This window comes from Zingiber officinale, chromosome 8B, assembly GCF_018446385.1.
Source record: "Zingiber officinale cultivar Zhangliang chromosome 8B, Zo_v1.1, whole genome shotgun sequence".
Classification (NCBI taxonomy): domain Eukaryota; kingdom Viridiplantae; phylum Streptophyta; class Magnoliopsida; order Zingiberales; family Zingiberaceae; genus Zingiber; species Zingiber officinale.
This window is the reverse complement of record NC_056001.1, coordinates 23,987,201-24,130,608: the sequence shown is the minus strand read 5'-3', so window position 1 is coordinate 24,130,608 and position 143,408 is coordinate 23,987,201. Positions and strand designations below refer to the sequence as shown.

Below are 143,408 nucleotides of genomic sequence, written 5' to 3'. Positions count from 1 at the left end.
CATGTCTTCTTGTGGCCGAGTAAAATAACAAGTTTTTGATAAAAAATCATGAGACCCGTCCAACTGGTGCTAGTCCATTCTCTGAAGTGAATGAGATAATTGGTAAAAATGATAAACGACAACACAGTCAAAAATTTCATCATGGTCGTGGTTGTGATCGTAGATACGGAAATGATCGATTTTAAAAAAATCATGATGGTTATAATAAAAGAAACACAACAACTCACCAGAAGTGGGTTAATAATAATGTCCACCAAAAGTGGACAAATGATAATGGTAAAAGAGTTTAAAGTGGACAAGATAATGATGAAAATAAATCAAAAAATTCATGTTATAGATGTGGCATGAAAGAACATTGGTCACGTACTTGTCATACTCCAAAATACTTTACTGATCTCTACCTAGCTTCTTTGAAGGGCAAAGCAAAAGATATAAAGAAAAATGTTGTTTTTCAAGACAATAACATAATTGTTGGTCATTCTATGACAACACATTTGAATATTTATGATTTCTTTGTAGACCTGATAGAGGGATAAACAATTCAATTGGAAATGAAAATATCTATGGAAACGTCTAAATTGATTAAATATTTTAAATTAAATTAGTTCATTTGCTATTGTGTTTCTTTAGTAATCTTTTAGTTGTTTCTCATTATGTATTTCTTTTATTTTAATGAATAATATCATGACTTTTGGATTCAATAATGGAGATTTATGTCTTATTGATAGTGCAACGATATATTCTATATTTAGAAAGAAAAAATATTTTTCTTATTTAGAAATGAGTGAAAGTAATGTTAATACAATATCTGGTAGTACAAATATTATTGAAGGTTCCAGAAGAGCTAATATATCATTATTTGGAGGAACAAAATTTGTTATTGAAAATGCATTGTTCTCTTCTAAGTTTTAAAGATATTTGCCAAAATGGATATCACATTGAGACACATAATGAGAATATTGAATATCTCTATATTACAAAATTAGTGTTGGGTAAGAAATATGTATATGAAAGATTACCTGCTTTCTTATCTGGTTTGCATTACACAATAATATATGCAGTAGAAACAAATGCAATAGTAAACCTGAAGTTTATTGATTCAAATGATTTTATACTTTGGTATGACCGGTTGGAACATCCTGGTTCTATAATATTTCAAAAAATTATCAAGAATTCACATGAAAACCTATTAAAGAATCAGAAGATTCTTCAATTTAATGAATTATCATGTGCTATCTGTTCTCAAGGAAAACTTATTATGCGACCTTCACCATCTAAAGTTGAAATTGGATCCCTTATATTTCTAAAACGTATACAAGGAGATATATGTGGGCCTATTCACCTACCATATGGATCATTTAAATATTTTATAGTTCTAATTGATGCCTCTACAAGATGGTCGCATGTATGTTTATTATCAACTTGAGGGTTTGCAAGATTGCTTGCCCAAATAATTCGGTGAGCTCAATTACCAAAGTATTCTATCAAGAAAATATGTCTTGATAATGCTGGTGAATTTACATCCCAAGTATTTAACGACTATTGTATGTCTATTGGAATAATTGTTGAATATCCTGTTGTTTATATTCATACACAAAATGGTTTAGCTGAATCATTTATTAAACGCCTCTAGTTAATAGCTAAACCATTGATTATGAGAACTAAGCTCCCTATATCCATTTGGGGGCATGTTATTTTACATGTAGCAACACTTATACTTATAAGGTTAACCAATTATCATATATTCTCCCTTTACAATTGACTTTTGGTCAGGAGCCTAATATCCCATTTTAGAATATTTGGATATGTAGTATATGTGCAAATTAGCCCACTACAACGCACTAAAATGTGACCCTCAAAGGAAATTGAGAATATATGTTGGAGATGATTCTCCTTCAATTATAAGATATTTGGAAACAATGATGAGAGATATTTTTACGACATGATTTGCCGACTATCACTTGAATGAAATAATTTTTTCCAAAGCTAGAGGGAGAAAATAAAAAGTTTCCCAAAGAAGTCACTTGACATGCATCATTATCACAATTTGCCTTGTACAAATCAATGTGAACTTAAAGTTCAAAGAATAATGCATTTGTAAAATATTGCAAATCAATTGCCTGATGTATTCACTGACTTGAAGAAAGTGACTAAGTCACATATACCAGCTATTAATGCTCTGGCTCATATTGATGTACCGACTAGATAATCGATTAAAGAGACTACTACTCGCCTGAAGCATGGTAGACTAATTGGTTCTAAAGATAAAAATCCCTGAAAAAGAAAAGAAACAACTAATCAAGATGTTCATTTTGAAGCGTCTAGGTCTCTTGTAGAGATGACTGACATAACTATTAATAAAACTCTATAAGAGGTCCAGATACTTGAAAATAATGAAGAGATCTCAATAAATTATGTCAGGACAGAGAAGAAATTGAATCGATTAAGATTAGTTATCGACAATAAATTTGCATGCAGTGTAGCACTTGAAATTGTTTATGAAAATGGTGATCAAAAACGTAAATCTATTGAACAATGTCGTAGTATGCATGATTGACCAAAATGGAAAGATGCAATTTAAGAGGAATTAAACTCACTTGCAAAATGTGAGGTTTTGGGACTTGTAGTCCAAACACCAAAAGGTATAACTCCTGTAGGGTACCAATGAGTTTTTGTATGAAAGTGAAATGAGAAAAATGAAATCACAAGATATAAAGCTTGTTTAGTGACATAAGGTTTTTTCTCAAAAACCTGGTATTGATTATGAAGAAGCATATTCCTCTGTAGTAGATGCAGTCACATTTTGATATCTTCTTTGTATGACAATAAAAGAAAAGCTTGAAATGCATTTGATGGATGTAGTAACAGCTTATTTGTATGAAAAACTTGATAATGATATTATATGAAAAATCCTTGAAGGACTCACGATGTCAGAAGCATCAAGTTCAAATTTTAAAAATATTCATTCTATTAAATTACAAAGATTTTTGTATGAATTGAAACAATCTGGATGTATGTGATATAAACATCTAAGTGATGATTTGGTGTAACATAAATATCAAAATGATCCAATATGCCCATGCATTTTTATAAAAAGGGATGGACTAAAAGTTATCATTATTTTTGTATATATTGATGATTTGAATATCATTGGAAGTCCTGAAAAACTTATACATATAGTTGATATCTTGAAAAGAGAATTTGAGATGAAGGATCTATGAAAAACCAAGTTTGTATTGGATTACAAATTGACCATTTTATGGATGGAATTTTTATCCATCAATCATCTTATACACTAAAGGTTCTGAAATGATTTTATATGGATAAAGCTCATCCATTAAGTTCCTCGATGGTTGTTCAATCGCTTGATGTGAGCAAAGATTCTTTTCGACCTAGTGAAAATGGTGAAGAACTGCTTGATCCTGAAGTATCGTATTTAAGTGCAATTGGTGTATTAATATATCTTACTAATAATACAATATCAGATATAGTATTTGCTGTAAATTTATTAGCAAGATATATTTCTTCTCTAACACGTAGACATTGGAATGAAATTAAACATATATTTAGGTATCTTCAAGGTACCATCAATTTGGGTTTATTTTATTATAATATGTCTACTTCAGAGTTAATTGGTTATGCAGATGCAGGATATTTATTTGATCTATATAAAGGTTAATCTCAGACTGGTTATTTATTTACATATGGTGGAACAGTCATATCTTGGAGATTTATCAAACAAACCATAGCCGCTACATCATTGAATCATTTAGAAATATTTGCAATACATGAAATAAGCTGGGAATGTGTTTGTTTGAGATCAATGATTCAATGTATCAAGGAAAAATATAGTTTAACTACTAACTAGAAAATTCCAACAATATTGTATGAAGACAATGCGGCATGTATAGTCAAATATGCTAGATATTTCACCAAAGTTTTTCTTCACTCTTGGTGGTAAAAAAGAATGGTGATATTAAAGTTCAACAGATTCATTCTAGTGATAATTTGACATATTTATTCACTAAAGCATTACCTACAATAACATTTAAAAAATTAATACATTGTATTAAAATGCGGCGGTACAGAGATCTCAAATAACATTTAAAATAGGGAGAGTATAGTTTCACTATACCATATTATATTGTCCGATAAATTTATAATGATATAGTTGTGGAATGACGTACTCTTTTTCTTCAATAGATTTTTTCCCATTGAATTTTTCTTAGTAAAATTTTAATAAGATTCCTTAATTATGGACATCCAAGGGAGAGTATTGTAAAAGAATACATATGGATGCTCATAACCTCTAACACTTCGTAAACTCCCTCATTTTCATAACCCATCATCTCTATATAACCCTCTAATTTATATAAATTTGTGAAGAATTTCAAAATGATTATATACCTATAAATACACATGAACATATTCATATTTCAATGTGTAAAAAGCGAAAAGATCAATAATATTTCTTTTTCCTGCGTAATTACTTATATAATTTCACAACAGAACCAAATAAATATGTGAATATTTTAGCTATGTATTTTAATCGAACATTACCCATGTAATTTTAGATAAATAGTAAAATTTATAAAGAGTTGCGTATATCGGTTATGCATGCGAACTAATTTTTTTGGCCCTCCAACCCTTTTACTTCAATAAATTTGCACGGAGGTCCCTCGACCTCCGACAACGCCGTATTCCCCTCCCCATCCTGGCAATCTCCTGTTTTTTTTCCGCCCCTTTCGAGACCTTCCTGGTGCGGCGCCGACGATAGCGAAATTTTGAGATCGCGGTGCTTTGCTTTCTCCCCTCCCCTTCCCTTCTCGAACTCTCCGACCTTCTCTGTGTGGCTCTGCGCCAAGTGTGACAGCGAGAGGGTTTCCTGCGTTGTGCGGCGCCGAGGACGAGTGATCGAGTGCGGCGACGAAGAGGAAGATTGGAAAAAGGCAGCAGCATAGGTTTGTCTTTCCCTTTCAACGTGAGATCTACAGTCTTCTCTCCTTTGCATGCATGCCGATTTCTTTGTCGCTAGGGTTTCTCATTTCCTGTCATTTTTTTCCCATTAAGTGTTCTATACTATAACATTATACCGCTAGTTTGTGATCATTCATAGGCAACAACTATGTCACTTCGAAATAGCGTGTAAGTGGATAAGAGCACTTCAGTAACAGCTGGATTCTAGTTCTTCTATAATTTTTTTTTTAGAATGAACAAATTCTGTTTGAAGGTGTAACAGACATCACAATAATGTATGAAATATATAGAATGCTTAATGTTTGTACCTCGGAAACCTGACTTGGTCGTTATAGTTGAATCAAACTCGTTATTTAGGCTCATTTGTCAAACTGCACCATGCAATTGGTTGATTTTTCACGATTCATGACGAATAAGAAGACAATTTGAAGCAGAATATAGATGCGCAATTTCTGAGCAATATAATCTCTTGCATAAAATGTAGGTGAGACTTACAGTGTCTTCCTCATTCCAGTTCCAAGTAACTTATTTGTCAATTATGTGGCTTAAACAACTTACTCGAATGAGTCAAGTTTGGATAGGCACACACTCCAAATTGAAGTAATCTACTTGTGCTCATGCATCAATCATCATTCTCCTTATCCGTCTCTTTTGTCCATTTTTTCCTCTCTCAGACACAAACTTTAATATTTTCCCATCCCTGCTCCCTCCAATTCATCATATGATCACTTCTAAGATGACATGGTATTGGTCAGTCAGAACCCTCCTTACCATTACTTTGCTTCATAGTTTCCACCATCAAATTGATAATTTCATTTACCCTTTTTTCCTTTTAAAAAATCTTTTACTTCATGATCCTGATGTGGACTTAGATTTAGCCTTTTTTTGAGCTGCATGAGACAGGAGAACCACAAAATTGAACCTTGTCCTGTTTGTGGTTTTTAAATTTCCTGTCAGTTTTTATCTTGAGATTTTCCAAGTAAGAACAACCTAGTGACTCATCTCTAGTCTTCTTTCACTGCTGGCAGGATCTTCTACCCAACTACAGGAGCTTCATTGACGTTACCATCAAAGAAGGAAGGTAATAATCTTCCAACTAATTTTAGTTTATTTCCATCTTTAGTAGTCAGGATCTGGCTTAACTTACCCTAGTTTTGATGAGTTATTGTTGACTTAAGGGCAATAAATTGCTTTACCTGAAATATTTTCCTCTCTTCCAGTAAAAAATTCTTTATGGCATGAATCATTTGTTGGTACCATATACGACTTAAAGTGAGGCTCGAGCAATATTATGGTTTCTTTGTAGGGGATCCGGTTATCATGATTCTTAGTAAGCAAGGCATCCTCATTGCCGTGAACATTTTAGAGAAATCACATTATCAAGGGTTCCTTTCATTGGCTTTGCCCCCTAACATGAATAATTTATCTCATCCTGCATAGGACCTAGAGTTGTGTCCAATCCTTTCTTATCTTTCCTATGCTATTGATGAGAACACTAAACTTCTTTGGGTGAGGCTAAGTATGCTGACCCTCCCCAACTGTCACATTGGCAAGAACCTCATGTACGGAGGAGGGTTCCTTTTTTTTAACCATATGAAGCTTAGGATGCTGGTCAATATTGTACATTATAGTTATCAGAGGGTTCTTAGTGATAATATATGAATGTGTATCTACATGTTGTCAATTGAAGTGCCACAGAAAATTATTGCCTTCAAAGCTATAGTTGACCAGAGAATATACTTTATATTTATATGCTATTTCCCCTGTTTCCCTCTCTCGGATAACGTTAGTTTAATGAGATAATCATATTCAAGATCCATGCTGAAGATGTGGAACAACAACTTTTATCCATATTTCATTATTTTTTTTTCAAGGTTTAAGAGTGTTAAGAAGCATTATTTTTTTGGAACCCCTTAATATTGTACTTGTGGGTGTTCAAAATTTCAAATAAATAACTGCATTTTTTGAGTGCTTTTGTTATATTTTTTTGTGTTGCTGCATTCATGTGTCTGGAGCTGAGTTTTAATACACATTTCTTGTTTCATCGTCTTAGAAACCAAGGTTGAGAATGAATTCTCAACAAGGTAGGGTATCTACTAATGGGTATAACCGCCGAAGAGGTGATACAGTTACAGGATCTAGGATGGAGAATCATACGCAATCAAGGAAGTCAGCCTCTCCTAACTTTGGTAATGTGAATTAAGTGTAGATGCCATACTTGTTAAATACTTCAGTCCTAAAAGCTTATGACGATTTACAAATGGTGTAATTGCAGGAAGGATTATAACCCCATCACGTGATCGGCTAATATACGTTCTGTCCTTGCTGATTGGTCGCCATGTTGAAGTCCATGTGAAAAATGGATCTATAATTTCAGGGATCTTACATGCAACAAATGCTGATAGAGATTTTGGTACTTTCCATACCTGATTTGTCTTGAGTTGTGATATGTTTTTGTACCACTCTACCCTCATATTCTAGATTTACATGTCTGAATTTGCTTACAGAAATTGTTCTGAAAATGGCTCAAGTGGTTAAGGATGGCTCCGTGAGAGAGCAGAAGTCTTTTCGTGATAGTATCACATCTTCTCGGCTAATGATTGTACCAGCACGAGAACTTGTTCAACTTCTTGCAAAGGTTTATTGGATTTGAACTAAATTAGCTTCCATTCAATGTGTTAGTAAGCCTTTGCATGTATTGATTTATCATACACTGGGTCTCTTATAGATCATGGCTGGCATGAACATATTTGGCCATGTAAATTCTCTCATGCCAGAATCAATCTGCATGTTTGTTGTGCCTGAATCAAACTCATCGATGCTACTGCATGTTTTATGGGTTTCTTATATAAGAACACCATGCAGAATGTATTGGCTTTTTTTCTTGTTGTCTGTTATCATGCATGGTGTAGATTGCACCAGGAAAATGTTCCTTATGTTTTACTTCTTTGTCAGATTTACATTCTTTGGCATACTCCTGAATTACTTGAGATTTATCCTTTGTTTTTCTTGTTTTGCTCTTATATTCTGAAAAAAATTCTGGGTCTTGATAGTTTGTGTTGCTAGGTATATAGGATTTATTCTGTTTCTTTTCTCCCAAAATATCAGGAGGTGTCACTTGATGAATTCACCAGTGGGCTCTCAAATGAGAAGGGCAAAGACCTCTTGATTGATTCAGTTATTTCTCATTCGCATCATCTAGAGACAGAAAGAGAGTTGACGCCTTGGATCCCTGATGGCGATGATCCTGAATGTCCTGAACTGGAGAATATATTTGATGGAACACTGGATAGGTATCTGTTATAGCATCAACATTCTAATTGTTTATTAGGGTTGTTAGAAGAGTGGATTGCATTGCTATATGCAACATGTCTTTTGGCTCATATTTCCTTTATTTTATTCTGGAGTCATTTTATCTTCTCTATTTTTTCAGTCATTTCTTCTTCAGTGCTTATATTCTGGAGTCTTGAATTTCTTATAATTAAAACTCCTTATTTCAGTTATTACTAGGTATTACTTCATTTCAAGAACATCAAATACACACACACACACATAAGTTTTAGTGATAGTTTTGATAGCATGATCTTTCTGTTTTTTTTTTTTAAATTAAATTGTTCATCTTCTTTTTTCATATTGGTTTTTTTTAGTTTTTTTTCTTGTGTCACTAAGCTGTTAGGATGGATTTTCTATTCAGGAAGTGGGATCAGTTTGAAACAAATGCTGCATTGTTTGGAGTAAAGAGCACATTTAATGAGGAACTTTATACTACTAAACTCGAAAAAGGTCCTCAAATGAAAGAGCTTGAAAAAGTGGCTTCAAGAATAGCTAGAGAAATAGAGGGACAGGAAGCCCATGATTTTCATCAGGCTGAGGTTCTCTCTTTTTGAAATTATATGTAATGATATGTTCTTATGGGCTGTAACTCATAAAAATAACAAATTCTAACAGGAAAGAGGCTTGAACTTCCATGATAATCTTGGCCTTGATGAGGAGAGTAGATATTCGGCTGTACGTAGGGAAAACAATAATATCAGATTCAGAGAAACTGATAACACCTATAATTCTGAAATTTTTTCAGGATCAGCAGGTGTTGTGACTTCTAGATCATCACCTGAACCTTCAAGCACTAAAGTCAGTAATGAAGTGCAGACATTACAGAATGAAACTTTGGCATCATCCAAAAGTTCATCACTGGTAACTACTAACATTTCTGTCCAGGAGTATCTTAGAATAACATGACAAATATCAAGAGCAGTAAAATGATTTCACAATATGCTAACTATTGACTATTTGACAATTTTGCTATGTTGAGTATTGCTATTTCTAGATATCTCATCCAGAAAATAACAACGGAGCTACAATTTTTGATTGATCTGAAAAAGATGAAAAGATGTTTGCCTGAACATTCTTTTTCACCATTCATAAATTGTGCAGGATGAGGATAAATACTTGCATGCTGATAAGGATTCAGGTCTCTATCCTATTAGTCATGATAGTCACCAAGCATCTGACTGCATTACTCAGAGTTCCCCACCCTTGGATGCTGAGAGCAGGTTTGTGTGCTGTTTGAGCTGATTAATCATTATTTGTTCCTTCAAAGTGGAATTGTTTGAAGGCTTGGTCATATGATGGCCAATGAATCTTTATCCAAGTATCTTGATTCATGTCTGTGGTGTGCCTAGGTTTGCAACTCAGCTGAAAGATCAAAGTGGCAAGACTGAGAATACAGTGAGATAATTTTAAATATTTTATATGACTACTATTCTGTCTCTACTCGCTTTTGACATGATCTTTTTTACAGGTTCAGGAATCTCGAGCATCTGAAGGTCAGTATTGACTTCGTGGTATGAACTGACTAAACTTTCTTGGCTGACTTTGAATGTTTCTTTTCATTGATGTCCACTTTTCAGGAGAGTTGGAAGGATTATCTACAAATGGAACATTGTGTAGTCCTTCAGCTTCTAGTCAAGGAGATCTAATTACTGAAACTTCAGATTCTCAAGTCCTTGTTGATGTGTCTACTGCTCTCAAACCAGTTAGTTATAGGACAGGACAAGATAGTTCTCCAAACAATGTGTCTAGTGAGACATCAGATCGTCCTAGTTTATCCCCAAGGTCCTGCGGATCACTTTCTTCTGAAAAATCGTCTCTTAACCCAAATGCTAAGGTGATTTCCTGGCAGAAGCAGATTTTTTTCCCCTTTTAGATCATTATGGTTTTCACTTTTGATTAACAGGCTAGTTATTTTTCATATGCAAGTTAGTATTTATCCTAGTCCCTTCTGCTGTTATAATCAGGAATTCAAATTCAATCCAAATGCAAAGAGTTTTTCCCCTTCAACCTCTGAAAGGCCACATGCAGAAGTATCCGATGGGCCTTTCTATTATCCTAATAATGTAGCTTCTTTTCAGCATATGCATGGTCTACCTGTAGGAATGGGGGTAAGATTTAAAACTTGCTTTCCTGCTTATCTTTTTTGGGGTTCTGTTAGAACATTGGTACATGGATTCTGTGGTTAGCTCTACTTTATTTTCCTTTTATAATTTATCATGTTCCATTGTCCATAATGATGCTGCGATTCTATGCTTGATTCTTAGGCTAAATAGCTACTTGTTTTGTGTTAAGTTGGTTTTCTGTTTTATTTGGTACTGGTATAAGTGCATTTTTAATCTACATACAGCTGTGATATGCCTGTTTTTAGTTTGTCATCCACTGTTCTAAGAATACTGACAAACAGTTAAAACCAATATTCAACCTCTTTCTTCTGACTAAGGAGATGTAACTCATAACAGTTTTAATAAACTGTAGATTTGTTCTTTCAAACTAGTCTATGTATTGCCTAATTTTCCTTAAGTAATTAGCTTGGTGCTCAGGCATCAGCAATGTTCAACTTGTTCCTGAATATAATTTGGGAATCATAATGTTGTGCTAGAATTTGCTAGTAGGATTCAAAGTGTAGAGTAGTTTCATCTGCCTTCCATTTATATCTCTGCTATCCTACTGCATTAATTTTTCCAGTTAAGTTGGAATTGCAAACTTGATAAAATCTACAGTAAAATATTGATACTTTGGAAATTCCCTTTTTAAATTTGTCCAATTTATTGCAAGTCAACATTAGTTGGTAATCACGGGAAAGAATTCATTCAGATGTGCAGAGAATTTTTTTTTTATCCTTTGTGGCTACTGAACTTTTAGGAAAAGAACCCCTTGGATTAATTGATTAACTAGTGGTGTGAAAGTGACTTTACCTGATCTACACTTCTATTTTCACCTTCTTGATTATAAACTTTACTTACTATCATTATATAATGACTTGTGAACACAGGTTGCTCCATTTGGCCATCAGCCTGTTTTTTACAATCCTCACGCTCCACCAATGCAATCCTCCCAAGCATATATTCACCCTAATGGGTCAATGGTATGCGATTCTCCTGAATTTACTTTCATGGACTATTCAAGGGTAATTTTGTTTTGTGTTATCGTGCTCACAATTTGTTCATGTCATATATTTCAGTATGGACAGCAAATGATTGTTGGACAGCCTCCACAATTTTATTATGTGCAAGGCTATCCACCTGTAAGTTAATCTGTTTTGGATTTTAGTCTATGCTATATCATTCTGTTTTTTTAATGTATATATTTTTTATTTTTTGGAACTGGTTTAGTTATAAGTTCTATTTGAAAATGTTCTCTTCAAACTAGCATTCACATGTCTTGTAATTCCTATCCCATGATTTGTGCCTTGAATTTCCCTTAGCCTATAGTGATGTTACAGAAAAAGGTATTTGGCTGTTGGGAGGGGTATTATAGCCAAGGAAAATGGCTATTTAACAACTAGCTTAGTTAAGCTAATATGTGAAGGTTCAGGTTAATCCAAGAAAATGTATTGTATTCCATATGTTAAGTTCAATAATCTCCTTGCCTTTCTGAATAGTGACTGTTGCAGACTGTTAAACTTGCTTCTTGATAAATCAATGTTGTGTAAGTTGCTAAAGTTTTATTCTACTTTATAATTCACTCTATACTCTTTGGCTCATGTATCTTCTGTGTGATTATTGCTAGGAGTTGCAATCATTCTGGTTTCAAATATAAAATACTTTTTAATCTGGTAAACCTACATATCACACATTAATATATGTATTTCGAATATAGTAAAACTAGAATATTTTTTTTGTTTTCTTTTAAAATTTTCCTATAACTTGCAACTGCCTGGCTTGTGGTTTTGATGGATGCACCCTGTTTTTGCTTGCATTCTACATTGAAGGTTGGTAATGCAAATCTGCATGTGTATTCACTCAGTCTAAGGGGGTGCTAGGAAGCACAGTCACTGCATGGCTCTGTAGATATTGTTAAGTGGTGGTTCTTGTTACAGTACACTACTCTCTGGAATCTTTATTGAATTTCTAAAAAGATTTGATTGTTCCTGTCTGATTTGTTGGAATCCGGCTGATTCTAACCCGGAACAATTTTGACTGAATTCTGAGTCAACAATTCTTTATAGCACAGTCGCTGCATGCCGCTGCCTGATTTGTTCCATTAATCTCAGTCAATTCTTTCTGACTGAAAATTTCCTCATTGGTCTTTTGACAGTCTTGATTTATTTGATCGCTAGCTAGTTGTTTTGGAATGAATTGTTTGTGAACCATGCAATTTTCTTCCGTTTGTTATGTGTTCGCATGGTCCTTTGCCATATCAATGCACCGTGTCATTACCTGGATTCTAGTGGCGAATGGTTTATTGACCATTCCAACATTGCGAAATGATAATTTTCATGGTTGCTTTATTTTTTTAATAACAGCGTATTGGTTGTGGTTCGCCCTTTTGTTTTACTCTACTGATTTTTTGCTTTTGATCTTACCTCTCAGGAGATGCCACACAAAGGGAGGAAATATTAAAGCTTTCTAAATCAGTGGTAACCGCCTAACCTTCAGTGGATTTCACCTGTAATCTGCATTTGCTGAAGACGAACCATCATTGTGGCGTGTGATTTCTTACTGACCAGCTCCGTTTGGCGGTCCTATAACCATTTTAAATTGCAACAGGTGGCAGATGCTTCCATGAGTTGGAAATGGAGTTTGTATGTAAAGAATGATGACTTAGGCAGCAGAACAATTTCTCTTCTGAGATACACTGCTGTTCTGTTTACTGGTTGCGTTGTTGGCTGTGATGATCTAAATAAACCTAACAAAAAAAGGGGCGCAAATATGTATTTGATCGAACATATTTGTCGGATGAATTGCTGGCCTTAGTTGGATTGCTGCCCTGCAAAATTACAATTGTCAATGTATTTTCTGACTCCAATTGCCCAAAACAGGGGGAGGTGGTTCCAGCAATATTTGTCGAATGTTTCTTAGGGGCTCATTCTTGTGAAGCTGACGAAAGTATTCAAAGCGAGAGCAGGTGGTTCTACCTACATTTTCTTCCCTCCTACTCAACATTAACTGAAACCATTCGAGATGAGATCGCACTCATTTAAGGAGTAAGTAACTACATTTATTTGAAAAAATATATATAGTGAACTAGTGAGGTTTCAGGGACAAGCGTACAGAGTTGGAGAGACGGGTCTAGTACCAGTTGATAAATTGAATGAGTTGAGTGATCGGGCGGGTAGAGGTTGGGTGAGCTGGGTTTGGTAGATACGTCAGATGGACTCTGTGAGGGATTGATGAGTGAGGTGGATTTAGGATAAGATACTTTGTAACAGCCATAAACTATTTCAATTATAACATTTTTTTTTTTTTACCTTTGATCGTTAAAATAAAATTTGAAATGGTATTATCAGCTATAAATAAATAATACATGCGAACAAAAAACTCCAGATGCAGAGTTGTAAACTAGATAAACTTTAAATTTCAACCCTAAAATTTTATGAAACAACACCTCATGCCTCAACTATCACATCATCCCAAAAACTACCCACCATCCCAAGGGTACACAAAGTTCAATCATGAATATTAACAAATTGATCATCTTTAAAATTAATTGATTAAAAAACTTGAATTATAAAAATAATGAATGTTAATAAATTGAATATATGTTCAAATTTATTCATTTAATTTAATAAATTATTTAAATTCTTAATTTGTTCAATTTTATTTATTTAATTTAATAAATTATTTAAATTTATTTATTTAATTGACATTGAGTATGAAATGAATATAAATAAAATTTTACTAAATTAAATATCAAATTTGCTCATAAATATTTAGTTCATTTGTAGTGGTATTCATTACAAATGATTTAAATATCTAAAAGTTTTTAAAGGGATGTTTTAAATAATTAAATCTGAAAAAGACTTTAAAAAATTATATTTCAACATTCCATAGTGGTATTCACTCGATTTAAAGTTTGGAAAACAACACTCTTGACAGTCCCTTAACGAAGTTGCATCCAGCTGACTATTTCAATGGCTATGCGATACGTAATACCCCAAAATTTGATTAGTAAAATTAGAATCGAACTGAAATCGACCATAATTGTAATACGAACCCTATCAAACTCCATCTATGTGTATTCAACGTCCAGTATACAATAAAAAGAACTGTGCCATGGTTGAGTGACAACATAATTCATGCCCATTTTGATTCAGAATCAATTCTCTTTTTAGTTTCTTACCAGCTTCTACGAGTGGCACAGGGTTATTCATCTACGGACAGTGTAGCGATGAACCCACGGAACAAGAATAACCAAAACCTGTAAGGACTGACTGACAATTAGTAATTTACATATCCAGCCTCTATGCGATGGATGGTTAAACAGCTAATCTACCAGATCTCAACTCAAACAAGACAGGATCCAAAGAAGACTGCGCCCACAAGCATATTTGAGGAATAAACCACTTTACCTGTCGAGGTGCCTCTTGAGAGATTCATATCTTCACCTCGCGAACATCATTCTGTCCAAATGCGGTGCCACACCCAGGGCATTTGCGATGACGAATTTCCAGGTTCCTCTGGATGCATGGATAGCAAAATAGATGAAAGCATTTGGTGATCACAACCTGCCAGAAGAAGATAAAGGGCTGTTGTCAAGAGTTCAAGGTGCGTAATTTGAACTAATACTCCTTTAGGCATTGGATAACTACCTCCTTTGGTCTGTCGAAACATACACCGCATTTGAGAATTGCCTTGCACTCCTTGATCTCATCCTGGAGCTTTTGGATCGTGACTTCCTCGCTTTCAGAACTCATTTCCAAGACTTCAGCTTTCACCTCAGTGAGTTCTTCCTCTAGCTTTTTCCTCTCTTTTCTGAGTAAGAATTCAAATGTTAAATAATGAGTGCGATATATAGGACAACTATCAGCATTATCTACACCAATTTACTAAAGGAAAACAACACCTTTCCTTCTCTAATTCAATTCTCAAATCAGTAATCTTTTTTTGGTTCCGTTCGTATTCTTTCTCAACGGAACTAACTGTAGTTCGAAGCCACTTCAGCTCTTTCTCAGCATCAATCAACTCCAACTTATTTTTTTCCATATTTATATTAATATGCCTACTTTCTGTGGAAGCTTTAACAGCTTGTGTGACGTGTGCTTTCATCTGTTCAATTCAACCAGTGAACAAAGAAATCGTGCATATAGTGAAAATTGCCATACAAGGAGCCATAAAGGAAAAAAATCAGTGAATTAAAAAGGGCACCTGCTCTTCACCATTAGTTACTTTTGTCTTCAAGAACTCTAACGAGCTGTTCACTTGTTGCAGTTGCTTTGATATAGTTTGCTTTTCAGAAAGAAGTGAACTATGGGTTTGCTTCATCTTCACACTATCTGAAACTAGCTGGCATATATAAAAAGAGTGATATAAAGATACCAAAATTCTACTTGTTGCGGATAGAACAACCAATCTTCCAACTTCTAAAATGGTATTGGTTAACCACTGTTTTTTTACTAGCGAGTAAAAAACACATGCACACAGCATAACCACCTTAATCTACATATATGATAAAAAAACAGAAGATAATCCAATCTGTAAGTGAATTTTGTATGCTTATGATGCTTTAGGGTACTCTGATAATAAGAAAAGGCCTTTTTGATATTTGAGGTCACAACATTGAATAATAAAAGAAAGTTTAATACATATTGACAATTTTTGGAAATGGAAAAAGTCTATATAACGGTGGCAAAACCTTGATATTGTAGGCATCTCTATCAGCCACTAGTTGAAGCAAATGCTGGTTCTGTGTTTGCATGTCTTCATATGCTTGGCCAATTGTCTATTCGAAAAATAGTAGAAAATAAAGCATATTTAGTACACAAACATAAACAAATTAGAGAGCAAATTTTACAAACCATGAGGATCACATAACCTCTATTTCCGAAATATAGGCCTCGCCTTCAGCTTCTTTTATTCTTATGGTCTCTTGAAGCTCTAAGACGTCTCTGGACAAAAAATATAAGTCAAAACGACTGCAATGTTCGCTTATTAGTGTATCAACTCAAAGGTAATGGAATCTATCCAACAAACAAATATGCTATTCAAGAACCATGAAAAATTACATAAAAGAACACATTTCTTTATCTTTAAAAAAAAAATCTGTCAAGTAAAACACATCACTATTTAACAACAATATGCTACATCATAAGTCAGTTGTTCTTCGTAAACAAACTGTTGGCGTAGAAAATATTTCACATTATATTCGTATTCAGGAACTTAGAAAATTAATCTTAGGAAAACTTTGCAGCATAGTAAAAGCTGAATATAACATTCAGAACTGTTATTGGTGAATAACAGCAGACAAGATTTAGCTCCACCATGACAAGTATCAAACCTCTTAGCAGCATCTAATCTGGCCCTTAGTTCTGGTATTTCAGCTTCTGCAACAGAATGTCTTTGATTGTAAGTTGCCTCAGCATCATTTGCTGCTTTCACTCGTAACTCAAGACTGTTCTCAGCTAAGGTAGCTTTTAAGAGATCAGCTTGAACACGAGCTCTTTGTTCTGATTCCTTGATTTCGGATATTGTCCTGTGGAAAATTAGAGGTTCCAATGTAAAACCAAAATTTGACAATTAAATCTACATAAAAAATACTATAACAGGACTAGATAATTTTGAATACTAAAGATGCTACCCATATCATTCAGGTTCACTATGATAATACAACATAACAATATGCTCCTAACCATGATGTCAGTATGTGGCCATGCCATGGAAACGTAGACAGTGTCAGCTACCACAAAAACCATATCGGTAGGTACAGACCTATGCTAACCCAAACAACTATGGTCTGAGAGTAATCTGGAAAGATGCAATTTTTTTTACAGCATTTGATATCATTGGCATGAGCAAAGGTTATATACTTTAGTTTATTAAATGCAGTTAATGGTTGCCCAACTCATTTAATGGGTTGGGTAGAAGATCCTTGAAAAAAAAAAAAATACTAGAGCTGTAGTTATACAAGTATAAGGCTAAATCCCAGTTAGTGTGTACCATACAACCATGATATCAGCAAGAGCCAAGAAGCCATGCCAAGGAAATGCAGACATAAAATCAGTTACCACTTACCACAGAAACCATGTCGGTAGACACAGATCTATGCTAACCCACTCGACTATGATACAACAGTAATCTTGAAAGGTACACTTTTTTTCCATTAGACATCACCAGGATGAATAATGATCAAGAAGAAAAATTATTAGAATCCTAAAACAAATTTTGATTTCCCTAAGAAAAAAATATGTTAACTTTTAAAAGGACATGCTCTTAGACAGTTAGACTTATCCAAGAAGGGGCATAGATGCACAATAACATACCGGACAATGAACGAGGAGAGATGTAATATGAAGAAATCATTTTTCTTGCTCTGTAAATACATACCGAGTGTCATGATATTCTTTTCCATGCATATCTAAAATGATTTGCAACTCCTGTTTTTCTTTTTCCAAATTCTCAACCTGCAATATGTTTCAAGCAAAACTGATAAATCATAGCTGGAGTTAATCAATTACAAGCATCCTTAATCATGTACCGGGAGGCATACCAGTTCTTTAAGCGGTTTTCTCTCAACCATTTCTTTTGCATATTCATCGGACAGAGTTTTGTGTTCAAGTACCTAGAAAAAATGAGACTCAATAAGCCAATAATAGAACATTGTTATATGATAAAATCTAGGAAGACATACAACTAAACACAAAAAAAGATTCTGAACTTGATGACTATGAATGATTCAAACCATACAAAATACGTGATTCCAAACAAATTCACAAACATAAAGAGTTAGTTCTCAATGGTATTACTGGCTAAAAAAGCTTCAATGATATCTATATGAAAGAACAGCTTGGTGCACAAGTCTCCAGGAAATGCAAGGTAAAGGAGAGGTCCATTTGTTAAAAATTAAACTTGCATGTGCATGCTGCTTGTATGCAAGCTTGTGCACCCAATTCATGAAGAAAATAACATGTACCACAGAGCCAATGTCTCCCAATCATTTTTTTTCTCTGTATATGTAGAATAACTACTCAAAATAAGGTTGTGAAAAGCATGCTGTTGTATGGAAGATCATTGACTACCAGAAATAGCATATTGGTACACAGAAAAAATGGTTCAATGATAAATACCTTCCTATTGAGCAGGGACCTCAATGACTCAGCTTCTTCACGCAATGCAAGTGCTTCAGAAGCTGCTTCTTTTGACCTATTTAACTGGCTTTCCATCATTTCCATTTCCTTAGTCAAAGCGGAAGCCATGACATGAATTTCATCCTTGATATCTTTCCTACCTGTTCAAATAAAACACTAAGTATAGATTCTTTAAAAAGTATCCACACTATTGAAGAATATGGGAAATCTACCTAAATCCTGCTCAGCTTCTTCAAGTTTACTTTCAAGATTATTTTTCTCGGCAGTAAAATTCTGAATCTGAATCTCGAATTCTGCAATTTTTGCCTCATGATTTCTAATAGAAACCTTAATAGAATCAGCTGAATCTGCTTTAACATTTAATTCATTCTCTCTTAGCAAGTAGTTGGTCCTATCAGCCTGAATATAGATATACTTGTAAGAGGGAATCATTAATAAATTGTAGAAATTACTACCAAATCCAAAGTTACCTGAAAGGATTCAATCAGACTCTTGTACCGAGCAAGTTCTGCATTCAGATGCTGAAGTTGATCATTTATCAGAGAGTACTGTTTTGATGAGATAACATAATTCTCATCCTTCAATTGGCTCTGCATTAACACAGTTGAAAGAATGTACAATTAAGGAAACAAAAAGAGTTTTCTAAGAGCACAAAGACAAATCGAAGTGAAAACAAGAATATAACTTGAAGATCTTCCAATTGCTTTGAAACAATCAAGAAATCTTCCTGAGCTTCCTGAAGTTCCAAAAGACGGCTAGCAGCCAATGTCTGCCATATTTTAGGAAATAAAAAAGTGACACAATCACATGAGAATGAATATAGGATTATTCCTAAAGACTGAATCTCAAGTTCCTATGTGTGCCTTAATTATACCTTAGCCTCCTCGATTGACTCTTTCAAATCCTTCAATCCCATGGTTCTATCTACACATTTATCTGGCGAACTACTTCCATTTGCAATTAAAGCATGTGCTGTAGATGCTCCATGCATATGCATTTGCATAATTGCCAACTTGCGTCGAGTTTCCTCAAGCTCCGCCATGCTCTCCTCCAATTCACCTACATAAATAACAGAAATTTATTTTAGCTTTAAAATAAAGATACTAAATATGAACAAAAGCAACTGAAGGAAATATCCTGTTCCCTCTTATAGATTGTGATTTTACAATATTTATTCACTCTAAAAATTAACTTAAATCCAAGATATGTCCATACTGGCTAGCTTCAAACACTTGTTATCAACTGCAGCGCAAACAGTTGTACACATGGTAAAATGAAAATTTCATTAAGTTGGCGCTATGCACCCACACTTCAAAACAATATGCTATTTTCTTGTCAGTAAATGATCACAAAAGGTATACACATTGGCATTCTTGATTTCAACATATTCCATTGGTAAATATTGTGTCAGTGAAGCCTGTCAGTTTAGTTAGTATTGAAATAATCTCTAAATTTATTCTTATTTCTTCATTCAAAGGAACATGACATATAATCAACACTGGTAGAAAACAAACAACTCTGAACTGTACTAGTTTTTGGTTCCTCAAGCACTTTTTTCCATCTTAAGGTATTCCTATAAATCCCATGATTCTCCATAATGGCGCATTGAGTTAGTTTTACCATAATATTTAACCATATCCATTGCCCTTTAAACATTCTAGTAAACCTTGATGCCGATTTTGACACTATAATTTTCCACCTCCAGTGAACATTATCATTTCTGGTAAGCATTACTAGTCATTCTTGTCTCAACATTCTGTATCCACCTCAATATACTCAAACCTTTGTATCACACTTAACACCATCTACTCCTTTAAGTTGCTTCAATCAAACACCTTCACCACCATTCATGAAGTAACAGTAGCATGGAAAAACAGATTTGTGGCATCTAAGAGAAAAAATGATTTAGTACCTGAAATGTGTTTAATCTCAGATTCTGTAGTTGAAAAGTTGATTTTGCAAATGTTTATTTCTTCTGTAATCTGTTTGTGTTTCTGAGAGAGAACATCAGCAGCTTGGTGCATGTTATTAACAACCTCTCGCAAGGATTCATCAAACTTCTGAAGTTGAGAAACAGCATCTGCAGATCATTATAGTGGAGAAAGGTATATAGTGAACCTCTAGCAACAAGCAAAATACAAGCATAAAAGTAAGAGTAGTGTGTTATTGTAACCTTCCGAGGATAAATTCCCTTGTAAAGCAAAAACTAAGCATTCATTCTTGGCTCGCCGTGAAGTAATCATATCCAAAACATATTTCATCAGATTGATAGTGGCTGAACGGCGTGAAGCAAGTGCTTCTTGAACAACATTAGCAAATAAGTTCTCAACTTTTTTTTCTGTAGGGTTTAATCTCGTAAGCCTGAAAAGAAAAACCTCCTCTGGAGAACATGATTCAAGGGCATCTAGTGAAAGAGAAATCAACAAACCGGAGACAATTTTCAACTTCAAAAGCCCAGCACAAGAATAACTATTAAGATAAAATAAAAACAAAGCTCCATAGATAACCTTTGGAGTGATCTTCATAGTCCAGCATTTGCATGGAATGGAGGTCACCACCAGCTCGAATACAAAGAAGAATTAAATCCTCAACTAGCTATGATTTTAAGAAGAGAAGAAAGCAAACATATGAAATCAGTAATTGGCAAGGAAAGAAGATGAAGTAAAATAGTCATAAGATAACCTGATTCCACATCTTGTGTAGTGCCATCAAAGATTTGTTGTAAGAACTTTGTTTCTCCCTCAACTCTTTAAACTTTCCTTCTAGTGTGTGCATTTCAGCCTTTTGTGCCTCCAACTGCTGGACAAGCCTTTGATTCTGGTAATGAAGAACAGCAGCATCCACCTGGATACAGAAAACTGTAAGGTACTCACAAATTGCTAAACATAATATCTAGGCTAGAATAGTCAGCAAACTCCAAAAAAGACAAACTATTAGACACTAAATGATCCTGATAATAAGCAGCTAAAAAATACAGAAGAAATTATATACCATTTGAAACAATAGGCACAATACCTATTGGGGAAACCATGTTGCCCTTGTGGTTGAGTTTAACCATAGTGTTTTAATATGTTGACAATACAACTTAAGTTATGTAAATATTTGATGTTATACTGCATGTGTGTAGGTTAGTCATGCCTGAATGACATTGGAGCTCAAGGACAAGTAAACCCGAATAGAGTGGAGATGAACTCGAGGGCAAGATGCCCAAATCGAGTAAAGATGGACTTGAGGCAGAAGGCTCAAATCATGTGGAGATGGACTCAAGAGCAAGAGGCCCACGTCATGTAGAGATGGACTTGAGGATTGGAAGCTCAAATTGCATGGATATGAACTCAAGAGCAGGGGATCTTGTCGAGTGGTGCTTGGAGTACTCGAGGACGGGAAGCCCATATCAAGGTAGAGAATGGATCTAAGGGCAAGAGGTATCGGTCGAAGGGATGCTCATAATACTCGAGGGTGGAGAGCTTGGGTTGAAGAAATGCTTGATGGACTCAAGGACAAGAGAGTGAGAGACCAAGACCGAGGAGATGCTCAGAGTGCCGAAGACATGAATCCTATTATGTGATTACAATAATAATGTAATTTTAAGTTTATTTTTAGGCATGCAAAATATATGGATGTATGATTGCCTAAGTAGTGAGTGCGCTATCTAGAGCTTGATTGTTGAAGCCTTTCAAATTTGAAGGTACTCAAGTCATATTTGTTGACCGACTCAAGTCTTAGATAAAGCTTACTAAGATTTATGCGGGTAAGGAGGATTGTCCAACCACTCCAATCATTGTAACAAGGAATTCCAATAGATTGGATGAAGACACCGTGCAACAAAATCTTCTTGTTTGAGATCCAATCAATTAGAAAGGTTTCTAGTAGACTAAAGATATACATGTTAGAATTCAACATTAATATTTAAGTTGTCCAGTTGACAAGATTGTTATTCTAGTAGACTGAAGGTGCCAAGATCAGGTCTCTAAGTTAGCTTTGTAATATATAAGCTCTTGGAGAGCTTTTGAGCTCTAAGAGCAAATGAAAATATCTCTAAAACTCTAATGCTCATCAAAATAAAGTTGCCAAAGAAATCCGAGTCTTGTACAAAGGTTGAAGGCTTTATCTCAAGCCTTTGGTAATTTGCCTCTTCTCCAATCTTTCATTTTTCATCTTTAGCAAGAAGTGAGATTTAATTTGTTTGTGAGTGAATTCAGATTAGGCTAAGCTCGGAAAGAGCTTGTAAAATCCCCATTTCTAGGTCAAGTTGTCTCCTCAAAAGTTGTGAAATCGATTTGTAGAGACTTGGCCCAGATTATCTCGTGTTAAGTGGTGGATTAATGAAATTGCAGGAGTGACACACAAGATACGTTGTAGGGCATGGAATGGGACAGAGCTCTAAACCACACTACATTTCATGTTGTAACATTATTTGTTTAATCTTTGGCAGTCAAGCACAGTTTTATCCAGCTTCAACTATCATTAAAGATTGTAACTTGTGTTTAAGTTTATTGTGTGCAAGAATTTGGGGTTGCCAATTCACCCCCTCTAGTAAGTTATAGACGGTCCTATATATCCATCATGAGATCCACACAAAGATTCTTATTCAAGACAAAACTTTGCTCATTGGTTTTAAGATATCATAAAATCTAGGAAACATATCCATGAAAATGACTAAATGCTAATTCAAAAGAGATTCTTATTCAAGACAATCTTTCTCATTAGTTTTAGAATATCATAAAATCCAAAAAGCATAACCATGAAAATGACTAAATTAGAAATTACTCCCAATTTCCACCTTTCTCAAAGCCAAAACAAGCATTTCAAGCCCATGGCTCCTCTCCAAAATCTTTACTAAGGCAATCAATAAACTAATAAGTCAAATCATATCATGAATAGTTCCCATTCTCCAAGTCATTTAATGTCACTGACAATTTTCAAGCACTTTAACCACTAAAAGAATAAGGATTGTGATCTTCTGTCTCGTAAAAACTCCATCTGCAGTTATATGATGCAAGGAGAATCTATAAAATTATGTTAGTCACCATCATGGACTATTGATGCAGGTAAGATTGGATAATTTTAGTAGGCCAAAAACTATATTTGAACAAGAATGAAGCACATAGGTCATTATCATTCATGAACCAAGACAATACAATTGCATCATTTCACAACCAACACAAAAGGTCCACACCAAACTGAAAACAAATAGGCATTTTAGAATTCTTGACCAACAACAACAAATCATGATTCTCAACTATTGTGGCCAATTACATGGATCCTACCAGCAAATGAACTCTATGTATAGACTATATTCACTATTGCATTCTATAAATTAACTTTGGCTCCAAGCAACTCGGCTTATTTAACTAGCCTATTGATAATCTTTGAAAATGATTATACCCATCTTAAACTATTTTGTCTCTACTTGTAATTTCTCCCAAGTAACATTATTTTCAATTTTATCAACTGGTAGAAGTTTTTATTGAGAAATGGGAACAAAAAGAATTAAGAAGTTCAATCAATCAGAAGCAAAGACATCTTTTGAAAATAAGAAAACTTTTGAGCAACCATGAAAATAATAGTCAATTACTTTCCTAAAACAAAAGCCCCAAGGCATAGGTTAGTTTAATTGAGATACCATTTAGCTTTAAAGCTTAAGCTATTAAGAAAGAGCTCCATCAAAAAAATTATAATCACATTTTCTATCACTTAAGGTTTTTCCCCTCTCATTGCATTTTGACATTATTTGAATATAGGACCTCGTGCTCACATAACATATTAAGTTTGGAAGGGTGCCCATATATTCCTACACTAACTATATTTTTATCTTCACTGAATGAAGAAGAAAAATAGTTGACACTGATTAAACTTTGACATAGAACAAAAAGTACAAAAACGCAACCCCAAATAGCCTAAACTCCAAGCACTTCCCTCATTCTTCCCTAAATGGGCAAGCCATTGAACCGAACAATTTCAAGTACAATTGAGCCTCCATGTGCCAAACGACTTATGTAATAACAAATCCATCCAGGAGTGAAAATTTCAGGATGAAAAGGGCATCAAGTGAAAAAAAAAAAATTAGGGCATGAACTGATACATACAAGGGCATTGCTAACACCTAGAATATAGAGAAAATAGGGAAAAGGAAAAGAGTAAGGGATTAGGCGGGATCATGAAAGAAGTCATATCGGTAATATCTACAAGAAATTTTCAAGTCCGAGAGGTTCTGCAATGAGAGGCAGCTTTCGAAAGAGTAGCGTGAGGAACCTGCTGTCTGTCAATGGCGGATGCGGGAGCGTCTTCATCGCCTCCGGCGGCGGAGCCGATCCTCTCCGTCTCTTCCTTTTCCATGCTCCTTCGCCGGTGCGTACAAACAACACGGTGCTCCGGCCAGAACCCTCGTTACGGTCTTAGCAAGGGCTAATGTAAAAATTATTAAGGGGGAAAAAATATGAGCAAATACACCCTCAACTGTCAAAGAATCTTTTAAAACTAGGCGAGTAATAAGAGCAGAGTGGTGGACATCTTCAAGCTCCTTGTACACGCAAAAATAAAACTCGTTTGATTTGAGGTTATTCATCTAAAATTATTAACGAAAATTTTATTTAATTTAAATAATTAATGATTCTTATTAATTTTTAAATAATATTTCATATTCGATACGTCAATAAAAGGGACATGTAACCGGAATTGAAAACTTCATAAAATTAAGATTTCTTTTAATTCTGGGATTAATAAAAAAAATTTATCCAAAATATTCTAGAATAAGAGAAAAATATGATAAAAAAGAAAAATATAAAAATAAATAAATAAATAAAATAAAAAACTTTTAAAAAAAATTAAAAAAATTTAAAAATATAAAAAACATAAAAATAATTAAAAATAGGAAAAAAAAAACATAAAAAATTAGAAAAAGCGTAAAACAAATTTAAAAAAATAAAAAAACGTAAACAATAATAAAAACCATTAAAAAATTTAAAAAATAGAAAAAAACTTTAAAAATTTAAAAAATGAAAAGAAATAAAAAAATAAAAAAACACATAAAAATAAAAATAAAGAAAAATGTGAAAAAGAAAATATAAAAAAAAATCTGTAGTGTTTAAATAATAATAATAATAATATATATGGTTGGTTTTGTAACTAAAGGTAATATAGTAAAATATTAAATTAGGTTATTTATTAAAACCTTAAAACAAACAAATTTTTGTTGCATTACATAGATTTTTGGTTATGTTTTATTCCCCATAACCAAGGTTATACATGATAACTTGAACCAAACACACCCCTATAGATATATAAAATTCCTCAACAATTTGTCCATGGGTTTTATATTTTTTCATTATATATATATTTTTAATCTCTCCTTCATATTTTACCTTATATATAATTAATTTTTTATAGAATTTAAATCCATAAATAACTAACATTTAGAAATAACATATATCTATCAAATTATCCTTGTATTAAAATCATACTGGACCTCTTATCATTGCTCATCGAGATTGGAGCACTCCAAATATTCGCTCAACATCCTTTCTCGCGACCTCCTATAATTTCTTAAATATTTTTCTCTTGGGATCCTGGGGCATGGAAAGCTCTTGATGAAAGTACCTCATTCCGAATAGATTTCATCAGTAAGATAGTATCCTTTTATATATTGTGTATTGTGTAAGTACTTCGGGGTAGTTTTGATGTGGTCAACCAAGTTTAATTAGGTCCTATTGTGTTTGATCCTTGTGTCTAAGTATGTAGGAGCTTAGGAACACAAGAAGTTGAACGAAAGGCGCAGCTAGTGAGAAGGATGACACAGGAAGGTGTTGGGATATGCTCGATGTGGGAGCATGCTAGAACACGTTTCGTAACATGCATAACAGAAAATAAAACAATAATAAGTCCTAATTATTAGATCACACATACACCACACTCATACAAGGATACGACATGTCAAACATGATCGCATAATTAAAATTTTACGAAAAGTAAATTTATGTTAGGTTTACCTTACAGATGACCTGTAACGAGGAGGGTATCAACCATAGCGACGTTGTCAAACCTCGCCTCTATTTGTATCCACGCCGAGCTCCTCAAGACAACTCCTTGAGTACAAGTCGCTCCTTCAGAAGTTACTAGCCATGAGCAAAGAAGAGAGATCAAGAAGAAGAAGAAGAAGAGAAGCACACAAGGGAAAGTTTTTCTCCCTTGTGGTGGTCACGACAACAAGAGAGAGCACCCCCTTGTTGGCGGCAGGAGAGAGAGGAGAGGGAGAGGAGGATTGTGTTTCCAAAAATCAATCAATTAAATAACGAAACTTGTATTTAATTCTCTCCCAATTACATATATATATATAATCATCTTTAATGAATTGGATTAGAAAGCCCAAATTCAATCCATTATCTCTTAACCAAAAATTAGTCCATTAACCCTTTAGTTTGATTCACAAATAAACCAAGTTGATTCATGACTAATTCATGATTAAACTAAATATGGTTCAACTCTACGATAAGAGATGTAGCTCATCCGCACTTCCATCATGATAAATATTTCCATATTTTTCTTATATATGGTCCAACCAAACATTTATCTCTTAATTTAAAAATCCTATTCTTTAACTTGTTTTACATCTTTTAGAAACTCAGTGCGTGTGACCCAATAGCTTCTTCCTGATTTATCTTAGTTATCCATAATTAACTATTTAATTATGGAACGATCATGAGTGACATATAGTAATACATCATGATCCTCAATTAACTGAAAAATCACAATTGATCTCAGAACTAATTCTGACCCCTTCAGCAGGTACAGTGAGTCGTATCTCGTTCCTTTCACTCGTCTTATACCCACTTGATTCAGGACATGTTCTATGTGTATAGCCCTACTAGGCTAATTACGTTACACCTAGCTTAAGTAATACTTCATTCCTCGGATTCAAATCAACCCTTTCTCGACTTAAAGCTTGAATAAGAACACTTGTAACTAAAAATAAAGAGACTAATAGAAAGGAAATAGACACAAGAAGAATTACTTGGTTTGTAATCAGAAGATTGCTAATCCAAGGAGAATGAAGCATACTTTTCTGAAGATCTCCTTCGGGTGGAGTAGCCTCTTACAACGTTCATAACCCACAAACAAAAGTAGCACGGAAAGAATGGAATTACAAATTGTTGAATAAACTATTGAAATCAGCGCTATATTGATAGCACTGTTTCGGGTGCCTGGAAGGGTTCCGGGCGCATGAAGTGGGATAGAATTCTATCCCCGATGCGTCAGTCAACGTCCACATCATCGCTGATAAGATTTGGGTTCCGGGCGCTCAGAAGGGTTTCGGGCTCCCGGACTCTAAGGGCTCAAGTCAACAGAATTGACTTTTTGCGATCCGAGTCCTTTGTTCCAGTTCTGCTTGTCTCGGTCAGGGTCTTCCGCTCCGACTCTACTAGCTTGGGTGATCTCGGCCATTCGGAATAGGGCTCACCCGAATTCAAGTTCCGGCCTTCTCCTCGAGCAGTCTTCCTCCCCAGTTTCTTGTCCCTCAAACGTCCCTCAAACATAATTGAGTTGAATGTCTCCTCTTGCCGCATGATCTCGAATGAAGTAATGCTTCACCTTAATGTACTTTTTCCTAGAGTGATAAATCAGATTTTTAGTCAAATTGATGGTACTCACATTATCACACAAAACTTTGACTTTGAAATAGTGAAGCTCATAATCTTCTAAGATATACACCATCCAAAGCAATTGAGCCACACAACCACCCATGGTCACATACTCGACCTCGGTTGTGGATAAAGCAACACAAGGTTGCTTCCTACTACTACAACTTACTAGGGAGGATCTAAGAAATTGATATCCACTACTAGTACTCTTTCTATCCAATTTGCAACCCGCATAATCGGAATCGGTGTACCCAATCAAATCAAAATTCCGAGTCCTAGGGTACCAAATACCTACATTAAGAGTACTCTTGATATATCTCAAGATTCTCTTTACCGCCACTAAGTGAGACTCTTTAGAACAAGATTGATATCTTACATACGTACCTACTACAAATAGTATATCTAGTCTACTAGCGATTAGGTATAACAAACTATCAATTATACTCCTATATTACTTTGGGTCTACTAATTCTTATTCTTGATCACTATCTATCTTGGTATTAGTTCCCATAGGAGTAGACACTACTTTAGCATTTTTCAAACTAAATTTCTTAATATTTCTTAGCAAATTTTGTTTGATAGGCATAGGTTCTTTCACTAGTTTGTTTAATTTGTAATTTTTTTTAAAAAAAAAACTCAATTCTCTAACTAAACTTATTTCAAACTTATTTTCCATGCGTTTGATGAATTTATGAAGAAACTCATTATTTGTTGAATCAAAAATCATGTCATCAATATAAACTTAGGCAACAAAAATGTCTTCATCCTTAGACTTTAGAAATAAAATTGGACCAATTGTTCCTTTTCTAAAGCCCTTAGAGATTAAGAAGGATGAGAGTCTTTCATACCAAGTCCAGGGAGCTTGTTTTAGCTCATATAAGGCGTTCTTAAGTTTATAAACATGATTTAGGTAATCTATGTTTTTAAATCTGGGTGGTTGCTCTATATAAACTTCTTTCTTAATAAACCCATTAAGGAATACTAATTTCATATCCATTTGGTGAAGTTTAAAACCCATGTGAGAAGCATATTCTAATAAGATTTGGATAGACTCTAATCGAGTTATCGGAGCATAGGCTTCATCATAATCAAGCCCCTTAACTTGATTGAAATCCCTAGCCACTAACGTAGTCTTATTTCTAGTGACTCTTGTTGGTCCCTTTGGAGGTCAGCAAGAGGGGAGGGGTGAATTGCCCTGAAAAAATAAATCAACCCTTTCTCGGCTTATAACTAAATAAAGAACACTTGTAAATAAAAAGCAAAGAGGCTAATTAAAAGAAAGCAGACACAAAGGAGTTACTGTTGGTGCAACCTTAGGTCAAGGTTGACCTGGTTGACCTGACTCGAGTTGACCTGACTCGAGTTGTATTTTGATGTTTGACGAGAATAGAAAAGTTGTATTATGATGTTTGACAGAATACAAACTTGGGAGATTGTGGGTGCAATCTTTGGTCAAGGTTGACCTGGTTGACCCGAGGTGAGTCGACCTGATTCGGGAAATCCTGGTAAGTGAAGTCAGGTGAAAGTCCTGGTGAGTGAAGCCAGGCAAGGGAAAGTCCTGGTGAGTGAAGCCAGGCAGTTGGAAAATTCTGGTAAGTGAAGCCAGGTGAAAGTCCTGGTGAGTGAAGCCAGGCAAGGGAAAGTCCTGGTGAGTGAAGCCAGGCAGTTGGAAAATCCTGGTAAGTGAAGCCAGGTGAAAGTCCTGGTGAGTGAAGCCAGGCAAGGGAAAGTCCTGGTGAGTGAAGCCAGGCAGTTGGAAAGTCCTGGTGAGTGAAGCCAGGCAAGGGAAATCCAGATAGGTCAAGGTTGACCAGACATCTGGTGAAAAGCCCAAGTATGGAGACTTGGCACGAGAAAAGTCCAAGTATGGAGACTTGGCACGAAAAAGTCCAAGCAGGGAGCTTGGCACGGGAGAAGTCCAAGTATTGAAGCTTGGCATGTGAAGTCGGAGAGGGCTCGGTAGCTCGTACTCCGGACTAGGTCAGAGAGGGCTCGTGAGCTCGTTCTCTAGACCGGACGATGGAGTCGGAGAGGGCTCGGTAGCTCGTTCTCCGGACTAGGTCAGAGAGGGCTCAGTAGCTCGTTCTCAGGACCAGGTAGGGTTTAGGGCTGGGAGCTCTAAACCTGGATCGGTCTGGTGACCGATCCAGTGATACGCTGGTTGACTGATCGGTCTGGTGACCGATCAGTAACCAAACAGTGTGTTTTTGTGAATTACCTGATCGGTCTGGTGACCGATCAGAAGCGAAGAAGATCGGGAGAAGAAAGAGGGGGATCGGTCTGTGGACCGATCCACCTGAGTCCTGATCGGTCCACAGACCGATCAGAGAGTTGGGCAACTCTCTGTGAAGCGTGCTGATCGGTCTGGGGACCGATCAGAATAGGTCCTGATCGGTCCCAAGACCGATCAGAGAAGGTCTGGACCGATCAGGGTGGAGCCTGATCGGTCCAGCTCTAGCCGTTGAGTCACAACGGCTAGATTTCTGCTGTGTCTTCTGCCCTCTTCGCAGGTTCGCAGGTTCAGGGATATAAAGGGGTCGAGTGCCTCTACAGTAGCAAGACTGCCTCTCTTTTCTTTCTGATCTTACTGCAATCAGAGCTTTGCTGAGCTCTCATTTTCCTGAAGCTTCGTGGAAGCTTCCTTCGGCTGGTTCCTGCTGTTGTAGGTGTTTCGTGAAGTTGCTGCTTCATCCAGTCGACGAGAAGGCAAGCTGTGTTTTTACATTCTTATTGCCTTTGTATTGTGTTGTATCTTTGTACTCCTATCTTGTTGTTGCAAGAAGTTTGTGGCGAGGTTTCTCCACCCAGAAGGAATTTCTATTAGCCGGTTTTCCGGGGTCTCATCCACCGACGGATTGATAGGCTTCGTCCACCTTACGGACACGCCGAGGAGTAGGAGTATCATCTCCGAACCTCATTACATCATCGTGTTTGAGGTTTGATCTTCTCCACTTTCGTTTCTACATTGTATTTCCACTGCGCTAACCTAAATTGTAGGAAGAAACGAGAATTTGAGGTCGGCTATTCACACCCCCCTCTCTAGCCGCTATCCGAAGGTCCTAACAGTTACTTGGTTTGCAATCAGAAGATTACTAATCCAAAGAGAATATGGTGCACTATCTGAAGATCTCCTTCGGGTGGAGTAGCCTCTTACAGCGTTAACAACACAGACAGAAAAGTATTGTTGGAGTGTATACTGAAAGCCTAAGCTTTGTAAACATTCATTATGAATAAAGAATCACATTTGGTCTAATTATCTACATTTGTTTGTAGTTGTTCATTTAATTTATATTGTAGATAACATAGTATGTGGTGTCACATACAGAAGATGATGTTATCAGTACCTTATAAATTATAAACAGTAGCTCACGACCAGAATGGAAAGGAACAAACCATTAGAAGGTCGTAGTGTAATTAGGTATTAGTTTATCTTGACTATATAATTACACTAGTACACTCAGAGTGTATTGAGTAGGACCATTTGAGGTCGTTCCTTTTATACTGACTTTATAAAGGAACAAAGACCTCAGTTATTATGGAAGTGTGTGCTCTTAATCCTAATATAATAACAAGCACATATGTTTGATATTTATTTCTTTAATTTATCAATGGGTGAGATTTAGTTCGATGAATCAATAAACCCGATAAATTGGGAAATGGTATCACTCATAGTGTGTGTTGTTGATTATAGAAGGAAACGTGTCCTAGTGATACTAGGTTGATAATGTCCTCAAGAGGAGCTCATAAAGATTGTCATGTTAAACCCTGCAGTGGACTTAGTCCGACATGATAATAAGGTTGAGTGGTACTACTCTTGGACTTAGATATTAATTAAATGAGTTGTCAGTAACTCACTTAATTAGTGGACATTCGATATCTTAAACACAGGGAGACTAACACACTCATAATAAGAAGGAGCCCAAAAATGTAATTTGGGATTGGTGCGGTAGTTCAATGATAGTTCTCTAGTGGAATGAATTATCATTGATAAAATTAAGTTGTGTGTTGGGGGCACGGGATGCTTAATTTTATCGGAGACCAAAACCAATTCCTCCTCTCGGTCCCTATCGTAGCCTCTTATTTATAGAGTACTATACCCACATATACCCACCTTCTATACCCACCTAAAGGGGGCCGGCCAAGCTAGGGCCGGCCTAAGCTTGGGTTTAAGGTGGCCGGCCCTAGCTTGAACCCAAGCTAGTAGGGCCGGCCATAATTAATTAAAAAGAAAATTTAATTTTAATGTTTATTATTATGTGGAAGATTTAATTTAAAAGAGAATTAAAATTAAAATATCTCTCTGGTAAAAGATTTACAAAAGATTAAAGAAAGAGATTAGATCTCTTTCCTTATTTGTAGATTGGAGAGATGTTTTATTTTCTCTTTAAAATTATTCACATGTTAATAAAATTAAAATTATAGATATTTCCTTTTATTAACCATAAAGAGATTTTAAAGAGAAATTTTATTTTTTAAAATTTCCGGAAACAAATAAGGAAAGTTTTAATTGTTGATTGAAACTTGTCCAATTTGCTTCCTATTGATTTGGCCGGCCATCATTGTTTAATTGGGGAAATATTATTTTATTTTTCTCAATTAAATCATGTCAAGGAAATTAAGGAAAATTTATTGTAATTAAATTTCCTAATTTACCTAGGCCAAGGAATATAAAAGAAGGGGTGAGGGTGCCTTCACAAGACACAACATCTATTATTCCTCTCCCTCTTTTGTTCCTTGGTGTGGCCGGCCATCATCTCCTTCTCTTCCTCTTGTGGTGGCCGAACCTCTCCCTCTCCCTTGGAGTTCTTGTGGTGGCCGGATACTACTCGGAGAAGAAGAAGAAGGAGAGAAAGCTAGCATCTCTTGGAGCTTGGTTAGTATTTTGGTTTTTCTCCTTGGTGAAGCTTTTCTTTTGTGGCCGAACCTTGCTTGGAGGAGAAGAAGGTGGTTTGTGGTTTCTCAACTTGGAAGATCGTTGCCCACACAACGTCCGAGGTTAGAAGAGGAATACGGTAGAAGATCAAGAGGTTTTTTCTACAAGGTATAACTAGTAATTTCTATTTCCGCATCATGCTAGTTATTTATGGAAATAATACCAAATACAAGAGGCTTACGTTCTAGTATTTCGAATATGTTTTTTCGAAGTTGTGTTCTTTTGTTTCTTTCTTTTCCTTGTGATTTGATTGTTCTCTTTGGTTAACCTAAAGTTATTTTAGGAAATTAAATATTAGCTTTCTATTAAAGGTTTTGTCTAGTCGGTGGTGGTTGCTCCCATATCCAAGAATGTCATGTGCCTCGCCACGTCAGTACTGGGAACCTTTTATGGAAATTAATATTTAATGGAATTAATAACTTAAGGAGACTTGGGTCGAACGTGTTAAGTTCCGCAGGAGATCCAAGTCAAAACCTAAAAGAACAAATAGATTAAGTTTTGGATCAAACGTGTTAAGTTCCGCAGGAGATCCAAAATTTAATTTAAAAGAACACATGGTAGCTAGGAAAAGGTTCAGATCTTTGTACAAAATTTTTGTACAGTGGAACCTATAGACTTTCCGAGTAGCAACCAACAAGTATAGCACAGAGAATTGGATTACAAGTGAATTGATTTAACTGTGAAAATGAGTGCTATATTTATAGCACTGTTCGGGGTGCCTGGAAGGGTTCCGGGCGCCCTGAGAAGGATAAAATTTTATCCCTTTCACACGGATCATGGTTTGACCACGATCTGGATAAAAACTCGGTCCGGGCGCCCGGAAGGGTTCCGGGCACCCCGAACTGTTCTGGGCGCCCGGACCCCCATAGTCAACTCTAGTTAACTTTTTCCGTTCTGGACCTCTGCTCCGATTCAGCCCGTCTCGATCCGGGTCTTCTGCTCCGGTTCCGCTAGTTTGGGTGATCTCGGCCATCCGAAATAGGGCTCACCCGAACCCAACTTCCGGCTTTCTCCTCGAGCAGCCTTCCTCCCCGGTTTCTCGTCCCTCGAACGTCGCATATGTTCTTCTCGTCCACCGGTGTACTCTTCCGCGACACCTCGTCCCTTGGACGCACTGATCCCGTCGATTCTCTCCTCGTGTTGTCCTTCTTGCTAGCCACGTCTTCCGCTCGACTTCTTGTGCTCCTGAGCTCCTGCACACTTAGACACAAGGGTTAAATCAAACATGACCTAACTTAACTTGTTTGATCACATCAAAATACCTTGGGGTTCCAACAATCTCTCCCTTTTTGATGTGAGCAACCCAAGTTAAGTTAGGATAAAACAAACATAATGTAGAAACAGATAATTTTATAAATAAGTGTAAGTAATATTTTTTAATGAAAATTTTTGAATACACCTCCCCCTAGACTTAACATTCTTCTCCCCCTTTGATCACATAAAAAAAATGGGGTTCTTTAACAAGTCTAAGGTTAATTAAAATTTTTAAAAAGAATTTGCAATAAATTAGAAAATTTTAAGTGTTAAAAAAAATCTAAGTATGAAGATTTTAAGTAAAAAGAAATTTAATTTTCTAAGTTAAACATAACATTTTGTGCAACGGAATGACATATTTTAATAGAAATAATATTGAATTTTTCTAAGTGAAACTTTTAGAAGAAATTTTAATAAGTGCTAAGAGTTGCAAAAAGTTTCTAAGTAAAAAAAATTCTGAGTTAAAGATAATTTTAAAAAATGAGAAAATTTCTCTAAGTTTTTTGTAAACATAAATATTTTTGAGAATTGTCTAAAACAAATTGAGTAACCCTTTTAAGCATTTCAAATTAATACTTTTTCAGTTAGTTAATTAAACTTTTCATTTCAATACTTGACTTCAGATAGTGGCGAGGCACTAGATTTTCTTGGTTATTGGAGCAACAACCACTTTCTAGACAAAGCCTTATAAAGAAATTAAATATTTAATTTTCTTGCTGAAAATGCTAAGTCTAATTTTAAATTTAAATTAAACAGGTTTTTAGAACCCAATAGAGGTTCTTTCCTACAGGGTTAATCAGGTATTTTTTAGGAATATAAACCTTTGATATTTTTCTAATTTGGCTTTTATGAAACCTATAGTACCAGTTTAATCCTCTATAATTTCTAAAAGAAGAAATATTTGAACAAACAAAATTTTTCAAGTTTTCTATTTCTTCTTTTAATTTATCATTTTCAAGTTTTACTTTTTCAAAGTTTTCTATTAGACAAGATTTTGCCAAAATTCTTTTTATTTCTAAAATTTCATTTTTTTAATTTGGTATTTTTACTTTTTAACTTGAACATGGATTTGCCATAGACTTAATTACAAAATAAAGCTGATTAGGAGGTAAGAGGCATACCTCACTTACCATATCAGACTTGAAGTCTAACTCTCCCCCTGTTTCACTACATTCATCTGAAGTTGCTCCCCCTTCATCGATGCTGGGTTCCGATGTACTTTGCCCTTCAAAGCTCGCCATCAGTACTAGTCCAGTATATTTTTGTACTTCGGATTCAGATGATGAAGTGTCGTCCCAAATAACTTTTAGATTCTTGTGCTTCTTGGGTATCTTGACTTTATCTTTCTTGAGTTCTGGGCAATCCTCTTTTAAGTGTCCTTCCTTTTGACACTGGTAGCAATTAACCCTTCTTTATTTCTTGGATTCTTCTTATTCTGTATTTCTTTAAATTTATTAGATCGAAAGAATTTTTTAAAATTATTTACCATATATGCTTCTTGATCTTCTTCTGAGTCTGACTCGGGTTCATCATTCTTGGTTGCGTTTAGCGCCATAATCTGGCTTGATTCCTTTGTTGTCCCTGCACATCTGGTTTCATGTAATTCAAGAGTAGAAAATAATTCCTCTAGGGTACTTGCCTCAGGTCCTTTGAAATGTAGTAGGCGTCGATTATCGAGGTCCATTCCGGAGTTCTGGGAAAGACATTGAGTGCGTAGCGTATGGTGTCCCAGTTGGTTACCATTTCACCGAGGTTCTTGAGTCCGGTAATTAACTCTTTTACCTTTACGTGTAGATCAACTACTTTCTCACATCTTTCCAGACGGATGTTCGTTAGTTTATTCCGAAGTATATCTTTTCTTGCAAGCTTGGCTTCGGATGTGCCTTCGTGGAGTTCCAGGAATTTTTCCCAGAGTTCTTTGGCCAACGAGTAGCTTTCGATGCGGTTGACTTCTTGAAGCGGCAACACGCTCAGCAAGTGATACTCCACTCGGTTATTCACTACGGAATCATTTTGCTCCTTCTTCGTCCAAAGACTTTCTTCTTTTTCTTCTCCGTTTTGACTCGTCGGAGCTACAAAACCATATTTTATTATTAAACGAATTTCGAAATCGATTTTCAAAAATACCTCCATACGACGTTTCCAGTGTGTGAAATCTCGCTCAAATTTTGGTGGAACGATACTTGGTCCGACCATTGGTTCCTTTGCTTCGATCGGCGGTTAGTCCTTCTGAAACGTTCTCGCTCTGATACCACTTGTTGATCCCTTTAGAGGTCGACAAGAGGGGAGGAGTGAATTGCCCTGGAAAAATAAACCAACTCTTTCTCGGCTTATAACTAAATAAAGAACACTTATAAATAAAAAGCAAAGCGACTAATTAAAAGAAAGCAGACACATAGGAGTTATTTGGTTTGCAATCAGAAGATTGTTAATCCAAGGAGAATATGACGCACTATCTGAAGATCTCCTTCGGGCGGAGTAGCCTCTTACAATGTTAACAGCACAAACAGAAAAGTATAGCACAGAGAATTGGATTACAAGTGAATTGATTTAACTATGAAAATCAGTGCTATATTTATAGCATTGTTCGGGGTGCCTGGAAGGGTTCCAGGCGCCCTGAGGGGATAAAATTTTATCCCTTTCGCACGGATCGTGATTTGACCGTGATCTGGATAAAAACTCGATCCAGGCGCCCGGAAGGGTTTCGAGCGCCCGGACCCCCAAAGTCAACTTCGGTTGAGTTTTTCCGTCCGGGACCTCTGCTCTAGTTCAGCTCGCCTCAGTCCGGGTCTTCCGCTCCGGCTCCGCTAGCTTGGGTGATCTCGGCCATCCGAAATAGGGTTCACCCGAACCCAACTTCCGGCCTTCTCCTCGAGTAGCCTTCCTCCCCGATTTCTCGTTCCTCGAACGTCATGTACATTCTTCTTATCCACCGGTGTACTCTTCTGTGGCACCTCGTCCCTCGGACACATAGAGCCCGTCGGCTTTCTCCCCATGCCATCCTTCTCGTTAGCCACGTCTTCCGCTCGACTTCTTGTGCTCCTAAGCTCCTGCACACTTAGACACAAGGATTAAACCAAACAGGACCTAACTCAACTTGTTTGATCACATCAAAACACCTTGGGGTTCCAACAACTCTATCTTAATCATCTAATTTGTGTTTAAAATTTATTTTGTTGTAACAATCGTACTAGCATTGAGTCTTGGAACCAATTTCCATACTTTACTTCTCTCAAATTGATTCGACTCTTCTTGCATTGCTAGGATCAAATTTGTATCAATTAAGGCTTTATCAATCGATTTTGGTTCAAATTGGGATATTAGAGTCATTTGACTAGTATGATCTCTAAAGTAGAATCTAGTCCTTACTCCTTGTGTAACATTTCCAACTACTTGGTCAATAGGATTATCTTGATGGTGCCTTGAGGTCCAAGAAATCGTGGGTTCATCACATTCATAATGATCATTGTTTACATTGCTTCTTTCATCATCTAAAGCCCCTCTTCCTCCCCCTTAATCAATACTTCTAAATGTATGCTTTGAATTGCTTGGGTAATGTTTTGATTTTTTTTCATTTATATCATTATCAATGGGAAATTTCCTAGGATAAGTACTCGTAGACTCATCAAATTCAACATTAGATGATTCCTCGATCGTTGGAGTTATTTTATTGTATACTCTATATCCTCTACTAGTAAATAAGTATCCAACTAGGATTCTCTCATCCGACTTAGATTCAAATTTTTCCAAGTCATCTTTAGTATTTAGGATATAGACATCACAACCAAAGACCTTAAAATAATGAATTGTAGGGATTGTGTCATTCCATAATTCAAAGAGTGCTTTCCTAAAAACCTATGGATCATAACATGATTTTGGATATAACAAGCGGTATTAACGACTTTCACCCACAAATAGCTAGGTAAAGAATAAGTATTAAGCATAGTCCTAACCACTTCTTGTAAACTCGATTTTTCATTTCCACTACTTATTTTGTTGGAGTGTTCTTGGACAAGAAAACTCATGCTTATACCCATTCTCTAAGCAAAACCTAGAAAGTTAGAATTTTCAAATTCTCCACATGATTACTCCATATTCAGTTATTTTGAGATTCTTTTCATTTTCTACTCTTTTACTAAAGCCTATGATTATTCTTAGAGTGTCATTCTTATGTTTCATGAAGTAGACCCAAGCATACTAGAAAAATCATCAACAATCACTAAACAATATTTATTTCCTATAAATGAGGGACTACTATGACAATCAAAGAGGTCTAAATGCAATAATTCTAATGGTAAAGAAGTACTAGTTAGAGTTTTACCTTTGTGTGATAACTTAGATTGCTTACCCTCTTGGCATGTATCACACCTCTTGTTCTTGACACATTTGACTTTCGGTAGTCCTTTTACCAACTCCATTTTAGCTATCTTGGCTATGTTCTTCATGTTGATGTATCAAAATCTTCTATGTCATAGTCATCCTTCTTATTCTTTTGATATGAGACACTTAGTAGAAATGTTAGAAACATAGGAAAGATTGACATAATAAAGGTTTATTTTCCTATACCCTTCCAACATAACATTTTTCAAGCTATTATGTTTAACTAAACATTTATTTGAGTGAAACTCTACTTTATATTTGGTATCACACAATTAGCTAACACTAAGCAAATTAAATTTTATATTCTTAACTAGTAGTACTTTATGAATGGTGATTGTAGGTGATACTTCAATTGTACCTCTACCTATAAACTTAAGCTTCCTACTATTTTCAAATGATACCATTCCTTTCTTTATCTAGTTGATTATGAAGAATTTGCTCACATCATTGGCCATATGTCTTGAGCAACAGATATCTACAATCCACATGTTTGAATCCTTCTTTCCTTCTACCTAAATAATATAAAACACACAACTTTTTGGTACCCATGCACATGATCCGGTAACATCATGCAAATATTTCTTAGGGACCCAAGCTTATTTTACATTGCTCTTAATGATTGACTTCTTAGGTGTATTATTTCTTCCTATAAGAGAAACATATGCATGATCTTTCATACTTGAAACATACCCTTAGCCTAGACTTATACCTTCAAGTATCTTTCATCAGCTTTGCACCCTTGGGATACTTCTGAGCCCACGACTCCTCATTCTTGCGCTTGCCTTCAAATTCTTCCTTAAGCTTCATCATGCTACGTCTTTTTTTGCCAAGAGACCGCACCTCCAAGACTTCATCAACAAGAGTCATGCTCCGAGACTTCATCCACCAAGACTATCTTCTTGAACTTTCTTTGCCAAGTCTTCATACCTAGGCTTTCCTTTGTACCTGCTTACTCAACATTTATATTAGATCACCAACATTACCTAATTTAAACTTATTTAACCAAATATCAAAAATAAATAATGCCTGGAGCAAGATCACACCAATAGTTGTAACCTTCCATTATTTGGCGTACCTTAACTCAAGCAGTTGTGATATTTCATAATTCGACATCCCTTAGCTTAGATGGGTGTGACCTTTCATCATCCGACATCCTTTACTTTAGGCGACTGTGACTCCAATGTTTGTAACTGCCACCCCTTCATACCTTAATAATTGTCTGCCTTTGTAATTGACACATATTTCCCTCTATTGTTTACATTGATGGTCGAAGCAACTACTCAAACTGCTTTCTCAGCACATCTTTTGTACAAGGTTGGCTTTAGGCATAGGCATTATGGCATATGCCTAGGGCCCTAATTTTTATTTGATCCATTATATATATATATATTGTTGGAGTGTATACTGAAAGCCTAAGCTTTGTAAACATTCATTATGAATAAAGAATCACATTTGGTCAAATTGTCTACATTTAGTTGTAGTTGTTCAATTAATTTATATTGTAGATAACATAGTATGTGGTGTCACATACAGAAGATAATGTTATCAGTACACTACAACAAAAACTGCAAACGACAACGGATATTATCCGTTGTCGTAGGGTGAAAAAACCGTTGTAACTGAGGGTGTTGTAGAATGTATGGCCCTACGACAACGGTTTTGAATCCGTTGTCTTTGTAGACATTTGACAACGGTTTTTATCCGTTGTTGTATATATGCTCAAAATTTGGCTACGAAGGATACAACAACGTTTTAAAACTGTTGTGGTAGATAATTTCAACAACAGAAATAAACCGTTGTGGTAGACTTTTTTTACAACAGATATAAACGGTTGTGGTAGATAATATTTGACACATTTTGTTTTTTTTACAACAGTTTTAATATATTTTACAACGGATAAAACCGTTGTCTTTTATCACTTTTTACAAAAAAAATTCGTTGTGGTTTACCTTGTTTTTACAACATTTTTAACTGTTGTCTTTAATGTTTATTAATACCAAACAACCAATCTTATTTTACTATAAGCAAACCACCAATACAAAACTAAATATTTACTATATTAAATCCAAAATAAACATCCATATATAATTCATCTTGTAGCCACATATACAAAAATATACAAAATGAGTTGTTACTCATCAAAATACACATGTTTTCCATTATTGTTCTCCTTATACATTAAATCACATGTTTTTCATTTGTTGTTCTCCATATGGCTTTTAATTTACAAATTAGCAAGGCAAGCTACATCCTAACAAAGTTCACTTCTTACATCAAAAAAACTCAAGCCTCACGCATTGCCCGACCTGCAAGAGAAAAATTTAACAAAACTTATCAAATTCCAGAATTCCAAAAGGAGAATGTAATTAACCAATCTGTAGTGCATAAAAGGCAAAAACAAACCAAATGAAGGAAACAAAAAGAGGTGTTTATTAGAGAATAACAGTACATGGAATCTACTAGGAGCAGTGATACCTAGCTTAGCATAGTTTACTAAATAATTAGCACTGCATGCAGCTAACATTATTTAAGTGAACTATGATCCAAGATCAATAGAATCCATGCAAAGTGCATTACATCCATTAACATCTTGAAACAATATATTCATGTAATTTTTTGTGCCATTTTCCAAACTGCATTACCTTTGGGAATTTGGTATGCACAATATGCTTTTCCATTTTGCAAGTAACAAGTTGCCAGGAGCTGCAAATTGATCTGCAATAAACAGACCCATGACAAAAGCCGCATAAGTGAAAGTAAAAAACATAGGTTCAAAATCTTCCAATTAAAACTTGAACAAAAAGAATTGGATCATCATGATGAGTTATGGTAGGGTGAATTGTTTGTAGAGCTAAAACAATTCCATAAATTCCTCAAAATAGAAATCACATACGCACAACTTTAATAATTACATAGGACACCTAAAAGAACCAAAGTGTCAATCAAATAAGTGTAGATTAAGAGCTATAACATTCACTACATTCTAGCTGGAAAAATAGATTTTTCATTCCATTTCATCAATACAAAGAGAAAATCTAACAAATTTAACTGCAATGCACCTGCAATTCACGGGTAATTTGCACTGCTCATCCAAGCAAAAGTATATAGAGCAAACTATTAAGAAATCAAACTGCAGTATATAGATGTTTTGTATATCAATATACTATGGATCATACACAAAATGCCTTTACAAGCTCTTCATTTCATTATTCTCAAGCAATCACTAACATGCATATAGATTAAATGAGTGATGCGAAAACTTACCACATGTACTGGAAGTGTTTGTGGATCCACAAATCTGAACTTATCAACCTTGTTTTCTTTTTTCATCTTTTTGAAGAGAAACCTTCCATTCAAGCAAAAAGATGTTAGTATGCTAATACAAATAAAATGAAAAAAATGAGTGATGCGAAAACTTACCACATATAAGCAACCAGACAATTAGCAGATATTGACTCCAACTCATAAAAAGGTGTGATATCTTCAATGTTCACTAGCAATTTGTACCTAATATGCCAAGATGAATAAGTACAATCATATGGCACAATTCAGCAGCAAGAGCAGCAGATGAATAAGTCTATCAAATCTTTCTTGCAACGTAGTTACCTTTGCTACAACTGTAAGTGTAACACATGCCTGACCCTTTATCTCCAGCTCTTGGATCTGCTTCCAAGACTCTACCAATAGGCCCTGCTGCAGCACTAAGACCAGCACCTAGAGAAAAATGCATTCGGCTGCAAAATGTCTTAACTGCTTTGGAATCATGAAGTACGATGATGTAGTCCATCAACTCCCCTCCAATCTAGTGTTATTAAAAAAACAAAAATGATCAGATGAGGCAATCACTTAACCTTAAAGTTAGTTTGCTGAATAGTCGTACTCCAAGAAAGTTAAGAACTAAAGGCAATTTATAATTTTCAAATTGCTAAAAAAAACTGATAATTTCCAGTATGAATCTTTGCCATAAGTTCATTTCATATTTCAGAAAATGTCAATTGTAATGTAAAAACAACCAGAAATTTGTGATGGTATTTAAATATTATTGGAAATAGTCATGCACAAAGTTCAATGGAGAAATAAGATCAAAGTAGCCACGGCTTGAAATCTCATGTTGTGCTAGACTGGTCAACATGACATGTACCATTCCGATCAATTTAGAATCCAATATTGATCAACACAGATAACCTATCATGTGCCACCCGTGTAGTTCATGTCAATGAGTGTGTTGTGTTGACCCTTGACGTGCTTCGGCATGCTTCAACACACATCAAGCAGATTTTTTAAAAGTTTTTTAACTTGTTTTCCAAAATTATAATTCAATTGATTGTCAAATTATTATAATCTTATTTTAAAACTATACAAATTAAGTAGAAGAAAATTATACGAGTAAAACTTAATATGAATTTTTCTCAACATGCACTGAAGTAAAAAAGGAAAAAAAAAAATCATCTCTACTTTAACTATCTAAATTGATATAGTTTATTAAAAGTACAAAAAAAAACTCAATGAGAAAGAATTAAATGAGTAAAACCTATCTCAATTCATCTTGGCATATTAAACACGTGTCAACTCGTATGGGGTTTCAAGATTGTACGTAATCTCGAATTGTAATGGGAGAAGTCAGGACCTTCCTGTTGCTGCTGTTCTTCTAATTTCCTGGATTCAGAGGCATAAAAATAACAACTATAACAGTGATTTAATATGAACAAGCAGCATAGATAGCCATAAGATTCGAAAAGAACTGGTAAGAAGAGTATCATACCTTCGCTTTCGGTGTCAAAGATTGTATATTAACTTCTCCATTAAAGAAATCTGATTAAAGATTGACAAAATGTGAAAAAGAAAACATGAAAATTGTAAAAGAGAACAGAGGATGAAATGGTGCTAAAAAAGGTTACATGGTCTGGCAACAATCCGACATTCTTCATGAGGATGAAATGGTGGAAGGCTCCTTCAGGGTCCCCATTTTGTGCTCTTCCTGCAATCACAGTATGGCAAGAGACCACATTGAGGAAAGGCAATCATCTCAGAACCCTTTCTCCTTCTTCAAGATGACCACTTCTCATGTACATGTGAGCTAGAGAGCTCCCAACACACATGTCCAGCTCAAACCCATTGATAACCACGAAGGCATGGATTTGGCGACCAGAACCTGCATCCTTCAATCTGGCGCAGCATTGCAAGGTGTTCCCCAAACCAAACTCATCGGGACGCAGGCCCTCCCTCCTCGACCTCAGGAAGCACTCGAGTCCCTCCTCGTCGAGCTCGAAGTGAGCCAGCTCGGCAATCATGGCATTCCAAGTAGCGAGGTTCCTCTCTAGCATTTCATCGAAAAGCTTGCAGGCAGCGTTGATGTCCCCATTGTGGATGAGGCCGCCGATGAGGATGTTGAAGGACATCACGTTTCGACACGCCATTGCGTCAAACACGACGCGGGCAGCGGGGACTCGGCCAAGTTTGAGGTACATGTGGAAAAGGTGGTTTCCAGTGAAGCGGTGGAAAGAGGCAGCACCGACGATGGCTATGATTGCGTGGAGCTGACGGCCTAGGCGGAGGGAGCGCGGCGAAGGATGTAGGCAGCAAGCGTTCAGGAGGTGAGAGAAGAGGTTGGGGTCGGACCATAGCTGGGGTCAGATCGCCATCTTTCGGAGCATGATGAGAGGAAAACGATGGAGGCTGGGAGAGGGGGAGATGGTCGTGGCTGTGGGAATGGGAATGCGACAAAAAATACGGAGGGGGAAGGGATTTGAGAGATATCGAGAAGCTTCTGTTACAAAAAGGCGATTGGAGCTATGGACAGTGTTGGGGTCGTGGAGGAAGAAGGGAGGGAGGGAGCGGAGGCCGGAGCCGCCTCCCACCAGTTCATTGATTCCATCGCGAAGAAGGAGAAAGTAAAGTGGCTAGGTTCGGGAGCGCGAAGGGAAAAATATGGCGCCGAAAAGAAAACAGCGAGGGAAAGGAAAACAACGAGCGGGAAAATGACCAAATTTAATTACAACGGTTTTTTCAAAACTGTTGTCGTAGTCACTAAAAACGCGGATAAAGACAACGATTTATAAAACCGTTGTAAAAAGTGTTGTCGTTTTTAAAAAAAAACGCTCGATGACAACAGTTTTGCCAAAACCGTTGTCTTTTATATTTAATAGGGAGTTCAAAGACAACGGTTTTGGCAAAAACCGTTGTCTTTGAGCAAATACGCAACGCTTTCTCTTAAAATCGTTGTTGTAGGGGTGTTGTCGTTTGCAGTTTTTGTTGTAGTGGTACCTTATAAATTATAAACAGTAGCTCACGACCAAAATGGAAAGGAACAAACCATTAGAAGGTCGTAGTGTAATTAGGTATTAGTTTATCTTGACTATATAATTACACTAGTACACTCAGAGTGTATTGAGTAGGACCATTTGAGGTCGTTTCTTTTATACTGACTTTATAAAGGAACAAAGACCTCAGTTATTATGGAAGTATGTGCTCTTAATCCTAATATAATAACAAGCACATATATTTGATATTTATTTCTTTAATTTATCAATGGGTGAGATTTAGTTCGATGAATCAATAAACCCGATAAGTTGGGAAATAGTATCACTTATAGTGTGTGTTGTTGATTATAGAAGGAAACTGTGTCCTAGAGATACTAGGTTGATAATGTCCTCAAGAGGAGCTCATAAGGATTGTCATGTTAAACCCTGCAGGTGGACTTAGTTCGACATGATGATAAGGTTGAGTGGTACTACTCTTGGATTTAGATATTAATTAAATGAGTTGTCAGTAACTCACTTAATTAGTGGACATTCGATATCTTAAACACAGGGAGACTAACACACTCATAATAAGAAGGAGCCCAAAAATATAATTTGGGATTGGTGCGGTAGTTCAATAATAGTTCTCTAATGGAATGAATTATTATTGATAAAATTAAGTTGTGTGTTCGGGGCGAACACGGGATGCTTAATTTTATCGGAAGACCAAAACCAATTCCTCCTCTCGGTCCCTATCGTAGCCTCTTATTTATAGAGTACTATACCCACCTTCTATACCCACCAATAGGGGGACGGCCAAGCTAGCTTGGGAACCAAGCTAGGGCCGGCCTAGGTATAAATTGGGGTGGCCGGCCCTAGCTTGAACCCAAGCTAGTGGGGGCCGGCCAAATTAAATTAAAAAGGAATTTTAATTTTAATTTTTATTATGTGGAAGAAATAATTTATTAAAGAGAATTAAAATTAAAATATCTCTCTTGTAAAAGATCTACAAAAGATTAAAGAAAGAGATTATATCTCTTTCCTTATTTGTAGATTGGTGAGATATTTTATTTTCTCTTTAAAATTATCCACATGTTGATAGAATTAAAATTATATAAATTTCCTTTTATCAACCATGAAGAGATTTTTAAAGAGAAATTTTATTTTTTAAATTTCCGGAAACAAATTAGGAAGTTTTAATTTGTTGATTAAAACTTGTCTAATTTATTTCCTCTTGATGTGGCCGGCCATTAGAGTTTAATTGGGGAAATTTTATTTTATTTTTCTCAATTAAATCATGTCAAGGAAATTAAGGAAATTTTATTGTAATTAAATTTCCTAATTTGCCTAGGCCAAGGAATATAAAAGAAGGGGTAGGGGTGCCTTCATGAGACACAACCTCTATTATTTTCTCTCCCTCTTTTGTTCCTTGGTGTGGCCGGCCATCCTTTCCCTCTCTTCCTCTTGTGGTGGCTGAACCCCTCTCTTTCCTTGGAGCTCTTGTGGTGGCCGGATACTACTTGGAGAAGAAGAAGAAGAAGGAGAGGAAGCGAGCATCTCTTGGAGCTTGGTTAGTGTTTTGATTTTCTTCCTTGGTGAAGCTTCTTTCTTTGTGGCTGAACCTAGCTAGGAGGAGAAGAAGGTGGTTGGTGTTTTCTCATCTCGGAAGATCATTGCCCACACAACGTCCGAGGTTAGAAGAGGAATACGATAGAAGATCAAGAGGTCTTTCTAAAAGGTATAACTAGTAATTTTTCATTTCCGCATCATACTAGTTATTTTTGGAAATAATACCAAATACAAGAGGCTTACGTTCTAGAATTTAGAATATGTTTTTCGATGTTGTGTTCTTTTATTTTTTCTTTTCCTTGTGATTTGATTGTTCTCTTCGGTTAACCTAAAGTTATTTTAGGAAATTAAATATTAGATTTCTATAAAAGGTTTTGTCTAGTCGGTGGTGGTTGCTCCCATATCCAAGAAGGTCGTGTGCCTCGCCACGTCAGTACTGGGAACCAATTATGGAAATTAATATTTAATGGAATTAATAACTTAAGGTGGTTTGGGTCGAACGTGTTAAGTTCCGCAGGAGATCCAAGTCAAAACCTAAAAGAACAAATAGATTAAGTTTTGGATCAAATGTGTTAAGTTCCGCAGGCGATCCAAAATTTAATTTAAAAGAACACATGGTAGCTAGGAAAAGGTTTAGACCTTTGTACAAAATTTTTGTACAGTGGAACCTCTAGGTGTTCCGAGTAGCAACCAACAATTGGTATCAGAGCTAGGGTTTTGCCTCTGTGTATTTGGTATTAGGTTAATTATGCACATGTCATACATAATTTAGGCAGGTTAATAGTAGGATGTGCTAACTTTGTGGATGCAGGATCCAACTATTATGACTTTTAGTTATTATGTGTGATTGGACCCTTGGACATGTCAAGGGCATTTATATGTGTGTGCATGATTGTATTAAAAATACAGCAGGAGCTGTATTTAGTTTTATTAGGATTTTATTTTTGATCTAGATACATGTACATTCCTTTTATGGAATATAGGATCAAAAATGTAAAATTCTATTTATGTCGCGGATCGAATCTTGCAAAGCGTGGAACCTTCTAAGGACCAGAGGCGCAGCGGAACTAGGAGCAAGATGGATGCGACAGCTAGACCCGGTGGCGGTGGCCAAATATGGCAGCAGCTTGAGATGACAACACACGGAGGACAACTAGAGATAAAAGTCATAATAGTTGAAAATTAGATTTTCTGTTTATTGCTTTTATATTGTGCTGTGTGTACATGTTAGTTTACAAGTTTAGTAGGCTAGCATAGTTAAAATTCCTCATTTATAAATAACTGAGTGGGAGAGGGATTTTTAAGTAAATCTCATTGTCTCCATTACTGGTTTGTAAGTGATGCAAACAAGCTTGCGCGTTGGCTCTGAGTGTCTTCCTCCATAACGGATGAGCTTGTTTGCGGATCACTAGAACAGACTTCCATTTTTGGATGACTATAGGAAGTTAATTAAGAGCGTGTGATCTTCCCCAACGGAAGGGGCATAATCTTATTAATGGACTTAGTGTCAAGTAGTGGTATACACTTAGACACATCTAATAGTATCCTCCCCATCGGAGTCACTGCTATTATTTGTGTGACCAAATGATACCAACTATTAATTTTATTTGTCAAAAAGTTAAGTTGACAAGATAATAAAATTAATGGGTTAAAACCCTTCTTTTACAAATGTTGAATTTGTATACGTCCACACTAACGTGGCATACAAAATTCACGGTGTTTTGAGGTGTTGGTTAATTTAAAATAGTATTGTTTGAGGAATCAATATTATTCTAAATTTAGAGTTCTGACCAAAAGTTATTTGTGATTCTTAGGATGACTTTCAACCCACTGTCCATCATACTTCAACAGAATAGACTTACTGGACCTAATTACATAGATTGGAAAAGGAACTTGGACATTGTCCTTACTGCTGAAAGCTATAAATTTGTACTGACTGAGCCTTGTCCTGAAGCACTTACTGGTGAATCTACCCAAGAGGAGATTGAATATCATAGGAAATGGGTAAAAGCAGATGAGATGGCGCGGTGTTACATTTTAGCTTCAATGTCAAATGTATTGCAACATCAGCATCAAGATTTACCAACAGCCTATGATATTATGAACAATCTCAAGGAACTCTTTGGTCATCAGGATAGGGCTTCTAGGCAAGAAGCCATGAGAAAGATAATGACAGCCAACATGCAAGAGGGTACTCCTGTAAGGGATCATATCCTAAAGATGATGACTTATCTGAACGAGATACAGATCCTTGGAGGAGAAATTGATGGGAAACCCAGATCGATGATCCTCCAACGCTACCTAGAAGTTTTGAGCGGTTCACTTGAACTCTAATATGAATAAGAGGATTTATTCATTAGCGGAACTACTTGTAACAAGCAGAAGGATTATTTCGTCACAATGCTCAAATTCACTATCTTGAAAATGGTTCTACTTCTAAACCGAGAGGAAAGAAGAAGAAGAAACAAGGTTCAAGAAAGAAAGTGAATAAATCTCAGTACGGATTTAAAGCCCGAGTGAAGAAGTCAAGGGCAAATGCTTCATCCGTAGCGGTGACATTGGAAGGCGGTATCCTCGTAAGAACCAAAACAAAGGTATATCTCATGCTCTAGTTGTTGAAACATGTTTAGCGGTGTTATCTACCAGCACCTGGTGTGTAGATACGGGAACCACTGATCATGTCTGCAATTCTCTGCAGGGGTTCCAGGAAACCCGACGACTATCTGAAGGAGAGATTACCGTCTACATGGGTAATGCTACTAAGGTGGCAGCTGTTGCAGTGGGAGACGTCTACTTATCTTTTAGTAGAAATAGAAATTTGATTTTAAGAAATTGTCTTTATGTACCCAGTTTTAGAAAGAATTTAATTTCAGTTTCTAAACTGTTTTTAGATGGATATTCAGTTTCTTTGTAGTTATTAAAAGAAATAAAGTGATTATCTGTTCTGGTGTATTAGTTGGCAATTTGTATACTTTAAATCCAATTTCTTCCACAAAGCAAAACATGGAAATTTATAACTCATCTTCTAATTCTAATAAGAGAAAAGAACCTTCGGAAATGAACCAAGCATATCTTTGGCATCTAAGGCTTGGTCATATTAATTTAAGTATAATTCAGAGGCTTATAGCCGATGGACTTTTGAGTTCATTAGAGTTGGAAAATTTTCCAACTTGTGAATCTTGCTTAGAAGGTAAAATGACCAAGAGGTCGTTCAAGGCCAAGGGGTATAGAGCCAAAGAAGTGTTAGAATTGGTTCATTCTGATTTGTGTGGTCCTATGTCTGTCCAAGCAAGAGGTGGTTTTGAATATTTTGTCTCTTTTATAGACGATTATTCAAGATACGGATACATTTACCTAATGCGCCGCAAGTCTGAGTGCTTTGATAAGTTCAAATAATACAAGGCTGATGTGGAGAAACAACTAGGTAAAAGTATCAAGACACTACGGTTTGATCGTGGTGGCGAATACCTCTTAGGAGAGTTTAGGAATTACTTATCAGAGGCCGGGATTCAATCCCAATTGTCTGCACCTGGAACACCCCAACAGAATGGTGTAGCAGAACGAAGGAGCAGGACTCTTATGGAGATGGTTAGATCGATGATGAGTTATTCAGAATTACCAAATTCATTTTGGGGATATGCTCTGGAAACAGCAGTATACGTTCTGAACTTAGTACCTTCTAAATCAGTTTCTTCTACTCCCATAGAATTGTGGAATGGGCGAAAACCCAGTCTAAGACATATTTGGATTTGGGGTAGTCCAGCACATGTGCTGAAACCAGATGCTGATAAGTTAGAATCCCGTACAGAAGTTCGCGTGTTTGTAGGATATCCCAAAGGAACGAAAGGTGGTTTATTTTATAGTCCTAAAGACCAGAAGGTCATTGTTAGCACCAATGCCCAGTTTTTAGAAGAAGACTATATAATGGATCACAAGCCCAGTAGCAAAGTTAGTTTAGAAGAACTTAAAGAGGACACGTCTACTTCAGTACCAACAATACAAGATGAAGTACCACAAGAGACTGCAACACGTGTCACACATGATACACAACCACAGACAGTGCCTCGTCGTAGTGGGAGGGTTGTAAGGCAGCCTGAAAGATTCATGTTTTTGGGAGAGTCTTCGGACTTGATCCCGGGTAAACATGAACCTGATCCACGAACATATGACGAAGCACTCCAAGATATAGATGCAGCATCTTGGCAAAAGACAATGAATTCTGAAATAGAGTCTATGTACTCTAATAAGGTCTGGGAGCTTGTAGAACCACCTGATGGTGTAAAAGCCGTTGGATGCAAGTGGATCTACAAAAGGAAAAGAGGGACAGACGGGAAGGTAGAAACTTTCAAAGCTAGGTTTGTTGTGAAAGGGTACACTCAGAAAGAGGGAATCGATTATGAGGAAACCTTTTCACCGGTGTCATGCTTAAGTCTATCCGGATACTCTTATCCATTACTGCTCATATGGATTATGAGATTTGGCAAATGGATGTCAAGACAACTTTCCTTAATGGAAGTCTTGAAGAGAACATCCATATGAAGCAACCAGAAGGGTTCATTGAAAAAGGCAAAGAGCATCTAGTGTGCAAGCTCAACCGGTCCATTTATGGACTGAAGCAAGCTTCAAGGTCTTGGAACATCCGGTTTAATGATATAATCCAGTCATATGGATTTATTCAGTGTCCGGATGAGTCTTGTGTAAACAAGAAGTATAACGGAAACATGGTGATATTTCTTGTACTATACGTAGATGATATTTTGTTAATTGGCAACAATGTCAAGGTATTATCAGACGTAAGGGTATGGTTGTCCAAACAATTTGATATGAAGGACTTAGGAGATTGTGCACACATTCTCGGGATCAAAGTTATAAGGGATCGTAAGAAAAGAATGTTGTGTCTGTCCCAAGCTTCATATATAGATACAATCCTTGCTCGTTTTAGCATGCAGGATTCCAAGAAAGGTTTCTTACCTTTTAGGCATGGAATAGCTCTATCTAAAGAGATGTCTCTGAAGACATCAAAAGAGATAGAGGACATGAAAGCAGTTACTTATGCCTCGGCTGTAGGAAGCTTAATGTATGCAATGCTATGTACGAGACCTGATATCTGTTTTGCCGTGGGCATGGTTAGCAGATATCAGAGTAACCCTGGACAAGGACATTGGACTGCGGTAAAGCATATATTAAAGTACCTGAGAAGGACTAGAGATTATATGCTAGTTTATCAAGCAGATGATTTGCTCCCTGTGGGTTACTCGGATTCAGATTTCCAATCAGATAGGGATAGCAGTAAGTCTACATCAGGCTATGTGTTTACTTTAGGAGGTGGAGTCATTTCATGGAGGAGTGCTAAGCAGAAATGCGTATCGGACTCAACTATGGAAGCTGAGTATGTAGCAGCCTCTGAGGCAGTTAAAGAAGCAGTATGACTCAGGAACTTTCTAATGGACTTAGATGTGATTCCTGGTTTGCCCAAAATTATCACAATTTATTGTGATAATAGCGGTGCAGTTGCAAACTCGAAGGAACCACGAGCTCATAAGGCAAGTAAACATATAGAGCGCAAGTACCACCTGATACGAGATATCATGAAGCGAGGAGAAGTTGTCATCGCCAAGATTGCATCAGCGGATAACCTGGCAGATCCTTTCACTAAGGCCCTTCCGGCGAAAGCTTTTGATCGGCATGTGGAGGGAATGGGAATCAGATGTATGGTAGAAGATATGACAGCTTAGTCATTAGTATAAGTGGGAGATTGTTGGAGTGTATACTGAAAGCCTAAGCTTTGTAAACATTCATTATGAATAAAGAATCACATTTGGTCAAATTGTCTACATTTAGTTGTAGTTGTTCAATTAATTTATATTGTAGATAACATAGTATGTGGTGTCACATGCAGAAGATAATGTTATCAGTACCTTATAAATTATAAACAGTAGCTCACGACCAAAATGGAAAGGAACAAATCATTAGAAGGTCATAGTGTAATTAGGTATTAGTTTATCTTGACTATATAATTACACTAGTACACTCAGAGTGTATTGAGTAGGACCATTTGAGGTCGTTTCTTTTATACTGACTTTATAAAGGAACAAAGACCTCAGTTATTATGGAAGTGTGTGCTCTTAATCCTAATATAATAACAAGCACATATATTTGATATTTATTTCTTTAATTTATCAATGGGTGAGATTTAGTTCGATGAATCAATAAACCCGATAAGTTGGGAAATGATATCACTTATAGTGTGTGTTGTTGATTATAGAAGGAAACTGTGTCCTAGAGATACTAGGTTGATAATGTCCTCAAGAGGAGCTCATAAGGATTGTCATGTTAAACCCTGCAGGTGGACTTAGTCCAACATGATGATAAGGTTGAGTGGTACTACTCTTGGATTTAGATATTAATTAAATGAGTTGTCAGTAACTCACTTAATTAGTGGACATTCGATATCTTAAACACAGGGAGACTAACACACTCATAATAAGAAGGAGCCCAAAAATATAATTTGGGATTGGTGCGGTAGTTCAATAATAGTTCTCTAGTGGAATGAATTATTATTGATAAAATTAAGTTGTGTGTTCGGGGCGAACACGGGATGCTTAATTTTATCGGGAGACCAAAACCAATTCCTCCTCTCGGTCCCTATCGTAGCCTCTTATTTATAGAGTACTATACCCACCTTCTATACCCACCAATAGGGGGACGACCAAGCTAGCTTGGGAACCAAGCTAGGGCCGGCCTAGGTATAAATTGGGGTGGCCGGCCCTAGCTTGAAACCAAGCTAGTGGGGGCCGGCCAAATTAAATTAAAAAGGAATTTTAATTTTAATTTTTATTATGTGGAAGAAATAATTTATTAAAGAGAATTAAAATTAAAATATCTCTCTTGTAAAAGATCTACAAAAGATTAAAGAAAGAGATTAGATCTCTTTCCTTATTTGTAGATTGGTGAGATATTTTATTTTCTCTTTAAAATTATCCACATGTTGATAGAATTAAAATTATAGAAATTTCTTTTTATCAACCATGAAGAGATTTTTAAAGAGAAATTTTATTTTTTAAATTTCCGGAAATAAATTAGGAAGTTTTAATTTGTTGATTAAAACTTGTCTAATTTATTTCCTCTTGATGTGGCCGACCATTAGAGTTTAATTGGGGAAATTTTATTTTATTTTTCTCAATTAAATCATGTCAAGGAAATTAAGGAAATTTTATTGTAATTAAATTTCCTAATTTGCCTAGGCCAAGGAATATAAAAGAAGGGGTAGGGGGTGCCTTCATGAGACACAACCTCTATTATTTTCTCTCCCTCTTTTGTTCCTTGGTGTGGCCGGCCATCCTTTCCCTCTCTTCCTCTTGTGGTGGCTGAACCCCTCTCTTTCCTTGGAGCTCTTGTGGTGGCCGGATACTACTTGGAGAAGAAGAAGAAGAAGGAGAGGAAGCGAGCATCTCTTGGAGCTTGGTTAGTGTTTTGATTTTCTTCCTTGGTGAAGCTTCTTTCTTTGTGGCTGAACCTAGCTAGGAGGAGAAGAAGGTGGTTGGTGTTTTCTCATCTCGGAAGATTGTTGCCCACACAACGTCCGAGGTTAGAAGAGGAATACGATAGAAGATCAAGAGGTCTTTCTAAAAGGTATAACTAGTAATTTTTCCTTTCTGCATCATACTAGTTATTTTTGGAAATAATACCAAATACAAGAGGCTTACGTTCTAGAATTTCGAATATGTTTTTCGATGTTGTGTTCTTTTGTTTTTTCTTTTCCTTGTGATTTGATTGTTCTCTTCGGTTAACCTAAAGTTATTTTAGGAAATTAAATATTAGATTTCTATAAATTATTTTGTCTAGTCGGTGGTGGTTGCTCCCATATCCAAGAAGGTCGTGTGCCTCGCCACGTCAGTACTGGGAACCAATTATGGAAATTAATATTTAATGGAATTAATAACTTAAGGTGGTTTGGGTCGAACGTGTTAAGTTCCGCAGGAGATCCAAGTCAAAACCTAAAAGAACAAATAGATTAAGTTTTGGATCAAACGTGTTAAGTTCCGCAGGTGATCCAAAATTTAATTTAAAAGAACACATGGTAGCTAGGAAAAGGTTCAGACCTTTGTACAAAATTTTTATACAGTGGAACCTCTAGATTTTCCGAGTAGCAACCAATATATATATATATATATATATATATAGTGCTCATCTGATAAAAGATTTGTATGATCTCATTCTCTAAAAATTAGGGTCAATATTTTTAATATATTAAATATATTTTTATGTATATATTTTTTTTAAAAGAATAAAAAATAGGTCCTACGTGGTTAAAAATTTGCATGATCTTATTCTTTGATCAAAGGTTCAGATTTCACAAAGATTTCATTATGGTTTCAATGGGTAGAGTCATAAAGGGGCTCTTATTTTAACATTTTAAATTTATTTTTAATTATATATGTTCTTTTATAAGATTTAATTTATTTCTCTTTAGTATTTCTCAATTCTAGTCTTTTCTCATTATGTCTCTCTTTCGTCAGTGCCACTTTCTCCTTTGATTAATAAGAACAAGAATTAGAATTTTTTATATATATATTTAGATGTATTTATCGTTTAACAAGAATTATACCTTTGATAGACATTAAGGTTAACTTATATTTAGATGTATTTATCATCATAAATTATCTAATTTCTCTTTTATCTCCATTCTATCATTTATAACTGTTCTGGTTTAGATGATGAAAAATACGATTTAGTTATTTTTTTACTTTGTGTCTAAAAAGATTCTCATTTAATTCCTGGTAAATGATAATGGTTGGTTTAGTTTTGTTGCGATTTTTATTTTCTAAAGATTGTAATGAGTTTTGTTATTTTATATATCTGTTTTTTATTTATTTATTTTTTGTATTTCACTGGTGATGATGAGTTGAGTAAGAGAGCATGCCTTTTTTTTATTATTGTCTTAATTCATTGTTCTTATTTTCTCAAAAAAAAAAAATTTTTTGCAAGAGTTATTTTTTTCATATTCCATTTAAGTAATAAGCATACTTCTATCTTCCCTTATTTTTAAACAATTCTAATTCTAAATATACTTACTTTTGGCTAAATAAATTGTACACTTATTATTTCCTTAAGTGCATTATTATATTTTTAATATCATAAAATTTATATTTCTCTGAATTAGATTATTAAAATTTAAATATAAAAATTTAATTTATAAATTTAAACCATCTTTTTTTATCCTAAATCTTGTTCGTACTAAGTCCCATTAACAAAAGAGTGAGAATTTTTTTAAAAAATAAATAATCTAAAAGGTCTAATTTTTTTCTCTCACTTAAATCTCAAATAAACTTTAGCGGGTCCCGTACTTATATACCCCTAGTTCTACCGACTACTTTCTGACTCGGCTACTTTCAAGCCTCCCGCTGCAGAGCTCAACTGAATAACCTCAAGCATGCATTGCCGAACCCCACCAAATATTTATTCAAATCTCCTTTGACCGAGTCAAAAAGATGCCACACAAAGTTTCTAACCAAAGTCAAGGACTTCCTACTACGTGGAATTTGACCGAGTTAACAACCTCCTCAACCCTCATCATTGTGCTTTAGATTTTTCGCTAATTAAGGGAAAGATCAATAAATAAATAAATAAATTCCTGCTTGCTTAGATTACACTCCCGGCGACTTCATTGATTTCAACGATGGCAAACTCGGTGCAGAAAGAGTCAGCAACCCTCTCTGTCCGCCACATTTGCCCAACATCGATCTTTTGTATTCTTCAAGATTGCACTCTTTCTTCTTTCTCTCAGAAACCTTTCCCAAGTCGCTTGTTGCTTTCAACAGAATGGCCAGTAGCCACAAATTTGTTGGAATCAAAATCATAACGACTTCAGTAAGACGTTAAGAGAAAAAGCACTGGGATTGTGCTGCGGTTAGTGAATTGAATGAGCTCCCCTGCAAAAAAACATACGTACTTATACATGTTGCAGCTCTGTCTAAAGCAAATAGCTTCGTTCTTACATGAGAAAGGAATTGAAGATATCTTTCATCTTACATGAGATCGAAATACCAACAGGTTTTCCATTATGTATATGTGTTTTTTTTAAAGTGAATTTCATCTTGTGATTTAGATATCTAATCGATAACACAATGCAAAAAAGGAAAAAAAAATTTGGAAGATTTATATAGTTTGGTATCATGCCACTGTTTTCCACAAATTAATCAAACTAGCTTTCATAAGGTTGGAAGTTGCTCTCTAGACAAATAATTAACTTCCAAAGACGGAAACCTCAAAAGGTCTTGAGTTCTTTCACCATGTTTAAGAATGAGAAATGAAAACGCTGCTACTGCAACTCAGTAAGCACACATTGAGCATATGAATTATTCTGTTCGAGACACAAAAGCAAAATGCCCTTTCTAAACGAGATATCGATGCTTGATATATTTATGAAGATATCCTTCGCTTGAATGAAAGAAGCAATTGTGGCGGTTTGTTATTTGTATTTATCAATGTAAATATAAATGTATATGAATGAAACAAATGAGAGCTAGTTTATTAACTTTGTTTATTAGTTTCATCATATAAACTTTTAAATCACATCTTAATTATTTCACAATTGAATTATAAGGATGACTAAAGTTGTTGTTAGAGAGAAATCAAAGTGGAGTTTAAAATTTAAGCTTAAAAAATTAATAGAAAATAAGTTATCTTTTGTCATTTGAATGCGATACTAAAATAATTTTCTATATTTGATGAATGGCTTAGATTGAAAGGTCCATTTGACAAGGTGGAGTCAACTTAATCCTCTCTAAAGGAAACGCAATGGATGTGGTGATAACGAAGGGCCCATTCTATGGGAGGTAGTTGTTACGACAGAGGTCAAAATTAAGACGGTCAATGTTCGGGTATCATATGGCCGGACGAACGATAAGTGTATCGGTTGGTCGAACGATCAAATCCTCGACCGGGAGGAGAAGGTGCCTGATCCGACCCTACTTTTGACTCGGGGGATGCGTCGAACAGCTGACGCTTAAGGAGGTATTGGAAGCCAGGAGGATACGGTGTCCTGGCTGAGCAGCTACCCCGCTCGGCCCGACAATAGGATTCAGCAGTCGCAGCGGAGTTACGGCCGAGTGGACATAGTACGGACGCAACAAAACTCTGGCCGAGCAGTTATTCCGCTTGGCCTAGCAGTAGGCCCCTTGTGTTATCCATCGACATATTTTTGGGAGTTAATGCCGCTGACACTAAGCATAGTCAACTAGAAAATCGTACGACGAAAGCTTCCACTGTCACATCAGAGATATGCTCGACTTGTTATGGTATTGTGTCAGAGATACTTTACTGACAAATCTTTTCAGCAGAAACTTTGGGAAACATGCTCACCTTAGGAAGCAGGCACGCGCGCTACAGGAGCTCTATATAAAAGGAGTCCAAGTTTCGGCGGAGGTACGCGATACACTATTTGCACTATAGTCTTCGTTCTTGTTGCTCCGTCTTCTACTTCATCGCCGATGACTGACTTGAGCGTTGGAGGGCCAATGTCGGGGACCCTCTTCCCTGATTTGGCACTGACGTCATCTATTTTGTAGAGCAGAGCGGAGTCTACAAACAACTAACGAAACACCCACATCCTTAGCTTTCCATCTCAATGACTTTCAGACAAAATCATCAATGAGAAATGATATTCTTAAGGAAAAATCTCAAAGAAAACTCTTAAGGATAGACACATAAATGATGGGACCCACAAAAAATGAAATGGTGGGTTCTATCATTTATGTATCTATCCTTAAGAGTTTTCCTTGAGATTTTTCCTTGAGTGTATCAAAACTCATCAGCAATATTGAGTGCTGTCCTCTTTTTGTCCTTTACGGAATGTGGAAAAATCCTTAATAATGCATCAAGAAGATCTCTAATGGCCGATCAGTATGTCATAACAACACCCACCTTCAAGGTAACTATCAACAACAAAGAGGGTTTCCCTTTAACATGAAATGACTTCGTTCTTATCCACAATCTCAACAAAAATTATCCAGTTGTCAACGCTAGGTATAAAGTTTGTTAGATATAAATTAAATGACTGGCAAAACGGTACTGTTTCTTGAAACTGATTAACTGTAGGTATTGATCTCAATATAGACAGGTATATATGCAAACCTAATTACAAGTATTTAGTTTCTAAAGTTGAGAGCACATGAAGAACTTCTAACTCGCAAGAAGTCAATGAAGGGAAGTCCACCATGTTTCCTCCACTGTTCATCTTCCTCCTCTTCCTGGTCTACACTTGAGCTGCACTTGGTCGTCGCTTCCTCAGACTCTTCAGTGCTGCTTTTTACACTAAGGAAATCATAAAACTCCACTGAATTCTCTGTATCTGCAATCGTACAAAAGTTAATTTATATAAGAAAATGAGTAAACTTGGCCATTCCCACTGATCACTACCATATGTGGTTGGGTTATCAAAATCCAGTGCTTTTCTTGTGGTGATTGTGGAGCCAAGAGGCTTCTTTCGCCGCGCCGTGATGACATGCCAGTGGTTCTTGATGGCGTTGTCGGTGCGGCCGGGGAAGAGCCTGGCGATGGCCGACCACCTGTTGCCGTGAAGTCGGTGCAAGGCCAGTAGCCGCGCTTCCTCCTCCTCGGAGAATGGGCTGCGGTTGATCCTCGGATCCAACTGATTGAACCATCTCAACCTACAGCTCTTGCCTATACAGGTACACACTCAAATTAATTAAACAAACATGTATAGCAAAGGATTCATTCACAAATTTAATAACAACAGCTCACCTGTTCTTCCTTGAATGTTTTCTGCGATGGTGTTCCAGTTGTGAGGGCCAAACCTAGTGACCAGGTCCTTGAGCTTCTCGTCCTCCTCTGGCCTCCAATGGCCCCTGCTCATACTCATGCTCATGCTCCCTCGGAAACAGTCCGATCGAGAAACAAAGAGATGAAACGGATTAACTTAAATAGATAGATAGATAGATAGATGGAGAAAGAATTGAAACTGATTCTGGTGCAACTATATGTTGACATATATATGCCCTGAGAAGATCATACACACTTACGCTTTCACCACACAGGTTGATGCTACGTCTGACCTAACTAAAGCTTTATATTTTAATTAAGGAAGAGAGAGGCAGAACTTGTGGGGTTTGCTTGGTGAGGAGAGTTCCGTTCTCCTTTCACCATCCAATTCTAATATTTCCAACCTATAACATCTACTTATAAAACCAAACATTAATTTACATGAAATTAATTATTGCTGAATTCCCGCAGGAAAAAGAAAGTTTATGCATGGTAGTTAACTGATTAGGGAATAACCTATATACTGTTCAACATCTACCATAACCTATCAGTTAACCTCGGGCCTTGTCCTGGAATAATTCTGTGTATTAGGTCAACTATATGGATTGTCAAACATCATAGAACCACCTTTGATGGAGGTGTAGGCATGAAGGTAGACATATGCATTTTGTTGGTGGCATGGCCTTATTTCTCGAGCAAACACTTGTTCTGTTGGCCTAACTTACTCTGAGAAGGTAGGGAGGAATAAATATATACTTCTAAACTAAGCAATATTCAGGTTAGGTTTCTTCCATGTTTTCAGAGGTGTGAGAGGTACTTGAGACTTGTATCCATCTTTATATCTTACGTTGACCTCTGATGATCTCTCACCTTGTATATGAAGATTTAAGAATATATGAAAAATCTCATATAGAAAAATGGCAGAGGCTTCTATGAGTACTGAAATGAAGCCCATTTCATTTCAATTCATGGCGAGTGAGGGAGGTGGATGTCATAAATTTATGCACCTAAATTTTCAACTGGCACTATTAACCATTACAACTCTGCTGAGCTAGCTGACATTATAATCTTCATTGCATGCATTGACTGCTTCATTCAGTAGAATACAACAGTCACTGACTGACTCAACCACCTCTCACTTGTCTACAGCCTGTAGATATAATAAACATTAAGTTCCTAAAATCAAATTCCTGCATTTATGGCATTTGTGCTTCTCTTATAAATAGTGCAAATATTTCTGATGAATTCGTTCTCAGCTCAGTATCAAATTTACCTTTAGAAAAGGGAAGAGAGAGAGAGAGAGAGAGAGAGAGAGAGAGAGAACTTAGAAGAGAGAGAGAGTGTGTTTTAAAGACTTAATTAAGTTAAAATATTTGCACTATTTATGTGAAACTGAAACTAGCATTCAAAGTGTTTTTGCTGCTCTCTTTAAATATCCTTAAATTCATTACCAGTATTGGTATTATATTACATGATTTGAAAAGTCAGTGTACAAAGCTTAGGGCATGATTAAAGTTCTAAATCAGCTTTTTTTATCCCTAAATGTCATCTAAACAATATAAAAATTTATTGAAACATTTATAATGGTTAAACTTCCAAATGATTTTTTTATCCAATTCATATAATGTAGTTATATGGTTCCATACATATTATAATACTAATCTCAATTCTCACCTTGACTTTTTATTTAGCTTTTTTAAATTTATAAACCTTTAAAAAAATGTCGTTTCGTCACATTAGTGGCTCTCTCACAACTGCTCCACATCATTGAGAGAGAGTTCAGTAAAAATCCAAATTGACAAGTATATGAGCAGAAGTCCACAAAGATGATGAAATCCTCTATCGAATTTTGACCCCCTATCACTACAGTTATTATACCATGAACTTGCCCCCAGGATGTAGCACAGACGGTGGGCGCATGGTATCTCTGGCGTAATGGTCAGGGGTCGATTCTCAGGAACTGACGACCTAGGGTTTACCCCGCCATGCGCCTATGGCCTGTGTACTTGCATGAACCTCCCTCCATATCCATGGGGCCGGCACTAGGGGAGCCGCTAAGGTAACGGATCTACCTTTTTTTTTATTATTATTATACCATGAACTTACCAATTGAGCTAATTCTATAGACCTACAAACTTCTTATAAACCTAAGAAACCTTAGATTGGAGATGTTCTTAGAAACTTTGGGGCTCTATGAAATTTATGTTGTCTATAGTTAGAAACTTTTGGATATTGATCGGTAACAACAATGATTCAACATTAATTTATATAGTTGGCATGTGATTATGTTAGATTTTGGATTATGAATATAATTTATGAAGTTCAAAAGTGATATAATTAGAAAAATTATCAAAATGCATTTATATTTAATGTTAAAATACCTTTTAACAATTTTATTTTGTTGTCGAATGCTCTATGCTATGATTCATAAGGACATTTTGTCATAATAAAGCATTTAGTTTTAATATTAAATAATTAATATTTTTGAAAAAAATGGAAATATTTTCCATAAACAGAGCAAAGTTCAAGCCCCCTCAATGAAAATTTTCAAGTGTTGTATGAGATGATTTTTTTTTAAAAAAAATATTTAGAAAAATATGTTAGAGACAATGTTTTAGAATATTAATTTTTTATCAATATCAAAATGTATTAATTATAAAGTATTTTGTATGATAATTTGTAACATAATATATATATTGAGGGTAAAATGTTAAGGGTGTTTTTAAAATTTACTAAATGGTAGGGATATGTTAATATTTTTTCATATTTATTACAGAAGGATAAATGTTAACATAAATGCGTACAGCAATCTATCAGAAAACATCGTTAAAAACCCTGGCGTTTGAAATCCCGTCGGTTATTGCAGAGAGAGAGAGGAAGAGAGAGAGATTGCGGAGTGAGCGCATCCGCTCGAGTCGCAGACAAGCGGTTGAAAGCGCTCATCGCCGCTTTCCTCATTTGGTTCACGCCGCAACGCCGAGAACTAACGCAGTGGCCGGTGAGGAGAAAAGGCGAAGAAAGGTTCTACCTTTTAGGGTCAACGTCGACGAGAACCTCGGCATGAACTTGTTCCCTCGCGTCTTTTGCAGAGACTGGTAGGACTCAAGGTGTTCGGGCGTCGTTAAAGGTGCGACGGATGGATTCCGGCGACGACCAGGATGTTCCCGACCCACGCGGGAGGAAGAAGCGCTACCACCGGCACACTCCGAGGCAGATTCAAGCACTCGAATCGTATGCTTTCTCTCTCTCTCTCTCCCTCTCTCTCTCTAAAATAGGTTCTAATGGGGTTCTAAGAGATTGCTGTTTAGGATGTTCAAGGCGTGTCCTCACCCGGACGAGAAGCAGAGGATGCAGTTGAGTCGTGACTTGGGGCTTGAACCGCGGCAGATCAAGTTCTGGTTCCAGAACCGGCGAACGCAGACGAAGGCAAACCCCCGCTAATTCTTCTTCTTTCTGTCTTTGATTTCTTGTCTTTTGTGTTAAAAGTTGGATTTTGATGCGAGTGGAAGCGAAAAGGTGCCACCTTTTTGAGGAAATCGGCTTGCTTGATCGATTCCTCCTGTTGCTTATAATTTGCATGCAGGCACAGCAAGATAGGTCCGACAACTGCGTGCTGCGCTCCGAGAACGACAAGATCCGGTGCGAGAACATCGCCATGCGAGAGGCCCTCAAGAACGTCATCTGTCCTTCTTGTGGCAGCTCCTCCTGTACTGACGACTCCTACTTCGACGAATCGAAGCTTCGGATGGAGAATACGAGGTTGAAGGAGCAGGTGAGTTGGAGCATGGCTTTCTTATTGCTTGAAGTAAGTTCTTGGCTGTGATCACAGTTGCCATTGCTAACAAAAGTTTACATTGTGCTACCACTTGAAGCTTGATAGGGTCTCTAGTATTGCATCAAGGTACCTCGGAAGGCCTATGACCCAACTCCCCCCAGTTCTTCCAGTATCGATCTCATCGTTGGACTTATCGGTTGGGGGTTATAATAATCCAGGGATAAGCACTTCCCTTGATCTCAATCTTCTATTACAGAACTCCTCCTCCTCTTCTTCTTCTTCCTCTCTTCCATATGCAAGCATATCCGAACTCGACAAGCCTATTATGGTGGAGATGGCCAGTAATGCAATGGAGGAAGTTATCAGGCTCGTGCAGACTGATGAACCCCTGTGGATGAAGTCAGTAAGTGACGGAAGGGACATACTTCAACTCGAAACGTATGACAGAATGTTCAAACGATCAGGCCATCGACTCAAGTTCCCCGACGTTCGAATTGAGGCGTCGAGGGATTCAGCGGTGGTCGCTATGAATGCTACGACACTGATCGATATGCTCATGGATTCAGTAAGTTGGAGCCCTCTTCTCTTAAGAAAATAAGTTCCTGTTGTTGCCATTTCAACTGTCTCCCATTTTGTGGCAGAGCAAGTGGTGTGACCTATTTCCGACGATTGTTTCTAAAGCAAGGACCATCGAAGTCCTAGGATCGGGAACGGTCGGCAGCGCAAGCGGATCCTTGGCACTGGTAATGTCTCTCCTTAAGCTCCTTTGGTTGATTTGCTGATACTAATACACTCGAGAACTTGCAGATGTATGAGGAACTACAGGTTCTTTCACCGGTCGTTCCTACGCGTGAATTATGCTTTTTAAGGTGTTGCCAGCCAATTCAACAAGGTGTGTGGGTGGTAGCTGATATTTCTGTGGATTTTCCTCGAGCTATTCAGTTCGCGCCGGCTTCTCAATCAAAGAAGCTTCCTTCTGGTTGTTTAGTTGAGGAAATGGCTGACGGCTACGCTAAGGTGATTCAAATATCGGCATAGTTGTTCAGTTATTTTTCCTCAACGTTGTTGTTCTTACATTGATGATGTTGATGCAGGTAACTTGGGTCGAACATGTGCAGATTGAAGAAAACAATCTAATCCCTGCTCTGTTCAAGGATCTCATGGACAGTGGATTGGCATTTGGAGCACAACGCTGGCTCGCCACTCTCCAGAGAATGTGCGAGAGATTTTCTTGTCCAGCCAAGGAGCTCGGAGGTAAAACAAGATCTCTCACAAATGTTTAGCTAGATTGGCACTTGACCATGATCCCAACTGTCTTGTACCAGTTTCTGTCTCGCACGACGGCAAGAGGAGCATGATGAAGCTCGCGCAGCGAATGGTGAACAATTTCTGCGCCAACATCGGCGCATCGAACGACCACAAGTGGATCACCCTCTCAGGGTTGAACGACGTCGGAGTCAGGGTTACACTTCACAAAAGCACAGACGCCGGACAGCCGAGCGGCGTCCTGCTAAGCGCAGCGACCACCATTTGGCTCCCCATATCGCCGGAGAGCGTCTTCGCTTTCTTCAAAGATGAACGGACTCGAACTCAGGTACTCGTTGCCTTCCATTGTCAACAATTCCAAGAACTTACTTACATCTCGGCATTCTCTTCCAAACTTCCAGTGGGACGTTTTATCGAACGGCAACAGTGTGCAAGAGGTGACTCACATCTCGAACGGTTCTCATCCAGGGAACTGCATTTCGCTTCTTCGCGTATGCTTTTCGTTCTCTTTTCCATGTTTTAGTTCGCCGGTAGTTCGTCAGAAAGTTTTTAATTAATTGTCATATTTTATGTTCTTGAATGAATGAATGAATGAATGAATGAATGAACAGGGAGTCAATTCAGGGCAGAACACCATGCTGATACTCCAAGAATGCTGCACTGACGCATCAGGTTCGGTCGTGGTCTATTCTCCGATCGACATTCCGGCCATCAACGTGGTCATGAGCGGCGAGAATCCATCCTTCATCCCTCTCCTGCCCTCAGGCTTCACCATACTGCCGGACGGGCGGGCACCGGGAGCCTCGTCCAGCTCAAACCCACTGGCGGGCTCGTCGGGATCACTGGTGACCATCGCGTTTCAAATACTCATGAGCAGTTTGCCGTCGGCGAAGCTCAACTTGGAGTCGGTGACGACGGTTAATAGCTTGATCGGAACCACGGTTCAGCAAATAAAGACGGCCTTGAACTGTCCTGATATCTGAGGCAGGGAGTGAAGAGAATTGAAAGCCCACATTTCACTCCTCACCAGCTTCCTCAACTGCTTCAGATCTGAGGCATTCAAGGTGGGAATTAAGGGGGGTGTGTGCTTTTGTTGGTTGGCCTTGAATGCTTCCATTGTTGGCTTCAATTCAGACTTTAAGATGCTGCTGCTGCTGCTGCTTCCTGCCTGCCGCCATTGCCAGCCTCAGGACGACACAAATTTTTCTTACTGGAATCTTTCAGGCTTCACAGTTACAGGAACTTAATGAAGTCAAGAACGCACCATACCTGCTTTCTTCCTCCGCCATTACTGCTCTTCCTCTAGCTTTCCTTTCCTCCCTCACCCAAATCGCGGAAATGGTTCGGGCATTGACTTCTGTGTTCCTTAGCTTTCACCAATTAGGATTTGCTTTAGACAATAGGCGGTTTTTTTTTATTGTTTCTAGGATGAAGAACGCATTAAGTTTTCAACTCTGCATTAGATGATTCTAATTCTCTCTTAACTGTGCTTTCACTGTGCGATTGTGATTGCTGTGGTGTTTGTCCTTTTCATAATCGTCTATTTATAAGTGACTTCAAGCACTTTTTTTAAAAAAATCTACTGTTCTTTTTTGTTCTTATTGGATGAGTTAATGAAGCATGTATTTACTTTGGAGATACTCTTTCAGTTGTACTATTTTAATTGCGTCTTCTGACAATAACAATATAATCCATATGAAAAAAATACATTTTCTTAATTACGAGACAAGATTAAAAAAAAAAAGCTACTTGTTGTGCTTCTGATTATGCCATAGAAAAGGGTTGAGCTAAACCTATCCACCCGAGTTCTTAGATATTGTTTTAGCTCTGGAGAAAAACACACTAGGTTAGTTTTCCCCTTTAGCAACCAACTCGGGGTCATTATCGATGTGATGTGATGTAATGGTAAAACACTTTTATGTTGAAATTTTAAATAGGACAAATATGTCAGAGACCGATTTTTGAATAGGCATCATCAGCTTTGCTATGGATTTATCCGATAAGTAAATCCATGTTTAGTAGAGTAAAGCTTGGGACCTAGATTATTTAAAAAATAAAACCTTATGAGTTGCTTATTTCTTAATAAATTGCTATAGAAGAAAGTTGTCTTAATATCTTGTTAAAATTGATGAAGCGGAAATGTACAAATGGGTCGTGCAATCTTGAGATGTCGAACTTTGGAGTCCCCCGTCACGAGCGCTTCTCGATTTATTATATTAGCCTGTGGAAGACTTCTACGGGGCTAGGTCGGTCGCTCAAGTTCGACGTTACCTGGTTCAACATTTTTTATTTTTTGTCTTTACTAAAACGGGTGAAAAATGTTGGGAGTTGCAAGGTTGTAAATAAAATTTCACATTGAAAATAGGGAAAGATCATGGACTTGTGAAAGATATTTTCATTCGTATGAGGTCTTTTGGGTAAAGTGTAAAAATAAAATCATGAGCGCTTAGACCCAAAGTGGACAATATCATACCATTAAATTTCTTTTGCCCTAAAAATTGATATCAAAGTCATGGTCTAGACCAGATATCATGTGGGGTGACCTTAAACAAAGTTAAGGAGAGGCCGGAGCATGTCAAGAGTGACCGAATGCTTGTGAAGAGGTCCGAAGCAGGTTAAGAGTGATCATATGCTTGTGAGGAGGCCTGAAATAGGTAACAGCGACTGAATGCTTACAGTGAGGCCCGAAGCAAGTCAGAATGACTGGATGCTTGCGGAAGGCCCGAAATAGGTCAAGAGTGACCGAATATTTACGAAGAGGCACGCGGAGCATGTCAGAATGACCGGATGCTTGTGGGGAGACTTGAAGAAGGTTAGGGTGACCAGATACTTAAGGAGGCTCGGAGTTGGTAAAAAATGACTAGATACTTATAGTGAGGCTTGAACCATAAGGATGTTTTTGGTTCAGGATTATCATTGAAAACCTTGATTATTTATCCAAAGTTATCAATAAAAATCGTGTTTGGTTTATGCGTGCTTAACACGTCAATAAGTGAAACCCATAATCTGATGTTAGATTTTGGGTGATTCCAAGATTAACAGAAATTTTGGTCTTTCTTCGCCCTCACCCTCTTCTTTGCTAAGTTCCTCCTCTCCCCTCCTCCTCGTTCCAATCCTTCCTCCTCCCCCTCCGGTACTTGCCGCTCCTTCGGCATGAGCACAAGTCCCTCTTGGAGCAGTCCTGCCTGGCAGAAGCACATCTGCTCCTACCTCCGGGAAGTTTGTCCTGGCCACTGGGGCCACTGGGTTCATTGTGATGCACACTCGTGGCCGCCGCCCTTAGCACCGTGACTACGGTGTCCTCGGCCATGACAACTTCAACACCTACTACGATCCCAACCTGAAGTGGGTGCGCCAGGCGCCGCTTGACCATGTGGGTGTCTTCACCGTTGAGGGTGACATCAACTACACCGCGCTACTTCGCAAGCTGTTCGACATGGTGCCAATCTCTCACATGGTGCACTTTGTAGAAATTGACCCCCAAAGAAAAAGTAGCGGTGTTGATTTTGATAAATCCCAAAAGTGATTAAGGAATAAAGAGTACAAGACCTTATATAGTTAATTACAAGAAAAACCTAAACCCTAAATTGAAAATATAAAAGACTAAATTGCCCTCAAGGCTATAAACAAATAATTCTAATAAATTATATAATCTAACATCCCCTTAAACTCACGATGCTACAGCTAGAAGCATTGAGTGTTTGTCAGATAAAAATCGGAAGCGCGAAGCGGAATGAGCCTTGGTAAACATATCAGCTATCTGCAGTAAAGAAGGAACAAAAGGTAATGTGATAGTGCCAAGCTATAGATGATGACGAGTGAAATTACAATTTATTTCAATATGCTTCGTTTTCTCATTAAAAATTGTATTGCGCACAATCTGAATGACACTTTTATTATCACAATGAAGAGCAGTAGGTTTCTGAAAAAAATTCCTATATCTGCAAGCAACCAACGTAGTCAAATAATCTCATAAGTGGTGGTAGTCATGGCACGATACTTAGCTTCTGTGGAGGATCTGGAAATAACATCTCGCTTCTTACTCTTCCAAGAAATAAGAGAATCTCCAAGAAAAATACAGAAGTCGGTGGTTGACTTATGATCCGTAAGGTCACTCACCCAATCAGCATCAGAGTATGCACAAAGCTCTAACGAGGAAGTAGAAGGGAATAAGATACTCTGAAACTGAGTTCCCAAAGATACCGAAGAATGCGAAGAACAGCAGCCCAATGAACTATCATCGGTGCAGTGACAAACTGACTAACCACATAAACAATATACGCAATATTAGGATGAGTCACAGTGAGATAAACCAAGCTTCCCACAACTATACGGTAGAGGTTAGGATCTAGCAAAGAATAACCATCTAATGGAGAGTATCTAGCATTAGTCTCAAGGGGGGTATCAACTACCCTGTTGTAAGTGAGACGTGCACGCTCAAATAGATTAACTATGTACTTTGACTGAGACAAAAGATAATATTTAGGTGAAGAGGCGATCTCAATCCCCAGAAAATATCATAGTAAACCCAAGTCTTTCATAACGAAACAGTGAGTTAATTCAAACTTCAAAAGCTCAATTCTATCAAAATCATCGCTAGTAATTATCATGTCATTCACATATAAAGATAAAAGTATACGACTTGCACATGTACTTTTTACAAATAAAGTTGAATCATGATTACTGGGATGAACCAAGCGAGGTAATCACTATGGAGAACTTCACAAACCAAGCACACGATGCATGTTTGAGTCCATAGAGAGATTTGTGAAGCCTGCAAACTTCACCAGATCGATGAACAACTCCAGGAGAAGGCACCGTATATACTTCTTCTTCAAGATCACCATTTAAGAAAGTATTTTTGACATTCATCTGAGATATTTTCTATTGACGAATAGAGGCAACGATAATTAACAAATAAACAGTGGTCATTTTAGCAATAGGGGCAAATATTTTCTTATAATCCATGTCATACACCTAGGAGTAACCTTTAACAATAAGACGAGCTTTATATCATTTTACAGAACCATTAAATTTTATTTTGATCTTATAGACCCAATGGCACGTTTCCCTAGTGGCAGAGGTACCAAATCTCAAGTATGAGTATGATGTAAAGTAGTTAATTCCTTGTCCACAACATTCTACCAAAGAAAATTACCAACAGCTTTTCTATAGGACAAAGACTCTGAAAGATGATGAATAGAGGCAATAAAAGAAGCAAAGGAAGTACAATAATAAGAATAAGCAAAATCAGGTAGTTTAGTAGACTTACAAGGACATGTAGACCGGCGAATAGAATTGTCTGCAATCTCTAGAGGCAATGGAACAGTCGCAGGAGGGAGAGGGGGAGGTGGAGGAGATGTCTCGGGAATACCAGATTCAGTGAAGTCGTCATGTGAAAGAGTAGCCATGGGGGAGGCTTCATCGATGTTGGTATTGAAGGGATCAATGCGAATAAGATCTACGTGAGTCGTGTCATGTAGTAGAAGAGGTATGGAAAAGAAAGGAATATGCTCAAGAAACATAATATGACGAGAGATATACAATTTGTTACTGACTAAATCAAAACAACGATATCCCTTTTAACCAACACCATAACCAAGGAAGATACACAAAGCAGACTTAGAGGACAACTTATCATGCTCGACGTGTGGTCGGAGAATAAAACAGGTACAACCAAAAACACGTAAAGAGGAATAATCAGGAGCATGACCATATAGTTTTTGAAAAGGAGACAAACCTGAATTGTGAAAAGTTGAAATCCTATTAATTACATGAGTAGTAGTAAGAATTGCTTCTCCCAAAAAAATACTAGGAACATCTGTAGACAATAAGAATTAATAGATTGTCTCAACAAGATGTCTATGCTTTCTCTCTGCAACCCCATTCTATTAAGGTATTTCTCGACATGAGGTTTAATGTATAGTACCTTCTGATGAAAGTAAATGAGAAAAATTATTGGAAGTGTATTCACCCCCCTCCAAATCATAGCGAAAACACTTGATAACTGCTGAATGTTGAGTTTTGACAAGAGCTTTAAAGTTATTGAAGATGGTAAGATAATTAAATATGTGTTTTATAAAAAAGGACGGGGCTGAAGTTGCTCTGCTGGCTGATTGAGATGTTGATGTCGGTCGGATGTGATACTTTTGAGTCTTCGGCAGTGGAGACGGTATGCAAGCAACCGGCGGCGTAGAGATGGTTCCTTGTAGCAGCCCGAACATCGAAGGCGTCCGATCGGACGACAAGGGCGTGTGGGGACTGGCCACCATTTGAGCAACAGGCGTCGAGGTGTCACCCCGCTCAGAAGGATGGTGCGGGATGGTCCTGGTTGGGGATCGCATCACGAAGGAAGCAGATCGGGAGGCAACCTCCACGCGACACCTCTTTCGACTGATCAGCGACTCCCCGGAGGAAGCTGATTCCGAGGCCCCCTCAACCGAAATCACTAGAAATCGTTCTGGTGGAGGATTCACTACACCAATCACTTCACTAGTAGCTGTCCGATTGGCCACCCCTTCGCTCCCTTGGGCTGGCACTCCCGCGCTCTCTTCGAGTGGATCTTTGTTGGAGCCGACCGGCTGTAAATTTCAGCTCTCCAGCTCGGCTACAACCTTAGCGTTGATCTCTGCATCCGCAAGTTTGCTCTTGCCAGCTAGACGCGCCCTCAGCATGATGTGAGCTGCAAAAAAGGAGAAAAAATCAGTTAGATTTTATGAAGTAGGAGAAGGGGAGCATACCTAGGCTGGACTGGAGCTTCGTGCAGATCGAGCTCAAGCCGAACATGTAGAGGGCTCCCTCATGCAGCAACTTGTGGATATGGTACTTCAGACTGACCAAGCTAGAAGTTGTATGGAGGTTTCGATCGGCTCTTGTATTTCTTGAGCTTGGGAGGGTTCGGTACCACTAATTGCTAGCTGGTCGGAAAGTTTGGACGCTCGGAAAAGCGAAAAAAGAAGTAGTAGTCCTTCCAATACTTATTGGAGGACGATATCTTATCAAAAAAGACTAGGTCCACTCGAGCTTGGAAGAAAAAAGTCTTCAGCTCGGACAATTTAGGATAATAGAAATAGTAGAAGAGCCAAGGAGTAAGAGGAATGTCGTGCAGGCAGAACAGAGCGACGACCCCGCACAACAGCCGAAAGGAGTTCGACACTAGTTTATGGAGAGAAATATGAAAATATTTACAAATGACAGAGAAGAAAGGGTAGATCAGGAACCACAGACCGACGGTAAATTGGTTCCTAAATAAGCATACAAAATCCAGAGGCAGCTCATTTGGGCGGTCGAAAGTCGAAGGAAGGCCGATTTGATAATCAGAGGGAATTGCAAAAGCAGCTCTCGAACTCTAGCATCACCTTCGTTGAACCTGGACTCATTGGATGTGTACTAGAGTCCAAGAATGGAGACGGGAGGTTGTGAGGAGCTTGCCATCGAAAATGAAAGTCGACAAGAAACAATGAAGTTCAATTGAAAGGAGGGAGCTTACTAGAAAGATCACCGAAAAGAGAGAAGCACGCAACGTCGCAAGGAAACTCGAAGACGAAGATACTAAGTGAGGAAGACGGCGGTGCACGCGAGGTTGTAAACCTCGTGGTCGATCGACCCCAGCCGTCCGATTTGGAGTTATGGAAACCTAGAAGTAGATCCAACCGTTAAATTTGAAAAGGTCCACGTCGCGTCATAATCTGATATCCGTCTGTCACATCAAGCACGCGGCAGCAGTATGGGACATGTGTCCTTCAATCAGGAGGCAACATTTAAGGCACTTAATTTAAAATGTATGGCCGTGTGCTCAACCATGATTATCAGGGATTTACACAATTTTTGAGAAATTTATATGACATCAGCCAGGACCGCGCTCGACCGAGGGGCACGAGGAGCAAGCAGGAGAAAATTGTTACCAAGTATAACCGCCTATCGTTTCGATCAGGCATGGACACGTGATCACCACATATCCGAACGGCCTATACGTCTTTTCGCTTCAAAGGCTTGGGCCGAACAATAATCCCGCGAAAGAGGGCCAAGCGACATGAGCCTGTTGCCGATCGAAAACCGGAGCATGAAGGTCGCTCGGGCCTTAGAGCAATCAGCAACACATCTTGTCCAGTCAGTCGGATTTACAGTCTTCTTCGACTAGACTTGAAAGGGAGGTTTGTAATGCGGCGGTAAGGAGGAGCCCACTTGACACTAGTCAACGACCACGGTGGAGGTCAAAGTCAAGATTGTCAACGTGGCTCAACCGCGTCGCCCGAGCGAGAGGGGGATACATAGGCCGATTGGAGGAACCGCTGTCTGGTCGGCCGTTTAGAGGAAACAACGTCTGGCCAGCACGATTGACAATAGAACAGGTCGAGTAGGCCATCCGTCCGGCTCGGGGTACACCATTGACAGTGAATAATGAATCGATATAATAAAAAAGAAAAAAATGAATACTTAATAAGAGGAAGGGAAAACAAAAGAGAACACTCCATCTATCATTGAATGCGGAGAAACCAAGACAAAGATGTCTTCTATCTGCAATTAATATCATTAAATAGAGGAATATGAAAAGTCACTAAGACATGCATAAAAGAATATGATAAGTATTAAGAAAGGCAAGATGAATCTTGGTCCCTAATACTTTCACTTTCTCTTCTTTTTCTGTTTCAAACTTAAGCGTCGGAGGACCAACGCCAGGAATCCCTTCCTTGATTTGATTTTATTTTACAGAGGAGCGATGTCTTCATCTAATTAGTAGAATCATTACATTCCCGACTTTCCAATTTCATGCTTTCGAACAAGAACACTCAATGTAAACTTTGAGCTGCAAAAACACAACCAAATAATTTTGAATATATATATACATACATATTTAACCATATTAGGTGTATATTATAACCTCCATTGGTCGTATGCTATCTTGTATCATTGATCTTCTTGACAATAATTTGGTGGGATGTATAGGTACTAGTAAAAAAATTTGGTGCGCTTTGGTTTATCTAGAAAATAGATACTACAGAAAAAGTTCTCTTTTAGTAACTTAACAATTAGAAATTTATGATTTCTTTCCTCGAAACAAGTTTTGTTTGATATGGCTGTTTTCCGCCAGTATTATCATGTTAATATTCTAAATTAATTAAGATTTATGAATCGAACTCTGTATCTTAATCTTGTTGAATTATGTTTTTTCATTAACTTATGAGTATTTCAAGAAAACAAGGAAGAAGAAACTTCTATTTTCACTATCTTCGTCTCTTTGTTTCGAGCCTTCGTTAAAACAATTTTTGTTACTGCTAGCTAGAAATTATCTCTAGTGTAATAGATATTTGTATTTTAGTTGAAATAATCTAGAATTGACTTGACCTTTTGATTCTGACTTGATTTATTTCATACAAATGGAAGCCTATAAAGGTATCCATAGTGATTAGAACCCATTGAGAATTCCAACATTATTATATCTGTATCACATTAAAAAAAATTTTCAAAAAACCTTTCAACAATTTTTTATGAATCTCACACTTTTCACTATATATAATTCTCATTTCTCCTTCATATTTTACATTATACATCATTAAATTTTTATAAAATTTAAATTTATAAATTGCTAACATGAAATTTTAATTTCATGATCCCATATTTTTTAAACCTCCAAATTATATATATTTCTTTCCTAATTAGAAAAATCATTCTAATATTATATTTAAATTAAAAAAATAAAAAATAAAAAAAAGGGTGAAGGAGCGGCTCCAAAAGGGCGTGTTTATCAGTTCTTTAATGTTAATTTTATTATGAAAAATTAATAAATATTTTACTTTCTTACTTACCATTTAATTAAAAAACTATTTTATTAATACATTGAAAGGTATTTTTAATTTTCAAAATATTTTAAAAATTATTCTAACTATTTAATTGCTACTCTGCTGACAGCCTTCTTCAGTTCTTCTTCTCGAACCTTCTAAGCCGTTGCAGAAAGATCGGGAAGCCGCCGCAATCGAGTCTTCATAATCGACGATCTCTCGTCTTCCTGGCCGAGTCGCTGCTTGTCCTCGGTGCTTCTTTCTCGATTCCCTAATTCGCAGAAGAAACCGGCGATGTTTGGCGTGGTCTTCCCGGAGCGGAGCTTCCCCATGGACGCATCGGCGTTCGCGCAGATCGACCCGCTCCACTGGATCCTTGACATGAACTCCCTCGTCGGCGATGCCTACCGCGACGTCAGAGAACTCTGTGTGTTTCTCCTCCCGGCTGCGGCTTCCTCCTTCCCACCCGGCAAGGCCCTCGCCGTCTACTTCCAACCCCCTGGTCATCCCTTCCTCTTTTGTGGCGCCGTCCACCCTGCCCGCCCATCCGCTCTCCTCTCCCTCCCCTGGCCTGACCCTTCCGAAGAACCCCCCATTCCTGACCCTAACCCTAATCCCCTCCAGCTCGCGCTCACCTCCGCCAAGATCGGCGTCTCGGTCGAGGACCTCGCCTCCTTGCCACCCGTCGCTGACGCCGGCGCGGAGAAGAAGGCCGAGCGACTCGCTCTTAGGGTTGGCGAGAACCTCTTCAATTTCATGCAGTCCTTCTGCGGGATTGACGGAAGCCGGCTCGTCGTGCCCATGGATATCCTTGACCGGTGGTTCAAGAAGTTCCAGGAGCGAGCCCGGAAGGATCCCAGTTACCTCAAAGATTTCGCCTTGTGATAGACAGGTGAATGCCCAATCCCAAAGGTGCTGCTTTTTGCAAGGATCTCTTTCCTTGATGGTATCGCGTTTCATATTATATTTTGGTTGCATCTGATTTGCTTGAATTGTGCTTAGTAAGTCATTTAGTAATGCATATAATTTTTCTATTAGAACTTAGAAGAACATTGTTGATTCTCTTCCAAAAGGGAATGACCTAATATCCCATAACAATCAAAAGAGAATGAATCAAATTGTTAAACAGAATACTCGTGTGCTGACAGCCTGTTTGGCATCCTCAAACATTGAATATAGGGATCGAGCAACTTGATACAGCGGTACTTTTGAAGTCTTAGCTGTCTATAAAAGAACCAAGCCAAGTCTTCTGAGTTTTTATCGAGCTCAACTAGTGACAGAGCTATCCTTATAATTTAAACTATGAATTGTATAAATAAAATTTGAATATATATATATATATATATATATATATATATATATATATATATATATATATATATATATATATATATAATTTAAACTATAATACTCTTTATGCATTGGTATTAAAAAAATAAATAAATAAACCCTGACATAAGTGAAATCTCCAAACACTTAAATCTGAGTTAACCTTCCTTTAAAGTAAAGCTTTTCTTTGATGACTATTCAACTAGCTCCATTCTTGCCACATGAATATTTCATTAGTCATGATGTAGAACTGAAATCATTACTTCCTAGAGCAGCAATCATTCCATTCTTCACATCATAATTAATTTTTTGAGATAATTTCATCATCAATTGTTATTTTAGTAATATGCTTCAATTTGTAATAGTTGCATTAATTATTGTTTTAGTAATATATTTTGTGTATTTCTATCTGATGGTCAGCATGAAATAGTCTCCACAATGATTTCAAAAGATTTGTGTACATTTACTTGCTTGATTCTTAAAGACCTATTGACCATTAACAAAATTAGCAAATAGAATAGTAGTTAAAGCTGTTGAAAATTCTAGGCACTCTAAGTGCATGTTTCCTACTAGACATTAAAAACGGATCTAATAGTTATAATTCTGTGGTGAGTTTAAAAAGTAGCAATATTAGTTTGTCACCTTTCTTTATTATTTTATTTTATTATTATTATGTGTTATATAAATCAACATGAATCCTCCTGATACTTGTAGTAGCATTAACCAAACAAGATAATACTCATTATCCAATAGTAATTTTTCATCAACCAAGGTTGGATAATATAATGGGGTTTTCTAAATGGTCTGATGTTTCCTCTTTTACATGGTTCATATCACACTTCAGCTTATAGCAACGTGGATCCTCTAGACCTGCCTTCCCTAGTCCCCTCGACCGCATAACTCGTATAAAAGGCAGATCACGTGCAAAACGTGTGTTGTGTGCACACAGAAACACACGGATCCATGCAGAGATGCAGCAAAACCCTAACCTCTTGTGATCCGTTACCTCCTACGACCTCCTTGAGTAAAACCCACCGTGACCTCCTGCGATCTTCCTCCCGCAGCCTCCGATCCTCCTGCGACCTCCGGTGATATCTGAACACAACCGTCCGAAGCATCGAGCAACACGCTGTAGACGACCCAGTTCTCCAATTCTACGGTGACGGCTAGCTTCGAGGTCCCGCCTTGACCTCAACCCTCAACGACCCAAGCTTCGAGCTATGCCCTTGTTAGGACTAATTTTTAGGTACTATTTTACCTTAATTTTGGCCATTGCCCTGATTTTGGCCTTGTCGGATTTGTGAGAAATACGGATTTGTGAGAAATAGAAAAAGGAGGAAGAAAGGAGCATCTATATTTTATCTTTATGGAATCTTTATGCTACACACTTGAAAATAAATAGAGGCTATGAATGTAAAATTCCTGGTTCCCTTCTACCAAGTCTATACATAGTTATAGCTTATAACTGACATTTTAATTAAAAATGTGGTGCTAACATCAATATTACACTCACAAGGTGTTGAACATTCTTATGAGCAAAACCTACTGCATTACGTGGGAATGTAATAATAATTTCAATTGTGTAAAAAAAAAATCCTGATGCATAGTAAATTCAATCTTGATACAGAATTGTAACATCTTATCATCTCATACAAATATAAGCATTATTTGGGATTGGGATTGCTTAACAGTGTTGTATACTTGCTAAACTAAAGGTTTAGTAAACTGTTGACATGTTGAGGCATTTTCTGCATATATAGTAGAGCATGAACTAAATATTTAATTGGGATTGGGAGTTCATGAGGATTTTTCATCAGGAATGTTAATTATCTTGTATAGTGATTATGCGCAATTAATTAAATTGGAGTAATTGAGAATTAGTGCTTTCGAATCCGACACAGTTTCTCAAAGAGAGTTCTATCAAAAGGTTTGGGTGATTATGAGTTATTGAGTTTAACACTTGAACTTGTAGGGCATTGATAAAGCACACATTGTAATCCACCAATTCTTTATCTTCTCTTAACTCATAAGGATGAGAAAGCACTATAAAGTATATTTTCTTTTACCTTTTTCATTTTTGGTTTTCGATGGAAATGGGTAACCTTTGATAACGTCATATTTACCAAAGCTAAGTGTAAGTTACATATAAAGCAAATGGCAACAAGTGTAAGTTACTTAAAAGTTTTACATGATGGACAAGTAATGTTGAGTGTGGCATTCTTTGACGGGATTGAGGCATTTTATGCATGTTGGAGATTGTTGTTAGCTTTTTTTGCGTCGAAATTTACATGTTTTAATCAAATTTATGTCTTTTTCATAAATTGGTGTTGTTCAAGTAAAAGGAAAGAAAAATCATGGCATTCGGTTCTTCATCAGCATCATCTTTCTTTCACTTGACAATGCATGAATAATGAGCAATGTGAAGCTCCCCACATATTATGTTATTGTGGGTTACGAGCTATTCTTTAGACATCATGGATGAAATTCAATCTAGGAAGGCGATTTTTTTCATATCCAAATTTTAGAGTAAGTTTTCATTATACCAGCATGGTGTTGTGAGTTTCTTAATTATTAAGTTTTGATTAAGTTGATTTCAGGAAAGGGGATGTGACTTCTTCTTATGGCATGACCAGAACCGTTAGAGAGAAGTAAGAGAATTATTAATGAGTTGAAGAGGAATAACAAAAAATTAAAGTTGCAGATTAGTGCATTGAAGAAATGTACTAGCTACGAGGGTGTAGTTGAATATAATGATGTTCTGGATGATGGGAACACAACAATCATGTAACTATGCAGTTGAGTGATGAAATATGTTTATTGAATAAGAAATTTAGAGTTGATATCGTTGTAGTTGTATGTATCTGGATTGTGATGATGGGGATGTGGTTGGTATAACTTGTTTTGTGATGTAACTTGACATTTTGACGTAACTTGTTTTGTTATGCAAAATGTCAAAGTTACATCACAAAACAAGTTACATCAACCACATTTCCATGATCACAATCCAGGTACATACAACTACAACGATAGCAATTCTAAATTTCCCATTCAATGAACATATTTCATCACTTAATTGCATAGTTACATGATTATTATTCCCATCATCCAGAACATCATTGTATTCAATTGCACCCTTGTAACTAGTACATTTCTTCAATCCACTAATTTGCAACTTTAATTTTTTGTTATTCCTCTTCAACTCATTAATCATTGTCTTACTTCTCTATGACGATTTTGGGTCATGCCATAAGAAGAAGTCACATCTCTTTTTTTGAATTTCAAATCAACTTAATCAAAACTCGATAATTAAGAAACTCACAACACCATGTTGGTATAACGAAAACTTACTTTAAATTTTGGACATGAAAAAAATCGCCTTCCTATTTCGTCCATGATGTATGGAGAATAGCTCATAACCCACAATAACATAATATGTGGGGAACTTCACATTGCTCGTCGTTCATGCGCGTCATCGAGTGAAAGATGATGCTGATGAAGAGCTGGCTGCCATGATTTTTCTTCCATTTTACCTGAACAACATCAATTTACGAAAAAGACATAAATTTGATTAAAGCATGTAAATTTCGACGAAAAAAAGCTAACAACAACCTCCAACATGCATAAAATGCCTTAATTCCATCAAAGAATGTCACACTCAACATTACTTGTCCATTGTGTAAAACTTTTGAGTAACTTACACTTGCTGTCATTTGCTTTATATGTAACTTGGACTTGACAAACATGACGTTATCAAAGGTTACCCATTTCCATCGAAAACCAAAAAAGAAAAAGGTAAAAGAGAATATACTTTAAAGTGCTTTCTCATCCTTATGGGTTAAGAGAAGATAAAAAACTTGGTGGATTATAATGTGTGCTTTATCAATGCCCTTCAAGTGTTAAATTCAATAACTCACAATCACTTGAACCTTTTCATAGATCTCTCTTTAAGAAAATGTGTAGGATTCGGAAGTCCTAACTCTCAATTTAGTTAATTGTGTATAGTCAGCATGTAAGATAATTAACCATTCCAAATGAAAAATCCTCATGAACTCCCCATCCCAAGTAAACCTTTAGTTCATGCTCTATTATATATGCAGAAAATGCCTCAACTGCCAGCAATTTACTAAACTTTTAGTTTAGCAAGTATACAACACGGCTAAGTAATCCTAATCCCAAGTAATGTAGTCTTGTATCAAGATTGAATTTACTGTGCATCAGGATTTTTTTTACACAATTGAAACTATTAATACATTCCAACGTAATGCAGTAGGTTTTGCTCATAAGAATGTTTAACACCTTATGAGTATAATATTGATGCTAGCATCATATTTTTAATTAAAATGTCAGTGATAAATGATGTATAGTCTTAGTAGAAGGGAATTAGGAATTTTACATTCATAGCCTTTATTTATTTTCAGGTGTGTAGCATAAAGATTTCAGAAAGATAAAATATAGATATTCCTTTCTTCCTTCATTTTCTATTTCCCACAAATCTGACGAGGCCAAAATTAGGGTAATGGCAAAAATTAAGGTAAAATAGTATTTGAAAATCAGCCTTAATAAGGGTGGAGCTTGGGCCATCGAGGGCATGGCGGGGCCTCGGAGCTGGCTGTCGCCGTAGGAGTCGGAGAACTGGGTCGTCGACGGCATGCTGCTCAGTGGATGGTTGTATTCAGACGTCGCAGGAGGGTCAAAAGCTGCGGGAGGAAGATCGCAGGAGGTAGCAGATCGCGAGAGGCTAGGGTTTTGCTACGTGGATGCGTGTGTTTTTGCATGCACGCGTTTTGCACATGATCTGCCTTTTGTACGAGTTATGCTGTCCGGGGGTACCAGAGAAGGCGAGTCGAGAGGATCTGCATATCTCATTCCCCAAACTGTAATGGCAGATGAATTAATTGAAGATGTCTAGAAGCACCTATTGCTTAGTTTCTTTTTCTCTGAAAAGTATGTAACATTGTTTTTTCTTCTTTTTTGTTATTTCCAGTTGCTGTTTATTTAATGAATAGAGAGGACCTTGTGGATTTTGAACATAGTATGCACCTGATGGATTTGACGCGATAAAGGTGTCATGCCAAAACACTACAACCTCCGGAATTGGCAAATGGCATCTTCGTTAATAAGGGGACACCAGTCGTTGAGACGAAGGCTATGTTTTTGTTCCCTATTCCGACGAAATCTTCTTCTTGGGAAGATGAATTGCACTCGGAAACATCTGTTCAGCTACAATGTTTCATAGGTTCTGTAATTTCTTGCTGTTCTTCAATGAATGTATCCTAGATCTCTTTCGTTCTTTTCATAAATGCACTACTAAACTCCTCCAAAAGTGGTTCGTAGGTACTTGTCATTTGTTTATTTTAGTGACACTGGTACGAGAACGTTTTAATGATGAAAGCATGCCATGGAACACATTATGTGTTGGCTTTGGTCAAAATCAACTTCAGTAGGGATCATCATTTCATTATTGTTACGGTCAATCCTAATGATTCCATTCAGTTCAATGTCACAGCAAACCTTCATCATTCAATTTTTTAAGAGCATATAGTTCCTCAAAAATAGTGTCACTAGTTCTTCCATGACCATTGTCTCACTCATTGGCAGCTGCAAGCTATGTTCAAAATCTTCTCTTTTCGAATCATATCATATCAAGAATGAAAAACAAATGATTGGACTATCAAATAAAATAATAATGTTTACAACAAAAGATTTAAAAGATAAAAATTTGGTAAAGAAGGTACAAAGATGAACACAAGTTCAAACAAAAATGAATAGGAAAGTTGAGTTGATCACCATGAACGTGCGGTTTGCCGTTTGCATCTCATGTTGCATGTACGAATTCAACAATATGATTATCTAACGAAAGAGTGTGGTTGGATAACCAGCTAGGAATACACACTAGCATGTTTCTGTGTAATTGAGACACGTATTCCTCCCACTTGGCGATTCCTAACACCAAGTCTTCCCATTTGAATTGAAGTTTTATGCAGTTACAAGAAGGGCCCCCTAAAACTTCCACAGCAAGTTTGTCGTCATGTGGCAGTGACAATTTCAAATTGCTTGTTCTCTTTAAAATCGCCGGCCGAGCAGATCCTTGACGATGGCCCTCTTCCCTTCCTTTGGCTAATTCAGAAGCTCTCCAGTAGCAGAATTGTAGAACCTAATATAAACAAAACTATAGTGAACCAGAAATTTTAGGGAACACCAGGTTGGAGAAGAAGGAAAAGTAAACCGGCACTGGAAGAGCAACACAAACAAGAAATTAGGGCAGTGATTATGTGTAACGAGATAGAGTACTTTAATTGAAAGGTCTACTTCCCCAATTACCTGCAAAGCATGTAGACTATTTAAGAATTCTTTGACAAGAACTTCATCTCCCCTAGCAAGATACAATCTCCCATCAAGTAGCTCTAAAGGATCACATAATGAATTATCTGCTCTAGACTTTTCTTTTGTTGAAGAGAAATCATAACCAAGGAAGCTCACTCTAGCATGGCGCACATCAAAGCCTGACCCATCCTTCTGAAACCAATACATGGTACTAGATGCTGGCAAAGGTAGGAAGGAGTCAGGTTCATATTGTATTCTTTGAGAGAGAATATTGATAACCTTGGCATCCTCATCATGTGAGCAGTCACGCGTGAACCAAAGAGTTAAAGTCAGTCTTTCGCCATCAATTACCTGTAGCAGAATAAATGGTTTGACCCCATATAAACAATTTTGTATGGAGAAATCGAATGTTAACTATCTAAAATGAACAAATAGTTTCATCCAGTGAACATTGTTAACATATTATTATAGTGGATTCTGATGAATGGGAACAGAAAACTTGATCATCAGAAGGGAGCTCTTTAAACTTTTCAGTCCTGTCCGATCAGGAAATCTTATTGGAGTTAAAATTAGGTTGGTCTATGAAACAGGATCATCAGGAATGAGTAATTTGTGACTTAATAGCAACCTCTGTTATATGTTCGTGTAGTCATTCTCTTAAACCACATGTTTGCAGAACACTTTGCAGATGATACATAAAGATGAAACAAGGACAGCCCGGTACATGAAACTCCGACCAATGTGGGGTCCAGAGAAGAGTTTATTGTACGCGGTCTTACCCTACTTTGCAAGAGACTTTTCCGTGACTCACCTTGTGACCTCCAGGTCACACGGCAGTAACTTTACTGTTGGCTCCCCTTCTATACATAAAGATGGAACCATTAAAAAAAACAATAAATCTAATTCTGTCAACTATATAAGCAACACACGGAATGTAGGTGGCATCTTAACCTATTTGAGTTGTCCTAAGGTCACAAGCTATCACATTTTAATTTGCATTTGTTCTTGACAGATTACACTAGTATTAGCATAGAAATTCAAAGAGAAAGGTAAACAAAAATTCCAGAGTTTCCAATGTGAGAATATGTTTGCATCAATAATATGCATCAGTAGATAGAAAAATGAATAGAGAAAATTAAACAAATTTAGTTGCGATAACTATTATGTTTAGTTGCTGAAATGATTTTTATACATACCTCATCTACACAATGGATATTGCGTTCATCAGCTGTGTAGATCAGAACATCCTGAATATCATGCAGACTTGTTACTTTAAAGGGCCACATTTGAAGAGTTGTTAATTGATAAGTACAATGCATTATGAAAAAAATGGAATATTGCAAAAAAGTAAAGGTAGTAAACATTAACAAATGAAATACCATTTCATAAAGAATTAGGAACATCTTAAGAATTGCTTACTCCGGCAATTGGTGCAACTGAAGAAGGTTCACCATCTTTAAAATGAAATAGACCACCTCTGAAATCTTTCTCATGATTATTCAAATAGCACACTGCCTATTTCAAAGCAATTACCACCAATTAATAATGTAACTCATTTTTAAACAAAGATTCAGAAACAGAAATGAACATGGAAATCCAAAAGCAATACTAGGAAAAACACAAGATTTTTCTTGTTCAAATCACAATTTATTACTCAATGCGCTTTACCTTTTTATTTCATAATGTTGAAGAAGAATTTAATAAAATATTTTTAATCATAATTAGATGATGAACCTTAAATGTGAGATTGAGGGGCTTCTAGTTGGAAGCAAAAGAAGTAATTTAGAATGATACTCGTGCTATGAGAAAAAGATGCTCCTGAACAGATTGGGTGTCAGGAGATAGTTGAAGGTTGTTAGAAACAAGTACCATCAATCAATACATAATCAGTTGAAAACTAGGCTTTTCCTGACATTGTAGGATACTGGTGTTTGGTTCCCACATTGTACATCTTTAGATCTAGGACAATTTATCATATGCAGCTATTGATAGTGCTCTTTCAAAAGAAAAGAATTAACAAAAGTATGCTAAATATCTTCTCTAAACCAAAATGACACCATAAATGCTACAATGTCCGTGCAAAAGTCATATTTGCATAGTATTAATGATTTTTAGACGAATAAATTTGTATTATCAATTTCAGCAAGTATTAAGAACATATGATGGTGGAATTAGACTTTCAGTATTCCGTACACTTTCAAAGAAAATTAGGTATGCTCACCGCAAAGTCTCTTTGTCTTAGATAGGGCTTATTGTCATCACTATGCCATCCAATAGATGCACCCTTACACCAACTACAGACAATGAGGAAAGGAATTTATAAGTAAATTATTACCAAGTAGCATTTTGGTAATTTGTTTGATTTTAACAAGCATAAATAAACAATATAATATAGAATTTGTTATGCTTTATGCACAAAAATGCACAACAACAGAGTACTGAGATGGCAATGGCTTTACATGCCACCAATTATAGTTCATTTAGGTAACCAATTACGTGCATTTGTTTGAACAATTTAGTGCCCATACCACAATTTACAAAACGAAGGAAAGATTACCATAAGACATCAGCCTTTCATCAAGACTGAACCTGCAGATAAAACTATCAAATCTGATTTAGCTAATTCATCTTCGTGTCCACTGGTTCCTGAGTTCATATTTCCAAAGCTCATTATGCTAAAACCAGTTGAAGAAAAGTTATGAATAGGAATAATTGGGAGTAAGTCTCATCATGAGAAGTACATCTAAAACACTTTACCATAGCATTGATCCACAAGCACACGACATCAGATGTAGAAAAACTGTTTATTTTTAACATTTCCATATTCCTGACCATTTTTATTAAAAAAAAATATGCATATAGCACATGCGGTATACAAGCACAGATTTAAGGGCATATGTGGTCCATATTAAAAATTTATTGATATTCACAAAATATGCTTACATACATATAACAGAGTATACTAATCAAGCTATTTAAGCAATAATTCCATATAAAAAATATATGTAATCGTAGAAAAAAGAAATACATTATATAACAATCCACATTGATCAATAATGTGCAATGTGACATATATAAAATGTGCATAGAACTGAACACATGGAAAGCAAGTATTTAAAGTAATCAGTTTGAGTGAACTACAGTTTCAGTTTGTTACTGTCCACATACATTGCACATATGCAGTAGACTACGTCACTTGGGTCTGTGAAGCCAATCGAATATTAGGAGGCCTTATGCCCCATATGAAATGTGGTTCCCTGCTGCAAAAGAACTACACAACTGCATTTTAGTCATGTCCTAGCAGCACAAAGAAAAGTATTATTTGTCACATACTCTTAATATTATTAAGAGCACAAAATCTCATAGGTCAATACAGTGTCTTCCTAGATAGAGTGATGGAGACTCAAATTTGAAAGAGATTATGAGCCCAACCCATCCTAGTTACTATATTTTCTCCATGTAAGTTTGCCGTTAATTTCCCAGTTTTCCTTGATCGTACGGCCTCATGCAAACTACTCATGACACCTGGAAGTTATGAACAACGGATAACCAATGAATATTTGTTCAATGCTCCCATCTATCTCAGTGCGAGGAGGTTATGGATTACTACTGTGGCCTATGTAACATATCCTTCTCAGGAATGCTGATAGCCTGAGAAAATCAAAATCTACAATAAAATCTTCTAATCTGAGGCATATGTCAAGACTTCATTATCCAACAAGAGATGATTTGCTAGCTTCATCTTTTGATTCTTTGCCAGATTTTGCTAAGAACCAGAAATTGCTCCTCCTGGTTCTAGGCATCAAATCTCCTTTGGACAAAATATGATTCATGCTCTTCTGGCGAACTCAATCATTAGAGAAGATGATGCTGATGGTTCTAGGATCACATGCGATGATGAAAATCAAAAAGGAGAAACCTGATACCCTGCAGGTGGATACAACCTCCATGCAACTGCTGTTCTATGAAACTTCTCCTATGCCCAATATCAGACATAACTTGAACAACTATGCTTCTGTACTTTTTGATGACAACCTGCACCTTGATCAAGATTTGGGTGAGTCATTGCATCCTATTGCTTCCTTCCATTGGTTGAATGAATTGAACTTTATTGCTCCCATACAAGGTCTACTCGTTGGAGAGTCCTCCAATATGGGTGACAATGAGACAATTTTGGAAAGTAGCTATTTATTTCAAAGAGAAATCAAGTAAAACAATTTTGGAAAGTAGCTATTTATTTCAAAGAGAAATCAAGCAATCAGGGAATTGGTACAAACAGTGAGGACCCTATCCCTAAACCACGAACGAATGCAAAGCCCATGAGTGCCAAAGGCCCTAAAATCCCCATTGTTCTGTAGATTTGGTAAACCATTTCCATGGAAAAGGGACTGCCCTCCTGGCTTGTCATGCAACTGAAAGGGTATCTACAACTTTCCAAGGAGATTGCAATGTCAAGCAACTCGAAGACACCATCTTCAAATTGCCACTTTTGTTGGATTTGAATCCTCCTGAGTTGAACCTGATGTAGCTCAAATCAAAGGACTGGTACTTCCAGCTGCTACTCATCTTTTCTTTTTTTTTATCTTTGCTGCCAATGTCAAAATGTCCTTTACTTTCAACATCTTGGTGTTTGAATGTTCAACAAGTAATAAGGTTCTAGAAATGGCTATTAGCTCCAAGAGATCTAATTTATGCAAAATCAGCGTCTTATTAGAATGCTCAGTGACTAACAAGGTTTTAGAAATGTCAACTAAGGATTTTGCACACTTGATCATAACTTGATGTTTGTACAAGCTGTGGAACAACTGCTCTTCAAGATATCCTTGCAGCATTCACTCCCTTTAGTAGGCTGTACATCAACTTAAACAAGTCATCCTTCATCTACTTGGACTCTAAGGTGAAAAGGAGAGGTGTTAGCTAGTTTGTTTGGATGTCTCTCAAATTCATCCAACTCCTTATGTGGTTCTCAATTGGGGGTTAGCAAACCATAGAATGATTACTAGATCCTGGTAATTCAGAAATTGGCCAAGAAGTTACATCCATGGCAACAACCTTTATTTTCTATGGCAGAACCCTCATCAATAGCATTTTTGGTCACATATCCTCTTCTTATCAAACAAATTCATAACTTCTTCCTGAATGGGTGGTTAATGATGTTAATAAACTTGGGAGAAATTTCTTTGAAAACAATATCTGAAAACCCCTCTAGTGGTGAGAGAATTGGCAAGTTGGAACTTTGTTGCCAGATCTACCCAAGATGAGGATCTAGAGATTTTAGATTAACACAGCACAATCTCGCATTACTCTATAATTGGTGGAGGAACTATGCTTCTCATACCTACAAGTTCCCTTGAATTGTTTTTTTCAGGCATTCCATTTAAGACTGAGCCATTAAGTATTTTTTTTAATATATTTGTTGTAAGCTTTAGTTGCTGCTAGATCAGAATAATTGTTTGTTGACTCATAGCGATTGACGATCCTGAGGCACGAAACCACTTAATGCTTAATTCACCTCTACCAATGGTGTGATGTTGGGGTCTGATGAATTTTCCCAAAGAAACGTCAACACCATCTAACTCGAAGACAAGGAATTAGAATTTACATGTTAAAGTGTGCAAATGCAGTGGCCAGAGCTTCCTCTACAGGGAGAAAGAAGGATATTTGTCAGATGGACAAAGGAGATTTATTGCTTGTTGTGCATTCTCAAGTCAATTCAAAGTGCTTTTGTCCTTAGCATAGCATAGATGTCTTATGACTTCACTTCACACTTTAATAGATCCTCTCAAAATTAGACAAAATTACATAATAGACAAGTCTTGAGTTAGCTATTTCATTTCTCTAACCAAAGATAAATTACACATGAATAATCCTCGAAATTGAGTGTCAAAAATACTACATGACAGTATGAAACTATTACAGTCATGTGCCCATATCCTTCCATAACATTTAGGACTAAGCCCTTAAATCCTAAGATCAGTTATACTCTACATTCACAAATATCTTCATAGATGCATATACTTGACTTGGTCCTTGCTTCATCAAAAGCAATAACTTGCCTTCCTTTCAAAGAACATGTAAAAGTTCATAGGATAAAAAGAGGGTGAGTTGTTTCTCTTAAAGAACCAAGGATCAAATGTCAAATATCAATTTCTACAAGGATCCGTGTGAATGTAGAGTGTGCCCACTCCAAGAACTCAAGAGTTTAATTTTAAATGGATATGGACATATGGCCATAATAGTGTCAGGTAACATTTCAGGAACCCGATTTACAGATCCCTCTTTTGTGTATGTTCTCTCTACTTAGATAAATAAAATAGCTAGTTCAAGGTTTGTGTACTATGCAATTTCATCTAACTTTGAGATAATTTACTAAAGCATGGAGTTAAGTTGCAAGACGTCTAAGCCTAGGAGGCAAAAGGACAAACCAAATCATCAAATGTCTAAATATATACTTTTTATAATTGCTTTATCTAATGATGGGGAATTATTTTGACTTACTAAAGTGTAGATTCAAGTCAAAAGACATTTATGCTTACAAAAAAGACAAAAAAAAAAATAGAAATATATTTTTCAAGATTGCTTTGTTTTGAGAAAACTCCATCTATGACGAACCAGTTATGATCGGTCTCAAGTCCAGATAAAAGAGGAGGGTTGCATTATGTTGCCAGCTTAAACAATGACAAATGTTCAATAAATGAATTCATTAAACTATTGTGCTAATGCTAAGTTGTTCCCCGGAAAAACTGTAATGTCTCGGCAAGGACTGCTACATCTCCAAAACTAGGGTGTAGTGCTAAATATGTAAGAGTTCGCGTTGCAGGGTCCGACTGTAACGTATCGGCAAGGACCACTATATTTCCATGAGAACTTGGGTATAGTGTTAAATAGGCAATAGTTCTCATATCATAGGTTGAATAAGAACAAATATTATAGGAAAACTAATAGTCTAAGATTTGGAACATGAAACATAAAAACCCTCTCTGGTAAATCAATTAAGGTAGTAGATGCGATGATTAGGAGAAGAATTAGTATTTTGTGTGTACAAGAGACAAAATGGGTAGACAAGAAGGTAAAGATGGTAAAGAACTCCGGTTTTAAGTTATGATAGACATGAAAGAGTAAAATAAAAAATGGAGTGGGTATTGTTATAGATAGTCCGTTAAAGGATGAAGTTGTAGTAGTTAGAAAATAAGATAGAATTATAGCTCTTAAGATAATAGTAGTGAAAAAAACTATGAACGTAATTAACATATATGCACCACAAGTAGGATTAGATGAAGCTACCAAATTAAGGTTTTGAGACTACCTAGTTGAAGTATTACAAAACATTCCACCAAAACATTCTAAAATTTTACGGGAGAGAGGCATTTAAATTTAGATTCTTACAAAAAGTAGTCTTGGCAAGCTATACTTGGTAGGGGCATTATATACTTTACATACCAGTACGTGCACCACATCACAATAAGTAGACGCATGACTCGCTTGTGTTGAGAGCAATGTTGCATCCACATGGCGCACACAAGCACACATGGCAAATGAGGCTTCTGTGACACACAAGAGGTGAAATATGAAACTTTGTTGACATCCTTTTACTTCACACAGACATTCTCATGAGTCAAGTTGAGGCGCACACGCATTCAATTTATCATCGTGTAGGAAGTCTTTGTTCACCTCATTCACTATGCAGGTCAATGGCTTTGCTAACAAGACATGATGCCAATAGGTCTAATTTTGGCTCAAGTGGTTCAACCAATTGACCAATTGTGTTTACGTGAACCAATGTGATCTACAGCATCCAAGCAATGCAATGAGCTAGGATAAATTTGGATAGGCGTAGCCGTGTGTAGCTCAAGATATGCAGTCCAACCAAAGGGTATATATTGTTTTATATAAGGGCTAACAGTGTGTTGACCAGTTGAGTAGAAGAATCATAACAAATTTAATTGTGAATTCATGACAAGCAGCAACACTCCTCTCTCTCTAAGTTACGCCCTTCTTCATTGAATCGTACCTCTAACAATCGGATTTGTGCAATTCAATAGGTAAAGTTTGGTAAGATTATGTTCAAGATAAAGGAAAGAAAAGGATCCCACCTGATGAGGCCGGTGAACTCAACAAAGAGCTCAAATTCGCACCCAAATGTCTCCTCCACGGCATCCTTGAGGCGGTCGCGTAGAGGAAGGAAGGGAAGGATGAAGTGACCGCAGTTGGTGGCTGCGAGGTGGGGAAGCGTGGTGGAGAAGACGCTGGGCCTGTAGCCCACAGTGCCGCTGCTCCGGTGAATGAACTCCAGCTCCTAAACATCCACCCAGCGCAGATTACGTTTGCCCATGAAAGGAGAAAACGGGAAAGAAGAAAAAGGCGGAGAAGAAGAACCTTACAAAGCTCGAAGGAGAAGAAGCCATGAAGGAGACGACGAGGATTCTCCATCGATGGGGCGGCCGCCATTGTTAAGCGAGATCTATTTGGAGAGCTCTTCTAAAATGCCCCCCGAAGTTATATTAATCACTTTTAGGATGCGATGATGGCCACGCCGATAAAAAACAAACACTCAGCACACGAGGGCTGGAAAAAAGCAAGTTGAGTTTAGTTTTGGAGTGTTTAAATTTAGTAACCGAGTCAGAAACGAATTCAATCTAAAATCATTGTTCAAGTTTTACTTTATTTAGTTAAATTTAGGTTGATTATTAATGTTTTGATTTAAAGTTATTTGATTGTATGAAATTTTCATTGCATTGATTTTTGAATTAAATAATTTAAATTTACTTGTTCATTTTATTATTATTATTATTTTTAACATGTTGCACGAATATTATTCATTAATATTGCTTACAAATATTATTCTCAATCGTTGTTCATGAATATTGATGAGTTGAACACGTATGTTTAAATTTATTTATTTAGTTTAACCAATTGTCCAAGCTTATTTATTTATTTGATCTGTATATATTGAATGAACATAAATAAACTCTCACCAAGTTAAACATCAAATTTGTTTATAAATGTTTACTTGCCAATATGATCAAAGTGAAATGTATATCGTAAACGGTCTTATCCTATTTTTACAACAAATTATTTTCAAGACTCTAACTCATAATCTCTAGATCATACAACAATAACTTTATCTTTGTGCTAAAACACCCACGAGTATATGACAATTAAATTTACAATAATATTAATTTTAATTAATATACTTTTTTATTTTATTTATATTTTTCTTGAAGGGCTCAACTCGAATTTCTTCCTTATATAATAAAGGTAAAATGAAAATCATAGTTCATAACGAATGTGGTCCAACAAATTGATTTCAAAAAACATATGAAAAACAAACAAGAGGAAATGTGCAAAACAAAAACAAAAAACAAACAAAACGCAGCAACAGAATATCTAATGAATTGTGTCCGAGTTGAACTCGATGCCTAAATCCAGAAAGTTAGAAGCATTTCCTGTGCACTATTGATGGCCCAGACTCATCGTACTCTGCCTTGGCAATCCACATCTGCAATTAAAATCAAACTATATACGTCAGAAACTCTGTCCAATTTTAGACTAGAAAGAAGTGTTTCACCTGTTGGAAGGTGCTGAGTGATGCCAAGATGGAGCCTCCAATCCAAACACTGTACTTTCTCTCAGGAGGAGCTACCACTTTGATCTTCATGCTGCTTGGAGCCAAAGCAATGATCTCCTTGCTCATCCTGTCAGCAATGCCGTCGAACATGGTGGTTCCTCCACTGAGAACGATGTTTCCGTAGAGATCCTTCCTGATATCCACGTCACACTTCATGATGGAGTTATAGGTGGTTTCATGAATGCCTGCAGCTTCCATCCCAATCAGGGATGGCTGGAAAAGGACCTCCGGGCAGCGGAACCTCTCGGCACCAATGGTGATCACCTGTCCATCAGGGAGTTCATAGGTCTTCTCTACTGAAGAGTCACTCTTGGAAGTCTCCAGCTGTGTCTGGTAGTCAAGAGCAACGTACGAAAGCTTTTCCTTCATGTCCCGGACAATTTCACGCTCAGCCGTGGTAGTGAATGAGTAACCGCGCTCTGTTAGAATTTTCATGAGGTTGTCAGTGAGGTCGCGCCCTGCTAAATCCAGACGAAGTATAGCATGCGGGAGCGCATAGCCTTCATAGATTGGCACTGTGTGGCTAACACCATCACCGGAATCCAGCACAATCCCTACACAAAAAAATTGCATATCGCATGAATGGGAAAACATAAAGAAATTTGTTGCCAATTTTAGTATAATTTTGTACCAGTTGTGCGTCCACTGGCATACAGCGAGAGGACTGCTTGGATAGCAACATACATCGCAGGAGCATTGAAGGTCTCAAACATGATTTGGGTCATCTTCTCACGATTAGCCTTCGGATTGAGAGGAGCCTCAGTGAGGAGAATTGGGTGTTCTTCCGGGGCTACTCGAAGCTCGTTGTAGAATGTGTGATGCCATATCTTTTCCATGTCATCCCAATTGTTCACTATACCATGCTCAATAGGATACTTCAAGGTCAAAATACCTCGCTTCGATTGAGCCTCATCCCCAACATATGCATCTTTTTGGCCCATTCCAACCATCACACCTGTGTGGCGTGGACGGCCTACAATGCTAGGGAAAACAGCCCTTGGAGCATCGTCACCGGCAAATCCAGACTAACAAAGAGAAAAATAGCTATTCTTTTCATTTTGTCTATTGGAGTGTTTTTAACTAGGAAACTACTAAAGCATAAGCTGCATATAAATAAGAATCTTAATTTACCTTAACCATGCCAGTGCCATTATCACAAACAAGAGGTTGAATATCCTCACCCTCAGCCATTGTCTATATAAAAGATTTCCTGTAAATAATGGATCATATTCACAAATATTCATCATTTCAACATTAATGGCCATCAGAAACTCTAAAACCATTAGAGATTGGTGTATACAAAATTCTAGTCTTGCTTTTGTGTTCCATTTTGTTCATTTTCCTTTTTTCCTTGTTCCTAACAAACAGTGACATAGGCTAAATGGCTATTGTAGACGCTGCAATAACTTATTGTCAAAAAGAAAATAAATTCTTGCAAATGTCTTTCATTCTGATAGGTCAGTTTAATCAACATCAGTGGCAGCTATGCCCAGGGTAATTACCAAAGATGTTACTTTTTTTATTGAAAATTGTATTAAAAACGCATGATAGTTTGGGAATCCAACCCCTAAACCAAACAGCTTCAATATGAATCTACAGAAGCTGACAACCAGCTCCCCAAAAATAATAATAATACACAATTGCCGATCTATTGAAATCCCACAAGCTTTACAGATCCCATTCTTCACGGAACTGAGAATGTAACTGTAAAAATTAAAGCAATCTGTATAGGCATTTCGCTCCTAAATAGAATTAACTAGAAAAACCCTTTCTGTCTCTTGCCAAAACAACTTTATCCCCTCCAAGAACACAACGGCGAATTGGCGAAAACGATAGAAAACATGTCGATAAACTGCATGAGAATCATAAGATTAAATGAATACCAAATGGAGGCAAGAAAAGTAGGACGATCGTGGAGTGCAAACCCTCGCTGCTGCCTCTCGCCCTTCTTCTCGCCGGTTTCCTTCGATGTCTTTCCTCCCAGGAGTGACTTATAAAAGTAGAATGACCCGCAGGAAGCGGAGTATGCAGGCGTTCGCTCCGTGCACCGCTGCTACCGCGCGGCGAGTTAGCAGCGGGCATCCGCGCATCGCGACCCGACTTTTATGCGACGACCAACTATAGTTGTCTTTGGTGTGGTCTTGTATGCGTCAAACCCTGTCAAATGTACTTCAAATTTTTTGATCGCCAACGTCACGTTTTTTCTTTTTCCAACCACAAATTCAGACTCCTGCATTCTCAATGACGTCAAGCCTCAGTGCTTGAGCCTGGGTAACTTGAGACACGTGGCTCCATCTTAGATTATGATTGTGTGGATGAATCGATCCGATGGATCTTACGAGCATATGCAATGGAAAGTTTATAGCTTGTAATTTTTACAATAAATTTTTTAATATAAATTCCTCCCAAGTGATGTTTATAGTGTTTTTAAACCTGTATTCATAAAAGTAAAGAGAGAATAGAGAAAATTTTTTAAAAGAAGTGAGACTTCTAAAAGAAAGACTTATTTAGAAAGATTTTATGATAGTGGAGAGATGCTTTTAAAAGAAATAAAGTTTTTAATTTTTAATGTGATATTGATATAGTAAAGTATAAATCCCTTTAAAAGATCGAGTTTTACTATTACGGATATTTTAATATTCTCTTTATCTAAAAGAGTTAAAAAGTAAATTTTTAAAAAAATCATAGTAAAAAAAATATATTATTTACTCTCTATTAAAATTTAAAGAATGAAAAAAATATAATCCATTAAATAGAGTTTTAAATTAAAATTAATCATCTCAAAATTAGACAAAAAATAATGAATAAAAAATAAAATAATATATATACTTGATATACTTAACAAATAACCTATATACCTACAAAATTCTACTGTAGATAAACAGGGAAGAACGGATGGATTGGACCGCCAATCTCTTAGAATACTAAACTACGTTGGTAGAAATGATTAAGAAACAATAGCACACGTGTATAAAACTGGTAAATAAATTTAAATATGATGAAAGTCAATCTGTGAATAAATTATACTATGAATTTATGAACAAAGGAGAAAAACTTCTATCTGAATGTTAATGAAAAAAAACATGAAAAATGATTTGTCTGATAGCTAACGGTTCTGAGGATTATTGTGGGTCTATCGTATAATGATCTGTTATCCTTCCACCGTTGAAAGTGGGCGGGCGTAATTGCTCTGTGATTCCAGCCTGATCCAGTTCCCACCCCATTATGAACCCGATCAACCTGAGCCTACGCCCAATTCGATCGGATCACAATCAACTTGAAACGGGCAGACCACTAATCTAACGGCAAGTCCACTCCACAGAACTTCGTAACAGCATCCAATCCATTCATTGCCCCTGCTTAGGTTACAAACTGAAGCAACTCAGTTCGGCGATGGCATGGGTTTCAAAATCAAATATACATAAGAAATCTACATTATGATTTAACGATATGGGACTAAAAGACATTGTTTCCACTTAACCACAAATGGTTTTAACAGGGAGAGAGATAATTTATTTCATCCACAATTAGTAATATATGGTTGTATTTATAATAAGCTGAATCATTGATTCAATAGATAATAATATTATGATAAGATATAGATGAGTTCAAGTTTTGAACTTTATAAGATCAAACTAATAGACGTGAATACGTTTGAATTCAAATAAGATAATCAAATTTTGTTGAATCTCGCTAAAAAAAAAATAATTAAGTTTTTGTATGAGCGTGCATATTATATATATATATATATATATTTATTTATTTATTTATTTATTTTGTTATGTGATGTAATTTGTTAAAATTTCCTCTTCTACCAATTTTAATTTTGTTTATATAAACATTTGTATTTCTTTGTGCTGGTAGCATAATAAGTTTGACCTTCACCAACACTAATCATGAAATAAGAAATGATATTTGTAGTTAAAGTTGGAGCAAGCAACAAATGCATTCCCATTTGTAGAAAGCACATATGTAGACAATCACTTAATTGTCTTTGTCGAAATCATTTCATAAAGGTTTAGTACAATAATGAAGAAGTTCTAGAGTTAATTCCATTGTATTCATTTCATTCTTAGGCTTAGGTCAAGAGACTCATTTCTGGAGGAAGAACACAGAAGAATTCTAATGATGATGTGAGGAGAAGGTTGAAATCTTATAATAAAAATTAAGTGGGGAAAAAAACTATGTCAAACCTGGACGCTATAAGTTGCAGAATAAAAGAAGGATATTGCTAATAAAAAAAGGGGAAATTTTTAATGAAACTGGTGTTAAGATAATTCCTATTTGCTTGTGACAGTGACTCCAAACCTTGGTGAGAATTGGATTCTTGATTCTAGTTGTATGTAATGTGTTCTCATAGTAACTGATTTGTATCCTATGAAATTGAAACTGTGTTGTGCTGCTGAAAAATAATACATGAAATTGGCATTAATACAGTCAAAATCAAATCAAGGTGTTTGATAGAGTTGTCAAAACACTTGTGATGTGATGGGACACATCCTAAATTTGATGTGTACTCTTGTTGTTGTGATAAAAGAGAAGAAAATGTTTGCCAGGTTATGTCTTGTTGGGTTGTGATGCAACAACTTCAGCTACTCGTCAAGCAGACTACAGTTTAGAATTGTGCAGAACTTACAGTCTCCATATTTTCTGAAGCTAATTCTGCAACAAAGATATCCCAATAAAGCAACCATAAGTTCCGAAATAAGTATTAGAACGAGAAAAAATAAAGGGAAAAAATAGGCAAATAAAAAATATTACGTACGCTGTACGCAAGAATGAAGAATCATCCACCATTACACTGCTTTCTTCAGGTCGCAAACTTATCTGACTCGGGACAAATTAACCAATTTGAAACAATAGAAACAGTAAGCATCAGTGCAATGAGGACAATATAGTTTCTCTAATTGATTTGCTGGCATGAGTCCAAGTTAGCCATCTCAAAAACACTTTCCGACAAATTTGCTCTGTTGTATGATTAAATACTATAGGATCCTAGCCCTCCAAAATATCATCCTGTCAAGTATCTAGGGCCTCATATCACAGCTGGTACCTAATTCAAAGAGACTGATCCCAAGGCACAACAAAAACCTGCATCTGAATGATCACTTTTGATGTAAAGTGCAAATGTGTTCTTATAACTCATCTTGCTCTGTTCCAACTCAAAAAATTATTTTGTGTTACCAGTACGAAGCCATTAATCCTAAATATCAGGGAGATCGTGCATGTTAATACAAAAGCCCCATAAACAGAAGCTATGAGTGTCTGCTCAGTTCTGCCAGGAGAAATCCATCCTGGCACAGGTGCTCGTAGGCTAATGGATGCAAACCTTGTTCCAGAGTAGTTTCCACTGCACAATAGAAGGAATTATCATAACAAAAAAAAAATCAGAGCTTTCATAACCTGACATAGATTCAGATAGCTGGCAGTGATTAGTAAAGAATAACAGTTGCCTTTACAATGCCGTGATTATATTCCTTTTTCCATCATAGACTCATAAACTACCTGACTAATCAACTTGAACAGTTTCACTCATGAATCTAATTTATACCAAATATGCTCTTGCAGATTATATCTCTTCGAAAGGTAGCATATATGTCTGACCTGACTTTTGAGAAAATTCATTCTATGGTTATATCGATTCAATTTGGTTACATATTTGTGCATGCGTATACTGATTTTTCTTATCAAATCAATAAACAAAACCATGCCCACCCCCACTACCACAAGTACTCTTTGAATACTCTGATCATCAAACAGTCATGTACGATGTTTGATTCTAATTTCAACATTGATCTAATTGCTTGAGCCAGGCCACAATTAGACCCCATATAAATCTGTAGGAGAAACATGTCTATCCATAAGAAAGGCATCTTTCTAAAGTAAAAGCTATCTTTCAAAAATAGCTGGGATTAGAATAGCAGCTAGGAAAAAAGTCAATATGGCCAAAACAGTTCAGATCCAAAGACTACATTAGATTGACTTCTAAGGTACAAACATCATACAGTAATTTTTCAATTAGAAGTTAATCTATCAGTCTTGCCTTGTTACAGATAACTTCTAATGCTACTAAAGTTGTACCAAAGAACTTCCTGGAAGAGAAGGCATCCCAGGTACCCTTCCTTGACAGTCATATATCAGAACTGTATATGTTAAATGGGTGTATGACACTTTCAATTGCTATATGCCAGGGAACTAGATATCGATAAGTTTAAACTTTAAAGTTTAGATGACAATTAAATTTCAGACGAGATGACTAGTGATTATAGGTATAACAAGTATCAAATATTTCCATACCCAAACAAGTTCCTCATGTAGCTCAAAAATGAAGTTTTTCTCTTCGAAGCACGGGTATTTCTTTTCTTGAAGTTTTCCTTATCCTGATGCATCCCTATCAAAAACACCCAACAACAAAAATAAAAAACACAGCTTACATATAAATATTTATATAAGTATGAAATTTCAAAAATTTCAACTAGATAGTCTACAATACCCTTTGATCCAACAAAACTATCCTTCGAAGCTCTGAAAGATGCCAACTTTTCAACTAGCAAGCGCTCTTCCCCACTGCGACAGTTAGAATGATAGTTAATAGAATAAAAAATTCAGTCATCAAAATATTGATTCCTAATCCTGCATAATTGTGTTTTACACAAAAAGCATATCATGGATAAACTTAATTCAATGGATTCTAGCAAAATTTCTTACGAAGAGAAGTGTGTAATTGTCCAGATACATCCATATCAATAACAGAGACGTAGTGATAGTGAATAGCAAAAAATATTCCAACCTGATATTCTTTGGGATCTCCACCTTTATAAGAAAATGATGATCGCCTCTGACTGATGGTCTCCTATAGTTTGGTATTCCCATGTTAGCAAGCTTCAGTGTCTCTCCTGGTTGAGTACCAGAAGGAATTTGAAGATCTCTAAGTCCTTCCACTGTTTCAACCTGAAACAATATATATCCAAACTAAAATTACGAGAAAATAAGTAAATTACTAATAAAGAGTAAATAAAAATGATTCTCATATAAGAAAGTTGTAATGTATTTTTTTCTTTCATAAATATTTGTTTACACCTACCTGTCAATAATTCAAATAAAAATCTTTAGAGAAGTTGTTTTATTAATTGATAGCTTGCCACCTGAAACCCTTTTAATATCTTAATTTCCACATAAACCAGATTATTAAAAAAAATGGTAAAAAGTAAAAAATGGAACAAAAAACCATAACTTTGTTTTTTTTTTTATTTAAATTGCTCGTCCTAATTTATTTTAAATTCTAGATGATCAAATAAGTTGAATTGCAGCAACTTATCAGCTTTGGAGGTAACATTAAGTGATAATTAAGATTTGGTTGAGTTCATCAAGTAGCCAAAGGAGATTAACTGAACCCAATTTGTATATCGACTAGTTTAGGGTTGAACCAAGTTTATACTTGAGCTAGACTGGTTTAGACGTGCTTGTTTGGGTTAGTATGAAAGTTGATTTTCTTAGGAGAATAAACTCATCTCCTCTCTTCTCTCCATGTAGCACTCTTCTCTTTGTTACTATTAGACAAATACGTATCTTTTAAATTGCTTTAGTTTCCATGCTACATGTTAGATTTTATATGGATACTTGTATGCTTTTCTTATGTTATAGAAGATAGAAACTACCTAATAACACAAGCACAATGGTTAATAAATAGTGATATAAATTAGTCCCTCAAATTAACTATTCATTAAATGCGAAATTGTTATATGATGTGGAAAGATAAAATGAATAACGTGCCTACAACAAATGGATGATGTAAATGGTAAAAAAAATGCTAAAAGTGAATACTTCAAGATAAGCTATTCTATCAAGCTCCTAGCCACCTATCAGCTCCTCATAGTGTCTGATCCGGTCTAAAAACGGTGAAGACAGCTAGCTAGGGATGTGGCTCCTTGGTTGACTGTGTGAAGGCTTCGCTCCGCTCTGCAACACAAAAAACGTCAGTACTGGACCAGGGCAGTGTGGGAACTTAACCTGTATCCGAGACGTGGAGATGAAAGATACTAGATGACTCATGACGGTGACACTGACAAAGCTGAAGTTGGGCATGCTGATACAAGCCCAGATTGCCAAGATGGTGGAGCAGCAACAGCAGGCGATGGTCGAGCACCAAGTAAATGAACACGCGACATCAGCAGCGGGACAACAGGCCAGTTGTAGAGACCGAGCAGAAAATATATCCGTCCGGGGGCAAAACATGAAGCCGACCGACACATATGGGGATGCGCCAAATTCGTCGATCCCCTTTCATCGGGCGTTGTTCCATACTCCTGCAGAGGAACAAGGCCGAGCAGATAAAGAGCAAGGATCCTCCTCGGACGACGCGCCTGTCTAGGACGGACGGAAGGGAAAAGCACCAAGGATCGATGATTCATCCGAACGGATCAACAGGCAATTCTCTCAGAGGATCCTGGACAACTCACTACCACGGCATTATACTCCATTGACGATCAAGGAGTACAATGGGACAACCGATCCAGAGGACCATCTAATCAGGTTTGACAACACGACCACACTCCATCAGTACACTAATGGAGTGGAGTGTCGAGTCTTCCTCACCACCTTTTTTGGATTAGCGCAATGGTAGTTCAGACGACTGTCGATTAGATCAATCCATAGCTTCAAGGACTTCCGAGCGACGTTCCTACATCATTTTGCTGGCAGCCGCCGTTACCAGAAGACGAGCGTTAATTTGTTTGTTGTGAAGCAAGGGCCCAAGGAGACATTGAGAGCCTACATCAAGCGATTCAACCAAGGGACCATGGATATCCCATCGGTCACCTAGAGATATTGGTGTCTTCTCACAGAGGCTTATCGAAGGGGAATTCTTTCGCTCACTCATCTGGAGGCCGCCAAAAGACTTTGATCACCTGCTCAGGCGCGCTACTGAATACATCAACGTGGAGGAGGCTCAAGCGGCACGAAAGAAGGAAGTGCCCGCTGAACATACTGCTCCCTCGGAACGACGGTCGACCAATAACCATCAACCACCAAAGGGCCCTCGATCGGGAGCAACACAAATGCACTAGGAGCCCCTAGCCTATGCAGTGCAACATGTGGAAGCAGAGTGGCCGAAGGCTACGAAAGGCAGGCCGTGGACACTATTGTTCTGCTCCTACCATCGCTCAGCGACGCACAACACATAGGACTGCTACGACTTGAGATCAGTTTCAAGCCGACCGGTCCCTCCAAGATACCGTCGTCGTTCACCCTCTCCCGATCGGCATCATCGACGCCAATCAGACTGGCGAAGGAAAGAAGAGAGACCAGCGGCCGAGCAACATCAACGCTAGCCTCAACGAAGAGGGAAGAGGAAATGCAAGTCCTGCCCTAGTCTCGGCTGAGCGGGCTCAACCTTTGACTCGGGAGGAGGAAAATCGAAGCAATATAGCTCGAGGCGAAATCGGAATGATCGTCAAGGGGCCGACCGACTATGATTCCAACAAAAAGAGGAAGTCGCACGCCCGGCGACTGGAGATACATGCTGTGAGATGCAGCAAAGAGAAGACCGAAGAACCAGAGATCAGTTTTGACTCTCGGGACCTGGAGGGAGTGGAAATCCCTCATGACGACGCCTTACTCATCCGAGCGGTAATAGCTAATTATTCTATTCACCGAACTTTTGTGGATACAGATAATTCGGTGAACATCATCTTCAAGAAGGCATTCGACCAGCTATAAATCGATCAGAGCGAATTGCAGCCCATGACAATCCCACTGTATGGGTTCACGGGTAATTAAGTATTGCCGATCGACCAGGCTCGCTGGCTATATCACTTGGAGAGGAGCCTATCAAGAGGACCAGGACCACAAATTTCATTGTGATAGATGCATCGTCCGCTTACAATGTCATATTGGGGCGACCGACCTTGAACAAGTTCCGAGCCGTAGTATCCACTTTTTGCCAGAAGATCAAGTTTCCAGTGGACAATACGGTAGGCGAAGTAAAAGACGACCAATTGGTCGCTCGGCGGTGTTACGTCGAGATGGTTAAGTCAGAGGCAAAAACCGCTCAAAAGACTCAGCGATTGGAGGTGAACACGATCATGGAGGAACAGCCTGCACTAGTCTATAATGAAAAAGTGGAGGTTCAGATCCATTCTAACCGATCGAAAGCCACAACATTTATCGTCGCCAACGTGACAGATGAAAGGAAGGCCGAGTTGGTCGCCTGCCTTAGGCAAAACTATGAAATGTTTGCCCGGTCAACTCATGAGCTCCCGGGCATCTTACCGAGTGTGGCGCAACACGAGCTTCACATCTGATCAGCTGCACGGCCAGTGAAACAGAGGAAGAGAGATTTCAGCTCGGAACAGAATCAGATCATCCAACCAAAAGTGGAAAAATTGCTGGAGGCCGGTCACATCTGCGAGGTCTAATTTCCGAGTTAGCGGCCTATGTTGTGCTAGTCTCTAAGCCGGACAACAAGTGACGAGTCTATCGACTTCTGCGACTTAAACAAAGTCTGCCCGAAGGACTTCTATCTCTTGCCACGTATAGATCAAATGGTGGACTCCACGGCAGGCTGCAAGCTGATCTGCATGCTTGATACGTACCAGAGATACCATCAAGTGTCGCTCGCCAAGGAAGACCAAGAGAAGGTTAGCTTCATTACGGCCGACGGGATTTACTGCTACAACGTCATGCCGTTCGGATTGAAGAGCGTTGCCGCCACTTACCAAAGACTGATGAACAAGGTGTTCCGACGGCAGATCGGCCGGAATATGAAGGTATATGTCGACGACATATTAATAAAGTTGCTCCGAGCCACTGACCTTTGCGCAAATATTAAAAAAACCTGTCGAACCCTGAGGGCGTATAGGATCAAGCTGAACCCGAATAAATGTCTGTTCAGGGCAAAGAGTAGCCGCTTCCTCGGTTATATCGTGACCAAGCGGGGAATCAAGGCAAATCCGAGCAAAGTGAAGACGTTGCAGGACGCGCCCCCACCCCGCAACCTAAAGGAGGCCCAACAGCTGACCGGACGGATCACCGTCTTGTTAAGCTTCATCTCCAAATCGTCCGACCGGAGTCACCCGTTCTCCAAGATACTTCGCAGCACGACGAAATTCCAGTGGGACTCGGAATGCAACAAGGCACTGGAAGAACTTAAGAAATACCTTACTTCCCTACCTATATTTGTCGTCCACAAAGCATGTGATTGGCTCGACGTTGGTGCGGAAGAACAGCTTTGAACAACAGTCGGTGTATTTCTTAAGTCATATATTGAAAGATGCAGAGTCTCGCTATACTTGTCTCGAAAAGTTAGCGTTCAGACTAGTACTCGCCGCTCGGAGGCTCCGTCCATACTTCCTCTCACATCCCATCGTGATTCTAACTAACAACGAACTAGAAAAGGTCCTCCTTAACCCGGAAGCGTCTGGACGACTGATCAAATGGACCACCGAGCTAAGTGAATTTGATATACAGTATCAGCCTCGGACAGCAATCAAGGCCCAAGTCTTAGCTGATTTCGTCATCGAGGTACAAAATGCCGAGACGGACACGATTTGGAAGATATATGTAGATAATTTGTCCACCTGGCAAGACAGTGGAATCGACATCCTCTTAATATCTCCTCGCGAAGATAGGATGCAGTTGTCCGTACGTCTGGATTATCGGACTACGAATAATGAGGCAGAATACGAGGCCTTGATAGCAGGTCTGCAAGTAGCCTGGCATGTAGGAGTCACAAGAATCCTCATCCATTCGGATTCTCAGTTGGCAGCTCAACAACTGTCAGGAATGTTCGAGATAAATAATGTTCGGCTCAAACTGTATGCTGAAGCTTTCGAGAAATTAAAGATAAGTTTCCGAGAAGTAATTATACAGAAAGTCCCCGGGTGGACAACCAGTATGCTGATGAGCTGGCCAAGTTAGCAAGTTCTTTATCGCCGGTCGTCATAGATAAGTCGGTCGAGCAGGTTTTACTGGTGGCACGTATCGACAAGACGGTTGGAATGGGCTTCCCAAATGACTGGAGGACGCCGCTGATCGAATTCCTCCGAGTGAGGACCACACCGACTAACCGGGAAGAAGCTCGTTTGTTAAAAAAGAGGGTCGGACGGTTCACCCTAATTGGAGATCAGTTATATAAAAGAGCTTTCTCGAAGCCGCTGCTCAAGTGTATCGGATCAGATGACCTTGAGTATATTCTACAAGAAGTTTACCAAGGCTCCTGCGGTAGTCATCTGGGCGGTAGATCACTGGCCCGCAAGATCCTGTTGGCCGGATACTTCTGGCCCACATTGCAAGACGTCGCCACTCGGACGATGGCCACTTGCATCTCCTACCAGAAGTAACAGAACATCTCGCACCGACTCACTGAGTAGTTGAAGCATCTGTCGTGTCTTATCCGTTCGACCAGTGGGGCATGGACATCGTTGGACCATTTCCTATGGCGACCGGACAACGGAGATTTCTACTTGTGGTTATAGATTATTTCTCAAAGTGGATGGAGGCTGAGTCGCTCACCAAGATAACCGAGCACATGGTTATCAAATTTATATGGCAAAACATCCTGTGTTGGTTCGACATCCCTCGCAAGCTCGTCTCAGACAACGGAAGACAGTTCGTAGGGCGGAGGCTCAGAGAATGGTGTACGGGCTATGACATCATGTAGGCCTTCATGTCAATAGCCTACCTCCAAAGTAACGGCCAGGCGGAAGTCACCAACAGAGAAATCATCAGAGGACTCCGAGCTTGATTCGACTAGGCCAGGGGTAACTGGGTCGACAAACTCCCGAGTATGTTGTGGGCTTATCCCCATTCCATCTGATGTACGGGGGTGAGGCGGTGGTTCTGATCAAAGTGGGAGTAGAGTCTGACCGGGTGCAGCTCTACGACAAGGGACACTCCGATCGTAGGCTCATGGAACTTGACTTGGTGGATGAAGAGCGAGATAAGGCCGCCATTCGACTCATGACATATCGACAGCCCATGAAGCAGAGCCATAATCGAAGGGTGATTCCGAAGTCATTCCAAGTTGGCGACTTGGTTTAAAAGAGAGTGAAATTTGTCAGCGATGTCACCAAGCTAGAAGCCTCATGGGAAAGACTGTCTATTTTGTAATTGCAGGGGAATAATGAATGAAAAACCCAAGTGTCCCAGACTCTTGCGCCGGTCGGACAAGTTAAAAGTCGAGCAGCGACTATAAACCCTCGAGCATTGAATACCAACAGTCGAGCGACGACTATAAACCCTTGAGTAGTGAAGATAAAGTCGAGCGGCGACTATAAATCCGAGAGTCTACGCCAACAAAAGCCGAGCGACGGCTATAAATTCGAGAGTCGACGCCAACAAAAGTCGAGCGACGACTATAAACCCGAGAGTCTACACCAACTAAAATCGAGCGGCGACTATAAACCCGAGAGTCGACACCAACAAAAGTCAAGCAGCGGTTATAAACCCGAGAGTCGACGACAACTAAAGCCAAGCAACGGCTATAAACCCGAGAGTTTACGCCAACTAAAGTCGAGCGGCGACTATAAACCCGTGAGTCGACGCCAACAAAAGTCGAGCGGTAGCTATAAACCCGAGAATCTACCCCAACTAAAGGCGAGCGGCGGCTATAAACCCAAGAGTCTATGACAACTAAAGCCAAGCGACGGCTATGAACCCCGACGACAACTAAAGCAGATCGGCGGTTATAAACATTAGATTAGCAAATAAACAATAGCTGAGCGGCTGCTCTAAATCCTAGTCCGTAAGTGATAGCTGAGCGACGGCTCTAAACCAGGACAATAAAATATAGCCAAGTGGCATCTCTGAACTCAGGCAGGAAGCAACTACAGTACTCCCTATAGCCGAGCGGCAACTCTAAAACCTAGAATGTCCGGTCGGCCGTAAAGGTCACTGAGGACATTGTTCGTCCAATCAATCGAACTTACAGCTTCCTTCAACTAGACTTGAGGGGAAGGCTTGTGATGCGACGATAAAAGGAGCCCACCAAGCTGGGTCAGAAGCAGGGGCAGCAGCCGACGTGAAGATCAAAATCAAGGTGATTAGAGGAAGGAAAGAGTCGGCTGACCAAAGTCAGCTGAGCGGGTAGCAACATGCCGACCGGGCATGAAGGATCCCGATCGGCACGGAGGCTCATTTGAGCAGACCGCTCATCACGCCGAGATGACCATATAGAGAACATCAGAATTATGACTAAGAGAAGGCTAGTCCGACCGGATCGCATGTCTAGCTGGGCGAGGAACGACCTACTGAGCCCAAGCAAACATGGGGAAGAAGCAGCAGGACAGGGAATGTTGGCCGAGCGGCTCCCTCGCTCGACCCAACGTGTGACAACTCATCATAACCTTCTGGAAGATAGTGCCGCTAACAACAAGACATGGTCAACAGATAAAATCGTATGACGGAAGCTTCTACCGTCATGTCAGGGATTTGCGCGCCTTGTTAACAAATAGTGTAGACACTTTTCTTATCTTTTCATAGGACAATTGGGAAAACGTGCACATGCCTTGAGAAGCGTGCACGTTTGCTACCAGAGCACTATATAAAGGGGAGGTCCATGTACCGGTGGAGGTATATGTTATCTGTGCTAGAGCTTTTGCTGTTGCTACAGTTCTTTGCCGCCTTTTCTACTATTCCGATGACTGACTTGAGCGTCGAAGGGTCAACGCCGAAGACCCCTTCCCTAGCCCGACGCTGACGTTCTTTGTATTGCAGAGCAGAGCGAAGACTTCACATCCACCAAGGAGCCATATCCCCAGCTAATTGTCTTCACTGTTTTCGAACAGGATCAGTGTCCATCATGTGTGTGTGTGGCCAATTATTGAATGCTTCACTATATAGCTACTTATCACCAATAAGGGCAACAACCCACGTGTTAAATGACACTATATTAATATACCCTATAGACTTGCCTTCGATGATTCAGTGCTTAATACATATACATAAACTTGCATTAAAACAGGTACACAAATAAATTAACTTCAATACACACAAAAGTCTAGTAACTAATAAGTGATATTAAGATAAAAGGCTCACTGTATGTTCAATAATACTTAAAACTGAAATATGAATACTCGTTTTGCTTTTTTGAAATCTTAAATAAGATTATATTACACCATGCTCTTATTGTCCTCTAGATTTACAGGCAAAGAATGGTTTTTAAGGCATCGTTTGGTTCCACTCAAATCATAGAGTTGCTTAGAGATACCAAGACAAGCTGAAAACGGATTTTGTTTCTACACGTGTTGTGCTTATTTTACCATATGTTTGGAAGAGTACTTTTTTATAGGATATTTCTTTTAATGAAACATTCTTGTTTATAATATTTTGAGAATTAAACAAAATACAAATAATACTATATGGTATTAGATTGCTTCAAGTTGATACCAAAGCTCCCGCCAATGTGAATCCCAGGAAAAGATTGTACACAGTCTTATCCTAGTTTATAAGAGGTTGTTAGTGAGACTCGAACTCGTGACCTTTAGATCACATAACAACAACTTTTCCATTATACCAATGCTCCCCTTCAAGTTGATACCTATTTCTGTGAATTGTGACCTAAACAAGCATCTCCTTATATGAGGCAAGATTCTGCCCTGGCATGACATTTACTTATATAGATTTTGAATTATAATAATATTTCTTTGAATTGAAAAGTTCTAAAATTTGTATGGTCCCACGCAATCATTAACTTAATTTCAATTATATATAGTTGATTTTTTTATATATTTTTAAATTTATTTTACTTAACATAATTATATAATTGAAAAAAATGAATGTTTGATAGATAAAATATTATTAGTATATTATATTATTTCTGTATTAAGTGGTTTGACTGATTAGAACAGTTGAACCATAAACTTCAACTTGTTAACTTTGACAGTTCAATCACCCATATACTGTTCAAAACATTGCTTGCAGGAGCTGACAAACTAAAATAAATCAAGCAGCAAGTGAATGCACAAATTTATATACCAGTGACATCATAATTTTGTTCCATAACCCTTGGCTAAAATTAACAAGAGAATCATTACCAAGTGAAACAATTTACTTAATATAAACAAATCAAGAGAAATCACCAAAGCTTTAACTGTAGTTTTTCCAGTACATCAAACATTCATAATAAGAAAAATAAAGAATATTAGTAAATATTGTTTACGACAACTCTTAAACATTCTAAGCATTTACTACTTAACAATAAAAATGAAAAAAAAAACCATCCTAATAGTTTGACATCCCAGACAATGACAGCAGCCTACCGAAGAAGAGGTACTATTACCTCTGCATAAATATATTAAAAGAATACTTACTTTGGTTACAGTTCCCAGAATTGCTTCAGTATAATCTATGCTGACTTCTGAGTATAGATTGAGACCATCTCTTCTAAAGCCTGGTTTTTCATCGACATGGAGGAATAGATAAACATCACCAACTACATTTCTGCAAAAAAAAATAATAAATGATACTCAAGAGCATGGTTATTTAAGACGTGAGAACCCCAAAAGCATATAGGTACTTGGGACCTTAGGTGGAAGGTGGGGTATAATTTTTACAATTCTAACATATATAGGAAATTTATGTCAAAATATTTCACTAACAAAATTATAGTCCATATAATATTAAACAATAATATAAATATAAAATTCACTAACAAGTAAATATCTTATACGCATAATTCAAATAAAACACATAAATATAAAATATATTAACTAAAAATAAAAAAATTAATCTAAATATTTAAAATATAATATATATAAAAATTAAAATATTTTTTTAATAAATATATATATATATATATATATACATAATTAATGGAATAATTTTATTAAAGTTTAATTAAGCCTATTTAAATTATCCCTACTATAACTAGGAGTTATTAAAATTATTAACTTAAGTTTTATTTAATTAAAAACTAATTGACTTCATGTTACGCTTTGCCTACGACTACGGGGCTCATGCGAAGCATCTGCTGCGACCACGGGGCTCGCAAGATGCATCTGTCGCGACCGTGGGGTTAGCGCGTGTGTCAGCAGTGACGACGAGGCTTGCTCAACGCATTCGCTACAGGGCTCGCGTGACGCTTCGACCACGAGGCTTGCGCAATGCCTCCACGACCGCGGAAAGGGTTGGCGAGAAAAATTGAACCTTATGTTGTTGTCTCTCAAAAGGCACACGCTTCTTTCAAACAATGCGCCTGGATCACTACCCAAGCGCAAAATGACGCACTTGGCAGTGCCTTGCACCTAGACGTAGCCAAGCGCGCGCCTTTCACAACTATGATCAAGAGTTCCACGATTGGCTTCTTAGCCTTTGTTGTATGCATACCAAATATATCATAAAAAATCACAAATAATAGGATTTGCAACACAAGACAAGTACAAATATTCACACACCAATTATTTAAAAGTTAAAATTTGATGGTTATACTAACTATGTGATTCATATAATGCAACACTGAGAAAGGATGAACAATTCCTAATTGTGATCATGCTTAATGCATAAAAAGAATAACATCTAACATGTGATTCAAATGAAAATTATCAATAAGAGTCATAAGCATCTTTGAAATTTCAAGTATTAAGGCTGTGTTTGGTGACTGAAAATTATTTATTTTCAGTTTATAATTTCAAGTTATTAAAAATAATATATATATATATATATATATATATATATATATATATATTCATCACATCAACCGCCTCTAATAAACTTAAATTTTTTGAAAAAGTTAATATAAGTATTTGTTTTATTTTTGTTTTCAACTTTTAAATTCTATTCTAAGATAATTTTTTAAAAAAATCTAGAACAAACAAGGCTTAATATTCATGAAATCAATACAAATACTCACAATTTTCAAATTCAACTTCATGATTTTTAGCGTACTCTAGCTTCCTAGAAAAATCAATGATATGAAGAAACCAATAGACAGAGATGAGAGCTCAAGCTTCTTTAGACAGTTTTTCTCACTATCTGTATTATCTTTTTTTTTCACTATCTGTAAACTGTACTATCCTAGATCCTAAACAAAAAGACATGATGTTACTTATTACATGATAAGAAGTATCCAACACCCAAGAGAACACCTTGCTATAGTGACAGACAAGCAAAGGATTACATCTTCCTTCCCCCTTTTTTCCCGTTCTTCCAGATTTTGCATGATTGTCCACATACTATACTTTAGTTCCAATTTTATCACATGAAAAACTCACTCATAAAAAGGGAGAAAATTTCTCTAATAGTCTTGACTTTTAATGAGCTAAAAGAGTCATTGAGAATACAAGAAGCGCAATAATGCAACATAATGGTAAATTGAGAATGATCAGCTGAAATACATTATAATGCAGACTGCAGACATACCTATTCTTTTCATTATTCCGAAATCAAAAGCACTGGAGTGAACCATAGTTAAATGCATAAAGGCATACCTATTCTTTTCATAGCCAGATTTCTAATAATTATTTCCATAACTCGTGCAACCCAATTGAATATAAAAGGATTCTAACAGAAAACAATCATTACAAATCAAGTTACAGAACATGTATATAAGAACTAAAACCAAAGGTGGTCTTACTATTATAACATATAATCATGGTTCAACAGGACAATTACCTTTTCTTATCATAGTTTCCCTCTCCCTTAATCTGAACTGTATATCCATCATTAACACCAGCAGGTAAATCTACTCGTATGCTTTTCTGAACTTGTATTTTTCCTTCTCCACTACAACTTCTACAGAAATCAATAACAATCTTGCCATTACCACCACATTTTGAACAAGTAGATACCTAAAAAACATATGTCAATGTATATACATCAGACAAGAGAGCTCAATGCAAATAAAATGCATTTGAGTGCCCTCAAACTGTAATTGCACAATGCTTGATCTACATATTGCAAAATCTTGTGGGATAAAAGGCATCCCACAATAAATAGCATTTAAACAATATCTGCCTATAAGTATAACAAAGTATAAAAAACTTGTATACCAACTTCCCCATGGACAAACTTGTACCGACAATATGAATAAGTGTTTATATTTTATAGTCTATTCATTGAAAATACTACCAAGCATTTTTACAGCATGATATGTATTAACTGATATGATTGAAGATTAGCATGCATTAATTGATAACTTGATAAGATATTGATATCGGTGCTATTTCAGGTCAACATTGTCACAACATTGTTTAAGGTGTGACTTTGAGAGGATCACGTTAAGGAAGAGAGCAATAGCACACATGTAGAGCACAATAAATATGATATTCATAGTTGGATCCTTTCAAACAATAGTACATTTCTCAAAACTTTTATATTCTTCAATAGTAAAGTTCTATATGAATTTACACATGTTCGCAATTTGTAACAAACATAACAAGAAAGGTTACATGGAAGGAAGCCTTATTCCAAAGAATTAACTTTACTTCACCTGAGATACTATCCCAAATGCCATTTTCTGTGAATTCATCACTCGGCCCCTACCTCCACATTCTGTACAAGATTTTATGCAACTGCTAGACTTTGCACCTGTGCCATTGCACTTGTCACAAGTTTCAAAGTGGGTAACATTTACCTTGCGCTGGCATCCAAAAACTGATTCTTCAAAGCTCAAAGTTAAGTCATCCCTGAAGAAGAAACATAGAAACACACAGAAGGCTTGTTTGTAAAGCCTCCCAATACCAAAATGGAAACAACAAACCAACACTAAAAAAGTATGAGCTATTGTCAAGCAAATAGCATCCTCAGAGAGGAAGTCTGCAATTGAGTTGAGCTAGAAATTTCTTAAATGGTTCTTGAAATAAGTTTCTATCGAAAAATTAATTAGAATGAAAAACAGAGTGAATTTGCAAAAAGAAAAAGTTTAAGTACTAAAAGGTTAGTGTCATAAAAAAAATCTACTACATTTACAATCAACTACTCCACAGTTTTTAGTTTCCTAAGCATTTCATAAGTAGTTTACCAAAAGGAAACCAGGACTTGGAAAACATAAATAACAGAGGAAAAGTATATATGACAATGTCCATATCCAATAATAAACAATTAGTTCCAGATTGAACCTGGAAGGTAGGCACAAATTGGGAAAAGCTAACAGTGTAAGCGAATTACCGAATATCAAGTTCCTGACTGAAATGTGAGTTGGTACTCAATCCCCCAGGATATAGGTCACCTCCAAAAAATCTACTTGAGTCACCAAAGAAGGCATTAAAGACTTCAGTAGGATCTACCTACAAAATTGTAGATGGACAATCAATAAGTTGCTTCATGCATACATCCATAACATGTAATCATGTTTTTGCATAACTAATTACTAAGAAACCAAAGATAATGATATGCTGCAATTTTTATGTAATAGGGCTTAGAAGGATGCAATAAGATTCTTACTCCCTGTGGGCCAACACCTTCCGCTCCATATTCTCCTTGTAAGCCTGCTTCACCATACTGATCATATAAAGATCTCTTTTCTTTGTCTGAGAGGACCTACAAGGATGATTGCTCACCAGAGTGCAAAAAAAAACAATGGAAGGACAACGTGATCTCAATTTAAAAAATGAAAACTGAAACTAAGGATTTCGAAAGTACACAGAACACAAGGAATAATTTCCTGTTTATTAGGTAATTTTTATGTCAGTACGCTTTTGATTGGCTTATGAATTATCTTAACAAGTTACGTGCAGAAATATCAAAGTGCATTATTATATACAAAAACCAAAGCATTGAATAAAATATGCATTAATTCATCTTGTAACCTGACCTTTCCACAGTTTATAAATAACATAGAAAAAACAAGTACCTCATATGCAGCACTAATTTCTTTGAATTTTTCTTCTGCTCCAGGGTTTTTATTCATGTCTGGATGATACTAATACAAAGAAAAAATATACATTAAAATAACACATGATAAGGTTGAAATAAAATAACATAAGCTTTTAACAATTCAAAGTAAAAAAATTACAGCCCAAATAATAAGTTATAAAAACTCACAAGTTTTTACAACTCTTAGAAGATGCTATGCTGTATTATAGTGATAACGTCCATACTAATTTCTTTAGGTTCATCAATTGCTTGATGAGAACTTTAAACCGAACCAATTAGTTGATGTTGGGATTCAATCAAAGTCTCACATTAGAAAGATCATAGGTTTAAAAGGATGTAGGATATCTTCATTGGCATGAGGTCTTTTGGGAAGAGCCAAAAACAAAGCCATGAGGGTCTAGGCCCAAAATGGACAATATTATGTCATTGTAGAGATATGTGGACATCCTTCGATCCCAACAAATGATATCAGAACCATGGTCCAGACCCGATACCATGTGGGGTGGCCTTGAATGAAGTTGAGGGTGGGCCCGGAGCAGGTCAAGATGATTGGATGCTTGTGGGGAGACCTGAAGCAGGTCAAGGTGACTGAATACTTGCGGGGAGACGAGTAGGTTAAGGTGACCGAATGCTCGCAGGGAGGTCCGAAACAGGTCAAGGTGATTGAATGCTCACGAGAAGGCCCGGAGCAGGTTAGGATGACTGGATGCTTGCGGGGAGGTCTGGAGCAGATTAGGGTGACCACTTACTTGCGGGGAGGCAAGTAGATCAAGGTGATCGGATGCTCGCGGGGAGGCCCAGAGCAAGTCAAGGTGACCAGATGCTCGCGGAGAGGTTTAAACCATGAGAGTAATTGTGGTCCTTCATTTGAGGGGAGGATTGTTGGGGTTCGATCAAAGACCCACATTGAAAAGATTTGGGAAAGATCATGGGTTTAAAAAGATGTAGGATATCTCCATTGGCATGAGGCCTTTTGGAGAGAGCCCGAGAGCAAAGCCATGAAGGCCTAGGCCCAAAGTGATCAATATCATGTCATTGTGGAGATATGTGGACATCCTTTGGGCGTAACAGTTGAAGTGATCATTTAAACTTCTTATGTATTTTAAACTCCTAGTTTTAGAATACTCATGGACTGCTATCAAAAAATTTAGTTAGCAATCCTAGATTTCTGATTCTTGATTAGGTGATATATTCATTCCATTACTTGATGAGTGCATTGATTCTATGAATCCATAATTAACAATAGGGTCCATTTAGGGAGCACATATATAGATGACGGACTAAAGGATGCAACCTAATGACTGTATTGGTTCTCATCCTTCTTTAATTTTGTATTTCTACTGCTTCTAAACTTGTTTTCTCACCTCCATTCCTATTTTGTGTTTTTTGTTTATATCAGTTGTAGACATAGTAAATAGAAAAAAATGGAACAAAGAACACTTTGCACAGTTCTATGAATCAACCACACCGTTGTCATGCGTTCAAATTTCATGACCATTTGTTCTCTATCCAAAAAAAAGGTAAAGAAGAGATTAATCAAGATTCAACAACGGATTATTTGAAAGAAACGTATTCACGGTATTACAATTTCAATGTTCTCGTTGAGCAGCTGTTGCTCGAGTAAGATACTCGTCGTTGCATAATCCCAAAAAAAAAAAAAATCCTTTTTCGGTCGGAAACGTAACACAGTAATCAAAACATTTTTCTGGACAAAGAAGATGCTTCGGAAGCGCGGAAGGTTTACCTTGCGCGCAAGATTCCTGTAAGCACTCTTGACCTCCTGGAGGGTAGCATCCCTGCTTAAGTTCAGAGTCGCGTAGTAATCCGCCGTCTTGGCACTAATCGAGGCGCATCTGCGTCGGCGGCTGTTCGACCTAAAGAAGCTCTGGGAGCCGGCAAAAGGTAGTGATCCGGAGGCGAATCCCGAAGCAGGGAAAGCCAATTCCATCCCGCGGCGCGGTGTGCGCAGTGAGAAGAATGGTACGGAGGAGAAGGGATGGACATGCAGAGTCGCCATGTCCGCGCAAGGGCGAAGAAAGGAATAGAACTAGAAAAGCTATTATCACCATACACAGCTTTTGGACCGAAATTATCGGCGGCCCGGCCAGCTTGGCCCGGAGAATTTTACAAAGCCCAGTGGATGGACGGTAAATACTAACAACATCCACGTCAACTTTTTTTATTTAAAATGATAAAAAAATTATTTTATTAAATTTAGTGATTTTGTCCCAGCGCTAAGTCGACGGACGCTAGGATGTGGCACGCTCTGCTGTCTCCGACTAATAGTGTAGTTCTCCGGCGAACCTGCAAAGAAGCCGAGCCGGGAGGGGTTTCCCAACGACGGTCCTCCGACGCTCAAGTCAGGCAACGAGAGAGGCAGCGTAATGTGGCTACAGTAAAGATTTGCGCATACCTTTGTCGACGTCTGAGGGTCCTTATATAAGACCCCGGGGAAGCGCGGGCACATTTCCCGATGCGTGCACGCTTCCCCAAACATACCTTAACGAGTCTGTGTCAGTAAAGTACCTCTGGCGTCATTCCGCAATCGTCCGAGCATATCCCGGATGTGACGGTGGAAGCTTCCACAGTATGATCCTGTGTACGGCTCGGCCGCCAACTTTGCTGCTTGTCGGCGGCAGGTGTCTCGAGGATGATGTTATCATCTGTCTCCTTTGTCCTCTAGCGCTCCTGTCTGTTCCAGGGCCGAGCGGATAGGTCGCTCGGCAGGCATATCACTCTGCCTCGGTCGTATGCTCGGATTAGACTGCTCCTGCCTGTGTTGCCTTGTGCACCGGCCGAACGGACATCCCGATCAGCCCTTGAAACCTTTTTACCTTTGAGCATCGGAAACCCGACCCCTAGTCGGGTTGTCTTTCATTCGGCGGGGGATTCAAGGCCGGTCGGCCCCGCTACGTCCGGTCGGTCGCCCTGCTTCTCCCCGGTCGGTCGGGTCTCCAAGTTGGATCTCTTGACCTCCACACGTCGTTGACCTCCTGCCCACGAGGGTCCCCCATCCTTATCATCGGATCACATGTCTCCCCTTCAAGTCTAGTCGAAGGAGGCTCTAAGTCCGATTGACTGGACTATGAGTTTGGTTGAGCGACATTCAGTTCGCCGCTCCTGAAAGTGTATTTCCGATCGGCTCTAGGAGGCCCCTTAGGCCGATCGGCGAATTGACGGCTATGCCTTGTAGTTTTGATTTCCATTCGCTGCTTGTTGCTCTACTGTTTTGGGGGTGGTCGGAGTCGTCGGTTCTCCTCGGAATTCGTGTCAATCCTCATTAAGCTGCCCACGCGCGAGTAATGGCGCTCATTAAATGCCGCCCAATTGTTGATCGCCACTTGGCAAGTCCGCCGTCATCATACGGCGAGGGCATCAGCTTCGATTGGACAGGCGTTGGTTCAAATCCGACGGTCTGATGTCATCGCTCCTCTCGATGACCTGGATTGGATGGTTGTGGTGGACTGAGCCCGGGGTTTATGAAGCGCCGACGCTTCCATCGTTCTTGCCTTCGCGTTTTTGGTGATTCCTCTCGCGACCATCTTCCCGACGTTCGCTTGCCTCGGTGCTCCGACGAACTTTCGACCTTCTCTTTCACGCTTTACTCCTAGTAAGCCTTCTTCTATCTCTACTTTCTTCCATTTTCTCCCTTCTGGTGGTCTTTGCATTCGTTCAACATAGTTTCGGTCTCCTCCGTCAACCCTTTCATTTTTCTTTCCTCGATCCTTCCTCGCTACTGTCCTGGCGATGGCTAGCACCTCGCAGCCTTCGGATCCCTCTCCCGGCCTATGGTACATGACCATGGTAAGCCGGTTTGACGAGACTGACGCGGGACGCTTCCTCAACGAATTTGAACTCCCTCTTGACCATAGACTAGTCTTAGCCACCTCTTCCAATCGGCCCCACAATCCGCCGATCGGCACTGTTTGCTTCTTCCGCGACCAATTCGTGGCCGGTCTGCGCTTCCCTCTACATTCTTTTATCCGGGAGGTTTGTAATTATTTCCACATCCCGCTCGGTCAACTTGTCCCCAACTCTTTTAGGTTGTTGTGCGACGTAGTAATCCTTTTCAAGCTGCACGGCATTCCCTTAGTCCCCAAAGTTTTCCGTTACTTTTACTATCCCAAACAGTCCGAGTGGGGTACTTTCCTCTTCCAATCGCGGATCGGCCTCGTCTTCTTCGATAAGATGCCTACCTCGAACAAGCACTGGAAGGAAAATTATTTTTACCTTCGCTTTCCCGAACTGCCATCCTTTCGCACCCAATGGCAGACCACCATGCCGAGCCCGCCTGACCTCGGTAAATACAAGAGTCAGCCGGATTATCTTCATGCAGCCAATCTACTGGGCGGCCAGAGGTTCAGTATCGATAAACTACTTCACGAGGGGGTGTTGTACATATTCGGCTTGAACCTGATCTGAACGAAGCTGCAGAGCAGCATGGGTAAGCACTTTCCTCGTCCATTTTCCTTTTGGTCTAACTGATTTATTCTTTTGTTATGCAGCTGACATCATGTGGCGCGCCAAGGTTGTTGATCGGCTGAAGTTGAAGGCTGCTGAAATGGAAGCGGTGGTGGCCAAGGAGATGGCCGATCGAGGCATCGAGCCGGTTGGCTCGCATGAGGGCGAAAGCGGAGGAACTCCAACTGAGGGCCGAGAATCTGTCGCTCAGGTCCCTGCAACTAGAGCGGTCGGGGATACTATCTCTTCGGCCGGTCAGCAGCCTACGTCAGAGGACGCGGAGCGGTCGGCAGACGATTCCCCATTGATAATACGCAAGCGACGTCGGACGGCCATTGCGCATGCGGAGCCAGTGATTGGGCCAGTTGACGCCCCCTTAGAGGTAATCAACCCGCTACCCGCCGCACAAGAGGCCATCTCGTCTGATCGAACTCCCTCCCAGCTCGACCAGCCATCAGCTTCAATTGGGGCGCAACCCGTTAGTTCTTTGCCCCGGGTTCGCCTTCGGCTCAAACGCTCGGACATTATTTCTGCGCCGCTCGGCGAGTCATCCAGCCGAGCCGTCTCTTCGCAATCTGATCCGAGCGGTCGTCGAGTGATCAAGTTCGTCCTCCGTCTTCCCACCGAGGAGTTCCTTTTGGCGGCGGATCGGCCTACTGCTCCCGAGCATCAAGTTACCATCCGAGGGCCGCTTGCCAAGACTTGGGAAGATGCGAGGGCTCAAGTTGCCCTGATGACTCCCGGTTAGCTAGCGGACAGCCATATGCAGCAAGCCACCGGGGTATGTTTCTTAGCACGCTATTATGACGTCTTCACCAGGTTCCTGACATTATCTCATCCGAACGCAGCAATGGGTGGAGAACATTGCGGTCAGCAATCGTCTAGCCGAACTGGAGGAGGAGTTGAAGAAACTCCAAATTTCTGGAGGGGCGCCGGCTGAGGGGCCCTCGTATGCTACGCCTAGGTCCGAGCTGACCCAGATAGAAAAACTGCTAGTGACCGAGCGACACAAGTCTTCCGGCATGGAAACCAGGGTAGCTGGACTCGAAGCCCAAGTAAAGTCCCATGACCACCAGATCACTGTGGCCACCAACAGAAAAAATAGGGTCGTTGCTGATCTGGATGCGATGAAAGTGCAGATCCGAGCGCTGGAGCAGCGCGTTACAGAATTGACCGACCTCCTATCTGCTGAGAAAGAGAGTCGATTTACCACTGAAGGTAAACTACAGGCAGATAAGGAAGATCTCCAAGGTGCTCTCGACGCCTCCCGAGCGGCGCTAAAGGAATACCAGGACGGAGAAGCTGACCGCTTCAAGATGATGAAACAGAACTACCTTCGATCGGACGCATTTGGTGACAAGTTTAGCGATCGACTAGTTCTGTTCTTCGAAGGGGTCATCCGGGCGACAACTATTTACCTGAAGGTCAAGGGCCATCTCCCTGAGGATACCTCTATCCCTCCTCAAGACATGGTCGGCCTGCTGGAAGCTGTTTCGGAGTCCATCTTCGAGCCCATAGAGTGAGGAGCGCCTTTGTTCTTTGTCTGTTTCGTCTTCTTCGTCTGCCTACCGTTCGGCGTGTTACACCTCTAGACAATTAACCAATATTAAAAACTTACTTTTGTTGCTACTGTTTGAGCCCATACTTTCCGGGCAACATTCATTAGTGTGCCCCCGGTCGGCGAATAGTTGAATGCAACTTTTGCTCTGTTAGCCCTTCTTTTGGCGCTCCTTGTGACTGCGTTATCCAGTTAACCTTTCTCCCGTACGGCATTTCTTACATCGGTCGATCGGTCGAACAACTTCTTACTATGCCTGGTCTCTCTTAACTTCTCAACTTCGTCGCCCGGTCTAACGACTTTCCATTTTACATAGAATTTCTGCTAGCGACTCGTTGAAGTGCTTCTGCGAGGCGCTGACTCGACTGGGAGGTTTATAGTCGCCGGCCGGGTCAACTTTAGGGTTCAACGTCGGTGCTCGACGGTCTTCCGACCGGGGGGTTTATAGTCGCCGGTCCGACTCTAAGATTTAACGTCGCTGCTCGACGGTCTTCCGGCCGGGGGGTTTACAATCGCCGGTCCGACTCTAAAATTTAACGTCGCTGCTCGACGGTCTTCAAGCCAGAGGGTTTATAGTCGCCGGTCTGACTCTAAGATTTAACGTCGCTGCTCGACGGTCTTCCGGCCGGGGGGTTTACAGTCGCCGGTCCGACTCTAAGATTTAACGTCGCTGTTCGACGGTCTTCAAGCTAGAGGGTTTATAGTCGCCGATCCGACTCTAAGATTTAACCTCGCTGCTCGACGGTCTTCAAGCTGGAGGGTTTATTGTCGCCGGTCCGACTCTAAGATTTAGCGTCGCTGCTCGACGGTCTTTCGGCCGGGGGATTTACAGTCGCCGGTCCGACTCTAAGATTTAACGTCGCTGCTCGACGGTCTTCAAGACGGAGGGTTTATAGTCACCGGTTCGACTCTAAGATTTAACGTCGCTGCTCGATGGTCTTCAAGCCGGAGGGTTTATAGTCGCCGGTCCGACTCTAAGATTTAACGTCGCTACTCGACGGTCTTCCGGCCGGGGGGTTTACAGTCGTCGGTCCGACTCTAAGATTTAACGTCGCTACTCGACGGTCTTCAAGCCGGAGGGTTTATAGTCGCCGGCCCGACTCTAAGATTTAACGTCGCTGCTCGACGGTCTTCCGGCAGGGGGGTTTACAGTCGTCGGTCCGACTCTAAGATTTAACGTCGCTGCTCGACGGTCTTCAAGCCGGAGGGTTTATAGTCGCCGGTCCGACTCTAAGATTTAACGTCGCTGCTCGACGGTCTTCAACAATTAGATTATAGCTCTGATAATATACGCCCGGCCGAACGGCACGGGGTCTTCGCCATCGAGTCTATGACTCAGATATTATACGCCCGGCCGAACGACACGGGGTATTCGGCATCGAGCATGTGGCTCGGATATTATACGCCCGGCCGAACGGCATGGGGTCTTCGACATCGAGCATGTGACTCGGATATTATACGCCCGGCCGAATGACACGGGGTCTTCGTCATCGAGCATGTGGCTCGAAAATTATACGCCCGGCCGAACGGCACGGGGTCTTCGACATCGAGCATGTGGCTCGGATATTATACGCCCGGCCGAACGGCACAGGGTCTTGGCCACGCCATCTTGCAGCTACCCGCTTGGTGCCCAATGTTCATGCCTTTGCTTTGTTCTTATAGCTTTCATTCCTGCAACCAAATGATACATCCGAACGGAATATTCATGAAATACATTACATCGACGCACCTTTCATCCGGCCCGATAGGGCTGGAGGTGGTTTGCGCTCCATGGTCTCTCTAGCCATCGTCCATCCTCATCCTCCAAGTAGTAGGCTCCCGATCGAAGCTTCTCGACGACTTTGAATGGTCCTGCCCAAGGCGCCTCCAGCTTGCCTACGTCCCCGACCGGCTTCACTTTCTTCCAGACCAAGTCGCCCACCTGGAATGCTCGGGGAATCACGCGGCGGTTGTAGTTCTGCTTCATTATCTGCCTGTAGGCCATCAGCCGAACGGACACTTTGGCTCGCTCCTCGTCGATCAAGTCCAATTCTAGTTGCCTCCGCTCGGAATTATCTTCATCGTAGTTCTGGATGTAGACGGACTCCACGCCGACCTCGACTGGGACGACCGCCTCGCCTCCATACACCAGGTGGAACGGTGTGACTCCCGTTCCCTCCTTAGGGGTCGTACGGATGGCCCAAAGGACTCCCGGCAGCTCGTCCACCCAGCTTCCTCCCATGTGGTCGAGCCGAGCCCTAAGAATTCGGAGTATCTCTCGGTTGGCTACTTCGGCTTGACCATTGCTTTGGGGATACGCCACAGACGTGAAGTACTGCTCAATGCCATATCCCTTGCACCATTTCTCGAGTTGCTTTCCGACGAACTGCCGCCCGTTGTCCGACACGAGCCGACGTGGGATGCCGAACAGACAGATGATGTGTTGCCAGATGAATTTTTTGACCATCTGCTCGGTTATCTTGGCTAATGGCTCGACTTCCACCCACTTGGAGAAGTAGTCGACTGCCACCAATAGAAACTTCCGTTGTCCGGTCGCCATAGAAAAGGGTCCTACGATGTCCATGCCCCACTGGTCGAACGGGCAGGACACCGTGGACGCTTTCATTTCCTCCGTCGGCCTATGAGAACAACTATGGTACTTCTGACAAGAGATGCATGTTGCGACGGTCCGAGCGGCGTCCTCATGCAGAGTTGGCCAAAAGTATCCAGCCAACAGGATCTTCTTAGCCAAAGACCGGCCGCCCGGATGACCTCCGCAAGATCCTTGGTGTACCTCCTGGAGAATGCACTCGGCGTCTTCCGAACTGACACACTTCAGCAGCAGTCGGGAGAACGTCTTTTTGTAAAGTTGATCTCCGATTAGCGTGAACCGGCCCGCTCTCCTCCTCAATAGTTGGGCTTCGTCCCGATCGGACGGCGTGACTCCCGAGCGCAGAAACTCTGTGATGTTTGTTCTCCAATCGCTCGGGAATATGAGGCCATCCATCCGGTCCACGTGCGCTACCAACGATACTTGCTCGATCGGTTGCTGGATGACGACCACCGATATTGAGCTTACGAGTTTGGCTAACTCATCTGCCGCCTGGTTCTCCGCTCGGGGTATCTTCATGACCACTACTTCGGTGAAGCTGGTCTTGAGTTTTTCAAAGGCCTCCGCGTACAATCTGAGTCTTGCATTGTTTATCTCAAAAATGCCCCTGAGTTGCTGAGCGGCAAGCTGGGAATCCGAGTGGATCACCACCCGACTGGCTCCAACATGTCGTGCGGCCTGCAATCTGGCTATAAGGGCCTCGTACTCTGCTTCATTATTTGTTGCCCGATAGTCCAGCCGGACGGATAAATGCATCCGCTCTTCCTGAGGCGAAAGTAGCATGATCCCAATTCCTCTTCCGAGCCGAGTGGATGATCCGTCCACATATATTTTCCATGTAGCTTCGAGCTCGGGCTTTTGTACCTCAGTCACAAAATCTGCCAAGGACTGTGCCTTGATCGTCGAGCGGGGTTGATATTGGATGTCGAATTCGCTAAGTTCCGTTGTCCACTTGATGAGCCGTCCGAATGCTTCAGGGTTCAGGAGTACCCTTGCTAGCGGGCTATTCGTCATCACAATAATGGTGTGCGCCAAAAAGTAAGGGCGCAACCTCCGAGCGGCCAGGACCAAGGCGAAAGCCAACTTCTCAAGACCGGTGTAGCGAGACTCAGCATCTTTTAAGATATGACTTAAAAAGTACACTGGTTGTTCCTCGCCGCTCGGCCTTACTAATGCTGAGCCCACAGCATGCTCAGTTGAAGATAAATAAATGCGGAGCGGCTCACCTACGGCTGGTTTCGCCAACACGGGTAAGGAATTCAGGTAAGTCTTCAATTCCTCGAATGCCTGATCGCACTCCTCGTCCCATTGAAACTTGGTGGCTTTACGGAGAATCTTGAAAAATGGCAAGCTCCGGTCGGCGGTCTTAGAGATAAACCTTGACAGCGCCGTTATCCGACCAGTGAGACGCTGTACCTCTCGGAGATTTCTGGGAGGCGGCATGTCCTGCAATGCCTTTATCTTGCTGGGGTTCGCCTCTATGCCCCGCTCGGTCACAATGTAACCCAGGAAGTGCCCACCTTTTGCTCCGAATAGGCACTTCTGAGGGTTAAGCTTGACGCCATATCTTCTCAACGTTTGGAAGGTCTCCTCCATGTCCGTATAGAGATCAGCCGCCTAGAAGGACTTGATAAGTATATCGTCCACGTACACTTCCAAGTTGCGTCCGATCTGCTCCCTGAAGACCTTGTTCATCAGACGCTGGTAGGTGGCTCCTACGTTCTTCAGCCCGAACGACATTACATTGTAGCAGTAGGTGTCGTCCGCCGTGACAAAGCTCACCTTCTCTTGGTCTTCTCGGGCGAGCGGCACTTGATGGTAGCTTTGGTATGCATCCAGCATGCATATCAACTCGCACCCGGCCGTGGAGTCCACCAGCTGATCGATCTGAGGCAAGGGGTAGAAGTCCTTTGGGCATGCCTTGTTCAAGTCTCGGAAGTCGATGCAGACTCTCCACTTGTTGCCCGGCTTGGAGACCAGAACCACATTTGCAAGCCAACTCGGGAATTGTACTTCCCTTATGTGGACGGCCTCCAGAAGCTTTTCTACCTCCACCCGGATGATTACATTCTGCTCCGCGCTGAAGTCCCTCTTCCTTTGCTTTACCGGCCGAGCGTCCGACCGGATGTGAAGTTCATGCTGCGCTACACTCGACGAGACCCCTGGCAGCTCATGGGTCGACCAAGCGAAGACGTCGCAATTTTGCCGTAGGCATTTGATCAACTTCTCCTTCTGCTTCTCCTCCAGATCGGATGCTATGAAGGTGATGGCCTCCGGTCGGGAAGAGTAAATCTGCACCTCCTCTTTTTCTTCATAAACCAAAGAAGGTGGTTTTTCGGTTATAGTATTTACCTCGACTCGCGGCACTTTCCGAGCGGACTTGGATTCAGCTCGGACCATCTGCAAATAGCATCTCCGAGCCGCCAGTTGGTCTCCACGCAACTCCCCTACTTGATCTTCCACCGGGAACTTGATCTGGCAGAAGGTAGAGACGACCGCCCGGAACTCGTTGAGAGTCGGTCGCCCTAAGATGAAGTTGTACGCAGAAGGAGCATCAACCACGATGAAGCTGGTGGTCCTTGTCCTTCTAAGTGACTCTTCTCCCAACGAGATAGCCAGCCGGACTTGGCCGACCGGCAAGACTTCGTTCCCCGTGAACCCGTAGAGGAGGGTCATCATTGGCAGGAGTTCAGCTCGGTCTATTTACAGTTGGTCGAAGGCCTTCTTAAATATTATGTTGACCGAGCTGCCTGTGTCAATGAAAATGCGGTGAATAGTATAGTTGGTTATTACCGCTCGAATGATCAGGGCATCGTCGTGGGGGACTTCGACTCCATCGAGGTCCCTGGGCCCGAAGCTGATCTCGGGTCCGCTCGCCCTTTCCTGGCTGCAGGCGACTGCATGTATCCTTAGCTGCCTTGCGTGTGCCTTCCTGGCTCTATTGGAGTCTCCGCCGGTCAGGCCTCCGGCGATGATGTTGATCTCGCCCCGAGATGCGTTGCCCCTATTTTCCTCCTCCCGAGCGGAAGGTCGAGGTCGTTCGTGCGACGCCCGATGGTGAGCTCCGGGCTGCTGACGATGCTGCCGCTGGGGGATCTCCTTTCTATCCTTTGAACAGGGCTCCGTTGTCGATGTTGCCGATCTAGTGAAGGCGATCGGCGGCGATAGCTCCTTGGCGCGGGATGAGCGATGGGGGGAGGCTCCGACAGTCGCGAGTGTTGTGAGTAGCCGACTGATGGAGTGAACAAAACATTGGGGTCCATACCTTCCCCCTGGGCTTGGGCCGATTGGTAAGCGAATCTGTCACATCCGCTAATCAAATTGTACAAATGTATTTTCCACTGAACCCCTTAATTTTTCAATAACGTTGTAGTAACGAGCCCAGGATCGATCCGAGGAACCAACGGTAGAATGTAATTTAGGATTGTCTTTTATTCCTATTTTTGGGGTTTTCGATATAAAAATGGAGTTGGGGGTTTTAAAGCTTTGAATATAAATCTACAAAGGAAAACACACCAGTAAAGAAATTAATCTAAAGCATAACTAAAACCCTATGTGCCAACAATCAAACCTTAACGCATTGTCACTCCTACATTAAGATTAAATCATTGACACACTCTTAAGCTAAGAATAAACAACAAGACATGAATGAATATGTTCTAAAGCAAAAATTAAATCTTAACTACTAAAACTAAGCTACTCAACAGTGTTGAAATTTAAGCTAAAGCAGAATTAAGAACAATTTCAAACTCTATTGAAACTAAATTACCCAATGCACTTGAATTAAAATAATTAATCTAAAGAACTATGATTACTGAATCAAAATATAATAAACTGAAATGTAAATCTATCAATAGTAAAAAGAATGCAAAAGTTAAATCCTAAACCATCTCAACTCCAAATCTCTTCTCACGGCAACTTCTCCTTGCCGTCACACAAGGAAACAGCAGAGAACACTCCAACTGTAATCAGAGAAAGACAACCTCAGCAACTGAACTCAGCTCAGCCTTCACCAGCACCATCGGAGACCACTCCAAACGAATCTGATGAAGATCGAAGCTGCCAACTCCAGAAATATGCAAATCTGCGAACTCCGTTCTGATATAGAGTCGATGGTGGATGAAATGTTGTCGAAATGGTTGAATAGCAGTGGAGGAACACCGCCAAAGCTCTCGAATGGGAAACGGAACCACCAATCGGAGGAACACCTCCAAATGGCCGGCAGTAGAAGCAGAGTTCGTGGATACAATTCTCGCCGCAGGACCACCTTTGAGTGAGGTCAGATCGCCGGAAGCTGGTCTCAAGCATCTGAGGACATCGTCGCCGATGAAATTGCTGGAAAATTGATCTAGAATTCGACGCGGGATGCGAAGAACAGCGCTGTGGAGAATCGACGAAGGCACTGTAGCTACTGTAGCTTCTATTTAAATCAGATATGGATCTGATCGGACGGCTGAGATGATTCCGGGCTAAATCAACGGTGAAAAGTCATCCAAAATCAAATCCGAAGGTACTGATGTTGATATAGGGTCTGGATCTACCCTCCCGTAGGTCGGATCGATCAGATCATCACTGGATGTCCCAGATCGGCCCAGTCTTCATTGAACGGCCCAGATTAATTCGGCTTGATCAATGGCTAGATGAACTCAGATCTGGATCAAAACTTCTGGATCTTCATCAATGGCTCAGATCTGCTCCCCATTAAGTTGGATCGGCCAGATCTTCAATGGATGGTCCAGATCTGTCCTATTCTTGATAAACGGTCCATAATACTTCAAAGCTTGATCTTCTTGTTTGAACTCCGATTTGAGCCCAATTTCGATCCAAATAGATCCAAATTCAAGATCCCTTGATGCCTACAAAATAAGAATAAAATATTAGCATCAAATAATATAAAAATAAAGTAATTTGTAATTAAGTCCAAAAATACACACAATGCACAAAATGTGATATAACCATGATTTTAACCTATGAAATCAACATCAAACCATGCATATATGAATCAAAATAATGCAGTAAAATCATGGTTATCACCGATCATCCGCGACTTGCTGGACAGCGTGCGACCGAGTGTGCTGATGAGGACGGGCGGCTTCGGCTCGCGATCCTCTAGGTGGCTGGTGACTGATGGGCTGCTTCCGCTCGGCTGAAGCTGGTTGGTCACTCAGGGCTTCTTTCCTTCTAGCCGCCTGGGCTTCCTCTACATTGATGTATTCGTTGGCCTTGTGCAGCATGTGGTCGTAATCCCGAGGCGACTTCCGGATGAGCGAGCGGAAGAAGTCACCGTCCACGAGCCCTTGCGTGAACGCGTTCATCATTGTTTCCGAGGTGACCGTTGGAATGTCCATGACAACCTGATTGAAGCGCTGAATGTACGCTCGAAGCGGCTCCCTCGCGCCTTGCTTAATGGCAAACAGGTTGACGCTTGTCTTCTGGTAGCGCCTGCTGCTTGCAAAATGATGGAGGAACGCCGTTCGGAATTCCTTGAAACTTGTGATGGCTCCGTCCGGCAATCTCCGAAACCACCGATGTGTCGATCCCGACAGCATGGTGAGGAACACCCGGCACTTCACACCATCTGTGTATTGATGCAAAGTGGCAGTGCTGTCGAACTTACCCAGGTGGTCGGCGGGGTCGGTTCTCCCGTTGTACTCCCCGATCGCAGGAGGCATATAATGCTTTGGCAGCAGATCGCAAAGAATGGCGTCTGAAAACTATCGGTTGATTCGCTCGGGTGACGCGTCCGTTCGGGGCGCCTTTCGTTTTCTGACGTCCCGGGCGGGTGCTTCGTCCGATGAAGATCCCCTGTCTTGATTAGCTTGCGCTACCTCCGAGGGCGTCTGGAAAAGAGCCCGATGAAAGGGTATCGGGGCGGGCGGCGCCCCCATCTGAGTGTCGGCCGACCCCTTGTTTTGCCCCCATATTGAGAGCTGCTCCTGCCTATCTTCGGGCGGCGCTCGGCCCCCCGAGGCTGATGTCGCCTGCTGCGCTGCCCGCTCGGCCTGAGCTTTCTGCTGTTGCTCCACGATTTTTGCTGCTCGCGCTTGGACGAGTGCTTCGAGTTCCTCGGGAGAGAGCGTTACCAGAAGTTGACGTCCAGCTTCTTCCATCTTCTTGGCTCGGATTCAGGTGCGTTCCCTCAGACGACGCCAATTTGATCCTGTCCGAGCGCTGAGTCGACGGAGGCTGGGGATGTGGCACGCTCTGCTGTCTCCGACTAGTGGTGTAGCTCTCCGGCGAACCTGCAAAGAAGCCGAGCCGGGAGGGGTTTCCGGGCGACGACCCTCCGACGCTCAAGTCAGGCAACGAGAGAGGCAGCGAAATGTGGCTACAGTAAAGATTTGCGCATACCTTTGTCGACGTCTGGGGGTCCTTATATAGGACCCCGGGGAAGCGCGGGTACGCTTCCCGATGCATGCACACTTCCCCAAACATACCTTAACGAGCCTGTGTCAGTAAAGTACCTCAGGCGCCATTCTGCAATCGTCCGAGCATATCCCGGATGTGACGGTGGAAGCTTCCACCGTATGATCCTGTGTACGGCTCGGTCGCCAACTTTGCTGCTTGTCGGCGGCAGGTGTCTCGAGGATGATGTTATCCTCTGTCTCCTTTGTCCTCTAGCGCTCCTGTCTGTTCCAGGGCCGAGCGGATAGGTCGCTCGACGGGCATATCACTCTGCCTCGGTCGTATGCTCGGATTAGACTGCTCCTGCCTGTGTTGCCTTGTGCACCGGCCGAACGGACATCCCGATTACCCCTTGAAACCTTTTTACCTTTGAGCATCGGAAACCCGACCCCTAGTCGGGTTGTCTTTCATTCGGCGGGGGATTCAAGGTCGGTCGGCCCTGCTACGTCCGGTCGGTCGCCCTGCTTCTCCCCGGTCGGCCGGGTCTCCAGGTTGGATCTCTTGACCTTTGACCTCCACGCGCCGTTGACCTCCTGCCCACGAGGACCCCCCATCCTTATCACCGGATCATTTAGATATTCATTTGTCAATACACCTGTATTTGTTTCTCTATTTCACAAACAATAGACACATGATATCTCTGACGTAATGATCAAGGGTCGATTCTCAGGAACTGACGACCTAAGATTTACCCTGCCATGCGTCTATGGCCTGTGTACTTGCATGAACCTCTCTTCATATCCGTGGGGCCAGCAATAGAGGGGTCGCTAAGATAGCGGATCTATCTTTTTTAAAAAATAAAATCTATTCCCTAAATTTAAATAAATATTATTTATAAATATATAACTTAGAGAATGAATAAGATAATTAAAGATTTTTTTAACTATTTTATTTAAAATTTATAATAAAATCTTTTGAATAGAACATCTAATCTAATAAACTCAAATCAATAAACATTAAAATTAATATTATATTAGTTCAAACTTTTAATTAAGATTGTTTTAAAAGTTTATATTTGTAAAGTTAGTTATTAATAAATGTGATATTATAAATTTATTTTTTTAGAGATTTTTATTTATTTATAAATTTAGTAAAACAACTTATTTGACAAATACGGTTCACAAATGGTCTATGGGAATATTATTCAAGAACAATTTACCGTCATTCTTAGGACATGATGAAATGATAAGAGAGAAGATAGACTCTCATATAACAAAGGTTTGAAACTCACGCCAAGCAATCTTATACATCCATAATGTTCGAATCATTCGTGATGTTTCACTGTTTGTCAGGATTCATCAGTACTTTTTAATTTACCTGATAGTATAAAACCTAATCAAATATCAATTTATTTACAACCGTATGTAAATGTGACTGAGCTACTGAACTAGTCTACCTTGGCCTAATGTGAATCCGTTTTAGCTGCTGCATTAGTGGCTGTGTCGTACGGGACCGGGTTCTCTGGACCATTTTTTATAATAGGGGGACCATTTTTTATAATAGGGGATGATCCCTTTATATATATTGGTAGGGATGAATAATCCTCATCTATTTTGTGAGTAAGGACCATCTATTCTACTAATATATACAAAAGGATCATCTCTTAGACCGCAAAAAATGATCCAGAAGATCTATCCTCGTGTCCTACCCATAAAGGAATGGACCTAGTTAGATTGAGGCTAGTCGGAGTAAACCAGGTGGCTCATCTATGAGCAGGGAAGACCTGTGTACTAAGTCTGAAAAAAAATAAAATAAAAATATAAAAACTAAATAAAAACAAAACATTGGACATGAATATTCTACCATCTATGGCCACAATATTAGATGTAAAATTATTATTACCGAATACATTAAATTAACAGGATGAAAGTAAGAGATATAAATATTACAAAAAGAACACATTAAAAATGCCTAAAGCTTTTGTTGAAAGTGGCTAATGCCGTTAAGCAATTGGGATTAACAATTGATCCATTATGCAGTCTTGTTCATCTTAATCAGCTAAAAGCCTGCATGAAAATTAAGCTAAGCATTTGAATTATGAACCATTTCTCAATAATGCTCTTCTTTGTAATTATAATTCACAACATCAGTTAAATATCCATGAAATTTAAGATGGACTGGCACACCTACACCAGCAGGAACTGAAGGGCACTAGTTTGGATACAGATTGCAAGACACTCTGTAAGAACAAATGTATCACAAAGATGACATAAAAATTTTATTACTTCTCTCGTTGTTCCTCGATCCTCAGCAGATACCATCATCTTCCATGATAACAGATACTCACATGCCGCCCTCCTCAAAGGATGACACATCTTAGTACTATGTCCTTCTGTTCCATCCTCCGATCGTCATTGCCTAAAGCGTTGTCATTATGAATGCTTATGCCAAAATGGGAAGAAAGTTACAATAGTGTGTGCAATTATTGATGATTATACCTTGCGCAGTCGGCTGGTGAAGCTTCCGGTTATAGGAAGCTGACATCTCTTTCTTCAAGCTCACTAAAAGGTCTTCCATGGTGAATTTCCTCTGCCAATTTGTAAGCATTGGAAATAAGTTTGGTTCAACCTGGATGGACAGATAACAATACCAATGATAAGAGGTTTTACAATTTTCAGCTAACTAGTGTAAATAAATGAGTACCAATCCAGTTTCCTGGTCTACGCATGCCATATTTATCGGTGTCTGAAACCGAACCATCGGAGGTTTGTCAGGATAGTCCATGTCGCAGAACAGTTTCAACTGATATATCCGGCCATCATGAACGCTCTATAGGAGAATTAGAAGGAAAAAAGACACTTTTAACAAATATAGAACATAGGAAGACTGGTTTTTCAGATGTGTATAACAAAACTGCTAATATCAGACGCATACATTAGGAGGACCAATAATAGTCCCTGTCCAAGAACGCATGAAAGTATCATCTGCATCGTCCATTCCATAGCTGACAGTACCATCACCGATCCCCTTCTCCCCCCTCTCAAGCTCCTCCAGCAATCTGAAGTTTCTTGGAACTGCAAAATAACAACTAAAATGAACAAGGTCTAAGCTTTGAATTGAAACTTGAGCGATGTACTTTCCATCAAAGTGCATTGAAAAAAGATGGGGGAGGGGAGGGTGTATATCTTCAAGATCTACTCTAGAATAACTCAGGATGAATAAAAATTCCAAGTTTCAATGACCCCAAAGTGCATTTCTAGTGTCATTGAATATATTACTTAGACGGCCTTTTTCACAAATCTTTTTTATTTAGAAGCGTGGTTATCAAGCCAAAAATACAATACAATTAATTCTTTGCAACTCTTTAGCAGAAAAAAAAAACTGTCCCTCTACTTAAACAGCAAGTGAGAAAGCATATGGAGAAATATGCAAAGAGTATGAATGCAGCTAACAGCAAACAAACCACTACACAAGCATGATTGTGAAGGTCTTGCAAACATAAGTTTTAAATAAGACCCACATTGTAAACTATTCAAATAAAAATGAGAATATTGATAAGAAATTGTTTACAACCTACGTCAGCATTTCAATAAAGAATTCCAACTGAAAAACACGGACTCGGACCAAGATATTCCAATTAGAAAATTTTCATTAAAACAGACAAGGATATTACAGGCAAGGTTTAAAATATCGTGACGTGTTGCCTGGCACGGGTAAAAAAATATGTTCCGCTCGCTGACCAAAATCGGCACCGGCACACCTGAGGTACTGCGGAACATTGGCACAGGTCGAGATTTTAAACCTTGATTACAAGACTGATTTTCCCGAAATACTGAAGCGTGATACAAGTTGTTAACAAAGAGATGCCACATGTCAGATGATTAACCATGTGACAATCCAAAATCTTAGTAATTTTTGCATGTTAGAAAAGCGGCACAATCTACAGATTGCACCTATATAAACCTTTCACCCTCATCAATTCACCCTAATGCGTTGAATAAGCACATTCAAGCTTCTAAGTTCACTTATTTGAGCGTTGACTTGTGGCACTGTTGCAGCCATCCTTGATGCCATTCTGTTCCGTAAACCCAGAAGTTAGACTCAAACCTAAATTTTCAACTTTAAAATTCCAACTTTAGAGATCCAAAACAACAGCCATCTGCACTTCATCATTGGCACAAGAGAAAAGGCCTTCTTTGGAAAGGACATATCCAAGAAACAACAGAGAAGACGAAACAATACGAGTTTTCAAATATTTTATTGCTGTAAGATTTCCTTGCCATGATTGCAGTCAAATATGTCTTTAAATCCAAACAAACCCTCTGTGCATCCATGTAGGTTAAAAAGCCTCTGTAAGTTCAATACTGGTCTACAAATATGTGGATAAATGGGGATGGAATGATCAAAGCATTCTAAGTGACCCCAGTATCTTTTGAGAATTGAGCTCTTGTTCTTATGAGGATTAAGTCAGAAGATGGCCTTTCCTTACAAGGCTAAAGCCTGACAGAGAAGAGCAACATCCTAAGTCAGTAAGAGTTCGGCTCTATGTGAGTTCAACATGGGCTAAGTTAAGAAGAGAAACATCCTCGATTGTTAGAATTTTGCCACTAGGCCAGCCCAACATAAACCAAATTGAGAAAAAAATACATCCTAAGTTGGTTAGACAAAGTTAAACTCTGCAAGAGCCAAAAACATGAAAGATGATAGGAAAAGCAATATCCTAAGCCAATAAGATAAAGGTTCAACCCTTCTCAAACCCAACATGAACTACACTAGGAAGAGCAATGTCAAAGGTCAATAAGATGGAGTTTTAACACCACATGAACACAACCTGGACGCTCCTGGCAGATGAACATACTAGGCTGGGAATACAGAATTTTGACTCCACATGAGCCCAACATGTACTGTGTTGGGAAGAGCAATGGCATAGGATGATAAGAAGTTCTAACTTCGTGTGAGCCTAACATGGATCATATTTGAGAGGAGCAATATCCTAGATTGGTAAGATAAAATTCCTACCCCGCACAAGCCTGAATGGGATATGCTAATAAGAGAACCATCTCAGGATGGTAAGATGAAGCTCCGACTCCACACAAGCCTAAATGGACCATGCTGAAATACCAACATCCTAGGCTAATAAGACGAAGTATAACTTCACACACACTTAAAATGAACCAAACTGTGAAGATGATTTACCACCTATTCAAAACTCCCCATCTCAAATTCGGAATTCCAACTTTAACCAAGAAACCTGACTTCAACCATGAAGACCTGACTAGGATATTATGAGGATGAGTTTTCCTAAACACATGCAAACATAAATCAAGTACTAAACAGAAGATGTCAAGTTTCAAATGATTCAACATACATCAAAGTGGTGCCTTGTATGGAAAAAAGTGATGAAAATTATTGGACTTGTTTGGCCACAAATCATCTTCATGCCTACATAAATTCCCTCCCGCCAGAAATGAGATTGGAAAAGAACATTGAAGTTTCTTAAGTTTATTTTTTTCGGGGAGTATGACTAAGTTGAGTATCAGAGTACCCATAGGGCACATTCTCAGTCTCCTATGAACATGTAAAAATTTCCCAACTCCAACCTGAATTGCTTATTCTGAACCTTACGGTTCTGACATGAAACCTCCTAAGTTTTAACTTTCTTCTTGATCCACTATGAAGCTCGGAACCATCACCCACAATCCCAAATAGTTACATTTTCAAGCTAATCTCTTCAAATCTCATTTCCTAACAACTTCCATAGAAACAGGAATCAAATACACACCACCCTCCTAATTTTTTTTCTTTTAAATTTCATTTAACATGCCGTTAATCATTTGCCGAAGTTTTACTTCAGCAAACAACTCAAACCATCATAGACTCGATAGTTCCATCTAGATCGTTATCAGCTCCACAAAATACGATCTTGGAAGAAGCACTAAGAGGAGAAGCCACGAGAATCTCAAAAAAATCAGCACAGATCGAAACAACCGTGAACACTGTATAAAAAAAATATCCCCCACACAAAATCAACAACACCAGCAAGGTCGAACGCAAAGAAATCCATCCAGCGAACGCAGTGAAACCAATGAAAACTCCAATAAAATAAAATAAAATAAAATATGGAAGAAATCAAGTAAGTGGTAAAAAGAACGCACCGACCACACTCGCTTCCTCGGTTCCCATCCTCAAGGCGACTCTATCCCTCTCTATTTCACTTCCAGAGGCGACCCTGCACTGGGGAGTCCGAACTGTATCGTTGAGCTAGGAAAGGGATCGGACGATTGGACAGATAACTACCTCGTGACTCCGCGGGATTCGACCCGCCTCCACGCAAAGCAAGCGCAGTTGATGCAGGACGGAAACAGCAGATAGCCAACAGAAGTGACCGAAAACCTTCTTCTCCTCCACTTCTGCGCCCTAATTCGCCATCAGTAGCGTTGAAGATGAGTAGGTGACCAAGCGCTGGAAGGCCGAACGGCCGTGTGTCGGAAAGCTGTCCATTGGCAACACGGAATTAAAAGATAAAACAGTGCGTTTCACCCGTTTTCTCACCTGCTTCGTTATTGATAGCCTCGCAGCCAGACCAAATATGAATGGTGGGCAAACGCTCGCCTTCCATTTACATTTTCATACACAAAAGTATTTTATTTGGATAATTACTCTGGCAAGTTACCAAAATAAATTTTTTGACATTTTATAAAATAATAATAATAATAATAACAATAATAATAATAATAATATCATACTACGGTCTAATAGTAAACACTCATAGATAGCGTTTGATTATGTGATAAGATTACATAGAGATTATAAATTTGCATGATAATACTCTTTTTAATGAGGATATTTAATAAATTATGATAAAATTATTTTTGTTTGATATGATTTTTATGCTAAAGATAAAAATATGAATTATTAATTATATTATTAATTATATGATTAAAATATACTGACTATTAATAATTTTTAGGTAAGGAAAGCATCACAGTAAGAATAAAAACATTCTTTTAATTAGTTATCTAATTAAAAAATTTACTGTTCAATTTGGGATTATTAATACCTTGTTTGAAGTGAGATTAATTTTTCAACCGCTTCAATATTTTAATAAGTTATGATTGACTTTTTTAAAAATCAATCAAATATGAATTTAACTTGTAATCTTATCCTAATCCTCTACCAAACGGGGTCATACAGTCTTTTCAAGCATTTTGATTCCATTTTTAATTTCTCAAGATGGAATAATCAATTTAATTAAAATTATTTAAATTTTATAAAAATAATTTTAAAATAGTTATAGCCACTATTTAGATAACTGATAATTACGGTAACTATTATACGTCAGTTAATCGTACTTATTACAATATCACTTGGAATAAAGAACAATATTATAGTGATTATATGTTTTAGCAGTTAATCATAGTTGCTACACCATATTAAATTTAAATGTATTCTCGAGAAAAAAATCTAATGAATAGTGATTCATCTTTTAACTGTTTTTTTAAATGGACACCCCTTTAACAATGTATATAATTTGGAACGCCTATGTGACTTTTACCAAAAAAATATTTTTTTATCGATCATGAAAAAATTTAGGGGAACTAATTTTGTTTTTTCATGTGCTATTTTATAATGGAAGTGATTGTATCCAGTTGGATTATGAGTATCTAGTTTGGGATGATAAATTCTAGTGAATAATATTAGGATGATTTTCACCTCTATCAAATAATATTATGATAATTCTTTGTAAATTTTTTTTAGTTAGTTTGAGTCATTTAAAATTTTTAGATGTTCTGTTAGAATATGAAAATGGCAAAAAAAAAATAGCTATATAGGAAATCATCATTCAAAAAAACACTCTTTACTTTTATTTTTTATTATTTTTAATTAATATAATATATTCAATTTACGTAGATTAATCAGGAGACGACCAGTCTAGTCTTAAGAAAACTTTCAACTTGTCACCGGAATAAATTATGAAACACTCGCAGCGTAAAATCGATCAGCTCAATCCAACATTCTTAGGTAGAAAAATTTATTTATTAATTAATTGAAATTAAAACTTGATCGTTAAATTAGATGTATAGAAAACTAAAAAGATGTCTTATCCTTGTAGCATTGTCCCGGGACAATAAATACTTTTAGATTTCTTGAGAAAAAAAACGCAATATTAATGATTGCTGTGATGAAAGTTACTTTATTTCACGTATAGATTCTCTTATACGTACAATCAACTTTTATAATTTTAGTTTAAGATTTCTTCGTTGAAATCTTTTGACATGACATTTTTTTTATTTGTTTTATATAATTCAAATATTCAGCTCCTTTGATGATTATTTCTGAAAACAGACGACTCAATCTCATGAAAATTTTTCATCACAATGAGTAAACCTGGGAAGTGCAGATGTTCAGGGCAAAACGATCAGGCATCACCAGTAGTTTAAGCATTACAAGCATTTAAAAATATCCAACATGAGAATAAACTCAAATTATCCGCCTGGCCGTTTATCATCGCACAATGTCTGGAGGCTTTGGACATGTCTTTCTAATAATATTGCCAAGTGAGCAAAGTATTTAATTATTAAGTTAATCTTTAAATTAGTTTGTGCCATCAAAATTGGCACAGATTTAGCATTTTTAATCAAATTTTTAAAAAATAAAAATAACAAACTGTGACATTAGCATCTTGTATCATAAAAATTAGTCTAGAATTGAGACATGCTTGCACCGATGAGAAGGATCCTCTAATCAATCCATATATCATATTTATTCTATCAGAAAGGATTTAAAATATCCTCACATTGATCGATAATAGAGATTCAACAACTAAACAAAAGATTGATTCTTGAGAATCCTTCTTCAAACGGAACGAATAAAATAGAATAGATCAATTCTTAAAATGCTTTTTTAATGTTCCTCAATAATCATATGTTTCTGGAAGAAATTGAAGAATCTTTTTAAAAATTTTACAAAATCAATTCATTTTGTTCTTGGACGGTGTAGTTATTCTAAGTATGAAAAATATAGAAATAAAATCTGTTAATATTAAACACTTACCGTAATCTCGGAGAAGAGAGTTTGCAGTCTTCGAGAAGAACACACGAGGAACCTTCTTACCGTATCCACAAATTGAATCTCAATTATGAACGATCCACTTGATATGTTCACCTTCACACCCTCTCTCTCTCTCTCTCTCTCTCTCTCTCTCTCTCTCTATATATATATATATATATATATAGATGGGCAAGTAATGCTCATTCTCTTATTAACATGTATAATCACTGCACACATCCAACATATTCCACTCATCAAAGTCAATCCATAAAGATGATCTACTCACAAAGACTATGAAAAAATACTCAATTTATAAAATAGTTTATGTGACAGTAAGCACACCAAGCAATTACTGTTAAGAAAGTTGTTATACTTAATTTAGCTGTTCTATCAAATAAATCAGAGACATTCACTACAAAAATTTAGGAAAATAGCGATGAAGTATTAGCGACGAAATATAATATCGTAGCTAAATAACGATATTTGCGACTAAATATAGTATCGACACAAACTTTTTTCCATTTTTAAAAAAAAATATTTTGCGACGAAACTAGCGGCGAATAAATTCGCCGCTAAAATGTTTGCAACGAAAGTAAGTACCGTTCGTCGCCAATTGTTTTTTTTTAAAAAAAAAGGTTTACGACGATTCTAACGGCGATTTAAATCGCCGCTAAAAACTTAGCGACGAAAATTGTTTTTTCGCCGCAAATGATAAATGTTTGCGACGAAATCTTAAATTTCGCAACTAAAAAGTTAGGGACTAAAATTGGTTTTTTCGCCGCAAATGATAAATGTTTGCGACGAAAATGTAAATTTCGCCGCTAATATCCGTTTTAAACCCTAAATTTGCCCGACCCTCTTCTTTCTCCCGACGCACGCAATTTTTCCTCCTCCTCGCTCATTCCTGCGGCGTCCCTCCTCCGGCGGGACTCCACCGACCCTTTCTTCCTCCCGGCGCACTCGATTCCGCGATTCTTCCTCCCTCATTCCTGCGCCCTCCCTCCCTCCTCCGGCGAGACTCCCCCAACGCTGCACCGAACGCCTTGTCTCTTCCTTCCTTCCAGCGAGGTGACTCTTCCCTCCTTCCTCTTGAACGTGCTTCATATCAGTTCTTTCCACGAACGTGTTTCATTCAAACCTGCACTGTTCTGCTTCTTGTTGCTTTAGTTTTTGATTTGATTCAAAAGTACATAATAGACATGAAACATCTCGGTTCATTTGGTTTCGCAGAAGGAGTACATAGTATAGAAAATAATGTTAATTTCGTAGAAGGAGTGAGCATTAATTTCGTAGAAGATAATGTTAATTTTTTTAAAGTGCTGATTCTTGTTCTCATTTTTGGCCCAACATAGAACTTAATACATCCACACTCAACAATGTATTCAAGCTATCTATGCTGCATTGTAACATTTTCAAGCTTAACATTAATTTACTAGCAGCATATACATTTTTTTAGATCTAATAATTGATCAACACATTCAACTACATTACTCCCACAAAATTGTCATCTAAATTACCTGGATAACTGTCTTTGAGCCAACAAATGCTTCTATTTTTTTCCAGTCACGATTGAAACTGCAAGAACCAGAAAGGCACAGAAAGAAGCCATAGATATAACCTTCACGTTATGATACAAGTAAAAGATCCTACACTAGCAATCACATAGGTTGTATTTCCTGTGAAAGATGAGATCATGACTCCAAGAGTAGGTTGCCCTTTACTCAGCTATAAGCTTTAAATGACTAGATGCAGATTTAGGCGTATATTATGTGCTAAAGTTGTAACCAAAATTTTGTGCAGTTAAATCATTTCATATATATTAATTTTAAAATTTTACAAAAATGATTAAACTTCTCAAGGAAGTTTAAACGGTATTCATGAAAGCCCTCTATATCTTTCTTGTATGCCTATTTTTAAAAATAGATCAACAATACTATTGCAAATTGGGATGTTATTTTGGCAGTGAGTGATTGTTAATATTATTACTCCCTATACATTATTATTATTCCTTAGTTCACACATCCAAGATTCTTAGAATGATGTTTGACAACTCTTATTATTTTCCATCAGCTACACTTCCCAAACAATTAACTTCATCATCATCAATCAGCACTAAAGATTTCAAGTGTCTACATATTCCTTTATGGAGACGATCCTATGAGACACTGCACAGAAGAGAAATAGGCATCATTAACAATCTAAAATAGCTCCTAACAGAAGATCATTTGCTAAGGATTATCGTATATATATCTTCAAAAGAACTAGAAATTGTCTGAGTGCTTAAACTGTATTCTTTGCGTCTCCAAAAAAAACTAGAAATTATCTAGGAGCTGTGATTCAGCATCATTTAAGTTTATTTATTTATTCAGTATTCAGAGTGACACCGAATGCTTGCTTTCCCTTGTGCACTGCTACATCAAAGTAGAGACACCTAAAACACTAACTAAATGAACACATTCACGAAAAGCTTTACGAGAAGATAATGGAAGAATTTTTTTCATTTTTATTCATCTTTATGTGCTTATGTCTAGTTTAGTTCTTTAGTCCTTGGTGATCTCTTGCCTACATTTTTGTTATCCCCGTCCACTCCTCATGTTTGTGTCAAATCTTAGCTTGGTAATTAAAATTAATCTTAGCTTTGTGTCAAATCTTGCCTACCTTGTTTATAATTGTAATATTTTAATGCTTAGATGATAATTTTAGGGTTCTTTTGATGCTAGTAGGTGAAGATGGAGAAGAATAATTGAACCACCACCACTTTTTCCTATTTCATTGCTTGGTTGACTTGTAAAATTAACTAGCACATGAATTGGAGCACTTCGTCCTAGCTACATGTACTTCTAATTAACTAGACCATCTAATGTTTCCACATTGGTAAAGGATGTTGGAGTGTATACTAAAAGCCTAGCTTTTGGTATAGACATTTATCTAGAAATAAGAATCACATTGGTCAAATGTCTACATTAATTTATATTGTAGATGACATGGTGTGTGGTGTCACACACAGAAGATCATGTTATCAGTACCTTATAAATTATAAACAGTAGCTCACGACCATGATGGAAAGGAACAAACCATTGGAAGGTCGTAGTGTAATTAGGTATTAGTTTATCTTGACTATATAATTACACTAGTACACTCAGAGTGTATTGAGTAGGACCATTTGAGGTCGTTTCTTTTATACTGACTTTATAAAGAAACAAAGACCTCGGTTATTATGGAAGTGTGTGCTCTTAATCCTAATGTAATAATAAGCACATATATTTGATATTTATTTCTTTAATTTATCAATGGGTGAGATTTAGTTCGTTGAATCAATAAACCCGATAAGTTGGGAAATGGTATCACTTATAGTGTGTGTTGTTGATTATAGAAGGAAGCTGTGTCCTAGAGATACTAGGTTGATAATGTCCCCAAGAGGAGCTCATAAGGATTGTCATGTTAAACCCCGCAGGTGGACTTAGTCCGACATGGCGATAAGGTTGAGTGGTACTACTCTTGGACTTAGACATTAATTAAATGAGTTGTCAATAACTCACTTAATTAGTGGACATTCGATATCTTAAACACGGGAGACTAACACACTCATAATAAGAAGGAGCCCAAAATGTAATTTGGGATTGGTGCGGTAGTTCAATGATAGTTCTCTAGTGGAATGAATTATCATTGATAAAATTAAGTTGTGTGTTGGGGCGAACACGGGATGTAATTTTATCGGGAGACCAAACCAATTCCTCCTCTCGGTCCCTATCGTAGCCTCTTATTTATAGAGTTCTATACCCACCTATACCCACCTTCTATACCCACCAATAGGGGCCGGCCAAGCTAGCTTGGGCCAAGCTAGCTTGGGAACCAAGCTAGGGCCGGCCTAGCTGAACCCAAGCTAGTGAGGCCGGCCAAATTAAATTAAAAAGGGATTTTAATTTTAGTTTTTATTATGTGGAAGAAATAATATTTTAAAGAGAATTAAAATTAAAATATCTCTCTTGTAAAGATCTACAAAAGATTAAAGAAAGAGATTAGATCTCTTTCCTTATTTGTAGATTGATGAGTTATTTTATTTTCTCTTTAAAAATTATCCACATGTTGATAAAATTAAAATTATAGAAATTTCCTTTATCAACCATGAAGAGATTTTTAAAGAGAAATTTTATTTTTAAAATTTCCGGAAACAAATTAGGAAGTTTTAATTTGTTGATTAAAACTTGTCTAAATTATTTCCTCTAGAAGTGGCCGGCCATTAGAGATTAAATTGGGAAATTTTATTTATTTTTTCTCAATTAAATCATGTCAAGGAAATTAAGGAAATTTTATTGTAATTAAATTTCCTAATTTGCCTAGGCCAAGGAATATAAAAGAAGGGGTGAGGGTGCCTTCATGGGTGAAACCATTAATATTATTCTCCCTCCTTTTTCTTTGGTATGGTGGCCGGCCCTTCTCTTTCTCTCCTCTCCTCTTGATGGCCGAAACCTATCTTCTTGGTGGAGCTTTTGTTGGTGGCCGGATCAAGGAAGGAGAAGAAGGAGAGAAAGCAAGTCTCGTCTCTAGCATCCCTTGGAGCACTGGTGGTGGCCGAAATTCTTCATGCTTGAAGAAAGTTATTTTGGCCGGCCATCTTCTTCTTTTCTTCCTCTTTGTGGTGGCCAAAACTTATATCTTGCTTGGAGCTCTTGTGGTGGCCGGATACTACTTGGAGAAGAAGAAGAAGAAGGAGAGGAAGCTAGCATCTCTTGGAGCTTGGTTGATATTTTGATTTTCTTCCTTGGTGAAGCTTCCTTGTTGTGGCCGAACCTAGCTAGGAGGAGAAGAAGGTGGTTGGTGGTTTCTCATCTTGATAGATTGTTGCCCACACAACGTCCGAGGTTAGAAGAGGAATACGGTAGAAGATCAAGAGGTCTTTCTAGAAGGTATAACTAGTAGTTTTTCCTTTTCCGCATCATACTAGTTATTTATGGAAATAATACCAAATACAAGAGGCTTACGATTCTAGAATTTCGAATATGTTTTTTCGAAGTTGTGTTCTTTTGTTTCTTTCTTTTCCTTGTGATTTGATTGTTCTCTTTGGTTAACCTAAAGTTATTTTAGGAAATTAAATATTAGCTTTCTATTAAAGGTTTTGTCTAGTCGGTGGTGGTTGCTCCCATATCCAAGAAGGCCATGTGCCTCGCCACGTCGATCTTGGGAACCTTTTATGGAAATTAATATTTAATGGAATTAATAACTTAAGGAGACTTGGGTCGAGCGTGTTAAGTTCCGCAGGAGATCCAAGTCAAAACCTAAAAGAACAAATAGATTAAGTTTTGGATCAAACGTGTTAAGTTCCGCAGACGATCCAAAATTTAATTTAAAAGAACACATGGTAGCTAGGAAAGGTTCAGACCTTTGTACAAAATTTTTGCACGGTGGAACCTCTAGGCTTTCAGAGTAGCAACCAACAATTGGTATCGAGCTAGGGTTTTGCCTCTGTGTATTTGGTATTTAGTTTAATTATGCACATGTCATACATAATTTAGGCGGGATAATAGTAGGATGTGCTAACTTTGTGGATGCGAGGATCCAACTATTATGGCTTTTAGTTAATTATGTGTGTGATTGGACCCTTGGACATGTCGAGGGCAATTTATATGTGTGTGCATGATTGTATTAAAATAGGAGTCGTATTTAGTTTTATTAGGATTTTATTTTGATCTAGATACATGTACATTCCTTTTATGAAATATAGGATCAAAATGTAAAATTCTATTTATGTCATGGATCGAATCTTGCAAAGCGTGGAACCTTCTAAGGACCAGAGGCGCAACTAGTAGCAAGATGGACAGCTAGACCCGATGGCGATGGCCAAATATGGCAGCAGCTTGGGATGACAACACGGAGGACAACTAGAGATAAAAGCCATAATAGTTGAAAATTAGATTTTCTATTTATTGCTTTTATATTGTCTGTGTGTGCATGTTAGTATACATGACTAGTAGGCTAGCATAGTTAAAATTCCTCGTTTATAAATAACTAAGTGGGAGAGGATTTTTAAATAAATCCCATGGTCTCCATTACTGGTTTGTAAGTGATGCAAACAAGCTTACGCGTTGGCTCTGAGAGCCTTCCTCCATAACGGATGAGCTTGTTTGTGGATCACTAGACTAGACTTCCATTTTTGGATGACTATAGGAAGTTAATTAAGAGCGTGTGATCTTCCCCAACGGAAGGGGCATAATCTTATTAATGGACTTAGTGTCAAGTAATGGTATACACTTAGACACATCTAATAGTATCCTCCCCATCGGAGTCACTGCTATTATTTGTGTGACCAAATGAAACCAACTATTAATTTGTCATAAAACTAGGTTGACAAGATAATAAAATTAAAGGGTTAAAACCCCTCTTACAAATGATTGATTTTGTATACGTCCACACTAACGTGGCATACAAAATTAACGGTGTTTGAGATAATTTTATTTGTCATAAAGATACGTTGACAAGATAGTTAATGGGTAAAACCCTCCTTTTACAAATGTTGAATTTGTATACGTCCACACTAATGTGGCATGCAAAATTCACGGTGTTTAAGGTGTTGGTAAATTTAAATAATATTGTTTGAGGAATCAATGTTATTTTAAATTCAAAGAGTTTTGACCAAATATTTGATCAAAGACAGATCAACTATTAATTTTATTCGTCATAAAGTAAAGTTGACGAGATAATAAAATTAATGAATAAAATCTCTTCTTCGATTTTGTATACACAAAATTCATGGAGATTTTAAGGAGTTGATCTTGACCAAATGTTTTTGTGATTCTTAGGATGTTTGTCAATCCCTAGTAGTCATACTATAGGAAAAGATTTAGTAGTCCCAATTGTAATGATTGGAAATAGGACTTGGACATTAAGTCTTCTTAGAACTAAGAACAATTTAGGTGTATTTAATTCATTAGTTGAAACGTGTCTAGTGGTGTAATCTACCAGAACCTGGAGTGTAGATACAAGATGCCATTAATCATGTCTGCAATTCATTGCAGGGTTCCAGGAAACCCGACAACTAAATGAAAGGTAAATCACCGTCCACATGGGCACTACTGTAAAAGTGGTAACTGTTGCAGTGGGAGATGTTTATCCTTTGATAAGAATAAAATATGGATTTTAAGTAATTG

The 143,408-nt window shown here is 38.5% G+C and overlaps 9 protein-coding genes across 22 annotated transcripts; 3 read left to right on the top strand and 6 right to left on the bottom strand.

Moving 5' to 3' along the window:
* Positions 1-4,675: 4,675 nt before the first annotated feature.
* On the top strand, positions 4,676-13,272 carry LOC122015323 (polyadenylate-binding protein-interacting protein 4-like). Of its 2 annotated transcripts, XM_042572154.1 has the most exons (17): positions 4,676-4,961; positions 6,006-6,058; positions 7,031-7,166; positions 7,253-7,390; positions 7,485-7,615; positions 8,086-8,270; positions 8,672-8,849; positions 8,926-9,171; positions 9,412-9,530; positions 9,660-9,705; positions 9,779-9,803; positions 9,888-10,144; positions 10,275-10,418; positions 11,303-11,395; positions 11,492-11,554; positions 12,843-12,889; positions 13,020-13,272. In XM_042572154.1, the coding sequence occupies exons 3-16, from the start codon at positions 7,046-7,048 to the stop codon at positions 12,870-12,872; spliced, it is 1,776 nt and encodes a 591-aa protein (XP_042428088.1). In that variant the 5' UTR covers positions 4,676-4,961; positions 6,006-6,058; positions 7,031-7,045; the 3' UTR covers positions 12,873-12,889; positions 13,020-13,272. The 2 variants fall into 2 exon arrangements, with proteins under 2 accessions (XP_042428088.1, XP_042428087.1); XM_042572153.1 differs by having other exon boundaries at positions 4,677-4,961; positions 12,843-13,272.
* A 1,184-nt stretch (positions 13,273-14,456) lies between these two features.
* Positions 14,457-25,029, bottom strand: LOC122015238 (E3 ubiquitin-protein ligase BRE1-like 2). The gene is made up of 20 exons (XM_042572018.1): positions 24,809-25,029; positions 21,236-21,397; positions 21,061-21,148; positions 20,727-20,957; positions 20,466-20,633; positions 19,428-19,612; positions 19,239-19,322; positions 19,024-19,143; positions 18,766-18,952; positions 18,533-18,693; positions 17,956-18,027; positions 17,793-17,869; positions 16,747-16,941; positions 16,285-16,357; positions 16,105-16,191; positions 15,618-15,755; positions 15,316-15,518; positions 15,062-15,224; positions 14,822-14,977; positions 14,457-14,670 (listed from the first exon to the last, which is right to left on the bottom strand). Exons 1-19 carry the CDS (start codon positions 24,890-24,892, stop codon positions 14,846-14,848), a joined length of 2,610 nt encoding a protein of 869 aa, XP_042427952.1. The 5' UTR covers positions 24,893-25,029; the 3' UTR covers positions 14,457-14,670; positions 14,822-14,845.
* A 33,588-nt stretch (positions 25,030-58,617) lies between these two features.
* On the bottom strand, positions 58,618-59,539 carry LOC122016864 (transcription factor MYB52-like). The gene is made up of 3 exons (XM_042574295.1): positions 59,332-59,539; positions 58,987-59,250; positions 58,618-58,918 (listed from the first exon to the last, which is right to left on the bottom strand). Exons 1-3 carry the CDS (start codon positions 59,453-59,455, stop codon positions 58,716-58,718), a joined length of 591 nt encoding a protein of 196 aa, XP_042430229.1. The 5' UTR covers positions 59,456-59,539; the 3' UTR covers positions 58,618-58,715.
* A 2,666-nt stretch (positions 59,540-62,205) lies between these two features.
* LOC122014260 (homeobox-leucine zipper protein ROC8-like) lies at positions 62,206-65,874 on the top strand. Of its 2 annotated transcripts, none has more exons than XM_042570435.1 (11): positions 62,206-62,347; positions 62,439-62,580; positions 62,658-62,775; positions 62,933-63,121; positions 63,222-63,689; positions 63,766-63,867; positions 63,932-64,141; positions 64,219-64,378; positions 64,450-64,718; positions 64,792-64,881; positions 65,002-65,874. In XM_042570435.1, the coding sequence occupies exons 2-11, from the start codon at positions 62,486-62,488 to the stop codon at positions 65,371-65,373; spliced, it is 2,073 nt and encodes a 690-aa protein (XP_042426369.1). In that variant the 5' UTR covers positions 62,206-62,347; positions 62,439-62,485; the 3' UTR covers positions 65,374-65,874. The 2 variants fall into 2 exon arrangements, with proteins under 2 accessions (XP_042426369.1, XP_042426368.1); XM_042570434.1 differs by having other exon boundaries at positions 62,206-62,370.
* An 8,439-nt stretch (positions 65,875-74,313) lies between these two features.
* On the top strand, positions 74,314-80,990 carry LOC122016664 (protein OPI10 homolog). 2 transcript variants are annotated; one of them, XM_042574048.1, is made up of 2 exons: positions 74,314-75,061; positions 80,483-80,990. In XM_042574048.1, exon 1 carries the CDS (start codon positions 74,464-74,466, stop codon positions 75,052-75,054), a length of 591 nt encoding a protein of 196 aa, XP_042429982.1. In that variant the 5' UTR covers positions 74,314-74,463; the 3' UTR covers positions 75,055-75,061; positions 80,483-80,990. The 2 variants fall into 2 exon arrangements, with proteins under 2 accessions (XP_042429982.1, XP_042429983.1); XM_042574049.1 differs by having other exon boundaries at positions 74,314-75,081.
* A 148-nt stretch (positions 80,991-81,138) lies between these two features.
* Positions 81,139-90,332, bottom strand: LOC122015347. Of its 10 annotated transcripts, none has more exons than XM_042572188.1 (9): positions 90,199-90,330; positions 89,916-90,118; positions 84,044-84,116; positions 83,242-83,337; positions 83,019-83,069; positions 82,102-82,173; positions 81,979-82,040; positions 81,820-81,871; positions 81,139-81,652 (listed from the first exon to the last, which is right to left on the bottom strand). In XM_042572188.1, exons 1-9 carry the CDS (start codon positions 90,268-90,270, stop codon positions 81,314-81,316), a joined length of 1,020 nt encoding a protein of 339 aa, XP_042428122.1. In that variant the 5' UTR covers positions 90,271-90,330; the 3' UTR covers positions 81,139-81,313. The 10 variants fall into 10 exon arrangements, 8 of the variants coding, with proteins under 8 accessions (XP_042428122.1, XP_042428124.1, XP_042428121.1 ...); XM_042572191.1 differs by having other exon boundaries at positions 81,473-81,729; XR_006120880.1 differs by having other exon boundaries at positions 81,594-81,652; positions 81,820-81,902.
* A 761-nt stretch (positions 90,333-91,093) lies between these two features.
* LOC122017329 (actin-like) lies at positions 91,094-93,577 on the bottom strand. Its single transcript, XM_042574910.1, has 5 exons — positions 93,334-93,577; positions 92,582-92,660; positions 92,082-92,475; positions 91,391-92,004; positions 91,094-91,321 (listed from the first exon to the last, which is right to left on the bottom strand). Exons 2-5 carry the CDS (start codon positions 92,639-92,641, stop codon positions 91,256-91,258), a joined length of 1,134 nt encoding a protein of 377 aa, XP_042430844.1. The 5' UTR covers positions 92,642-92,660; positions 93,334-93,577; the 3' UTR covers positions 91,094-91,255.
* Positions 93,578-95,850: 2,273 nt separating this feature from the next.
* On the bottom strand, positions 95,851-114,324 carry LOC122017328 (chaperone protein DnaJ-like). Of its 2 annotated transcripts, none has more exons than XM_042574908.1 (12): positions 114,003-114,324; positions 112,236-112,304; positions 111,827-111,922; positions 111,551-111,669; positions 110,874-111,069; positions 110,057-110,232; positions 107,758-107,887; positions 98,241-98,401; positions 97,944-98,017; positions 97,748-97,841; positions 96,216-96,800; positions 95,851-96,112 (listed from the first exon to the last, which is right to left on the bottom strand). In XM_042574908.1, the coding sequence occupies exons 1-11, from the start codon at positions 114,273-114,275 to the stop codon at positions 96,593-96,595; spliced, it is 1,596 nt and encodes a 531-aa protein (XP_042430842.1). In that variant the 5' UTR covers positions 114,276-114,324; the 3' UTR covers positions 95,851-96,112; positions 96,216-96,592. The 2 variants fall into 2 exon arrangements, with proteins under 2 accessions (XP_042430842.1, XP_042430843.1); XM_042574909.1 differs by having other exon boundaries at positions 112,236-112,294; positions 114,003-114,135.
* A 14,993-nt stretch (positions 114,325-129,317) lies between these two features.
* On the bottom strand, positions 129,318-133,768 carry LOC122016637 (ubiquitin-conjugating enzyme E2 variant 1D-like). Its single transcript, XM_042574011.1, has 6 exons — positions 133,510-133,768; positions 133,368-133,441; positions 130,147-130,286; positions 129,916-130,041; positions 129,711-129,840; positions 129,318-129,630 (listed from the first exon to the last, which is right to left on the bottom strand). Exons 2-6 carry the CDS (start codon positions 133,393-133,395, stop codon positions 129,572-129,574), a joined length of 483 nt encoding a protein of 160 aa, XP_042429945.1. The 5' UTR covers positions 133,396-133,441; positions 133,510-133,768; the 3' UTR covers positions 129,318-129,571.
* Positions 133,769-143,408: the final 9,640 nt, after the last annotated feature.

Excerpts from the sequence above, each read along its gene's own strand:
- LOC122016864 (XM_042574295.1), bottom strand. The coding sequence starts at position 59,455 with ATGAGCATGAGTATGAGCAGGGGCCATTGGAGGCCAGAGGAGGACGAG. Across the intron at positions 59,251-59,331 it reads AAACATTCAAGGAAGAACAG|GCAAGAGCTGTAGGTTGAGA; the intron begins GTGAGCTGTTGT and ends GTACCTGTATAG. Across the intron at positions 58,919-58,986 it reads TGATAACCCAACCACATATG|ATACAGAGAATTCAGTGGAG; the intron begins GTAGTGATCAGT and ends GTACGATTGCAG.
- LOC122017329 (XM_042574910.1), bottom strand. The coding sequence starts at position 92,641 with ATGGCTGAGGGTGAGGATATTCAACCTCTTGTTTGTGATAATGGCACT. Across the intron at positions 92,476-92,581 it reads ATGGCACTGGCATGGTTAAG|TCTGGATTTGCCGGTGACGA; the intron begins GTAAATTAAGAT and ends TCTCTTTGTTAG. Across the intron at positions 92,005-92,081 it reads TGCCAGTGGACGCACAACTG|GGATTGTGCTGGATTCCGGT; the intron begins GTACAAAATTAT and ends TTTTTTGTGTAG.
- LOC122017328 (XM_042574908.1), bottom strand. The coding sequence starts at position 114,275 with ATGGCGACTCTGCATGTCCATCCCTTCTCCTCCGTACCATTCTTCTCA. Across the intron at positions 112,305-114,002 it reads ACAGGAATCTTGCGCGCAAG|TATCATCCAGACATGAATAA; the intron begins GTAAACCTTCCG and ends TCTTTGTATTAG. Across the intron at positions 110,233-110,873 it reads CATTTGGGATAGTATCTCAG|GTATCTACTTGTTCAAAATG; the intron begins GTGAAGTAAAGT and ends TATGTTTTTTAG.
- LOC122014260 (XM_042570435.1), top strand. The coding sequence starts at position 62,486 with ATGGATTCCGGCGACGACCAGGATGTTCCCGACCCACGCGGGAGGAAG. Across the intron at positions 62,776-62,932 it reads ACCGGCGAACGCAGACGAAG|GCACAGCAAGATAGGTCCGA; the intron begins GCAAACCCCCGC and ends ATTTGCATGCAG. Across the intron at positions 64,142-64,218 it reads TGGCTGACGGCTACGCTAAG|GTAACTTGGGTCGAACATGT; the intron begins GTGATTCAAATA and ends ATGTTGATGCAG.
- LOC122016637 (XM_042574011.1), bottom strand. The coding sequence starts at position 133,395 with ATGGGAACCGAGGAAGCGAGTGTGGTCG. Across the intron at positions 130,287-133,367 it reads CGAGGAAGCGAGTGTGGTCG|TTCCAAGAAACTTCAGATTG; the intron begins GTGCGTTCTTTT and ends GTTATTTTGCAG. Across the intron at positions 130,042-130,146 it reads CTATTATTGGTCCTCCTAAT|AGCGTTCATGATGGCCGGAT; the intron begins GTATGCGTCTGA and ends ATTCTCCTATAG.
- LOC122015323 (XM_042572154.1), top strand. The coding sequence starts at position 7,046 with ATGAATTCTCAACAAGGTAGGGTATCTACTAATGGGTATAACCGCCGA. Across the intron at positions 8,271-8,671 it reads TTTGATGGAACACTGGATAG|GAAGTGGGATCAGTTTGAAA; the intron begins GTATCTGTTATA and ends TTTTCTATTCAG. Across the intron at positions 10,419-11,302 it reads GTCTACCTGTAGGAATGGGG|GTTGCTCCATTTGGCCATCA; the intron begins GTAAGATTTAAA and ends TTGTGAACACAG.
- LOC122016664 (XM_042574048.1), top strand. The coding sequence starts at position 74,464 with ATGTTTGGCGTGGTCTTCCCGGAGCGGAGCTTCCCCATGGACGCATCG.
- LOC122015238 (XM_042572018.1), bottom strand. The coding sequence starts at position 24,892 with ATGGAAAAGGAAGAGACGGAGAGGATCGGCTCCGCCGCCGGAGGCGAT. Across the intron at positions 18,953-19,023 it reads GTCTGATTGAATCCTTTCAG|GCTGATAGGACCAACTACTT; the intron begins GTAACTTTGGAT and ends ATCTATATTCAG. Across the intron at positions 14,978-15,061 it reads GTTTCGACAGACCAAAGGAG|GTTGTGATCACCAAATGCTT; the intron begins GTAGTTATCCAA and ends TTCTTCTGGCAG.
- LOC122015347 (XM_042572186.1), bottom strand. The coding sequence starts at position 90,270 with ATGGCGGCCGCCCCATCGATGGAGAATCCTCGTCGTCTCCTTCATGGC. Across the intron at positions 84,117-89,915 it reads GAGTTCACCGGCCTCATCAG|TTGGTGTAAGGGTGCATCTA; the intron begins GTGGGATCCTTT and ends CATTGTCTGTAG. Across the intron at positions 81,653-81,819 it reads ATAGTCTACATGCTTTGCAG|GTTCTACAATTCTGCTACTG; the intron begins GTAATTGGGGAA and ends TGTTTATATTAG.